This window comes from Nomascus leucogenys, unplaced genomic scaffold (genome assembly GCF_006542625.1).
Source record: "Nomascus leucogenys isolate Asia unplaced genomic scaffold, Asia_NLE_v1 Super-Scaffold_258, whole genome shotgun sequence".
Taxonomy (NCBI): domain Eukaryota; kingdom Metazoa; phylum Chordata; class Mammalia; order Primates; family Hylobatidae; genus Nomascus; species Nomascus leucogenys.
This window is the reverse complement of record NW_022095769.1, coordinates 2,562,762-2,704,655: the sequence shown is the minus strand read 5'-3', so window position 1 is coordinate 2,704,655 and position 141,894 is coordinate 2,562,762. Positions and strand designations below refer to the sequence as shown.

Genomic DNA, 141,894 nt, shown 5'->3' with positions numbered 1-141,894 from the left:
GACCTGCTGAATGTTAAGCTTTATGCTCTTTGAGTATCAGTTTTTTTCTTCTTTTCTAAAGTTCAAGGCCAAGTGCAATGGCTCAAGCCTGTAATCCCAGAGCTTTGGGAAGCCGAAGCAAGAGGATTATTTGAGGCCAGGAGTTCAAGACCAGCCTGGGCAACATGGGAGACCCTGTGCTACAAAAATAATTTTTAAATTAGCTGGACATCGTGATGTGCACCTGTAGTCCTAGCTACATGGGAGGCTGAGGCAGGAGGATCGTTTGAGCCCTGGAGTTTGAGATTATGGTGAGCCATGATCTCACCACTGCACTCCAGCCTGGACAACAGAACAAGACTGTCTCCAAAGAAAATAAAAATAAAGTATACAACTGTGATTGAAATTCAATTAGATAAAATATTTATCTAGAAGAGTGCTGGCACATTTACAGTCGGCTAGCAAAAAAGGGTAACTATCACCATCTATCATCCTGACTTTTTCTTTTTTTAGAGATAGGGTGTTGCTATGTTGCCTAGGCTGGAGTGCAGTGGATATTCACCAGCATGATCCCCCTACTGATGACCATGGGAGTTTTGACCTGCTCCATTTCTGTCTTGGTTTACCCCTCCTTAGGCAACCTGGTGCTCCCCAGCTTCTGAGAGGCCACCATACTGATGCCAAACTTAGTGCGGATACCTGATCAGGATAGTGCATTACAGCCCAGAACTCCTGGACTCGAGCAATCCTTCTGCCTCAGCCTCCCAAGTAGCTGGGACCACAGGCACTCGCCACCATGCCCAGCACCATGATTAATACTAACACATGGCTGTGCCCTCAGCCATTGTTTATTATGGCAGTAAAGATCTATGAGACTCCACAAACTGCTCTTTCAGGGAAAGAAGTCTTCCCTAAGGAACTACTAAACTTATTTTTACTCATCTAGGAGAAAGTATTGAAACCATGTCTGCCTACAAAATACCAGAGCTTCTTGGGGAATCTGAGCCCACGTTGCTAAAAAGTGACATGAAGAATCAGCATCTGATATCAGAGGTATTCACCAAGGTTCAACTGATGGGGAAGCTCTCCCCGTTTCCCAGCTCATTACACCTCCAAGCAGGTGAGGGCCAGTGTACACAGGGATGTACCTGGAGCTTGGGGGTAGGGAGAGAAACCAACAGAACCAGTCCCAATCTTTGAGGAGCCCCCAATCTTGAGGGGGAGGAATAAAGTTCCTGTCCTCAGGGAGACCCCCATCTGATGGCAGAGACATAGTCCATGCCACTAGGGACTCTCTAGTATGATTGGACAGACAAAAAGGACCAAAACAGGATGTTGTGTCTGGCCTTTTCTGCTAAGAGGTTCAGAGCCAAATTCAATGGTCAATGCAGGAAGCACTTTATCACACCCTCTTCATATAATGATCTCTTCCCTTTCTTTGTGTGGCTTCTGATCATTATTATTTCATTTAATAGTCCTATTGAATACAAGTTTTCATGGGAATGTGCTACATCATCCTTTTTTAAATAGTAGAAACAGGCTGGGTGTGGTGGCTCATATCTGTAATCCTAGCACTTTGGGAGGCCGAGGTGGGTGAATTGCTTGAGGCCAGGAGTTCAAGAACAACCTGTCCAACATGGCAAAACCCCATTATCTACTAGAAATACAAAAATTGGCTGGGCATGGAGGCACAGGCCTGTAGCCCCAGCTACTCAAGAGGCTGAGGAACGAGAATTGAAGATAGTGGTAGTGGGTTGGAGCTCCTTAGGGATCAGAGTTTCGCTCCAATAACAGGCCCACAGGTCAGGGCTGGCTGTAACAGGCTTCTCTGCCCAGGCCTGGGTCTACATGTAAGACAAGTACTTATCACCCACATGTTTTTGTTGTTGTTGTTGTTTTGTTTTGTTTTGTTTTTCTGAGATGGAGTCTCGCTCTGTCTCCCAGGCTGGAGCATAGTGGCGCGATCTCAGCTCACCTCAACTGTAGCTGGAACTGCTGGCGCGTGCCATCATGCCCAGCTACTTTTTGTATTTTAGTAGAGACAGGGTTTCACCATATTAGCTAGGCTGGTCTTGAACTCCTGACCTAGTGATCTGCCCGCTTCGGCCTCCCAAAGTGCTGGGATTACAGGCATGAGCCACCGTGACCAACCGATTACCCATATTTAAAAGACTTGTTCAAAAGACAAATACCCAGGGCCCCTTCCCAGCCCTCTTATGCCAGAATTCCCAGGGAGTTTGGCCTGAGAAACTACAGGCTTAAACAAGGGCCCTCATATGATTCCTATCATCAGGGAAACGGGGAAACATCAGGCCCAGCTCTTCTCTGAGCATGGTGAGAGGACTATCAGAATCAACTAGAGGAGCTTCATAAAATGCAGATTCCTGGGCTCTCCACCCAGTACGCACTGAATCAGAATTTCAGGGAGGAGGCCCTGGAATATGCATTTTTACAGGCACCCAAGGTGATCTCTATGGGCTGGATGTTTCCTTGCAGGCCCTCCTGCAGTGTGAGCTACTGGTCACAAGGGGCCAGGTCAGAGTATCTGCTCACAGTAAGCTTTGGGTGGCAGGGTGGAGGAAGATGATTCAAATCTCTGGCCTTCTTCTTTAGACAGTCAAGCAGCACAGATCCCTTAATTCCACAGCTCTATGTTGTAGAGTTCTCCGAAGTTTTTACATATGACCTTCCCTCAGAAGCACTGAAGTTCAGACGGAGGGCATCTTACCATCTCCTGGGGCCTTTTGCACGGTGGAACCAAAGCTTCTCAAAGGCCTTTGGTTCCACATATCAGTGTCTGCTGTCCTGTTGCTCTGTCCCCTCAGCACACTCCGTTACAAGGCCAGCCTTTGGGGCAAGTGATCTAGGCCTAGACCAGGCGGCATAGCTTGAAGGGTGTGAAAATCAACCCATTATGGTTGACATGGTTCTACTTCTGGGATCTCCATATACGACTATCTCAATTTTAGCCATAAGTGGAAGACAAGGCAAAGTGCCTAATGGGGGAAGATCAGCTCTATCAGAAATATATTAATACATAGCAAGGGGGTCACTTTTTTTTTTGGAGACAGAGTGTTGCTCTGTCACCCAGGCTGGGGTGCAGTGGTGCAATCCCGACTCACTGCAACCTTGAGCTCTGGGCTCAATCAATCCTCCTACCTTGGCCTCCCAAGTAGCTAGGACCACAGGCATGTGCCACCACACCCAGCTAATTTTTAAATTTTTTGTAGAGATGGGGTCTCCCTTATGTTGCCCAGGCTGGTCTTAAACTCCTGGGCTCAAGGGATCCTCCTGCCTTGGCCTCCCAAAGTGCTGGGATTATAGGCATGAGCCACTGCACCCAGCCAGGGTCACATTTTTACTAAGTCTTCATTGTCTACTTACCTGTATGTCTTTATCAATCCATCCGTCCTCCTACCTATCCAACATTCCAGAAAAACACAGAGCACCTGCCAACGCACCAAATTCATTAAGGGGATATGTGTGGGCCTACCTAGCTCCTCTCACATCCTTTTTGGCCAGAGATCAGGCAATGGCTGTATGCTTCTTGATCCTGCATACACGGGTCCCTCATAGCACTTGTGTGGCTTCTACAAGGCCTTGGATCCAGTCGGGCTGGAGTGGCGATCACCAGCAGGTCCCTCAGAGTAACATTATAGCCCTGAGGACTCTGCAAGAGGAGGGAGGACACATCCAGCTGCCTCTTCTCTCCAGAGCTGTCACTGCGGGAGTGGCACTCCCCAGGCAGGGAGGGGTTTTCTGGAAAGGCAAAGCCAGAAGCATCAGCGATTTGTGCTGCTGGATTCAGCACAAATTCCTGGTGAAGACCACCTCCCATGGAGGGTCCCATGGCCTATAACTGGCTAAAGCTCTTTGAGCCAGAATCAACCATTGCTCCTTTTCTCCAAATAGTTTTTCTTCCCCATTTTTTCATACTTAACATCAGTAACTGGTGCAGCCTCAGCTGAATGAGCCTCATGTGAATGAGAACCAGGAAATGGTGAAGAAGGGACTTGGACAGCAATCTATTTTTATCTTTTTTGTCTTCCCAATCAGACTAGAGACTTCCTAATGGTATGGACTGTGTCTCCACCATCAGACTGGGGTTTCCCTGAAGACAGGGGCTGTCCCCCCTCCAAAGACTGGGAGCTCCCCAAAGATTAGGACTGGTTCTATCGGTCCCTCTCCCCTTTAAGCTCCTGGCACATCCCTGTACACACTGGCACTCACGTGACAGGTTATTCATCCCCAGCTTGCGGTCGTAGTGAGCTGGGAAGAAGGAGAGCTTCCCACTCAGTTGAAGCTTGGTGAGTAGCTCGGATATCAAATGTGGCTTGTTCATGTCACTCTTGAGCAAAGTCCAGTTTGTGTTCGGACTCCCCCAGAAGCTCTTGGATTTTGTGGGCAGAAAAGGTTTTAACATTTTCTTCTGGGTTAAGTGTGGAGGGGTCTGATGCTTCTTGCATTTAAGGGATGCCACCCTGTCCGTCTCTGGGCCACTGTACTCAGAGCTGGTGGTCACGGCTAGGGTTGGCAGAGACTTTGGGGAGATTGAGAGTTGGGTGGTGGATTCTGGGGTGGTTTCTACGGAGGTTAAGTGCTGGAAGAAAAGACAGTTCAAAATGAGACTGGGGAAAGCAAAGGGTTCCTTCCTATGCTATTTATTTTTATTTTTATTTTTTGAGACAAGGTCTTGCTATGCTGCCCAGGCTGGTCTCGAATTGGGCTCAAGTGTTGCTCCTGCCTCAGCCTCCTGAGTAGCTGGAACTACATGTGAGTGCCACCATGCCCAGCTCCCATGCTACTATTGATTAAAATAAACAGATTAAGAGCTGGTTCATTAGCAGCAAGAAAGATTAGGTTAGAATAGTTTCCTCACCATGAATTGGTTAAACAGTAGGGCAGCAGACAGTAGAAGTCTCTAAACATGAGACAGATTATAAACAATAAAGATTGGCAATCAGAACAATAGGTATTATTATTGTTGTTGTTATTATTATTATTATTTGAGACAGGGTCTCACCCTGTCACCCTGGCTGGAGCGCAGTGGTGCAATCTTGGCTCACTGTAACCTCCACCTCCTGGGCTCAAGCAATCCTCCCACCTCAGTCTCCCAAGTAGCTGGGACCACAGGCATGCGCCACCACATCCAGCTTTTGTATTTTTTGTAGAGATGGGGTTTTGCCATGTTGCCCAGGCTGGTCTCAAACTCCTGGGTCCAAGTGATCGGCCCACCTCAGCCTCCCAAAGTGCTGGGATTACAGGCATGAGCCTGTAATCTCCTGCCTCCAGGCAGAGGTTGCAGTGAGCCGAGATCACACCATTGTCCTCCAGCCTGGGTGACAAGAGTGAAACTCTGTCTCAAAAACAAACAAACAACAAAAAAAAAAACCAGCAAACAAACAAAAAAAACTAGTCTTGGGGAAAAAAAGAAACTGCACTTGATGAGATCTGCAGCTTTACAGCTTTTTGTCCAAGGACACCCACAATCCACATGGTGTGGGCAGCAGAAAGCCATAACCTTACTGGCTAGAGGTAAAGTTTGAGGCAATCAGAGAAGCCAGAGAAACAGACTGTAAATTGTGAAAGTGTGAAATCCTTTCATGTGCAGTTTGGCGTGACTGATAAACTACACATGCTGCAGGGTGTGGAATGGGGAGGAAAGGATCTCGGGGGACCCAATAAAAAATAGCACTGGAAGCTGAAATAACTAATAAGATTTTGATTGCTGCTGACCACAGTAGATTTAGAATGTGAAGCTAATGGATTGTTCAAATAAAAATTACTCTTTAGGCTGGGCAAGGTGGTTCATGCCTATAATCCCAACTATTTGGGAGGCAGAAGTGGAAGGATCACTTTAGGCCAGGAGTTTGAGACCAGCCTGAGCAACACAGCAAGATCCTCATCTCTAAAATAATTGTTTAAAAATTAGCCAAGCATGGTGGTGCACACCTGTAGTCCTAGCTACTCAGGAGGCTGAGGCAAGAGGATCACTTGAGCCTGAGAGCTTGAGGTTATAGTGAGCTATGATCACACCACTTCACTCCAGCTTGGGCGACAGAGCAAGACCCTGACTAAAATATATATATATGTATATATATATATACATTTATTTATTTATCACTCTTTAGAAGAACAAACAGAATCCAGAGACTCTACAATGAATCACTGCATCATGCATAATTCATGATGTCCAGCATCCAAACTTAAAACCACTGGATATGGCCAGGTGCGGTGGCTCACACCTGTAATCCCAGAACTTTGGGAGGACAAGGCAAGAGGATCACTTGAGGTCAGGTGTTTGAGACCAGCCTAGCCCACATGGCAAAACCCCATCTCTACTAAAAATATAAAAATTAGCCAGGCATGGTGACAGGCACCTGCAATTCCACCTACTCAGGAGGCTGAGGCAGAAGAATCATTTGAACTCGGGTGGCAGAGGTGGCAGTGAGCCGAGATTGCGCCACTGCACTCCAGAAGCCTGGGTAACAAAGTGAGATTCTATCTCAAAACAAAACAAAACAAAAAAACCCACTAGATATGCAAAAAAAAAAAAAAAAAGAAAAAAAGAAAAGAAAGAAACCAGAAAAATATAATCCACACTCAAGAGGAAAAAGTAGTCAATACTCTAAGACCGGCTGGCCACAGTGGCTCACACCTGTAATCCCAGCACTTTGGGAAGCCAAGGCGGGTGGATTGCTTGAGGCCAGGAGTTCCAGACCAGCCTGGGCAACATAGCAAGACCATATTGCTTAAAAAATTAAAATAATAGATAAATAAAAATAAAGAAAGAAAATACTATGAAATGACCCAAATGTTGGTTCATTAGCAGACAAGAACTTTAGCAGGCATTATAAATATGGCCAAATAATTAAAAGAATATGGCTGGGTGCTGTGGTTCACACCTGTAATCCCAGCACTTTGGGAGGCCAAGGTGGGTGGATCACGAGGTCAAGAGATCGAGACCATCCTGGCCAACATGGTGAAACCCCGTCTTTACTAAAAATACAAAAAATTAGCTGGGTGTGGTGGCACATGCCTGTAGTCCCAGCTACTCGGGAGGCTGAGGTAGGAGAATCACTTGAACCTGGGAGGCTGAGGTTGCAGTGAGCCAATATTGCACCACTGCACTCTAGCCTGGTGACAGAGTGAGACTCTATCTCAAAAAAAAAAAATATTAAAAGAATGCATGCATACAAAGTTCAAAAGTTGGGAATCTAAGCAGAAAAACACAAACTATAAAAAAGAACACTAGCTTGGGCAATATGTACAAACACTACAAAGATTAGCCAAGCATGGTGGCATGCACCTGTGTCCCACCTATTTGGGAAGCAGAAGCCAGAGGATTGCTTGAGTCCAGAAGGTTGAGGCTGCAGTAAGCTGTAATTGTGCCACTGCACTCCAGCCTGGGTGATAGAGTGAGACCCTGTCTCAAAAAAATAAATAAAAAGAACTGAGTAGTATTTCTATAGGGCTTAAAGGTATAATAATTGAAATAAAAAATTCACTGAATGGGCTTAATGGCAGACAAAAGAGTCAGCAAGTTTGACTATAGAGCAATAGAAATTATTCAATCTGGAAACAAAAGAGAAACAAGATTAAAGAAAAGTGAGTAGAACCTAAGAAGTCTGTGAGACAATATTCTGTGACTTAACATACATGTTATTGAACGGACCAGAAGAGAAGAGAAACAAAATAAGGGAGCAAAAAATTTTGAATAATGGCAATAAATTTCTCAAATTTGGTGAAAGCCATCAACTTATAAAAACAAGATCAAGAACCCTAAGTAAGATAAATACAAATAAAACCATACTGTGGTTTCTCTTTAGATGGTATAAATCTTCCACCTTTTACAAATAAAACCACACCCAGACACATTGCAGGCTCATGCCTATAATCCCAGCACTTTGACAAGCTAAGGCAGGTGGATCACTTGAGGTCAGGAGTTTGAGACCAGCCCGGCCAACATGGTAAAACCCAGACTCTACTAAAAATACAAAAATTAGCTGGGCGTGGTGGTGCACACCTGTATCCCAGCTATTCAGGAAGCTGAGTTGGGAGGATTGCTTGAGCCCAGGAAGATTGAGGTTGCAGTGAGCCGTGATTGTGTCATTACACTCCAGCCTGGGCAACAGAGTGAGAGCCTGTCTAAAAATAAAAATAAATGATCATATTAGGAAAAAAGTCTTACTCAATAGTCTAAGCTTTCTCCTTAAAAAACTAGAAAGGTGGCCAGGTGCGGTGGCTCACACCTGCAATCCCAGCACTTTGGGAGGCCGAAGCGGGTGGATCACCAGGGGTCGGGAGTTCAAGACCAGGCTGACCAGACCAACATGGAGAAACCCCGTCTCTACTAAAAATACAAAATTAGCTGGGCATGGTGGTGCATGCCTGTAATCCCAGCTACTCGGGAGGCTGAGGCAGGAGAATCGCTTGAACCTGGGAAGCGGAGGTTGCAGTAAGACAAGATCGTGCCATTGCACTCCAGCCTGGACAACAAGAGCAAAACTCCATCTCAAAAAAAAAAAAAAATAGAAAAGTAAAATAAATCCAAAGCAAGCAGAAGGAAAGTATTAATAAATAGCAGAAATCAATAAAATCAAAAATAGAAAAATAGACAAAACTCAACGAAACCAAAATCCAGGCTTTTTTTTTTTTTTTTTGAGACAGAGTCTCACTCTGTTGCCCAGGGTGGAGTGCAGTGGCTGGGACTACAGGCGCACACTGCCACACCCAGCTAATTTTTTGTATTTTAGTAGAGACGGAGTTTCACCGTGTTGCCCAGGCTGTTCTCGAACTCCTGAACTCAGGCAGTCCGCCCGCCTCGGCCTCCCAAAGTGCTAGGATTACAGGCGTGAGCCACTACGCCCCGCCCAAAATCCAGTTTTTTTTTTTAAAAGTCAATAAAATTGATAACTCCAGCAACATTTATAAAGTAAAAAAGAGAGAAAGAATAAGGAAATTACTAATATCAGGAATGAAAAAGAGGGTATCACTAGACTCTACAGACATTAAAATGAAAATAGGGACTACTATAAATAATTCTTCATGTATGAAGCCACCTTAGATGAAATGAACCAATACCTCAAAAACCACAAACTCCCGAAATTCATTCAAAATAAAATAAGTGATTTGGATAGTCTTGTACCTACTTTTTTTAAATTGAATGTTTAGTTTACAATACTCTAAAAAAGAAATATCCAGGCCCAGATAGTTCCTCTAGAGAATTCTATCCAAATATTTAGATAAGAAATAATGACAAATCACCAGGCACCATGGCTCATGCCTGTAATCCCAGCACTTTGGAAGGCTGAGGCGGATGGATCACTTGAGGTCAAGAGTTCGAGACCAGCCTGGCCAACATGGTGAAAACTCATCTCCACTAAAAATACAAAAATTAGCTGGGCATAGTGGCGGGTACCTATAAATCTCAGCTACTCAGGAGGCTGGGGCAGGAGAATTGATTGAACCCGGGAGACTAAGCAAAGATCCTGCCACTGCACACTAGCCTGGGTGACAGAGTGAGACTCCATCTTAAAAAAAAAAAAAAAAAAAAAGAAAGAACAACAAATCTATATAATCTCTTGCAGAAAACAAAAGAGAAAGAAATGCTTCCTACTTCCCAACTCACTTTATGGGGCCAGAATTACACTGATATCAAAGATATACAAAGAAAATAGAAGAAAAAAATCACTATAGACCAGTATCTTTTTTTTTTTTTTTTTTTTGAGACAGAGTCTCCCACTGTCGCCCAGGCTGGAGTGCAGTGGCGCAATCTCGGCTCACTGCAAGCTCCGCCTCCCAGGTTCACGCCATTCTCCTGCCTCAGCCTCTCCGAGTAGCTGGGACTACAGGCGCCTGCCACCACGCCCGGCTAATTTTTTTTTGTATTTTTAGTAAAGATGGGGTTTCACCATGGTCTCGATCTCCTGACCTCGTGATCTGCCTGCCTCGACCTCCCAAAGTGCTGGGATTACAAGTGTGAGCCACCGCGCCCAGCCTAGACCAGTATCTTTCATGAACTTAGACATAAAATTTCCCCAAAAAAATTTTAGCAAATTAAATTCAGCAATGTATTAAAAAATATACCATGACCAAGTGAGGTTTATCCTGGGAATGCAAGGTAGGTTCAATATTGAAAAATCAATCAGTGTAACCCACCATGTTAGCAGTCTAAAGAAAAAAATCTATATGCTTATATCACTTGATGCCAAAAAAGCACTTGACAAGGTTCAACATCCATCTATTATTATTATTATTATTATTATTATTATTATTATTATTATTTGAGACAGAGTTTTGCTCTTGTTGCCCAGGCTGGAGTGCAATGGCACGATCTTGGCTCACCGCAATCTCTGCCTCCTGGGTTTAAGCAATTCTCCTGACCCACCCTCCTGAGTAGCTGAGATTACAAGCATGCACCACCATATCTGGTTAATTTTGTATTTTTAGTAGAGACGGGGTTTCTCCATGTTGGTCAGGCTAGTCTCGACCTCCCAACCTCAGGTGATCTGCCCACTTTGGCCTCCCAACATGCTGGGATTACAGGCGTGAGCCACCATCCATTATTTTAAAAAACTCTCAGCAAACTAGGAGTAGAAGTGACCTTTTTCAATCTGATAAAGGGCATCTACAAACACCTAGTAGCAGAAGTCCTAGCCAGTGCAACAAAGCAAGAAAAATAAAGAGACTAATGATTGGAAAGAAATAAAACTGTCTTTATTTGAAAATGACATATGATGAAAATCCTAAAGAATCGACAAAAAATCTTACTAGAATTCATAAGAAATTTAAGTCTAGGCTGGGCGCAGTGGCTCATGCCTGTAATCCCAGCACTTTGTGAGGCCGAGGCGGGCGGATCACGAGGTCAGGAGATCAAGACCATCCTAGCCAACATGGTAAAACCCTGTCTCTACTAAAATAGAAAAAAAAAAATTAGCCAGGTGTGCACCTGCAGTCCTAGCTACTCAGGAGGCTGAGGCAGGGGAATCACTTGAACCTGGGAGGCGGAGGTTGCAGTGAGCTGAAATCGCGCCACTGCACTCCAGCCTGGTGACAGAGCGAGACTCTGTCTCAAAAAAAGAAATTTAAGTCTCAAAATTCAAGATAGTATACATTAATCATTATTTCTATATGCTAAGAACAACTGGAAATTAAAATTTAAAGAAATAATTCAATTCACAATATTGTCAAAAAACACTTAGGAATAAATTTAACAAAAGATGTGCAAAATGTCTACATTGAAAACTATAAAACTTTGTTGAGGAAATTAGAGAATATCTAAATAAATGGAAAAATAAATCATGTTGGAAGATTGGAAGATTCACTATTTTGTTTTATTTTGATTTCTTATTGCATAATAGCAAAGATTCACTATTGTTTGTTTTTTTTTTTGAGACGGAGTCTCGCTGTGTCGCCCAGGTTGGAGTGCAGTGGCGCAATCTTGGCTCACTGCAAGCTCCGCCTCCCGGGTTCACGCCATTCTCCTGCCTCAGCCTCTCCGAGTAACTAGGACTACAGGCGCCCACCACCACGCCTGGCTAATTTTTTTTTTTGTATTTTTTAGTAGAGACAGGGTTTCACCGTGGTCTCGATCTCCTGACCTCATGATCTGCCCGCCTTGGCCTCCCAAAGTGCTGGGATTACAAGTGTGAGCCACTGCACCCGGCCCACTATTGTTAAAGACATTGTTTCTCCTCAAAATTTTCTGCAGATTCAGCACAATGCCAATCAGAATCCCAGCGTGCTTTTTTTGCAAAAATTGATGAATTTATTCTAAAATTTAAGTGGAAATGCAAAGGACCTAGAAGACCCAAAACAGTCTTGAAAAAGAACAGCAAAAGTGGAGGACTTATATTATCTAATTCCAAGATTTTCTTTATAGGTTCAGTAATCAAGACAATGTGGTATTGGCATAAGGATAGACACACACACACACACAGACACACACACACACACACACACCCCTAAAAAATCAAAGGAACAGAATAGAGTACAAAAATAGATCCACATTTACATGGTCAATCACTTTTCAGCCAAGTTACCAAAGCAATTCAATGATAAAGGAAAGTCTTTACAATAAATAGTTTTGGAACAACTGAACATATATATGGGAAAAATAAACCTTGGATCTTGTCATCTAACATACTTAAAAATTAACTTGATGTGGATCATGAACCTGAAACACAAAGCTAAAGTTATAAAACTTCTAGAAAAAAATAGGAGTGGCTGGGCGCAGTGGTTCAGGCCTGTAATCCCAGCACTTTGGGAGGCCGAGGCAGGAGGATCACCTGAGGTCAGGAGTTTGAGACCAGACTGACCAATATGGTGAAACCTCGTCTCTACTAAAAATACAAAAATTAGGCTGGGCGCAGTGGCTCATGCCTGTAATCCCAGCACTTTGGGAGGCTGAGGCGGGTGGAACGCCTGAGGTCAGGAGTTCGAGACCAGCCTGGCCAACCTGGTGAAACCCTGTCTCTACTAAAAATACAAAAATTAGCTAGGCATGGTGGCAGGCGCCAGTAATCCCAGCTACTCAGGAGGCTGAAGCAGGAGAATCACTTGAACCCGGGAGGCGGAGGTTGCAATGAGCTGAGGTCCCGCCATTGCACTCAAGCCTGGGCGACAGAGTGAGACTCTGTCTCAAAAAAAAAAAAAAAAAATACAAAAATTAGCCGGGCATGGTGGTGGGCGCCTGTAGTCCCAGCTACTCAGGAGGTTGAGACAGGAGAATTGCTTGAACCTGGGCAGTGGAGGTTGCAGTGAGCCGAGACTGCTACCGCACTCCAGCCTGGGAACAGAGTGAGACTCCGTCTCAAAAAAGAACAAACATAGGAGAATATATTTGCGACCTGAGGCACATGAAAATCTCTTAGATAGGATATAGAAAGCAACAGCCATGCTGGGCGCCCAGTGGCTCATGCCTGTAATCCCAACACTTTGTGAGGCCCAGGTGGGCAGGTCACTTGAGGTCGGGGGTTCAAGACCAGCCTGACCAACATGACGAAACCCTGTCTCTACTAAAAATACAAAAATTAGCTGAGTGTGGTGGTGTGTACCTGTAGTCCCAGCTACTTGGGAGGCTGAGGCAGGAAAATCACTTGAACCCAAGAAACAGAGTTTGCAGTGAGCCAAGATCATGCCACTGCACTCCAGCCTGGGCTACAGAGCGAGACTCCAACTCAAAAAAGAAAAAAAAAAAAAAAAGACAAGAAAGAAAGAAAGAGAGAGGGAGGGAGGGAGGAAGGAAGGGAGGAAGGAAAGAAAGAAGGAAGGAAGAGCTATACAAGAAAAATTGATAAACTTTATCAAAATTAAAATTTTTCACTAATCAAAAAACACTATTAGGAAAAAAACAGGTAAATTTCCAGAATATATAAATTAAGTAATTCCCACAATGGAATAGTCAAAAGACAAACAATCCTACCCAAAAAGGAGGCCAGGCACAGTGGCTCATGCCTGTAATCCTAGCACATTGGGAGGCTGAGGTGGGAGGATTGCTTGAGCCCAGGAGTTTGAAACCAGCCTGGGCAACAAAGCCAGACTCAGTCTCTTAAAAAAAAAAAAAATTGCCAGACAGTGGCTCACACCTGTAATCCTAGCACTTTGGGAGGCTGAGGCGGGCTGATCATGAGGTCAGGAGTTCGAGACCACCCTGACCAACATAGTGAAACCCCATCCCTACTAAAAATACAAAAATTAGCTGGGCGTGGTGGTGCTCATCTGTAATCCCGGCTACTCAGGACGCTGAGGCAGGAGAATCGCCTGAACCCAGGAGATAGAGGTTGCAGTGAGCTGAGACCACACCACTGTACTCCAGCCTGGGTAACAGAGTGAGACTCTATCTCAAAACAAAGAAAAGAAAAAAAAAAGATTAGCCAGGAACAGTGGTGAGGGCCTGTAGTCTCAGCTACTCAGGAGGCTGAGGTGAAAGGGAGGATCCCTTGAGCTAAGGAATTTGAGGTTGCAGTGAGCTATGATGGTGCCATTGCATTCCAACCTGGGTGACAGAATGAGGCTCTGTCTCAGAGGAGGGGGAAAAAAGGGAGGGGATGAAAACTTGAACATGCTTGACAAAGAAAGATAAATAACCAGTAAACATCAGGGAAATACAAAGTAAAACTACAATGAGATATCAAAACATAGCCATTAGAGTGGTTCAAATTTAAAAGACAGGGAGGCTGAGGCATGAGAATTGCTTGAACCCGGGAGGCTGAGGTTGCAGTGAGCCAAGACTGTGCCACTGCACTCTAGCTTGGGCAACAGAGCGAGACTCTGTCTCAAAAAAAAAAAAAAAAAAAAAAAAGACAGAGAATGCCAAAACGTTGACAAAGATATGGAGCTATGGAGCAACTGGAACTCTCATAAATTGCTGGTTAAAATGTACAATAACACAGTCACTTTGGATAAAGACTTTGGAGTTTCTTATAAAGTTACATATAGATTTACCTTTTGATCCAGTGTTCCTTCTCCTAGGTAGTTATACAAGGAAATGAAAACATTTGTCCACAAAAAGATGTGTACAAAAATGTTCACAGGAGCTTTAATGACCATAAAATAAACAACTAAACAAACAAAAAACTGGGAACAAACCGAAAGTCTATCAATAGGTGAATGGATAAACAAACTGTAGTATATCTGTACAGTGAAATACAACTCAGCAAACTACTGATTAGCCCAACAACATGGATTTATCTCAGAGATATGGTACCGAGCCAAAGAAGCCAGACACAAAAGAATATATACTATATTATTCCATTTACGTAAAATTCGAGAACAGGCAAAACTAAGGTGAAAAAGTCAAAGAAGGTAGAGTCAGGGTAGCAGGTGCCTTGGGGAGGGATGAGGGGAGGGAGATTGCCTGGGAAGAAACAGGAGGAAACTTTCTGGAGATATCAAAATGTTTGTATCGTGGTATATTATGGTAGCATGTAGGTTATAGGGTACATTTATTTGCCAAAATTGTACAGTTAAGATTTGAGTAAATTTAATCTTAGGGAAAAAATAGGGCTCAGAAAAAAAAAAGAGGACATAGAATGAGATATATAATCAAATCATATTTAAATACATTTTGTTTATTTATTTTGAGATGGAGTTTTGCTCTTGTCGCCAGGCTGGAGTGCAATGGCGCAATCTCGGCTCACTGCAACCTCCGCCTCCCGGGTCCAAGCAATTCTCCTGCCTCAGCGAACTCCTGACCTCAAATGATCTGCCCACCTCAGCCTCCCAAAATGCTGGCATTACAGATGTGAGCCACTGCGCCCAGACTGTATTTTTAAAAATCCATTCTTTAAATGGGAAAGCTGAGGCTTAGGGAATTTAAAGTGGCTAAAAGGAAGTTCTATATCTGTTAAAAGGAGACTCCAGGATCCAGTCGAAGGCAGCCAGATCCCCAAAGCATAATCTCTATTTTAAATTGTGGTTAAAATAAATAAATAAATAACATAAAAGATACCATCTTAGTCATTTTAAAGTGTTCTATATGTAGTAGTGTTAACTATATGCACATTTGTTGTGCAAGAGATCTCTAGAACTTTTGCACCTTGTGAAACTTAACTTCTATATTTATTAGACAATTCCCCCTTCTCTCCTTCCGCCCAGTCCCTGGCAACCATGATTCCACTTTCTAAGAGTGGCTACCCTAGATACTTCACAGAAGTGGAATCGTAACAGTATTTATCTTGTTGTGACTAGCTTCTTTGACTTAGCATAAACATCCTCAAGTTAAGTCCTGTTGTAGCATTTGACAGGATTACTCTCTTTTTTTTAAGGCTGAATAATATTTCATTATATGTATATACCACATTTTCTTTATTCATTTATCTGTGGTTGATGGACATTTAGGTTGCCTCTACCTCTTGGTTATTATGAAAAATGCTGCAATGAACATGGGTGTGCAAATATCTTTTTGAGATCCTGTTTTCAACTATTTTGGGTATATACCCAGAAGTGGGATGGTTAGATTATAGGGTAATTCTATTTTTAATTTTTTTTTTTAGACAAGAGTCTAACTCTGTTGCCCAGGCTGGAGTGCAGTGGCACGATCTTGGCTCACTGTAAACCCGCCTCCCGGGTTCAAGCAATTCTCCTGCCTCAGCCTCCCGAGGAGCTGGCATTACATGTGTGTGCCACCATGCCTGGCTAATTTTTGTGTTTTTAGTAGAGATGGGGTTTCATGATGTTGACCAGGCTGGTCTTTAACTCTTGGCCTTAAGTGATCCGCCTGCCTCAGCCTCCCAAAGTGCTGGGATTACAGGCATGAGCCACCGCACCTGGCCCTATTTTTAATTTTTTGAGGAAGCTCCACACTGTTTCCTTAGAGGCTGCAGCATTTTAAATTCCCATCAACGGTGCAGAAAGATTCCAATATGTCCACATCCTCACCAAGGATTATTTTCTGTTTTTCATTTTTTTAAAAGTAATGACCATCCTAACAGCTATGAGGTGATATTTCATGGTTTTGATGTGCATTTCCCTGATGACTAGTGATATTGAGCATCTTTTCATGCTATTGGCCATTTGTTTATCTTCTTTAGAAAAATGTTTGTTCAAGTCCTTTGTCTATTTTTAAATTGTATTTTTGTTGCTGTTGAGATGTAGGAATTCTTCATATATGCTGGATATTAAGCCTGCTATGGTGTGAATTCTGATGTCCCCCCAAAATTCATGTTGAAGTCCTAACCCTCAAGGTGATGGTAGTAAGAGGTGGGGCCTTTGGGAGATGACTAGGTGATAAGGGCAGAACCCTCATGGATGGAATCAGTACCCTTATAAAAGAAGCCTCCACCATGTGAGGACACAGCAAGAAGCTGCCATCTATGAGGAATAGGCCCTCACCAGATATCAAACTTGCCAGCACCTTGATCTTGGACTTCCCAGCCTCCAGAACTGTAAGAAATAGATTTCTGTTGTTTATAAATTACCCAGTCTAAGGCATTTGGTTATAGCAGCCTGAACAGACTAAGGCAAATCTCTTATCAGACACATGGTTTGTAAATATATATACTTTTTCTTTTTCTTTTTCTTTTCTTTTCTTTCTTTTTTTTCTTTTTTTTTTTTTGAGACAGAGTCTTGCTCTATTGCCCAGGCTGTGGGGCAGTGGCACAATCTCAGCTCACTGCAACCTCTGCCTCCAAGGTTCAAGCGATTCTCCTGCCTCAGCCCCCCGAGTAGCTGGGATTACAAACACGCACCACCACTCCTGGCTAGGTTTTGTATTTTTAGTAGAAACAGTGTTTCACCATGTTGGCCAGGCTGGTCTTGAACTCCTGACCTCAGGTGATCCTCCCGCCTCGGCCTCCCAAAGTGCTGGGATTACAGATGTGAGCCACTGCACCCTGCCCTGGTTTGCAAATATTTTCTCCCATTGCCCAAGTTGCCTTTTCACTCTGTTGGTTGTTGCCTTGACTGTGCAAAAGCTTTCAGTTTGACATGGTCTCATTTGTCTATTTTTGCTTCTGTTCACTGTGCTTCTGGTGGCATATGCCCAAGAAATTATGAAGCTGCAAAACATACTCTCTTAAAGGTGCTTTTCAAACCATGGGTTGTAAACCTATGAAATCATGAATTAATCTGGTAGGTTGTAACTGGTACTTTTTTTTTTCCTTTTTCTTTTTTTTTGAGACAGAGTCTCGCTCTGTCACCCAGGCTAGAGTGCAATGGCACGATCTTGGCTCATTGCAACCTCCGCTTCCCAGGTTCAAGTGATTCTTCTGCCTCAGCCTCCCAAGTAGACGGGATTGCAGGCACCCACCATCATGCCCAGCTAATTTTTGTATTTTTGTAGAGACGAGGTTTCATCATGTTGCCGAGGCTGGTCTTGAACTTCTGACCTCAGGTGATCCACCAACCTTGGCCTCCTAAAGTGCTGGGATTACAGGCATGAGCCACTGCGCCCAGCCTTAACTGGTACTTTTTCAAAGAATAGAACAGACAGAATAGCACAGGATAGAAAATGTTAATTGAGGTATCATATGTAGTATGCCTAAGCACTGTATTAGAAACTTTTTTCCAGGTGTGTGTGTGGGGGTGGGGGGGGGTGGGGATGATGGATTGTGAAATAAAGTGCATTTCTTATTGTGGGCTATGGTTAAAAATTTTGAAAACCATTGCCCTACTCTCTACTGCACTTGGTCCAAATGAAGGCCCAACAATGCTGAAGATTTTCCAGTAATTACAGTAGGGTCAGCACTTGGTGGGCTTCAATGGGAGGAAAACAAAGAGATCTGTGCTAGGGCAGTTAGTACCACATTCATGTGGCAACTTCATTTCTGCAAAATAGAAAGTCAACTGCCACCTTAAGTGAGTATTTTTTATTTAAATTTTTTTTTTTTTGAGATAGAGTCTCACTCTGTTGCCCAGACTGGAGTGCAGTGGCATGATCTGGGCTCACTGCAACCTCCACCTACCGGGTTCAAGCAATTCTCTTGTCTTAGCCTCCCAAGTAGCTGAAATTACAGGCATGCACCACCACACCTGGCTAATTCTTGTATTTTAGTAGAGATGGGGTTTCACCATGTTGGCCAAGCTGGTCTCAAACTCCTGACCTCCAGTGATCCACCTGCTTTGGCCTCCCAAATTGCTGGGATAACAGGCATGAGCCACTGCACTCAGCTTTTACTTGAATTTTATTGGTGCCATTTGTTTTGGTTTGGTTCTATGCTTGCCTAAGTGCTCTAAGTATAAAGATTTTATATCTGCTTTTATGCTTGTATATATTCATAAAAATAATTTAAGTCTACAATGGGGGTCTGAGAGAGTTTTCTTTCCTTCAAAACAAGGTGTCCATACATCAACAGAGTTTGACAAATACTGTTTAGGCTGTGCTGAGTTCAAAGGTGTACTAATAAAATTCACATCCAGTTGGATAGAACCTCTCAGAATGTGACCTTATTTGGAGAGGGGGTCTTTGCAGGTATGATTAGTCAAATTAAGATGAGATCACACTGGATTAGGGTAGGCCCTAAATCCAATGACTGGTGTCCTTATAAGAAGGCCATGTAGATACACAGGGGAAGACCAGGCGTGGTGGCTCACGTCTGTAATCCCAACACTTTGGGAGGCTTGAGCTCATTAGTTCAAGACCAGCCTGGGCAACATGGTGAAACCTTCTCGACAAAAAATATAAAAATTAGCCGGGCGTGGTGGTGTGTGCCTGTAGTCCCAGCTACTTGGGAGGCTGAGATGGGAGGATGGCTTGAGCATGGGAGGCAGAGGTTGCAGTGAGTGGAGATTGCACCACCGCACCCCAGCCTAGGTAACAGAGTCAGACCTTGTCTCAAAAAAAAAAAAAAAAAGATACACAGAGGAGAAGCACAGAGAAGAAAGCCACATGACACCAGAGGCAGAGATTGGAGTAATGCTGCCACAAACCAAGGACTGCCAAGCACTCAGCAGCCACCAGACAGAATCCAGCAAGAAGCAAGGAAGGATCCTCCCTCTAGAGCCCTGAGATGGAGCATGGTCCTGCCAACACCTTGGTTTCAGACTTCCAGCCTCAAGAACTGAGAGAATAAACGGTGTTGCCTCCACCAAGTTGGAGGCAGTTTGCCACAGTAGCTCTAGGAACCACTCCGGGGGATAACCTGCCTCCCAAGAGGGGACGCACAAGAGCGTCTTCCTAAATGCCGGTCCTCCCAGCAGCTATGCCATTCCACAGCGTGGGCTTCTCAAGGGGAGACACCGAGGCCCAGGGAGGCTCAGTGGCTTACTCAAAGGGTCACAGCAAGTTGGGGGTAGAGAAAGGACCAGTAAGCAAGACTCCACCACTCCCTCCCAGAGCTCGGCTCACTACTTACCACAGAGCCAGTGAATACGTCCACTGCAAAGGCAGACTTGGCCTCCTTGATGCTGAAGTTGGGTTTACTGGGCTCCAACTCGGAGCTGCTGAGATTGACATTCCTCAGGTCGGGTACAGAACTGAAGGACCTCGCAGACGTCAGCTTGGGGAAAACAGGGCCGGCCTCCTTCCTGGGGGCCTCCTGGTTGAGGCTGCTGTCTGTTTCATTCTTCCTTTCCTCTCTGACACTCAAGAGCAAGTCAGGTGTGTAGGACACTAATGTCAATGGCTGGATGTACTGAGGGAGGAAGAAACCACAACACACAGCCATGGGAACCCAGCTCTATGCACTTCCAGATTCATCTGCACCCAGGGGTAGGTGCAAAAGAGATGAGGAGAAGGAAAGCAATTGATAGTAAAGTCTCTCTAATGTGGGGCTCTCAACCTGGAATTCTGGGACTTTTAGAGGGCCCATGGATAGCTCACAGAGTCTCTGAGCCACTTGAAATTGCAGTTTTAAAACTGCATTGTGTACTTTCTGGCAAGAGATTCCATAGCTTTTATCAGATTCTTAAAGGGTCCGTGACCCTAACAAAGTTGAATAATACAAAACAAAAATCCCTGCTCTAATCCAGGTGAGCCTTTGAGACAAAGGAGATGGACTGAAAACTCAGCTGAATCTTCCCACTGAGCTAGAAGAGAGTGCTAAGCAGAGAAGGTGTAGACAGACCACAGGCCAACTGGATAGCTGACCCACAGCCAGGACTGGTCCACACTTTGCACAGAGGAGGAGAGACCCAGCCATGACCGACATCCCATGTAATGTTCTGAGAGTCCTGCTCCCAGAAGCTCTTCCCAGTGGCCTGCTCTCTCCACTGTGCCCTGACCTACTAGAGGGGAGCATTCCAACCCAAGCTGCAGTTGAGGACCAGGAGTACATGCACTCCTGAAGCCCGCTCCCTAAATAAGGTTCATGCTCAGCCTCCCAGAATGGCCTGGCTGCTCTTACTCCTACTGGAGGAGGCAAGCAGGACAGACCGGTGAGAGTCCTCTGCTGCCTGGATGGAGGGATCCTCTAAAAGATGCTGGCTCCTGTGTGCCTTCAGGGCTCCCCGCACCACCCCGTCGTTGCCCAGCCCTCTGCGCAGCCTTTTGGTGTGTCTGGGCTCTGAGCAGTGGTCTCCTCAGCACCCCCCAATGGATCAGGCCCAGGTGGGGAAGGGTGTTGGCTACGTGTGTTCCCCTCGATCGAGGTTTACCTGTTTGGAGGCTTGGGTGGCAGCCTTGTCTTTGTGCTGTTGCTTCTGTTGCCAACCCCTCACACCCTTCTTTCCCACTTGCTCGCCTGCCAATTCCCCCTGCATCTCTACCTTCTTCTTCATTTGGAAGGGCTTTTTCTCCTGTTTTAGTCTCAGCTCCTGGATCAGTTGCCTGCCCATGAAGAACAAGTGAACATCATGGGAGTTAGGGATGCGCTGCGCAGGCAGGCATTCTCGTTGAGGGATGGACGTGACTGGGCGAAAAGGTAGCAAGTTCCACATTCCCTCATCCAATATATCTAGTCTGCACAAGTGATTGAAGGTCAAGGAGCAGAGTGTGGAGGAAAGCATCATTCTGCCAACCATACCATCCCCCGTGTGCGAATAGCATCCAAGGAGAGATGTGCAGTAAGGGGACTATTCCTTAGTCCATCACACCCCTATCTGTTCCCCACTTCCAGCGGGCCAGTTCCCATCCATGGCAGGTGCTGGGGAGAGGCTAAAGCCAGAGGTTCTCATATTGGGCCATTTCATGTGCTGGGCCTCTCTAGCCAATGGATGCTGAGAGTGGACAAAAGGTGACATAATACAGCAGAAATAACTCAGTCTCATGAGTCAGAACACAGGGGAGTTCTGGTCCCTCTTCTGTCATCTTTTTTTTTTTTTTTTTTTTTGAGATGGAGTCTCGCTCTGTCCCCCAGGCTGGAGTGCAGTGGCACACGATCTCAGCTCACTGCAACCTCTGCCCCTCCAGGTTTAAGCAGTTCTCTGCCTCAGCCTCTGGAGTAGCTGGGATTACAGGAGCGTGCCACCACTCTCGGCTAATTTTTTGTATTTTTAGTAGAGACGGGGTTTCACCATCTTGGCCAGGCTGGTCTTGAACTCCTAACCTCGTGATCCACCTGCCTCGGCCTCCCAAAGTGCTGGGATTACAGGCGTGAGCCACCGCGCCCAGCCTGTCATCATCTTTATATGTGATCCCTCCTCTGCTCTGCCTTCTCTTTCCATAAAATGAGCTGGTAGGAGAGGACTGGACTCAGTGGATGAGTCCCTCCAGCTCCTGGAGTTTACACCTGTGTGAATCCATGAGACAGCTTTGAGGGGGTGGCTATCCTCAGGAGTGAGTTTCTAGAAAGAGCTACTTCTCTCTACTTCACATAGGGAATCTTCCAATTCCTTGTCCTTGTGAGACCAGGGCAGATGTTCATCTGGCAACTTTCTTTTTTTGCTTTTCTTTGAGACAAGGTCTGACACTGACACCCAGGCTGGAGTGTAGGGGTGCAATCACAGCTCCCTGCAGCTTCCACCCCCTGGGCTCAGGTGATTCTCCTACCTCAGCCTCCTGAGTAGCTGGGAGTATAGGCACATGTAACCATGCCCAACTAATTTTCCTTTCTGTTGTTTTGTAGAGATGGGGTTTCACCACGTTGCCCAGGCTGGTCTTGAATTCCTAGGCTCATGCCATCCACCTGCCTTGGCCTTCTAAAGTGCTAGGACTACAGGCGTGAGCTACAGCGCCTGGCTGCTCTGGCAGCTTTCATGGTTGGGGACTCTCCCTGCCACTCCAGGCCAGTCAGCCAATAGATCACACACAATCCCCAGAACCCCACCGACCTCATCCCGGATGCCTTCCTACCGGGCATACTCCTCCCGAGCCCTGGAAGCAACAGTATTCTGGAAGAGGGAGTTGTTGTCCTGGAAAAACTTCTCATACTTCTCTGAATTCAGACTGGGATAAATCAGTCGGAACCCTCCACAGTTTTCCTTCTCATACGTTTCAGTTTTCTTTAACTGCACGGCCTGGAAACCCTTGGCTTCCTCAATCCTGTTGGGAAGCAGAACATGGGGCTGCTGTCAGGTTTTCTTGGGACAAAGCCTGGAAGGGATACGTCCAAGCTGGAGGTCGTCTAGGGCCAGATGGAGGCCTTGCACATAATGGCGGTCAATCAGGATTTGCTAAATAAATGCATGACTGTTTCCCTGAAAGGAGATTCTAGCCCTCCTGGGACAGCCAACATCATAATGCACTAAGAGCTGGTTAGCACAGTCTTTCTAACAACTCACCAAATTCTGTCCTGTTCCAAGTAAAACCCATTTTCTACTCGGCTTAGCTCTGACTAGGCAGACTGTCACCACCTTCCCATTCGCAGCCCTGATTACCCTTTTCTAGAGAATGGCAGCTTGCACTTTTGCCGAATTTGAGGGCTTCCTGGATGACCTTGATGACCGTTTACGAGCCGCAAAGATCTCATTCTTCCTCACAGCCCCCTGGGGAAGTGGGGGTCAGGTAGGGAGAAATGATAAGCCCCCTTTTACAGCAGGGAAACCCAGAGCCACAGAAATATCCAGGGCCAAATAATGAGGAGACTGATTCAGAGAAGGCCCTTAACCTGACAGCTGCTCCTCAACAGGACACTCCCTCCTTCTCGAGGAGTTTAGAGATGGCAGGCCATGGCGGAAGGCATCCTGGAATCCCAGGCGGCAGATCCACTGGGCTCTGGGTCCAGAGCTGTCATTTACCAGCAGGGTGACCTTGTACAAGTCAGTTCCCTTTCTGGAGTCTTGATTTCCTTAGCTTTCAGAACAAGGCCACACAGCACTCCACCCTACCTACCTGCCCGCTCCTTACAGGGAAGACAGCACAAGTGCCTGAGAAACACGGTGCCATCCAAACATAAATGCTATTTATGTCATCAGTTCCAGAAACTCAACCCCAAAGGATTAGACTGGCTCTGCCCATGAGGAGGGCAGGGGGCTGTACTGGGGTCTGAAAAGCAACAAAGGATCCCCTTGACTAGGCTCAGAGTCTCTTGACACTAGAATCACTCTTCAGAATGGAAGCCCCAGTTACAAGGCAAGTGCTGCCCAACAGGAAGCAGGGGACGTTAGCTCCTGGCAACATGGGAACATGGAGAAGGACAGACACCTCTTTCTTTATAGTAAAAAAAAAAAAAAGGAATGGTCTTGTTTTTATACTGGTAATTCCTAAAGCTTCACACAATATTAATTAATTTCTATCCATTGTATGTAGCTATATATCTGTAACTTAATCTCCTATTTCTAGGAACAAAGGAATATTCAGAGTAAAACTATTCAAACTGGTACATTCTGCCAATATAAACTCATTTTCCAAATGGGATTATCATTTGTTAAAGTGACCCCCTCCAACTCCAGGCAAGATTGTAATAACCTTCGATATATAGTATAGTGCCAGGCACTATGCTAAGCCTTTTATATGCATTATCTCATTTAATTCACCCAACAACCTTATGTATGATAGCTCCATTTCATAGAAAGATCGCTGAGGCTCAGAGAAGTGACAGAAAGGCCACATAACTAGTAGACTGTCGAGTCATAATTTGGAGGAAGACAGACCATTCTTTTATTTATTTTGAGATGGAGTCTCGCTCTGTCGCCCAGGCTGAAGTGCAATGGTGTGATCTCGGCTCACTGCAACCTCCATCTCCCAAGTTCAAGCAATTCTCCTGCCTCAGTCTCCTGGGTAGCTGGGATTATAGGCATGAGCCACCATACCTGGCTAATTTTTTTGTATTTTTAGTAGAGACGGGGTTTCACCATGTTGGCCAGGCTGGTCTCGAACTCCTGACCTCAGGTGATCTGCCTGCCTCAGCCTGCCGAAGTGCTGGGATTACAGGTGTGAGCCACTGCACCCGGCCCAGGACAGACCATTCTTACTGGGAGCAGGGGAGTCAGAGAGAGAGCCCCGCAAGGCTGGGGAGTGCGAATGTACCTCATCTCCCGAGAACAACACTGCTGCAGGAACTGTCCCCGTTGTCTCTCCTCCTCCAAGACTTTCTTCTTGTCACAGCTTTCCAGGTTGATCAGGACCAAGGTGTCATACAGCAGACCATCTTTCACCTCTTTATCCAACCGAGAGTCGGTGGAAAAGCTTGGAGAGTGGTTGACCTGCGAGGGCAAGATTGGCAGCTAGTGACAAAGCCGTCCAGAGTGAAAGCAGAGAGTGAGGCCAAGATGCCACCTCCAGGGTGCTACCAAAGCCCACCTCAGGGCCCTCACTACCAAGATGAAAGGGAGGGGAGAGAGCATCTGGACTGGAGCCACATTGAAAAAAGGAGGAAGCAGAAATCCCTCTAGTTAAACCACCTTTTATCTCAGGCCTTTCTTCTTTGGGAGCATCAGGGTTACCCTCTCTTTGGTGTGTGTGTTCCACTCCATCTGGGGTGCATGTGTTCTCTCATGTGCACTGGGCATCTAGAGAGCAGGATGGAAGGAGTACTGCCCAAAGGGACAGGCTTGGACATGGGAGGTAGAGAGGAGTGGCATTCAGGAGCCTGGCCAGGGTGGAGGGGAGACAGGTGGGAGGAGGGAGAGGACTCATTCCTGCCCACTGTAAAGTCTGTATTGTTTGGAGGCACCATGTGACATTTGCAGATTTCTAGAAGTTTTTGAAGGGCTTGGTCCTGATGGCTCATTCTGCTCTTTGGGTAAGGGCTGCAAACAGGCACATCCCTCTTCCCACACCTAGAAACAAGAGCTGGGAATGGAAGAAGGGCAAAGCTGCAGGAATCTGACCTGTAATCTCGGGTTCTCCACCCCAAAGACTGACCTGTGTTACTGCACCTGGCACTAGCACCCTTTGCTCCCTGAAGGGCCACATGAGAGGACTCCTGGAGACAATTCTATCAGGAAGAGAGGCAGTCACCAGGAAAGCTTCTCCTCCTCCTCGTACTGCCCCATGGGTCTGGAGGAGGCAGGAAACTCACTACATGGCCCCCCATCCATTTTGGTGGCAGCAGGCCCCAGGTCGCTCTCTGCTGGTGTGTGTGAACTGCGTAATCCAGGCCCCTAAGAGTGGGGCACCGCCACCCCTGTCTGACACTGAACATTGCCAACCCAGCTTTGACGAAGAACGCCCCTTTCTGGGAGACAACTCTGTTACAAAAGGTTGAGCTGTCTTTAGAATCACTCTGTGCCTAAGATCAGCACTTCCTTGTCTAAGAGGACCTCAAGAAGGCAAAGGAGTTCTCTAATTCCCAGCTGTCTACCCCCCTCTGGTGGCCACTTCTCAGCTAAGAGAGAAGCCCCAGGCAGCAGGCACCACGGGAGGAAGTGGCCTGGGAAGTTGAAACAATTCAGGTGAGCCCGGAGGGCGGAATCCTTGAAGCGGGCTGGCCCCAATAACAGGAGTTCGTTTTTGCCCCTCGCCCAAACCTCCCTACCTCCAGCAGCCAGGGTTTGAGTTTGCGGTCCAACAAAATGTCAAAGCCCAGGATCTCAAAGCAGGCGCTGTTGAGTGTGTGGTTGGGGAAGCAGGTGTGGTAGTTATGCCTGATGATGGGGTGGGCCGAGATGAGGGTCTTAATGATGATGTCCTCAATATCCCTCCATATCTGCTCGATGTTGTAGCTGTGGTCCTCCATGTACGCATTGAAGGTGGAGAGCTTTCTGGAAGGGAACCACAGGCCAGGAGGCAGTATAGCTGGCCTCTGGTCACCCGAGGCCATGGCGTGCTGGAAACCAGAAACTCCTGGTGGAGACAAGGCTCCAGAGCCAGTGGGGATGAACACCCAGGAGCCAGGGTGACACCTGGGCTGTGTCAGTGCCAGAGGAGGTCCCAGGAATCCCAGGACCATACCCTCCAAGTCTCCAGAGCCCTGGGGTGGGTGCAGATGCAGTCACATAAAACATGGTCAGGACACTTTCACTGTGACCCAGAAAATATCTATCAGCAGGGGAAGGAATAAGTCAAGAAAACCCCCCGACACCATGGTTTTACTTTGGCAGCAATGATTCTTCAGCCTTTGGTGTTTATTAGAAGCATGTGGGCAGCCTTTTAAGAACGCTGATGCCTGGGTCCCACCTCAGCCAACTGAGGGGATTCTGGGGACACTAATGACACAGAAGTCTTGTTTTAGGGCCGCCCACAAGGAAAAGGCACCCCAGGGCATGTCCACAGATAAGGTTACCAACTGTGCCAGGCAAACTGGACTGTGCCAGTTTTAGAACTTCAAGTCCTGAATTCCAGGAAACCCCTCAGTCGTGGGCAAACAGAGACAGCTGGTCACCTGATCACAGATGGACTCAGAGATGTCTACCTCATGTGGAACAGTTCATGAGGAAATACCTGAGTGGGTGCTCAGCCAGCTCTGAGCTGGGCATTACAGAGAGAGGACGGATCTCACAAATCCAAGAGGCAGTGGTGGGGACGGACATTTGCCACCTCACATGCACACACATGTGCACAGAGAGCCAACATGGAAGTGGCAATGTGGAAGGAGGAGGTGCAGGGGAGTGAACAGCAGAAAAAATGAAAAAGACAAGAGACACGGCTCATCCAGGCAGTTTCAAAAGCTCACTAGATCCCAGCCCAAGGGGTCAAGAAGGAGGAAGCAGGGTCGGCCAGACAATGAGCATTTGATAAGGGCCTTTGGTGCATGCAAAGCCACATGCAAGGAGGGGACACTAGAAACTGTCACCTCTGTCATGGGAAGCCTCAGGACCATTCAGGGAGTCAACACACATGTGAAACAACCAAGGATGCATTTATATAAAGACAGATAAGCAAAGGCTACTCAGTATAGAGGCCACCTCCTCCACCTGCCATTGTCAGAAAACAGTGTTACACACAAATGGATTTTCCAGATCGCTTTAAGCCAATTTTTTTCAAGTGGAAAAAATGTATTTAATTTGCCTAATTGGGAAATAAATTTTCCTGAAATAGATTATACACTTCCCCGACAACATATAACATAACCTTTTCTTGATGACTCAGGGCTCATCACAATGAATATACTTTATTGTGTAATTTCATAATGCCCAGTGGTGAGTCAATTCAATTTAATACCAGCCATGTGCTGAGCACACTGAAAGATGAAGATGGCTTGGTGTCTGCCCCAGAATCCTGCCAGGTTTTCAGGTTTCCTGTCTTCTCCTTCACTGTGACCGCAGCACTACTCCTGGGTTTGTGCCCCAGTGGGGTATTGACAGGGAGGGCAGTTGACCACAAATGCCAACTTTGGGACAGATGAGACAGTCAGTATGAGAAGAAGATTGTCTCAAAAGATGGAGACAAGGAAGAGGAAAGGAGAAACAAGATGGGAGGGAGAGGAGGAAAGATGAACTCTGCCCAGCACTATGGGAAGAACCCTAAAAGCCAGGGCACCATTGTAACCCTCAAGGAGCAAAGTACAACTAGGGACAAAAGACAAATGTGCACTGGGCAAAGAACAGTTACGGGCAATGGCTGATGTTGACCGTGAGGGTTGTAAAAATACAAAAAATTAGCCAAGCATGGTGGCAGGCGCCTGTAATCCCAGCTACTTGGGAGGCTGAGGCAAGAGAATCGCTTGAATCCGGGAGTTAAAAGGTTTGCACTGAGCCGGGATTGCGCCATTGCACTCCAGTCTGGGTGACAAGAGCAAGACTCCGTCTCAAGAAAAAAAAAAAAAAAAGACAGTGCCCTGCCCATGAAGTGGATGGCACGGGCAGCATGGCTTAGTGGGTAAGGGCACCAACTCGGGGGTCAGGCAGCCCTGGTTTCAATCCCAGCTTCCTAGCTGTGCGACCCAGGTAAGTCACTTAACTTTTTCACACCTCAGTTTTCTAATATGCAGAATAGGGATGATAATAATGCCAACTTCATAGTGTTGTTGTGAGGCAGATTAAGTGGTTTCAAGTATGTAAAGTATTATCATTAGGAAAAGAAATGTCCAAGCTCTCCACCCCTGGAGATGAGAAGGTAGAGATGGGGAAGTTGGGCAGCGAGACCAATTTGGAGTGCTGGGGTGGAGGCAAGGAGAGAGAACACACCCATTCTGGGAAATGCTGAGTTGAAGACATCCAGGTGGAACTGAGGAGAGATGGACCTGGAGCCCAAGGGAGACAGGCTGAGCCCAGCAAGGGCAGGCGGAGGCCACGGGGGCAGACGGCTGCTCCAGGAGAGAGTGGATGGAGAAGCACAGTGGGGTGAGAGGGAGCTGAACAGAGAAAAAGGACGAGGGAAATGGCAGAGGCAGAACAACACTTGAAGCCTTTGCAACCTCACCTTAGTTCTGCTACCCCGAGACCCCCCTCCATCACAGCCGAGGGCCCAGAGCCTGCTGTTGGGGTGCCAATTCTCATTTGGGGAGGGAAATGAGAACCTTTCCATTCTGTGCCCTTAGACTAAGGAAAAATGACAGTAACCACGCACACTGTCCGTGTTGCCATCACAAGTCATTTGACCCTTACAGAGACCCTGTGAGGTGGCAGGGCAGGGAGTTTCATCACATTCATCCTCCAGACCAAGAAGTGCAGGCTGAGAGAGATGAAGTAACTTGTCCAAGCTTAGTTGGCAAGTGTCGGAGCCGGGACTACAAGCTAGACCTCCCAGAGTGCCGACGCTCAGAACGCAGCAATGCAAGAGGCCCAGCTGGTGCCCACAGCCCAGGTGGGGAGGACAGGAGGAAGTGGCAGAGCTTCAGGCAGCACAGGTGGCTGACATCTTCTGGAAAAGGGGGAGGCTGCCTCCCACCAGCCTTCCACATCCCCTTTAAGCATCCTTAACTTAGTGATTTTCCGTGTGCTTTTTGGAATGCTGCCACTGAGGGGGTCATGAACTGTCACATGCCTCTCTGATGGTCTGAAGCCAAACTGATTGCCTGTTCAGCAGTCCTTTGAAGCCTGGTGCAGTAGAAAGAGAATGAGCTCTGGGGTCTAACAGACCTCACTTCTCACCCAGTCTAGCAGTCACAGCTGTGGGACCTGGGGCAACTCACGCAACCTCTGAGACTCAGTTTCCTCATCTGTAAGATGGAGATGGCACTAACCCACAGTTCTCCACCTACAGAGGGCAGATAGTAATGCCTTTGCCATAGTGTTGCTGTGAAAAATTCAACAATAGGCCGGGCACGGTGGCTCACGCCTGTAATCCCAGCACTTTGGGAGGCTGAGGCGGGCAGATCACGAGGTCAAGAGATCAAGACCATCCTGGCCAACATGCTGCAACTCTGTCTCTACTAAAAATACAAAACTTAGCTGGGTATGGTGGCACATGCCTATAGTCTCAGCTACTTGGGAGGCTGAGGCAGAATTGCTTGAACCTGGGAGGTGGAGGTTGCAGTGAGCCAAGATCGCGCCACTGCACTCCAGCCTGGCGACAGAGCGAGACTCCGTCTCAAAAAAAAAAAAAAAAAAAAAAGAAAAGAAAAATTCAGCAATAAAAAATGCACCAAGAAAGCACCAAGCACAGACCCCAACACACATGAAGCCTCAGAAATACTTGCTCCTTTTCCCTTTCCCCCTTCACCTGGTCAAGTTCACATTCTTCAGTCCCCTGTTTTCTTAAAACTCAAATGAGACCCGATTAGACAATAACAGGAATGGAAAACCCTCTCGTGAAGATACTCTCATGAACTGCTCTCAATTTCCCCCCTTCTGGAGAATCTTCAAGCCAGCTAGCCACATGTCAGGGCACTGTGACACGTCATTTGAGAATCTCTAATGGAGCAACATCCAGGGGAACACGGGCCAAGCAATGACTGCCTGGCAAGTCCTTCTCACGTGGCAGACTAGTAATCAATAAATATCTGTTGATTTGGAAATATCAGAAGGGCCAGCTGTAATAAGGGTATGTTTTGGTGTGTGTATATATTCTGCTGGGGAAACAGCTCATGTTTATCTCTCCTCCTCCCAGCCTCCCAGGGTTTACGATGGGGCCTTCTTTTAATGATTAACAGCCAAGAGGGCAGAGACGAAGGAATTTGTTCTGGGTTGCCAGGCAAAGAAGAACTTTCTCAGACCATGTGACCCAAGATGGAAACACTGATGGGGATTGACAGGGTTTGGGTAGAATCCCAGAAAGCAGTTCTGAGGTTGGTAGGGAAAGGAAAGAAAAATGAAGCCTCTTCCTTACCTCTTACTGCCAGAGTGAGCGTCTCGACTGAAATTTGAACTGTGCTTATTAATGGAATAATTAGTCAGGTGCATGCAGATATCATCCTGGGGAAAGAGATACACGTCTGTGGGGTCAGCTCAGAAGGGCAGGCCCCCTGCTTCCTCTCTGTGCCCTCCCATAGCCCCTGGGGCTTGAAGGGATGGAAAAAAGGGGAAATTTTAGGGCTTATTTAGTGTGGCAAAATCAGGAAGTAAGAAGGGGTGTCCTGCAGCCTTGAGCCTAAGAAACTCCAATTCTGCCGGGTGCGGTGGTTCATGCCTGTAATCCCAGCACTTTGGGAGGCCAAGGCAGGCAGATCATGAGGTCAGGAGTTCGAGACCAGCCTTACCAATATGGTGAAACCCCATCTCTACTAAAAATACAAAAATTAGCCGGGCATGGTGGTACACACCTGTAATTCTAGCTACTCAGGAGGCTGAGGCAAGAGACTCGCTTGAACCCAGGAGGCGGAGGTTGCAGTGAGCCAAGATCATGCCACTGCATTCCAGCCTGGGCGACAGAGTGAGACTCCGTCTCAAAAAATAAAAAAGAAACTCCAGTTCTTTCTGAGATTGGGTAGTGCCCGGCCTGAGAAAAACTTCAGGAGTCCTGGGGGTCCAGGAAGGCGGGGATGGCAGGGTTGCTCAACCATGGCCTTTTCTCCTTGATTACCCCTGAACGGTGGTTCTGGCTTTGGAGTCAGGCAGACCTGGCCACAAGCCCCAGACTCACCTCTTCCTAGCTATGTGACCTTGGACAAGTCCCTTATGCTCTGGGTTTTAAACTCGTCATCTGTAAAATGGGGATAATAATCCCTCTCTCTGAGGGATCCTGGCAGCGCTAAATGAAACCTGGCACATAGCAAGTGCTCAACAAATGACACTCACAATGTCTTGAGAATGTGGATTTAACTAGGATTTTTTTTTTGAATCATGCTATGGGGGTAGGGTGAGGTAGTGTGTCTCCTTAGCTCACCAGGTTGTCTGTGCAAGGGCAGGAGTAAGAGGTCGTCGCAAAGCGGGCCAGTCCTTCATTGTACACAAAAATCCTGAGAGGGTCACAGGATGTCACCAGTACATAAATCCGTAGGTCAAACTTAAACCCATCAATGATAAAGGGCTGGAAGGACAGAACAGAAGTCAGACATGCATTAGAGGAGAAATTTGCACTTGAAAATCACTAGCTCCTGCCTTATTTCCATGGAGTTGGTTCCAACATTGCCTAGTGTTGTGGAGGGCTTGTCCAGGGTCAGAGAGAGGAACAAGGAGACTTGGGCTCTGTGTCCCAACATGTGACCCTGTGGAGGTCACTAAACCACACTGTGCCTTGGTTTCCTGATCTGTCAAGTGACACAAGTAACCACCTCTAAGAGGCACCTTGGCAACTAAACAAACTAACATTAAAAAGTCCTCTGAGGCCAGGCCTGGTGGCTCATGCCTGTAACCCTAGCACTTTGGGAGGCTGAGGCGGATGGATCATCTGAGGTCAGGAGTTCAAGACCAGCCTGGCCAACATGGCAAAACCTCGTCTGTACTAAAAATACAAAAATTCGCCAGGCGTGGTGGTGGGCATCTGTAATCCCAGCTACTTGGGAGGCTGAGGCAGGAGAATCGCTTGAACCCCAGGGGGCAGAAATTGCAGCGAGCCAAGATCACGCCACTTCACTCCAGCCTGGGCAAAAGAGCAAAAGTCCATCTCAAAAAAAAAAAAAAAAAAAAAAGTTCTCTGATGGGCCAGGTGCAGTGGTTTATGTCGATAATCCCAACACTTTGGGAGGCCGAAGAAGGAGGATTGCTTGACCTCAGGAGTTCAAGACCAGCCTGGGCAACAAAGTGAGACCTTTTCTCTACTAAAATTCAAAAAAAAAATTAGCCAAGTGTGGTGGTGCACGCCTGTAGACTTAGCTACTCAGGAGGCTGACGTGGAAGGATTGCTCGAGCCTAGCAGGTCAAAGCTGCAGTGAATCCTGATCACACCGCTGCACTCCAGCCTGGGTGACGGAGTGAGACCCTGTCTCAAAATAAATAAATAAATAAATAAAAAGTATTTGATAAGCCAGGTGCAGTGGCTCACACTGGGAATCCCAGCACTTTGTGAGGCCGAGGCAGGAGGATCTGTTGAGCCTAGGGGTTTAAGACCAGCCTCAGCAACATAGAGACTCTACCTCTACAAAGAAAATTCTTTTTAATAAAAAATTAGTCTGGGCACAGTGGTTCACACCTATAATCCCAGCACTTTTGGAGGCCAAGTCAGGCAGATCACTTGAGGTAAGGAGTTTGAGGCCAGCTTGGTTAACATGGTGAAACCCTGTCTCTACTAAAAATACAAAAATTAGCCGTGTGTGCTGGTGGGTGCCTGTAATCCCAGCTACTTGGGAGGCTAAGGCAGGAGAATCACTTGAACCTGAGAGGCAGAGATTGCAGTGAGCCGAGCCGAGATTGCACCACTGCACTCTGGCCTGAGCAACAGAGTGAGGCTCTGTCTCAAAAAAATAACAATTACAAATTAGCCAGATGTGGTGGCATGTGCCTGTAATCCTAGCTCTACTGGGGAGACTGAGGTGGGAGGATTGCATGAACTCATGAGTTTGAGGTTGCAATGAGCTATGATTGTGCCACTGCACTCCAGCCAGAGTGACAGAGCAAGACTCTATCTCTAAAGAAATAAAAATAAAATAAAGTATTTTGATGAATGGACATATTGTCACCATTCAGGACTATATATTGTTGCAGTTCTTTTTTTTTTTTTTTTTTTTTTTTTTTTTTGAGACAGGGTCTCCAGGGTCTCCCCTGTTGCCCAGGCTGGAATGCAGTGGCACAGTCTTGGCTCATTGCAACCTCCACTTCCCAGGCTCAAGCGATTCTCCAGCCTCAGCCTCTAGAGTAGCTGGGACTACAGGCATGTGCCACCACACTTGGCTAACTTTTGTACAGAAAGGGTATCGTCATGTTTCCCAGGCTGGTCTGAAACTCCTGAGCTCAAAGCAATCCACCCGCCTCGGCCTTCCAAAATGCTGGGATTACAGGCGTGAGCCACTTTGCCCACCCAATGCATAGTTGCACTTCTACAAGAGTTCTCCCTGCAATGTTGTCTCCTGGCCATTTCTTCCCAGAGAGATCAGTGTGTCCCCCTCTGTTCACACTCCTAGAGGGCTCCCTCCCCACAGTGGGCTGTGACCTACGACCTCCAGTCAAAGAGAAAAGCTGATTGCTCTCCAGCATCATGCCCCTTTCCCACATGAGGGCTTCCCCAAACCAAAGGTGCTCTTCTAGCCCTAATGTGTTAGAGGAAAAGGGCCAGCCTGGTAGGGCCAGACCAATTGACAAAGGTAAAAGGATAACAGACACTCTGGCCCGGGCACGTGTCAGCACCCCTGGTCAGAACGTTTGGTCTGACAAAGTGCAAGGCAGAAGCCAGGTCAGCTCCACCTCCACCTTCACCCTCCATCCCCTCATTTCACATTCTGTCCAGTGGAGCTAAAGCCCGCGGTTGCTGTGGGTGATAAATAAATAATCACAATGAGGAAATACCTTTGAAATATACAGCTGACAGATCATATCCTCCCCTGGTTTGATTTTTTTCGCTGTCCGGGTGATGAATATACCTTTCCCTTGGCAGCCCGAATCCGGCTTACAAATGTATGTCTTATTTTTTCTTGACCTGCTGTACGTCTGCAAATCTCCCCAGCTACCAGAGCAGGGAGGGAACAATATACATCTTTAGCTGGGGAGCAATGAAAAGGAAGGCTAGCCCTTTATGATGAAAAGAAAGAAAAGCTATCTAATGTGACAAAGCCCTGGCACTGACAGATGCCCAGAGGTCCAGCAATGGGAGACAGTAGAGCATATGCAGCGGGGAGTGTGGGCTTCGGAGGGAATTCAGGCCTGGGTTGAAGCCCAAGCAACACCACTTACCAGTGGTGCAACCCTTTGCAAGGACTTGACCTCTCTAAACCTCAACTTCATCATCTATACAGTGAGGATAATAACGACACCGATCTCCTGTGGTGCTTAGTTGCCTGACATAATGCAGGCACAGTGCTGCATGTCCCATCAAGGTGAACATGGCACAGGTAGTTTGGTTTTCTGGGTTTGCAGGTAGAAGCTTTGGAGTTCTGGACCTGGCTCAAGCCCTGACAAGTGATGTGACTTTGGATCCATCAGTCTCTCACCCCATGCTGGGCTTCAGTGTTTCATCTGTGACACCTCCATTTCAGCCAGAGTATGGGAGAGCAAATCATATATTTGAACATATTTTGAGGAAAGTGTATTCAGAAGAAAGAAAGAAACTAAATTAATGGATTCGGTCTCTCAGTCTCGCTATACTTCTGTGTTTTAACTCAAAGGAACCTTGTAACCATTGGAAAAGTCACTTAACTGCAATGTTCCTCAGTAACCATGAAATCTGGAGCTCCTGTTGACCTGATGGCAAATACATTTCCTTCTAATTTGCTGCTAAGCCCTGAAACTTGTTCCAGAGAAGCCAAGGAAAGTCTGAGAACCCTGGAGCTCTTGGTTTTGGAAAGCACTGGGTGGAGAGGGGAGGGCAGAATTCCTCTGATACCCTTGCCGTGTGAATATAATCTGATAGTGACAGTGTTCTACCCCTCTGCCCTGTCTCAGCCACCAGATTGCACCCCAGGTCATGTATGTCATCTCACATTTCTCCTGTTCCTCGGTAGTGTGGTCCAGAGCACTTTACATACCAGGAACTGATGTCGTTTTGAAATGGATATAAAGCGAGCAGAGAAGGGGAAGTGCTGACTGCTATCCATAGCATTGCATGGGACAGAGGTCAGGCATCCCTCCCTGCTCCTAACCGGGGTGCTAACCACTAGCACACTCTCTCCAGAGGTGCTCATGGTCCTTAAAGATTCAGAAACTGCACAGTTACGTGGTTGGAATTAGTTCAAAATCAACAGCTTTCAGGGTCAGAACAAATTCTCACCCCAGCTGCAGGTACAGGCTCCAGGGCACCCAGCCCCTAAATGTCATCTAATTTTACAGGCAGAGCCTTGTGTTTTCTCAACCTTGGACACACCCTTTATCCCTTCTCTTCCTGAACAGTAGCCAGAGAGATGGGAGATCATATGGGCAGGGAAAGTGGCAACCAGGGAATCGGGGGCAAGAGGAAATGTAAATGGGGAGGGGAGTGGAGAAGGAAGCACAGGGCGGGGGACACTCACTCAGCAGGAAGACACCAGGTCCTAGGGAAAAAGTGGAAATCTTTAGGGAACATCTTTAACATGCGGCTCATATTCCTGGCCAGCAAGTCCTTCCGGCAGATTTCAGTCATCCCGGGGAAGTGATTGATCTTCTGGAAGGGAAGCCGGAATTCATGAGCAATCGAGGGACGTGGGAATACTACAAGATCTCCTCGGGAGACAGGTGTAAAAATGGGGCCCCGCCGGGTAAGATGCCACACTTAAACCAAGGACCATCACTAGCCCAAATACCTGGTAACTTTTCATTTCCATCACCCGCTCCAGTGACACTGAGTAATCTGTCCAATAGAGAGTCCAGTCATCGTTTTCCCCTCCCTCTCTAAGGCCATACTGTTGGGCAGCCCTGCGCACTATTGAAGAAAGAAAAGCCTATTAGTCCAGGAAGTGGGGGAGGAGTATGGGGTGGGGAGATTCCATTACTAGGTGCTCCCAGACCAAGTACTGAAGCGACAGAACTCGGTTCCTTGAGACTGGAAGCCATCTTGCCCTCTCTGTATGCAAGAATGGAGAGTCAAACACTGTCACTGCATCACTTGAGCCCAGGAGTTCAAGACCAGCCTGGCCAACATGGCAAAACCCCATCTCTACTAAAAGTACAAAAAATTAGCTGGGTGTGGTGGGGTGCGCCTGTAATCCTAGCTACTCAGGAGGCTGAGGGGGAGAATAACCTGAGCCCTGAAAGTCGAGGCTGCAGTGAGCCGTGATCATGCCACTGCACTTGAGCCTGGGCAACAGAGACCCTGTCAAAAAAAAAAGAAAGAAAAGAAAAGAAAAGAAAAGAAAAGAAAAGAAAAGAAAAGAAAAGAAAAGAAAAAAGAAAAGAAAAGAAAAGAAAGAAAGAGAAAGAGAGAGAAAGAAAAAAGAAAGAAAGAAAATAAAGGAACATGAAGAGTTGAAAACTACTGAAGAATCCATCCTGTGCTCAATGATTCCCGTAGAAGGTTATCTGGGGTGAATGATTTCCCTGTTCTGGCTTCCGTTTGCCAGAAAGCAAGCTTCTGGCTTTCCTCCAAACACCAAGCTCTGAATGTTCAGGGAATATAAACTAATCCTTAACATTAGCCAGAGCCAAGCTTATTTAGTATATGGTATATTAAGCATGCATTTTTTTAAGTATACACTGGATTTCAAAACCACGTTTGTGATGTCATATCCTTCTTTCTGACCCTGTTAGGATTAATAAGTAGGAGCTGACTCCAACACAAACTCAAATGCCTTCAAGGGCCTAGAATGGGAGAAGTGCCTGCAGTAACCGGGACAGTAAAAGACTACCCTAAAGCATTCCAATTCGAATTTAAAATACAGCAACAGGCTGGGCACAGTGGCTCACACCTGTAATCCCAGCACTTTGGGATGCCAAGGCGGGCGGATCACCTGAGGTCAGGAGTTTGAGACCAGCCTGGCCAACATGGCAAAACTTTGTCTCTAATAAAAATACAAAAATTATCTGGGCATGGTGGCATGCACCTGTACTCGCAGCTACTCAGGAGGCTGAGGCAGGATAATCACTTGAACCCGGGAGGTGAAGGTTGCAGTGAGCCAAGATCATGCCACTGCACTCCAGCCTGGACGATAGAGCGAGACTCCATCTCAAAAAAAATAAATAAATGGCCAGGCGCAGTGGCTCACACCTGTAATCCCAACACTCTGGGATGCCGAGGCGGGCAGATCACCTGAGGTCAGGAGTTCGAGACCAGTCTGACCAACATGGAGAAACCCCCATCTCTACTAAAACTACAAAATTAGCCAGGCCAGGTGGTGCATGCCTGTAATTCCAGCTACTCAGGAGGCTGAGGCAAGAGAATCGCTTAAGCCCAGGAGGCAGAGGTTGCGGTGAGCCGAGATTGTGCCATTGCACTCCAGCCTGGGCAACAAGAGTGAAACTCAGTCTCAAAAAAAATAAAATAAAATAAATATAATACAATACAATACAGCAAGAGCTGGGCACAGTGGCTCACACCTATAATCCAAGCACTTTGGGAGGCCGAGGCGGGTGGATCACTTGAGGTCAGGAGTTTGAGACCAGCATGGCCAACACTGTGAAACCCCATCTCTACTAGAAATACAAAAAATTAGCCGGGCATGGTGGCACTTGCCTGTAATCCCAGCTACTAGGGAGGCTGAGGCAGGAGAATCACTTGAACCTAAGAGGTGGAGGTTGCAGTGAGCTGAGATCACGCCACTGCACTCCAGAGCAAGACTCCGGGTCAAAAAAAAAAAAAAAAAAGCAACAACAACAGCAACACTGTGTTCTAAAGTACAAAATAGGTCTGTAGATCAGATTCAGTTCACAAACTGCAGGTTTGTAACTTGTACTCTAAAACAGAGCCGCTGGCTGCAGCAACAGCTGTCTCTTTTACAAGTAGATCCCCAAATCGCTATATATAAGAATTACAGATAGTTGAAGTACACACCATTGTGGTGAAAACCCATGACTCTTGGAATAGGATTCTCAACCTCTTTAATTAAATTGTTCGTTGAGCTAGGAGAACTGAAGGACAGGATTTGAAGATACACCCTTTCATCCTCACAAATATACAAGAGTGACTCTTCCCAACCCTTTGGGAGAATCCAGTGGGTCCCCATTATAGATCTGAATGTAGATGCTCACCACTCTCATACCGGCAGCTGGATAGATTGATCACCAGTCATCTGGAAAAGAGAAAAAGGAAAGCAGCAAGACAGAGACACACTTGCCGGAACAAGTGACTGTACCCAGAAACATCCTGTCCCAGGTGGAGCTGTCTGAAATCTAGCCTGCCATGCTGAGCCTGGTTTGACCATCCCTGTTGCTGAGGACATGAGTCCAAAGGGGTACAGCATGGTGGAAAACATGGCATCAGGGTACTATTACTCTACCCAGAAGGTAGAAGTTCTGTATTGCAATTACAGCTGATCTTGCTTGCAGCTCCTCACTAACATCATTGCCTCAAGCCTTTTACTCCACTGGCTCATCAGGGACAGGAATTGAAAATATTTTTGGCCAAAATACTTGTCTCCTTCCTCTTCCCCCCATTAAGGAAAGCTATGAATAAGAAAGTGGACAAGCTTTCCTTCATCAATCAGTCTGAATGGAGCAAGGCATGGTGAAATATTAAACAAGAACCGGAATGCACAAGCTGCAGTTGGATCCTGATAAGTCAGTATGGTGCTATCATATTGAAGGTGTACTAAACTTCCAGGACAAATAAGCACCTTCTTAAAACAAGGAAATCTTCTCTTCCTGCTATTTTTTAAAGGCATTCTAAACACAAATAGAATGAAAATTAGGACAAGGCGTGGTTTTTTAGATTACACACACAGTCATTTGATTCTATAAAACAGATCATCGAAAGTAGATTCTTTTTATATGAACCAAAAGTGGTGAGATGTTGACAGTCTCAGCACACAGTTTCTTCTTTACTCTCTCATCATCAGCCAAGACCCCCTTCCCTCCAGGTCCTTCCTGTTCTTACCAACATGGCTCCCCATTCCCCAGCTTTCAATCCTAACCTCTTTTTCTTCCTCTTCTTGCCTTGCTGCTGGGCATTCTGAAGTCCGTTTTGTGCCCCTGGGTTCTCTCTCACAAAAGCCAGCGCGATGGTTTCTTTTGGATCTTCTTTGGAACCGTCCCCCTTCTCTTCGGAGTTTGCCCCTTCCTGGGTTTCCAAAGTCGGGCACTGTGGCATCTCCCTGGCCTGGGAGGAGGCTCTGGGGAAGTAACAGGCCCCTAGAGAGAGAGAGAGAGAGAGAGAGAGAGAGAGCGAGCGAGCAGAGGGAGCCGCAGTTACAGGGATCCACCTGCAGGGGGACCCCCTCCCTCGCTCATGTGGGTGGAGACCCAGGGTTCTAATTCAACGCAACAGGTTGCAGTTTATAAAATGCCACCCGGCCTCCGCGGTTTGATGCAAGCTCAGGGAGGGAGTTGATTCCACCTTTTGCCATTGGCTGTGACCTTGGAGACTCACTCAGCCAACCCTAGCCTTGGTTTTTCCCTCCTGGGATTTTCAGGAGAAGCCTGAGATGCTGTGCATGGCACCACCTGGTAAACAATCTTATTAAAGTGAGTGAGTGTCTGGAGACAGCGAAGCCCCCAAGCCTTCCTAGCTAAGAGAGTTAGTCCCAGAGGGTGCAGGTGGAGGTGCTTTGAGGAGGTCTGTTAACTGTTTCAGCACTGCACTGAACCTCCACACAGCAATATGCTGGCCTGAAAATGAATGCAACTGCCGCTCGTGGAGTACCAGACTAATGTGTAGCTGATTGAACAATAAGATTCAAGCCCAGGGCCAGATGCAGACCTTCAGAGACACCAACCACAGAGAAGGCTATGTCTCCCCCACCATCCATTCCAAAATAAAAACAAGATCAAATTATAAAATACACATAAGGACGTCCAGTAAAGATCTCATCCTCCCTGGCCCCATGAGATTTCTTTTATCTTTGCTCAAAATGTCAAATATTGCCCAGCGCAGTGGCTCACGCCTGTAATCCCAACACTCTGGGAGGCTGAGGCTGGCAGATCATTTGAGGTCAGGAGTTTGAGACCAGCCTGGCCAACATGGTGAAACCCCGTCTCTATTGAAAATACAAAAAAAAAAAAGGACGCGGTGGCTTACACCTGTAATCCCAGCACTTTGGAAGGCCAAGGCAGGCGGATCACCTGAGGTCGGGAGATCAAGAACAGCCCTACTCACATAGAGAAACCCCGTCTCTACTAAAAATACAAAATGAGCCGGGCATGGTGGTGCATGCCTGTAATCCCAGCTACTCAGGAGGCTGAGGCAGGAGAATCGCTTGAACCCGGGAGGCGGAGGTTGTGGTGAGCCAAGATTGTGCCATTGCACTCTAGCCTGGGCAACAAGAGAGAAACTCCATCTCAAAAAAAAAAAAAATTCATATGTGGTGGCAGGTACCCCAGTACAGTAATCCCAGTTACTAGGAAGACTGAGGCAGCAGAATCGCTTGAACTGGAAGGCAGAGGTTGCAGTGAGCCGAGATCACGCCACTGCACTCCAGCCTGGGCCACAGAGCGAGACTCCATCTCAAAAAAAAAAAGAAATATCAAATATCAACTATTTTTAATGGATTTGAATGCCCCTGCTTCACTCCTCCTTAAGAACATGCTTAGTTTGCCTTTGGGTAACCCAGAACTGCCAGGCCCAATTAACGGATTCATATTCCCTCACATCCAAGGCACCTATGACCACAGAGCCAATTTTCTGGTGCTTTCCCTTCCTCTCCTCATCTCCGAAAATCCTGCAAACCTCCTCACATTTCAACCCCTCTCCTCCGACGTCCACAGTCCCCTTGCTACTTACTACCTGTTCCTCCCTCACAAATTCTTTGGATTTGAAAAAAGATAATAATATATTACAATGTATTATCATTGAAATAATATAATATTAAAGGAGGCTTAGAAAATGAGGTAGGATGAGAAATCACCTGTAGCTTTCCTACTCTATCATAGCCACTTTAAACTGTGAATTCACTTTTATTCTTAATTTCTAAGCATAAGGCCAGGAACGCTGGTTCACGTCTGTAATCCAAGCAATTTGGGAGGCCGAGGCAGGCAGATCACTTGAGGTCAGGAGTTTGAGACCAGGCTGACCAACATGGCAAAACCCCATCTCTACTAAAAATACAAAATTAGCCCAGCATGGTGGTGCACACCCATAATCCCAGCTACTCAGCAGGCTGAGGCAGGAGAACCACTTGAATCCAGGAGGCAGAGGTTGTAGTGAGCCAAGATCGCACCGTTGCACTGCAGCCTGGGCAACAACAGCAAGACTCTGTCTCAAAAAAAAAAAAAAAATTAATTAATTTAAAAATAAAAATAATGTCTTTTTTTGTTGTTTTTTGTTTTTCGAGAGGGAGTTTCACTCTTGTTGTCCAGGTTGGAGTGCAATGGCGTGATCTCGGCTCATTACAACCTCCACCTCCAGGGTTCAGGTGATTCTCCTGCCTCAGCCTCCCGAGTAGCTGGGATTACAGGCATACGCCACCATGCCCGGCTAGTTTTGTATTTTTGGTAGAGATGGGGGTTTCTCCATGTTGGTCAGGCTGGTCTCAAACTCCCAACTTCAGGTGATCTGCCTGCCTCAGCCTCCCAAAGTGCTGGGATTACAAGTGTGAGCCACTGTGCCCTGCCAAAATAATAATTTCTAAGCATAATTATTCTAATATAATTGTAATCAATTTTGTATTTTCTTTTTGTCCACTTAGTAGATTATAAACAGCCTTTTCATTGTGGCAAAGTTTACGTGTTTCTGGGTTTTTTGGTTTGTTTGTTTGTTTGTCTGTTTTGAGACAGTCTTGCTTTGTCGCCCAGGCTGAAGTGTAGTGATGCAATCTCGGCTCACTGCAACCTCTGCCTCCTGGGTTCAAGCAATTCTTGTACTTCGGTCTCCCAAGAAGCTGGGATTACAGGCATGCACCACCACACCCGGCTGACTTTTATATTTTTAGTAGAGACAGGATTGCGCCATGTTGGCAAAACTGGTCTTGAACTCCTGACCTCAAGCAATCTGCCCGCCTCTGCCTCTCAAAGTGTTGAGATTACAAGCATGAGCCACCGTGCATGGCCATTTCTAGCTTTTTTGTTTGTTTTGTTTTGTTTTTGTTTTTGTTTTGAGATGGAGTCTCGCTCAGTTGCCCAGGCTGGAGTGCAGTGGCGCGATCTCGGCTCGCTGCAAGCTCCACCTCCTGGGTTCACCCATTCTCCTGCCTCAGCCTCCCAAGTAGCTGGGATTACAGGCACCCGCCACCATGCCCGCCTAATTTTTTGTACTTTTAGTAGAGATGGGGTTTCACCGTGTTAGCCAGGATGGTCTTGATCTCCTGACCTCGTGATCTGCCTGCCTCGGTCTCCCAAAGTGCTGGGATTACAGGCATGAGCCACCGCGCCCGGCCATTTCTAGTTTTTAATGGCTGTATGTATTCCATTGAAAGAATGCACCTGAGTGTATGTAACCAATCATTGTCCTATTGTTGGAAATGTAAGTTGCTGCCAATTTTGATATTATATAAATAGCTCTAAAATGCATTATTGCAGAAGGCCTTTTACTTATTTGGGGCTATTTTCTTAATATCCTGATATTACAGGGCTAATGAATATGCAAATTACACAGCTTCTTATATGTGTATGTGTATGTGTGTGTGTGTGTGTGTCTAAAATACCATGTTGCTTCCCAGAAGGATTGCAATAATTTGGAATACTACCAGCAATATGCAACAAGAGCAGGCTCACCAGGGCCCCACAATCTCTTGGGAATCATCTCCCCTCTCTATACAAATTTGCTATTTGTTTTGTTTTGTTTTTTGAGATGGTGTCTCGTTCTGTCACCCAGGCTGGAGTGCAGTGGTGCAATCTCAGCTCACTGCAATCTCCATCTCCTGGGTTCAAGCGATTCTCCTGCCTCAGCCTCCTGAGTAGCTGGGATTATAGGCACCCGCCACCATGTTAGGCTAATTTTTTTGTATTTTTAGTAGAGACAGGGTTTCACCGTGTTGGCCAGCCTGGTCTCAAACTCCTGACCTCAAATGATCTGCCCGCCTCAGCCTCCCAAAGTGCTGGGATCACAGGTGTGAGCCACCACGCCCGGCCCAAACTTGCTAATTCTAGACAACTTTTATACCCTACGGCCAATGTCTTTGATATGACTTCACCCTTCCATCTCTCTCTGTTCCTTTCTAAAACCAAATTTGGTGGTGTGGAGCCCTTTAACTATGGAAGCTACCTATAAATAATATAATTATAAGCTTTTATGTGGGGATAGTTCTCTGGGCTTTTCAAAGAATTTTCATATACATGCTCCCATTGAATGCTTACAGTGAGACAGAGGGCAGAATTGTTAAGTCAGCCAAGGATTGCCACTTGTTTCTTTCTCTTTCTGAAGAGGGCTGCCACTTACAGGCAAGACCCTTTATGGTGACACCAGAGCAGGGGGAGGAAGAGATGTGCTCAGGACAGATGAAACCTGGGTCTTGTGAGTCAATTGTTCCCAGTGAACAGGCACATTCTTGGCAAAGTTCAGGGGAACTAAGGTACTTGAAATCTTGACCTTGGACTGCTTCCTTCCTTGAAGGTAAACGGCTAGCTCCACTCCCCTAGCCCTCCGCAACGGCTCCTATGTACCAAGCCCTCAAGGAGGAGTGGCTCTGTTTACCTAAAGGTTAATGTTAACTTGGGGAGAGAAAACTGGCCCTGAATTTGACCTCTGGAAGTGCGGGTTCTCTTTGCCCATTTTTGAGTCCTTGCCTGAGTGGTAAGAACAAGTCATGGCTCCTTCTATGTGTCTGCCTCAAAGAGTAGGCCAGGTGCAGTGGCTCACGCCTGTAATCCCAACATTTTGGGAGGCCAAGGTGAGAGGATTGCTTGAGCCCAGGAGTTCAAAACCAGCCTGGGCAGCAAAGTGAGACCCCATCTCTATTAAAAAAAAAAAAAATTAGCTGAGTGCAGTGCCGCATGCCTGTAGTCCCAGCTACTCAGGAGGCTGAGGTAGGAGGATTGCTTGAGCCTAAGAGTTTGAGGCAGCAGTGAGCCACGGCTGCACCACTGCACTCCAGCCTGGATGACAGAGAACCTGTCTCAAAAAAAGAAAAGAAAGGCCAGGCGCGGTGGCTCACGCCTGTAATCCCAGCACTTTGGGAGGCTGAGGTGGGTGGATCAACTGAGGTCGGGAGTTCGAGACCAGCCTGACCAACATGGAGAAGCCCCATCTCTACTAAAAATACAGAAAATTAGCCAGGCATGGTGGTACATGCCTGTAATCCCACCTCCCCAGGAGGCTGAGGCAGGAGAATTGCTTGAACCTGGGAGGCAGAGGTTGCGGTGAGCCGAGATCATGCCATTGTACTCCAGCCTGGACAACAAGAGCGAAACTCTGTCTCAAAAAAAAAAAAAGGAAAAGAAAAGAAAAAAAAGGTCAAATTATGTTTGCTCTTACATGAGATGGCCTCAAGCATGTAGAGTAAAAAATTGAGCCCATGCACTTTTAGATGAACTGTTTCACCATGGAATTATTGCCTGCATTTCCTCGTATTCTAGGCTGCCTATGACATAAGAGCCATCTTGGATGGTACCCGAGACAGGTGCAAGATGGCAAACAGTACTTTCCATGTGACTTTTGCTTTGTCTTTGGCCTCCTTCCTTTCATTTCCCCCAAGCTTCTCTCCCTGTTTAATCTCCAAGGCTGAATCCTGTCTCTCCAAAAATCCTGAAAGAGAGTATCTCCTTCAAAGTTTGCCTACTGGGGACATGCATGCTGAATCTAGCTTGCAGAAATGTCTACTTCTGGGGCACAGTAGCTCATGCCTATAATCCTAACACTTTGGGAGGCCGAGGTAAGGGAATCACCTGAGCCCAGGAGATTGAGGCTGCAGTGAGCTGTGATCATGCCACTGCACTCCAGCTGGGCAACAGTGAGACCCTGTCTCAAAACACAAACAAACAAAAAAACCTATGTGTATATATAGTATGTGTGTATATATATATATATAGTACATATATACACATATATAGTATGTGTATATACATATAGTATGTGTGTGTGTGTATATATATAGTTGCCAACAACTAGAAAATGCAGATTTCCATTTCTTTTGGAGAGGTCTCTATTCCTTCATGCCAGCAATCAACTAGAGCTCAGTAATGCCTCCTGTAGACATTTTCCAGTCTGCCCCAATGCCCAACACTCCTTTTTGTCTCCCTGACACAGGAGCCAAGTGACAGTTATCCTTATGCTATTATTTTTCTTTTTTTTTTTTTTTGAGACAGAGTCTCACTCGTCACACAGGCTGGAAAGGAGTGGCGTGATCTTGGCTCACTGCAACCTCTGCTTCCTGGGTTCAAGCAATTCTGTTGCCTCAGCCTCCCGAGTAGCTGGGATTACAGGTGCCTGTCACCATGCTCGGCTAAGTTTTGTATTTTTAGTAGAGAATGGAGTTTTGGCCGGGCACGGTGGCTCACGCCTGTAATCCCGGCACTTTGGGAGGCCAAGGCGGGCGGATCACGAGGTCAGGAGATCGAGACCATCCTGGCTAACACGGTGAAACCTCGTCTCTACTAAAAATACAAAAAATTAGCCGGGCGAGGTGGCGGGCGCCTGTAGTCCCAGCTACTTGAGAGGCTGAGGCAGGAGAATGGCGTGAACCCCGGGGGGCAGAGCCTGCAGTGAGCCGAGATCGCGCCACTGCACTCCAGCCTGAGTGAAAGGGCGAGGCTCCATCTCAAAAAAAAAAAAAGAGAGAACGGAGTTTTAACATATTGGTCAGGCTGGCTTGAACTCCTGACCTCAGGTGATCCACCCACCTTGGCCTCTCAAAGTGCTGGGATTACTCAAAGTGCATAAGCCACCAAGCCCAGCCTATTTTTCTTATTGTAGCATTGAGACATCTCTTTTTTAGAGACATGGTCTTGCTATGTTGCCCAGGCTGGTCTCAAACGCCTGGCCTCAAGAGATCCTCCTGCCTCAACCTTGGAAGTAGCTGGGATTACAACCATGAGCCACTGTGCCCAGCTCAAGAGAGGTGACATTTTCTTAAACGCAGCCCACTTCTTTCATTAAAGCTACATGCCTGACCCTATAGACATCTGAATTTATACCAGTTCTGCTCTAGTATCTCTGGCCTCCAAGCAGTTTCAAGTGAAAACAAAAGCTACTTCCACCAGGGCTGAGCAGAAAGCTTTTTTTTTTTTTTTTTGAGACAGAGTCTTGCTCTGTCACCCAAGCTGGAGTGCAGTGGCATGATCCCGGCTCACTGCAACCTCCACCTCCCAGGTTCCAGCTATTCTCCTGCCTCAGCCTCCCAAATAGCTGGGATTACAGGCACCTGTCACCATGCTAGCCTAATTATTTTTGCATTTTTAGTAGAGACAGGGTTTTGCCATGTTGGCCAGGCTGGTCTCAAATTCCTGAACTCAGGTAATCTGCCCACCTCAGCCTCCCAAAGTGTTGGGATTGCAGGCGTGAGCCACCACGCCCAGCCAGAAAGCATTTTCATTCCCTGGTTTTCAGAATAAGAATTAAATTTGACCCAGGTGAAGCTGGGACCCCCCCACTCCCCGCTGCCCTCAGACTTTTCAGATGTGGACTTTATTTGGTTCTGCAAGACTTCTCTTACCAGTCTTAGCAACCACTCCCTGCTCACCTGGTAGTTCCCACCTACTGTCCTGCTTAACAGTTTTGTTGGTGCCAACACCAAAAGCAGTCTTGTAGCCTTGAGGAATAAAAGGAGGAAAGGCAAAAGACATGGCCTAAGGAGAATACAAAGGAGTGAGGGGAGCTGCTGGTGGCATCCTGAAATACACATACATCATGGTGTAAGGGCCTCTGCCATCAGCTATAGGTGACTAAGCCACTTATTAAGAGGGAGCTGCAGTGTAGTAGCTAAGAACTCAGATTTCGAAGTCTGTCTGGATTTAAATCCCAGCTCTGCCACTTCCTAGTTGTCTGAACTCAGGCAGTTTATTTAACCTCCTGCCTTAGTTTCCTCATCTGTAAAGTGGCTTCTCCCAGTTATGGAGATTAAATGAGTTTACTCATTTGACTTAATGCAACACAAAGTTCTTAGAACAGTGCCTGGCACATAGTTGGTACCCACAAAGTGCTCTCTACCATTACCAGCTGTGTAACCCTGGACTGTGAACTTCCTGATGGAAGAGGCTGTGTCTCTGCATTCTCAGCTCCTAGCAGTGTCTAGAAAAGATATTAAAAATGAGATGTTCATATGCTCCTTGAATTAATGGGCTGGAAGAATGAATAAATGCATGAACTAATTAAGCTTCTCCAAGATTCATTTTCCTTAGCTATATAATAGAAGTGTTGTTGTGAGCATTAGGTAAGTAACATTTGTTATTTACATTGTTAAAACATCAACCTTGGGTCCTTCTCATATAGCCGGCACTTAAAATGCTTGTTTCATTCACTTACGATAGACTATTGACAACCCACTTACCAAGTAGCAGGCATTACACTAAAGCATTTATAAACATAATGTCTCATCCTCATAATAACCTATCATAGATACTCTTTCCTCTATTACAGATGAGAAGACTGAGACAGAGAGATTAAGGTAAGAGGCACTGCTGGGGTTGGAAGACATGTCCATCTGACCCCACAGCCTGTCTCTCCATGCTCCCCTCACTGCCTTTTCCTCTCCACTGGCCATCCATAAATAGTGTGACCATAAAGTAAAGTAACTGATCTCCTAACTCCCAAAAGCAATCTTAGTGACTTTAGTCCCTTAAGAATCAGCTGGGGACAGGCATGATGACTCATGCCTGTAATCTCAGCACTTTGGGAGGCCAAGGTGGGCAGAGCACTTGAGCCCAGGGGTTTGACACCAGCCTGGACAACATGGTGAAACCCCATCTCTACCAATAAATACATAAATAAATAAGCCAGGTGTGGTGGCGTGTGCCTGTAGTCCCAACTATTCAGGAGGCTGAGGTGGGAGGATCACTTCAGCCCGGGAGGCTGAGGTTGTAGCGAGTAGAGATCACACGACTGCACTCCAGCCTGGGAGACAGAACTAGACCTTGTCTCAAAAACAAAAAGAAAAAAAAAATCAGTTGGTCCCACATCATTTTCCTTAAAGTCAACTGCTTCTAAATTCCCATCTCCAACAAGGGCTTGGATCTCTCCAGATTTGCCATAACCTGGTAACAGCTGTATTGTTTCTACTTGTATTTATTTTCACTCTCTTTCCCTTCTTTTCTCCAATGTCCACATTATACCAGGGCTCCTATTAAGGGTGTAATGAGAATATTTTCTAAGCTTCTGTGGAATTCCTGAATGTTAGAGCTGGGAGGAATCTTTTTAGAGGAGGTTTTGAACTCCCTGCCCTCTGCCAGTCTGTGCTAGGGGAGGGGACTTATACCTAGCCAGAGAGCAAGAAATCAGAAGCACCACAAAAATCCCAGCTTCCTGGTCCCCAAGTTATCTTCCCATTATGCTGGGTTAGTGGACAGACAAAGTGGACTAAGTGCTTTAGAGAGTTTTAAAAAGACTAAGGCCGGGTGCGGTGGCTCACGCCTGTAATTCCAGCACTTTTTAGGAGGCCAAGGCAGGTAGGTCACTTGAGGTCAGGAGTTGGAGACCAAGCTGGCAAACATGGTGAAACCCCGTCTCTACTAAAAATACAAAAATTAGCTGGGCATGGTGGCAGGCGCCTGTAATCCCAGCTACTCGGGAGGCTGGGGCAGGAGAATCGCTTGAACCTGGGAGGCGGACGTTGCAGTGAGCCCAGATCGCACCACTGCACTCCAGCCTGGGTGACAGAGGGAGACAATGTCTCAAAAAAAAAAAAAAAAAAAAAAAAAGACTAAGAGCTGTACTACCAATGTAACAAACACAGTAAATAGCAAAATAGCATCTTCAGTTTTTCTTAATGACACAAGAAAGAGCATTGTGTCATTAAGGAAGGGTATTAGTTCACCTTTCCAAGTAGGATAGTTAAGACACTGAAAAAATTCTTATGTTTCCTTCCATTTTAGTATAGGGTTTGATCTTGAGATCTTCCAAGCCAGAGGCTGTCAACAAGATCCTGGTTAGACAGCATGAAAATGTCCTACATTGGCCACCAGGGGGAGGGAATGGGCACTGGGACGGGCCCACTGGGATGGGTCCATTGCTGGTTATTTGGAAAAAACTCAGAGGAGGGTCCCTGTCTCATTTCCACTTCTGAAGGACTATACCTGTTGACTACTCTCCTCTCCCCTGGAGGTGTTGCAGATGGTGGAAAATGTTTAGTGCTTTCTTTTATCTTTCTTTCTTTTTTTTTTTAGACAGAGTTTCAAAAAAAACTCCAGCCTATTGCCCAGGCTGGAGTGCAATGGCACGATCTCAGCTCACCGCAACCTCTGCCTCCTGGATTCAAGTGATTCTCCCGCCTCAGCTTCCTGAGTGGCTGGGACTACAGGCATGCACCACCACGCCCGGCTAATTTTGTATTTTTAGCAGAGACGGGGTTTCTCCATGTTGGTCAGGCTGGTCTCAAACTCCCAACCTCAGGTGATCAGCCCACCTCAGCCTCCCAACGTGCTGGGATTACAAGCATGAGCTACCACGCCTGGCGGTTTAGTGCTTTCTTTTGCAAAACTGAATGAACACGGGCATCCTATAAATGACAGAAAACAATAATTTGGTGGTTGACTAAGAGAACCGTGGGAGAACATATTTCAAGTTGTAGCCAAGTTTTTTCATCTCTGACCTTCACCACCGGGACTTTTTTTCTAGTCTATAGGAATATATAGAGCACTGAAAGTTTTGCCTATTGTGTCTGTCTGTGAAGTCCCTCTATTTCACCAGATAATAGGTTTTCCTTCACGTACCTCCTTTTCATCTTTTGGTCCTCATTTCCCTACTGGAAGCATCCCTCTGAAGGCCTCCAGTGGCTAGTTCTTGGAAAATGTCAAATTGGATGGGGGAAGAAAAGATGTGGAGGTAAGACCTCTGGATCTTGCATTCAGCTTTGCCCCTCCAACTCAGTATGTCATAAAAATCCAAGCAATTATTTCCTCTCCCACTCCCTATCTTCTCTGTAATTACAGGACCGCTAGGAGGATAAAAGCTTCCCATCTAGAAAAGTGCTTTGAGCTTTGATTCAGACAGGATAAAATAGGATGTTTTTTGTGGTCTTTTGACTTTTCCTTTTAGTCACCCTTTGAATTTCAGCTCGGGGCCTGAAAGGGTCCTAAGCAAAATATGGACTAACAAGGGAGGGATGGGGCACCCAGTCACTCAAGGGCTTTGCCAATAAGAAGTGTTGAGAATGACAAGTCACATGTAGTGGGAACAATAAGAATCTTGCTGATTTAGATGCCATCTTTTATTCTGCTAGAAACTGAGAAATTCTGCAAGATCGGAAGATGCAATATTCAGATCAGGCTCACGCCTAGTCATTTTCTCCACAATATTCAAGGCATTGCTAACAAAGACAGATGGATCTGGATCCAAATCCCAGCTCTACTAGTTTCTAGAATGTGTGACCATGGGTGAGCAACTTAGCCTCTCTGTACCTCAGCTTCTGTATAAGTAAAATGGGGATAATAATATTCATTTTATGGAGTTGTTTTAAAGATTAAATAAGTTAATATTTCTAATACGCTTAAAGCAGTGCTTGGTTCAAAATAAAGGCTATATTGTAAAACGAAAATATAAGCCAGGCGTGGTGACCCATGCCTGTAATTCCAGCACTTTGGGAAGCCAAAGTGGGAGGATCACTTGAGCTCAGGGGTTCGAGACCAGCCTGGGCAATAAAGTGAGACCCCCCCCCACCTCCATCTCTTAAAACAAACAAAAAAGAAAATATAATAATAAGATTGGCATAAATATTAAATTTTTTTTGGAGTGCCTCGCACATACTGGTGCTTTAAAAACGTTAGCTCCCTTCCCACTTCATCCCCCAATGTGATATTTTTCTTAGAGTTCAAATCCCAAAGGAGAACTTTCTGCAAAGCCAGAAGAGTATTCTTTCAGGAGGGGTGAGAAATAACAACTGGAAATGAAAGAACACCAGGCTGGAAGGCGGTAGGGGCATCAGCAGAGGACTATGCCGGCCATGAAAAATGGGAAGTATCTTGCTGGAAGGTTTCTCCAGACAAAGGAAGAACAGTGATGAAGAAAATGACCCAATGATGGGGATGAAGGGGATGAAGAGAGTTGTGTGAGTCCCAGGGATCGCTGGTGTCTAAGGGACAGCTCCTTGGTGGACTGTGGTTTAGGAAATCGGGGGAGGGCGGGAAATGAACGTTAATAAGAGGGACTGAGAAGGGGGGAGCCCTTCTCAGGGCTCGTGAGGGTTAAAAATGAACGTTAATAAGAGGGACCGTGAGGGTGAGTGCCTGGCGCCGTGGAACGCCACCAGGGAGGGCAGCGGGGTACCCTGGGGACCTGGGTCCAGTGTGGGTTTAAGGACACGTGTCTAGCCAGGTTTTCAGGGGACAGGCACCAGGAGACTGCTGTCTGGAGCCAGCACTGGGCTTTGGGGCGCTCTTACCCGCGATTCCTACTCCCCGGTCTCGCCCCGCTGGGCTGCTAGTCCAGCTTGCAACCACACCTGCCGGCCCCCTCCTCGAAGGATGAAGGAGTAACGCTCCCATTGGCTGCCCGAGAGCCCCAACGCCAACCCGCACTCGCCCTAACTTTGGGTCCGCCTGGCCCTCATATTTGCATACGGGGCCTTCTAGGCCTTCGATTGGCCCCTGCAGTAGCTGCCATGCCCCCTCCCTCCCGAATCCAATTAACCGCCCAGGCGCTAGGGGAGGGGGGCGCCCACGGTTGTCCCAGGAGACGCGGAGGACGCGCGCACCGCGCACCCGGGCGCCAGGGGCTGGACCGCCGCTCGCTCCCGCAGCCCTACCCGTGCCCAGCGATCCGACCCGCAGCCCCAGCCCACCCGCGCCGGTGCCATCGGGCGCCGTGCGCGGGCGCGGCCGGGAACGTCTGGCTCCGGAGGTCCAGCTGCGCGGGGCTGCGGTGAGGGAGGGGGGAACCTTGAATTTAGGCCTTCCGGAGAGGGCAAACCTGAAGCAGGAGGCACTGTGGGAAAACATTGGTTGGAGACTTAAATCAGCATCCCAGGCATATTAGTGCCTGTGTCACCTTGGGCAGGCCACGTTACCTCTGTGAGGCTTAGCTTCTTCAACAGGAAAATAGGCGTTGCAAACCTGTAATGACCGCTCAGGCGTACTGAATCCTGACCTCACTTCCAGAGTGTGGGGGGTCATGGCCTCCAGTGAACTGATCAGCAAGAGAGAGCCGCCTAGACCGACTGAAGAGTCAGTGAGACTTAAGGGGTTAGGGGTCTGGGCTTCTCAGAGCAACCATTTGGTCTCAGGTGGAGAATCTGTAGTAGTGACTGGATTCAAATCATTGTAGACGGCCGGGCACAGTGGCTCAACTCCTGTAATCCCAGCCCTTTGGGAGGCCTAGGTGGGTGGATCGCTTGAGCTCAGGAGTTCAAGACCAGCTGGACAACATGGCGAAACCCCCTCTCTACTAAAAATACAAAAATTAACCGAGCGCGGTGCGCGTGCCTGTGGTCCCAGCTATCCGGAGGCTGAGGCGGGAGGATCGCTTGAACACAAGAGGCAGAGGTTGCATTAAGCTGAGATCGCGTCACTGCACTCCAGCCTGGGCAACAGAGGTAAACTCTGTCTCAAATAAATAAATAAACATTGTTCATTTGGGCCTGAGTTGGTAACCTAAGTTCCTCCCAACACAGACCCCCTTCACCTGCTGATGTGCACAGGCAGAACACCAGAGGCAACGGCGTAGCTTAGCCTCAAGCCCACCCTGGAAGCCTACTACGTGGTGCTTACAGTCACCCCGGAGTGAACAGAAGGCCCAAGGTGGAACCAGTGGCCCATCTGCTGCTCTTCCAGAAACCTCTCTGCCATCCAGTCAGCACTCTTCCCTTTTCCCCTCCCCGCAGGTGGCCCTGTGCTGTGGTGCCCCTCCCCCACAGGCCCTAAGGGGCCAAGTGACCATCATTAACTGGTCACCCAGCAGATGCTTCCCTAAGACCAACTGTCCCAGCCTGTTCCCCTCCCCCATCCCACTGTTTTCTTTCCCCAGCGTCCCACCAATCTGCTCTGCCTAGCTCCTGTTTGGTCTCTGGTCCCTCAGGAGTGATATTGTGATGGAAATGAGGGAGAGGATACAGGAGAGAGCAGCAAAGATTTACGGCTTTCAGAGAGTTTCCATTAAAATCCCTGACAACTGGCTATTTATGAGAGGTTGCAATGGGAGCTTAGAGGCCAGAGCCTGGCACTACTGTCCTTTCAGGGCTGATGTCGGAGCAAACACAGGGTGAACACGGTGAACAGTGAAGCTGCCCTCACTGTAGAGCAAAGCAAGCTTCAACCTGAGTGACAGCCAGGAAAGCAGAGAATATCAGTGATTTGTGCCTGGCAAACCCTAAACAGACAAATCCACAAGGTAAACACTGAGGGACTTACTGGGCCTGGGCATGAAAAACTGAAGCAGAATGATGGAGGGTCCTAATTGTCAAAAAATTTGGACCATGTCCTAGGAGCTCTCAGAGGCAAGAGTGTGGAAAAATCCAGGTCCAACTCTGTTGTTTTCACTGTTGTTTTGTTCCTAAGGCACCCACCTGACTAAATAGATAAATAGTAAAACAACAGTAAAACCCCCCGTAAGGTTGTTTGCTCTGCACTTCACACACAGCCTTTTCTCAGTTTGGGGTTCTTCCTTTAAGTAGTTAATGAAACAAAGAGAGATCCTGCTTCTGCTCCCTGAACCAAGGTCCCTCCTAGAAGCCCTTTCTTCCTGTGCCAGTCAAAATAATTTTTTTTTTTTTGAGACGGAGTCTTGCTCTGTCGCCCAGGCTGGAGTGCAGTGGCACGATCTCGGCTCACTGCAACCTCTCCCTCCTGGGTTCAAGCAATTCTCCCGCCTCAGCCTCCTGAGTAGCTGGAATTACAGACGCCCGCCACCATGCCCAGCTAATTTTTGTATTTTTAGTAGAGACGGCGTTTCACCATGTTGGCCAGGCTGGTCTCAAACTCCTGACCTCGTGATCCGCCCACCTCGGCATCCCAAAGTGGTGGGATTACAGGTGTGAGCCACTGCACCCGGCCAGAATAATTTTATTTTGTTTTTTTCAAGATGGAGTCTTGCTCTGTCGCCCAGGCTGGAGTACAGTGGCACGGTCATGACTCATTGAAGCCTCAAACTCCTGGGCTCAAGCAATCCTCCTGAGTAGCTAGGATTACAGGCTTCTACCACCATGCCTGGCTAATTTTTTAAAAAAACAATTTTGTAGAGATGGGATCTTGTTTGGTTGCCTCTCAAAATGTTGGGATCACAGGTGTGAGCCACTGTGCCCAGCCAAAATAAAGTCTTGATATGTGTACCAGGAATGAGGTAAGGAGTGGGAATGAGGCAAGGATGCTTAGGTAAAATTTTGCTTACCCCAGATTTCTTTTGCTTTAAGTCTGCAATGCATAAGAGAATGTTGTAGAAGTGTGTATAATCACAGAATTGGGCTTCTTTTAAATCAGAAGAGTTCTTAGAGACCTCCATGGCATTTGTCCTGTTTTCAGATGAGGAAACTGAGGCCCAGGAAAGTGAGATGGCTTTGCTCAAGGTTTGCAGTGGGGTCATAGAGTCCATTACCCCTTCCTCCACACGCTCTGCTATTAGTGAAATAGAAATAGCAATAGAAACTGCTGCCAAGCACCTCTTCTGAATCCTCTCCATTTTGATGTGTAACTGTATCTGATGGGGCTGAAAGAGCCCTTGGACAGGGGACTGCCCACCCATGAGCAGTGGAGCTCCCAGGTTTCTGGGGGGTTTTTTTGTTTTTGTTTTTGTTTTTTCAAGATGGAGTCTCGCCCTGTCACCCAGGCTGGAGTGCAGTGGCACAATCTCGGCTCACTGCAACCTCCGCCTCCCGGGTTCAAACAATTCTCCTGCCTCAGCCTCCTCAGCCTCCTGAGTAGCTGGGACTACAGGCACCCACCATCACACCTGGCTAATTTTTGTATTTTTAGTAGAGATGGGGTTTTGCCATGTTGGCCAGGCTGGTTTTGAGCTCTTGACCTCAGGTGATCCACCCGCCTCAGCCTCCCGAAGTGCTAGAATTATAGGCGTGAGCCACCGCATCCAGCTAATTTTTGTGTATTTTTAGTAGAGATGGGGGTTTCGCCACGTAGGCCAGGCTGGTCTTGAACTCCTGACCTCAGGTGATCTGCCCGCCTCGGCCTGCCAGAGTGCTGGGATTACAGGCAGTTTTCTGTTTTTATTTTGCCTTTCTTCTTCATCCTCCTCCACCTTCTGGGAAAACAAACTTTCCTGTTCATAGATGTTGTTTTGTTTTTTTTTTTCTTTTTGCCCTGTAAGGAAACAACGTGGCTGCTTTTAAAGCATCCTTGTCTTGGTGTAGATGGCCCTCAGACAAGTTCCATAGAAAGTGCCCTGATTAGCCGGGCTTAGTGGCTCATGCCTGTAATCCCAGCACTTTGGGACGCCGAGGGGGGCGGATTACTTGAGGTCAGGAGTTTGAGACCAGCTTGGCTAACATGGTGAAACCTTGTCTCCACTAAAAAAAACAAAAATTAGCCTGGCATGGTGGCAGGCGCCTGTTAATCCCAGGTACTCAGGAGGCTTAGGCAGGAGAATCACCTGAATCCGGGAGGCAGAGGTTGGCAATGAGCCAAGATCTTGCTGCTGCACTCCAGGCTGGATGACAGAGCGAGACTCTGTCTCAAAAAAAAAAACTATTTGGGCACCGTGACTCATGCCTGTAATCCCAGCACTTTGGGAGGTCAAGGAGAGCAGATTGCTTGAGTCCAAGAGTTCAAGACCAGCCTGGGCAATATGGAGAAACCCCGTCTCTACTAAAAATACAAAACTCAGCTGGGTGTGGTGGTGCACACTTGGAGCCCCAGCTACTTGGAGGCTAAGGGAGGAGGATTGCTTGAGTCTGGGAGGTGGAGGCTGCAGTGAACCAAGATCATGCCACTGCACTCCAGCCTGGGCAACAGAATGAGACCACAGATCAAAAAAATAAAATTGGGCTCGGTGCGGTGGCTCACACCTATAAGTGCAGCACTTTGGGAAGCCAAGGCAGGCAGATCACTTGAGGTCAGGAGTCCAAGACCAGCCTGGCCAACATGGTGAAACTCATCTCTACTAAGTATACAAAAATTAGCCGGGTGTGATGGCGGGCACCTGTAGTCCCAGCTACTCGGGAGGCTGAGGCAAGAGAATCACCTGAATCCAAGAGGCAGAGGTTGCAGTGAGCCAAGATGGTGCCATTGCACTCCAGCCTGGGCAACAAGAACGAAACTCCGTCTCAAAAAAAAATTTTTTTTAATAAACAGCTTAAATATTCAATTGTTAGAAAACGGTGAAGTAAATCATGGTAGAATCAATTATTTTATAGCAAAAAAGAAACTAACATATATGAAGTTTCATTGCACCGAGGAAGTTTTTTACTTAATAAAAGTAGTAAGTGAAAAAAATATAAAGGCTATGACTATGTCAAACATGTATTTACATGTTAAAAAAACTGAAAAAAAAAGAGAATTTTCTTAATAAACATAAAGCCAAGACTCTCATATAGATATAAAAATGAACACGTTAAGGATTTTACAGTTGACCCTTGAACCATGCAGGGGTTAGGAGCATCAACCCCCTATGCAGTTGAAAATCTGCAGATAACTTTTTTCTTTTTTTGGCAGACCTGGTGAACCGGAAGTTTTGGGTTGTTTTTTGGTTTGTTTGTTTTGTTTTTGTTTTTGAGATGAAGTCTTCCTATGATGCGCAGGGTAGTCTCTAACTCGTGGGTTTAAGTGATCGTGCCACCTCAACCTCCCAAGTAGCTGGGATTAAAAGTGCACACCACAGCACCCAGCTCTCCCGGTACTACTTTTGTTTGTTTTGCTTTTTGTTTTTGGGGTTTTTTTTTTTTTTTTTTGAGACGGAGCCTCACTCGGTCGCCCAGGTTGGAGTGCAGTGGCATCATCTCAGCTCACTACAAACTTCACTCCCCAGCTTCAAACCATTTTCCTGCCTCAGCCTCTGGAGTAGCTGGGATTACAGGCATGCACCACCTTGCCCAGCTAATTTTGAATTTTTAGTACAGACGGGGTTTCTCCACGTTGGTCAGGCGGGTCTTGAACTCCCGACCTCAGGTGATCCGCCCACCTCAGCCTCCCAAAATGCTGGGATTACAGGAGTTAGCCACCGCGCCCAGCCACAGATTCTCTTTGACCAAACTTTAGTTAGCCTCCTCTGAGCCCTCTTTGACCTTGGGCTTCCATGTCTGTCCTTGCTGAGTCTGATTTTAGCAAGAATCCTTTTTGCTTTTTGGCTTTTTTTTTTTTTTCCTTTTTGTGAAGAACCGAGTCTAGCTATATTGCCCAGGCAGGTCTCAAATTCCTGAGCTCAAGCTATCCTCCCGCCTCTGCCTCCCTAAAAGCTGGGATTACAGGCGTGAGCCACTGCACCCAACAGTTTTGGCAACATTCTTAAGGCAGTTTAAAGAGAACCCTCCACCCTTGATAACTGATCACCCTCAAAAACTGATCAAATTCCTCACCCCCCACTCTTTTTTTTTTTTTTTTTTTTTTTTGAGAGGGAGTCCTCACTGTCGCCAGGGCTGGAGTGCAGTGGCGCGATCTTGGCTCACTGCAACCTCCACCTCCTGGGTTCAAGCGATTCTCTTGCCTCAGCCTGCCAAGTAGCTGGGATTACAGGCGCCCGCCACCACGCCCAGCTAATTTTTTGTATTTTTAGTAGAGACGGGGTTTCACTATTTTGGCCAGGCTGGTCTCAAACTCCTGACCTTGTGATCCTCCCACCTTCACCTCCCAAAGTGCTGGGATTACAGGCGTGAGCCACTGCGCCCAGCCTCCCCCACTCTTGATATGTGATCAATCTCTAGCCTGCATTTGGCAAGAATCCTGTTAAGTTGGTTTAGCAAGAAATGCTCCCCGCCCCACTCTTGATGTCTCCTCTTAAAAATTTTCCATCCATGGATTTTCCTCACTCTGCTCCTTGCCTATAAATCCCATTTGTCCTTATTGTATTTGGAGTTGAGCACACTCTCTTTCGCCTATTGTAATGTCCCTAATGCAACAGTCCTGAATGAAGTCCTCCTTACTATTTTAACAGTCTTCAGAATGATTTTTTTCTTTAACATCTTTCCTATGAAGCCTTCCTTCTTGCCCCTAGGAAAAATTGATTCTGTGCTCTCTTAGCACTGTGTAAAAATTCCTTTTCTAAAGCCAATATCTTGGCCGGGTGCAGTGGCTCACGCCTGTAATCCCAGCATCTTGGGAGGCTGGGGCAGGCAGACTACCTGAGGCCAGGAGTTCGAGACCCACCTAGCTAATATGGCGAAACCCCGTCTCTACTAAAAAATATAAAAATTAGCTGGGCATGATGACGTGCGCCTGTAATCCCAGCTACTCAGGAGGCTGAGGCAGGGAGAATTGCTTGAACCCGGGAGGCAGAGGTTGCAGTGAGTGAGCTGAGATCGCACCACTGGACTCCAGCCTGGGCAACAGAGTGAGACTACATCTCAAAAAAATAAATAAATAAAGCCAATATCTTGTGGTATTATAGTCATTTATGTGTTTGTCTTCCCTTATACCTTGCTGAATTCTTCATTAAAAACATAATGAGGATAGTGGTTAAGAATGGGGCCAGGCGAGGTGGCTCACACCTGTATCCTAGCACTTTGGGAGGCCGAGGCAGAAGGATCACCTGAGGCCAGGAGTTCAAGACCCACCTGACCAACATAATGTGAGACCCCATCTCTAGAAAAAATAAAAAATTAGCCAGCTACGCTGGGTGCGGTGGCTCACGCCTGTAATCCCAGCACTTTGGGAGGCTGAGGTGGGCGGATCACGAGGTCAGGAGTTTGAGACCAGCCTGACCAACATGGTGAAACCCCATCTCTACTAAAAATACAAAAATTAGCTGGGCCTGGTGGTGCGCACCTGTAATCCCAGCTACTCAGGAGGCTGAGACAGGATAATCTCTTGAACCTGGGAGGCGGAGGCTGCAGGAGCCGAGATCACACCATTGCACTCCAGCCTGGGCAACAGGATAAGACTCTGTCTCAAAAAAAAAAAAAAAAAATTAGCCCGTTACAATGCTGCATGCCTATAGTCCCAGTTACTCAGGAGGCTGAGGTAGGGGCATTGCCTGGGCCCCAGAAGTTGAGGCTGCAGTGAGCGGTGATCATGACACTGAACTCCAGCCTGGTGACAGAGTGAGATCCTGTTGTTACTGGAAAGGAGTCCTGATCCAGACCCCAATGGAGGGTTCTTAGATCTCCAGCAAGAAAGAATTCGAGGTGAATCCATAGAGTGAGAGCAAGTTTATAAGGGAAGTAAAGGAATAAAAGAATGGCTACTCCATAGGCAGAGCAGCCTGGTGGGCTGCTGGTTGGATATTTTTATGGTTATTTATTTATTTATTTATTTTTGAGATGGAGTTTCACTCTTTTGCCCAGGCTGGAGTGCAGTAGCACAATGTTGGCTCACCGCAGCCTCCACTGCCCCCCACCCAACCGGTTCAAGCAATTTTCCTGCCTCAGCCTCTCAAGTAGCTGGGATTACAGGTGCCGCCACCACGCCCGGCTAATTTTTGTATTTTTAGTGGAGACGGGGTTTCACCATGTTGGCCAGGCTGGTCTCGAACGCCTGACCTCAGGTATCCACCCGCCACGGCCTCCCAAAGTGCTGGGATTACAGGTGTGAGTCACTGAGCCCAGCCTTTTTTTTTTTTTTTTTTTTTGAGATGGATTCTCGCTGTGTCGCCCAGGCTAGAGTGTAGTGGCGTGATCTTGGCTCACTGCAACCTCCGCCTCCTGGGTTGAAGCGATTCTCGTGCCTCAGCCTCCCGAGTAACTGGGACTACAGGCACGTGCCACCACGTCCAGCTAATTTTTTGTATTTTTAGTAGAGACAGGGTTTCACCGTGTTAGCCAGGATGGTCTCCATCTCCTGACCTTGTGATCCTCCCACCTTGGCCTCCAAAAGTGCTGGGATAACAGGCGTGAGCTACTACGGCCAGCCAGTTATTTCTTGATTATATGCTAAACAAGCGGTGGATAATTCATGAGTTTTCTGGGAAAGGGGTGGGAAATTCCTGGAACTGAGAGTTCTTCCCCTTTATAGACCATATAGGGTAAACATCCTGACGTTGCTATGGCATTTGTAAACTGTCATAGCGCTGGTAGGAGTGTCTTTTAGCCTGCTAATGAATTATAATTAGAGTATAATGAGCAGTGAGGACGACCTTTCATCGCCATCTTGGTTTTGGTGGGTTTTGGCTGGATTCTTTACTGCAACCTGTTTTATCAGCAAGGTCCTTATGATCTGTATCTTGTTCCAACCTCCGGTCTCATCCTGTGACTAAGAATGCCTAACCTCCTGGGAATGCAGCCCAGTAGGTCCCAGCTTTATTTTAGCCAGCCACTATTCAAGATGGAGTCACTCTGGTTCAAACACCTCTGATACTGTCTCTTTAAAAAAAAAAAAAAAGTGAAGAGTACAGTACTGGAGTCAGAATGCTTTGCTCAAATTCTTCTGATGGCACTTATTAGCTATGTGAGCGTGGGAAAATAATTTTATGTCTCTAAGCCTTGCTTTTGTCATCTATAAAATGCGAATAATAAAAATACTTCCCTTAGAAGAATGAAATGAGATAATATACTGTGTCATGCACAGAGTAACCACATACCCCCTCAGTCTTTTTTTTTTTTTTTTTTTTTTTTTTTTTGCCCTGAGACTTAACAGTTGAAGATAGAAGTGAAAGATTTTCTCTGTAGGTCTGAATATAAATTCCTATTCCTTCAATATCCAGTTATAAAGGCTTGCAGCTGCAGCTCTCCCTTGACGTTTCTATTAGAAATAAATCAGATTAAGGCCTGGCTCAGTGGCTCACGCCTGTAATCCCAGCACTTTGGGAGGCCGAGATGTACAGATTGTTTTTTCTTTGTTTGTTTGTTTTTTTAATTTTGAGACGGAGTCTCTCTCCATCACCCAGGCTGGAGTGCAGTGGCACGATCTCAGCTCACTGCAAGCTCCACCTCCCGGGTTCACGCCATTCTCCTGCCTCAGCCTCCTGAGTAGCTGGGACTACAGGCGCCCGGCTAATTTTTTGTATTTTTAGTAGAGACAGGGTTTCACCGTGTTAGCCAGGACAGTCTCAATCTCCTAACCTCGTGATCCGCCCGCCTCGGCCTCCCAAAGTGTGGGATTACAGGCGTGAGCCACCGCACCCAGCCCGAGATGCGCAGATTACTTAAGGTCAGGAGTTTGAGACCAGCCTGGCCAACATGGTGAAACCCCGTCTCTACTAAAAATACAAAAATTATCTGGGCATGGTGGCATGCACCTGTAATCCCAGCTACTTGGGAGGCTGAGGCAGGAGAATCACTTGAGCCCAGGAGGTGGAGGTTGCAGTGAGCTGAGATCACACCACAGCACTCCAGCCTGGGTGACAGAGCAAGACTCCACCTCAGTAAATAAATAAATAACTATATAAATACGTAAATCAGACTAGCCTGGGCATGGTGGTTTATACCTATAATCCCAGCACTTTGGGAGACTGAGGCAGGAGGATCACTTGAGCCCAAGAGTTCGAGACCAGCCTGGGCAACACAGTGAGACCCCATCTCTACGACCCCATCTCTACTTAAAAAAAATAAATAAATAAAAAAAACAGGTGCAGTGGCTCATACCTGTAATACCAGCACTTTGGGATGCCAAGGCAGGTGGATCACCTGAGGTCAGGAGTTCAAGACCAGCCTGGCCAACATGGTAAAACCCTGTCTCTACTAAAAATACAAAAATTAGCCTGGCATGGTGGTGGGCACCTGTAATCCCAGCTACTTGGGAGGCTGAGGCAGGAGAATTGCTTGAACCCTGGAGGCAGAGGTTGCAGTGAGCTGAGATCATGCCACTGCACTCCAGCCTGGGCAACAAAGGGAGACTCCGTGAAAGAAAAAGACAGACGGGGAGTGGGGGGGGAGAGAGAGAGAGAGAGAGAGAAATCGGACTAACTGTTTTATTTTGTGCTATTGAATTTAGGTGCTGAAAATATCAACAAAATAACCTGTTGATAAAACAAAGTCTAGTTTATCCTTACTGCAATGAGAAGAGCACTACTTTGACAGAGTTGTGGAGGCTTAAAGTAGGGAACACATAGTGGTATATATTGAGTCTTTGAAATTTGGTTTAAGTGTAGGCTCTTTCAATGCGGGTTGGGGGTTGATTAGGATGGGGTAAGGATCATGATACAATCATTTAGGATTGGTAGACACAACAAAGAGAGTATTTTCAGGCCAGTGGTTGTATAAACACCCAACGAGCTCTTGTCCACTGCTCAGACAGAGCCAATTTATCAAGACGGGAATTGTAATAGGGAAAGAGTTTAATACCCATAGAACCAGCTAAATGAGAGAGCGGAATTTTATTATTATTCAAATCAGTCTCTCTGAAAATTTGGAGGCTGGGTTTTTTAAAGATAGTTTGGCCGGCAGGGGGCTAGGGAATGGATGCTGCTAATTGGTTGGGGATGCAAATCACAGGGTTATGGAAAATATTTCTTGTGTGCTAAGTCTGTTTCTGGATGGGGAGTCACAGGACCAGTTAAGAGTCCTGGGTTCTGGTGGAGCCATCTGATTGTCAGAAATGCCAAAGTCTGAAAGGATCTATCAAGAGCCCAATCTTAGGTTCTACGATAGTGATGTTATTTATGAGAGTAATTGGGAAAGTTGTAAATCTTGTGACCTCCAGAATAATAGCTGGTAATAATTTAACTATGCCAACATTTTAGCAGAATTCAGTCCTCTCTCATAATTCTAAATCTGTGGCCTTTTATTAGTTTTATAAAGGCAAGTTTAGTTTTGGGAAGGGCTATTTTTATTTATGTTTTTCTTTCTGAGACAAGGTCTCGCTCTATTGCCCAGGCTCGAGTGCAGTGGTGCAACCACTGCTCATTGCAACCTCAAACTCCTGGGCTCAAGTGATCTTCCTACCTCATCCTCCTGAGTAGATGGGACTGCAGGCTGGAGTGCAAAGGCGCAATCTCGGTTCACTGCAACCTCCGCAATCTTGGTTCACTGCAACCTCCACCTCCTGGGTTCAAGCGATTCTCTTGCCTCACCCTCCGGAGTAGCTGGGATTATAGATGCCTGCCACCATGCCCAGCTAACTTTTGTATTTTTAGTAGAGATTGGGTTTCACCATGTTGGCCAGGCTGGTCTCAAACTCCTGACATCGTGATCCGCCCGCCTCGGCCTCCCGAAGTGCTGGAATTACAGGCATGAGCCACCATGCCCGGCCGGCCTTCATTTTTAATTTACTGAAATAGTTATCATGTTAATGGAGACAATAAGCTGTGTGGGTGCAGATGGTTTTCATTCTCAGTGCTTTTAGAAAATCTAATAAGTAAAATTAAGGGAAATGTATCCAGGATACTGAGGGCACTTGTCCCTGCAGACCGAGTTTAAAATGGAAGATATTATTTTGGTAACTCAGAAGGTGATTTGAACTTTAGACGAATGACCCACTTCCTGGCTTACTCATCATTTCCCACCATCCATTCATCTCAGTTGAATGCCACCAGTCTTGTGAGGAAGCAGATTAGGAATGCTCATTCCCGCCGGGTGTGGTGGCTCATGCCTGTAATCCCAGCACTTTGGGAGGCCAAGGCGGGTGGATCACAAGGTCAGAAATTCGAGACCAGCCTGGCCAATATGGTGAAACCCTGTCTCTACTAAAAATACAACAATTAGCCGGGCATGGTGGCGGACGCCTGTAGTCCCAGCTACTCAAGAGGCTGAGGCAGGAGAATCGTTTGAACCCGGGAGGTGGAGGTTGCAGTGAGCCCAGATCATGCCACTGCACTCCAGCCTAGGCTACAGGGCAAGACTCTGTCTCGAAAAAAAAAAAAAAAAAGGAATGCTCATTCCCCTGCCTGAAATCTAAAGCTGCTTCAGAGGCATAAATTTTCTGGTCAGATGGCAGAGAAAAATTTCTTTCCACATTTAAACAGTGGAAGAAGGGGCACTTCCAAATTTAATCTTTCATAGACAGCATATACAGCATTTAACATCTTCTGGATGTTAAAGAAAAAAATATTCTGACAATTGTTAAAACGGCAAGGAAGAATTTATTCAGGACCAAAGGGGAGATTATGCTGCACTCTGAATACAATAATGACAAGTGGGATTTATAGCCAACAAGCAGAGTGAGGGGTCACTGCATGGAAAATTACTAAAAGGAGATTCTTGTTAAACCAACTTAACAGGCCTCTTGTTGAAGGCAGGCCAGGGTGATTAGATATTAAGGATGGGGGACTTTCTTTAAATTGACTTAGCAGAATTCTTTTCTTACTGAGTTTATTTTATTTTATTTATTTATTTTTTTTTGAGACAGGGTCTCGCTCTGTCTCCCAGACTGGAGTGCAGTGGTGTGATCATGGCTTTCGGCAGCCTCCACCTCCCAGGCTCAAGTGATCCTACCACCTCAGCCTCTTAAGTAGCTGGGACTACAGGGGCGCACTGCCACGCCCGGCTATTTTTTTTTATTTTTTGTAGAGACAGGGTCTCCCCATCTTGTCCAGGCTGATCTGAAACTTCTGGGCTCAAGAGATCTCCCACCTCGGCCACCCAAAGTGTTGGATTACAGGCGTGAGCTACTGTGCCCGGCCATGAGTTTATTCTCTTTTTTCTTTTTGAGACGGAGTTCAAGGCCAGCCTGGCCAACGTGGTGAAACCCCGATTCTACTAAAAATGCAAAAAAATGAGCCAGGCATGGTGGCGGGCACCTGTAACCCCAGCTACTGGGGAGGCTGAGGCACGAGAATAGCTTGAACTCAGGAGGCAGAGGTTGCACTGAGCCGAGATTGCCCCGCTGCACATCAGCCTGGGCAACAGAGTGAGACCCTGTCTCAAAAAAAATAAAGACTCTTCGTGAAGTAGTATTAAGTGGAGCCAGGAGAAAAATGAAGATGACCTCTTAATGGCCCTTCAAATGTATAAAGCTTTCTCGTTCAGGGAAGAAAGACATAAAGGTGTAGCCCGGGCACGATGACTCAGGTCTGTAATCCCAACACTTTGGGAGGCCGAGGCAGTTGGACCTCTTGAGCCCAGGAGTTCAAGACCAGCCTAGGCAACATGGCAAAACCCCATCTCTACTAAAAATACAAAAATTAGCCTGGTGTGGTGGCGGGCGCCGTATGGGCACCATGGTTGTCCCAGTTACTCAGGAGGCTGAAGTGGGAGGATCACCTGAGCCCGGGAGGTCGGGGCTGCAGTGAGCCGTGTTCGCACCACTGCACTCTAGCCTGGACGACAGAAAAAGAAAAAAGAAATAAAGGTATAAAAGAAAAAAAAGAAAAGTAAACAGCTTCTTCCAGGGGATGAAGTAGGTTTCTTTCGGTGAGATCGCTGCTCAGGACTTAGGAGAGCCATCAACGGCAGAGGACCACTCCTGGGGCCCGGTCACCTGAGCACTACAAGTCCCAGCAAGCGCCGCGCGGGGGGCGGGGCTTGCTGACCTTTGTGACGTGTGGGCGGGGCCAGGCGGGACGGGCTCTCCCTCGGGTGCTTAGACCCGCCACCGTCCCACTCTGCCCTGTTGCTGTCGCGCCGCTGCTGGCTGCTGTCCCTGGTGAGTGCCTCAAGTGGAAAGGGGCAGTTAGATCCTCGGGGTGCCCACATTCAGACTTGCAGTCCTGAGAAGGGGCCACGGGGGTAGAGGTGTGGCAGGTTTCGGTTCTCACCGCAGTTCACCCTCTGGGGTGATAGTGGGAGTGGTGTTCTGAAGGCCCTGGAGCCCCTCCCGCGGCCCGGGAGGGTTGCGGGGCAGTTTTGTCCTGCGGAGGGCAGCGCTGCAGTGCTGTGTGGCAGGGTAGGAGGCTCCTTGGGCAGAAGTGACACCCCTGGCGGCGGCGAGGGTCTTGAGGCGGCGGCTGCCGCCCCACGGGTCGTGGCGTCCCGTCCCCTCCCGCGGGCCCAGGCTGTGGTGGTTCCGTAATCCCTCTCCTGGATGTCATCGCCGTTGGCTTCGAGGCGGAGGTGGAGCCTTGCTGCGTCACCCTGAGCAAGTTACTTTCTTTTTGGGCCTCAGTGTCCCCCTTTACGAGTAGGTTTGATCCCTGAAGCGCCTTGCCTTTTGCATGCTGCAGCTGTCGGAGAAGACGTTCTAGGCAGGAGGAGAGAAGGTGTCGTGACCTGCCTCTTTACAGTTAATCCATTGCCCCTCCACCACTGACCCAGCTTAGTTTGGGAGCTAATGTTCCCACTCGTATATTATTTCAACCCCATTGGACGTGTTAACTCTTTTCTATCACTTGCATTCTTGCTTCACATGCAAGCCAACAAGTGGCCATGGTTGGAGCTGAGTAAAACACCATTGCAAGTAAAGGACTTTATGTGGTAGGTCTTTGTAGCTTGTGGAGAATACATGATTAAGGAATATCCAGATGGCTCAGTTTCCCAGGTATTTTCAAGGGACCTGGAAACTCTATCCTTTGGCAGACATGACAGCTGTGGAATGGAAAGGGCCTTGAAAAAGGTAGTCAATAATCCTGAGTTACCTGGCAGTAACAGGTCATATTGTCTTTCGAGTCAGATAGTACATCTGTGGCTCTTTAAAAATTTAATTTGGCTGACTAGGCGCAGTGGCTCACGCCTGTAATCTCAGCACTTTGGGAGGCCCAGGCGGGTGGATCACCTGAGGTCAGCAGTTCAAGACCAGCTTGGCAAACATAGCAAAACCCTGTCTTTACTAAAAATACAAAAATTAATGGGGCGTGGTGGCGGGTGCCTGTAATCCCAGCTACTTGGGCGGCTGAGGCAGGAGAATCGCTTGGACCCAGATGGCGGAGGGTGCGGTGCGCCGAGATGGCGCCACTGCACTCCAGCCTGGGCAACAGAGTGAGACTCTGTCTCAAAAAACAAAAAACAAACAAAAATTTAATTTGGCAGTATATATTGATAGCATGTCATGTATCCTTAATTTTTTTTAGATGAAAAGAGAGTTAAATGAACTCTTTCACTTCTTTTTTCGTTCACTTAGGATCATCATTATATCAGGCAAGGTCCTTGAAGATTTTCTAGCCTTAGCCATGCATTTTACTGATGAGGAAACAGGCCAGAAAAGGGTAGTGTGACTTGGCCAAACTCTCAGAGTGGCAGAACTAAGATAGGAACCCAGCTCCCTTGGCTGTTAGCCTAGTCCCCTTTCCACCACACTTCAAACACTGTCACTGCCCATGTCACAGGGACATGGCATTTTAGAATCACCCCTGTCAAGGGAAAAGTGGATGGTCTCAGTAAAATGGAGATTAGTACACAGCTTTGAGCCTTTCAGAGTTTCCAGTTGCCCGCACCTGATGTCCCAGAACTATTTTTTCCATCTTCCCCTAGAACTAGTGCCCGCACTATGGTGGTATGGATGTGAGATGAGGCCTGTTTAGAACAGGCTGGACAGCAAATTCAAACAATTGTTAATGAATAGTAATAAAGGCCTCCTGGGGTGTAAAATTTTTGTAAGACACTCTGAAACATTTTCATATTTTAGGTAAGGGTCTAGAATTAACTTGGAAATTTTGGGCTAGAGCAAATGGCTGGATAATTTGAAGACCAGTGATTGTGTCTTTGCTTTTGCTACCTGTTTCAGGGCCATCTACACACACTCATAGTATCCACTGCCGGTATTCTTTAAGGCTGGTTATGTGTGAGCATTTCTGCCATGGCCAGGGAGAAATGGGATGCAAATCAATTCATCCATTTTTGCTAATTGCTAATCGTTTAGAAAGTAAAGTAAGCAGAAGTCCCAGCACAGTGGCTCACGCCTGTAATCCCAGCACTTTGGGAGGCCGAGGTGGGCGGATCACAAGGTCAGGAGTTAGAGACCAACCTGGCCAACATAGTGAAACTCCGTCTCTACTAAAAATACAAAAATTAACCGGACATGGTGGCACGCGCGTGTAGTCCCTGGAGGCTGAGGCAGGAGAATCACTTGAACCCGGGAGGCAGAGGTTGTGGTGAGCTGAGATGGCACCACTGCACTCCAGCCTGGGCAACAGAGAGAGACTCTGTCTCAAAAAAAAAAAAAGTAAGCAGAAAGATAAAGGAATCCAATTAAATTGAGTTTGACTTTTATGTTTTACTGTTCTCAAATGAAGAATTGATTTGCATGTCTTTCTTGCCTGTAGAAGCATTTGATTTCCTTCTGTGAACTAATCTGTAGTCTTCATTTCTCTTGAAATATATGCCCACTGGTATAAAAGGCTAATGTAAACATGTTGGCCATTTAAAAAATTTTCTGCTAAAAGCCTATCAGTGTAGTTTGCAGATGCAGTTAGAAAGAGCAGAAGTAGGCTGGGCATGGTGGCTCATGCGTGTAATCCCAGCACTTTGGGAGGCTGAGGCGGATGGATCGCCCGAGTCCAGGAGTTCAAGACCAGCCTGGGCAACATGGCGAAACCCTGTCTCTACAAAAATACAAAAATTAGCCAGGCATGTGCCTAGGGTCCCAGCTACTCCAACTGAGGTGAGAGGATTGCTTGAGCCAGGGATGTCAAGGCTGCAGTGAGCCGCATTCATGCCATTGCACTCCAGCCTGGATGACAAAGCAAGACCCTGTGTCAAAAAAAAAAAGCAAGAGCAGAAGTAGAACAGGCTGCTGTTCCTTTTCTTCAGGAAGACATAAGAGGATGTATGTCCTCATGGAACAGCCCTGGGAGTAGTATATTAGGCTTGAAAAGCTCATTAGATGAAAATGTGTCAGGTTTTCTTGGAAGCTAGGAGACAGTTCAGGGGACTTATTTAAAAATACTTCCCCATTATTGCCTGCTCCTCTGAGGGCCCTAATCCTTTTGGAAACTGAGCTGAAAAAAAGGTAACGACCATGTCAGAGGCCAAATAAAGTTGCCTCTGACAGTTTGTGGAATTTGTGCATTATTTACCCATGCTTGATAGTTTTGTTTTTGAAAATCCCTATTTGTTTTCTCTGTTCACTCCTTATGTGGCCAATCTTTGATTTGAGAGTTGGAATAAGGAATTAGGTAGAATACCACTTTATAATTTCTAGGGGACCTGGCTCGTCCCACTAATTTTCCATAACTCAGTAGTTCTCTGGGCTTCTAAATTTAACTTTTGCTCTTCTTATATTTCTTCTCTTTTCTTTACCTCTATGAATTGCTGCCAAATTAGAAATGGATGGTAGACAGGTTCTATAGTGGGAAAGGTGGTTAAAGGAGGAGAAGTTGATGCTTAAGTCATTTTAATTTTCATAGGCCAGGTGTAGTGACTCACACCTGTAATCACAGCACTTTGGGAGGCCAATGCGGGAGGATTTCTTGAGTCCAGGAATTCAAGACCAGCCTGGACAACATAGGGAGACCCTATCTCTACAAAAATACAAAAATTAGCTGGGCATGGTGGCGCATACCTATAGTTCCAGCTACTTGGGAGGTTGAGGTGGAGGATCACTGGAGCCTGGGAGGTTGAGGCTGCAGTGAGCCATGGCTGTGCCACTGTACTCCAGCCTGGGTGACAGAGTGAGACCCTGCCCCCCGGCCCAAAAAAATTCTCTTTACATATCTTCCGTCCCCTGTCCACAAATACTCATTTCTAGACTACTTTGTCAGAAAGGTAATTTCCCAAGTCATTGTTGGAGCCCATTTCTCCCAGGAATTTTATCACTGGGAGGAAAGGAAGACTAAAGATTACTGACCTTAAAACTCAGTAGATGCCCTCCCTCCAGGAAAAGCTGGAATACTTTCTCACTGACCAAGTTCGGGTTGGCATGGTTATGTTCTAGTTTACTCATGGCCCTTTGTGTCCACAGCTTGGTAAAAAGGAGAGAAGAGAAGGCACTGCTGTTCTCATCTACTTGCCTCCTCAAACCCTTCCCCAGCCTTGGCAGAGGAGAATTTTAACCTTATTTCAAGAATGATTGAGTTCTCAATACCCCACGTGCCATTGGATGCCCTCTGAGTCCCTTCTGGGAAGGTGATGAGATTTCTGAAATGGGAAACTCCATGGGGTCTTTTGCATTTTTGATAAGGAACCAAAGCCGTTCACTTTTCCAGACAGATTATTAGGTTTTCAGGTGAATGAAAAGAGCTAGAATTTCCTTTGACTATACACTGAACATGAGCTCTTTCGTGTTGTCTATATATGTGCTGTCCTTTCTTAAGTGTTCTGCTTATGAGTTAACTTAGATTGGTTGTTTTTCTTTTCTTTTCTTTTTTTTTTTGAGACAGAGTTTTTTGCTCTTGTTGCCCAGGCTGGAGGGCAGTGGCGTAATCTCGGCTCACTGCAACCTTCGCCTCCTAGGTTCAAGTGATTCTCTTGCCTCAGCCTCCTGAGTAGCTTGGATTACAGGCGCCCACCACCACGCCTGGCTAATTTTTTGTATTTTTAGTAGAGACGGGGTTTCACCATGTTGGCCAGGCTGGCCTCAAACTCCTTACCTCAAGTGACCCACCCACCTCAGCCTCCCAAAGTCCTGGGATTACAGGTGTGAGCCATGGCGCACGGCCAGATTGGTTGTTTTTCTAGTAATGAAAGAGAAACTATACCAAGCTACCCCATGCCCTTAGCTGGTCTTGCCTTTCAGAGTAGCATCCATTTTCACAACAGCTTGCCAGAGTTTGAGTGTGTATAAGGTAGGTAATGGAGTGTGAATTTGATGGGTCCTTAAGGAAATCAAATCTGTTCCTTTTGGTTTTTTGGCACCATGCCACTTGAACCAGCCATGCCAGCTGAACCAGCCATACCAAGAAGTGACTTAGCACTTGGAGATTATCATCTCCTCACCCTATTTTAGAAAAGAGAAAGCTGAGAAACAGCAGTTTCTCCAAGGATAACCAACAAATTAAGAGGGCTTAAAAAAATAAAACATACACACTCTTAGCCCCAGAGTCACCCTTACCTACAAATCCCCTTCCTTTTTTACTTTTTGATGAATGATGTGCATATCTTGTTAGTTCATTTATCCAACAAATACTTAATCAGTGATTACTACACCTTAGGCATTGTGTTATGTATACAATGGTGATAGTGTTGTGAAGGAAAAGAAATGGGAGTAAGGTACTTGGTACCTGTGTACAATGAGGGTTTCTCTTGGATGCTGTGGGAGAGTGGGCAGGGAGGTTTCTCAGCTTGCAGACCCTTTATTTCCAAGTGGTCTACCGTCATATGGAGGCCAGCATATGAGAGGCAGTCCCTGAAGTCACTCTTTTTTTTTTTTTTTTTTTTTTGGAGATAGAGTTTTGCTCTTGTTGCCCAAGCTGGAGTGCAATGGTGCAATCTCGGCTCACTGCAACCTCCGCCTCCCAGGTTCAAGCTATTCTGCCTCAGCCTTCCAAGTAGCTGGGATTACAGATGCATGCCACCACGCCCAGCTAATTTTTTGTATTTTTAGTAGAAATGGGGTTTCACCATGTTAGCCAGCCTGGTCTTGAACTCCTGACCTCAGGTGATCTGCCTGCCTTGGCCTCCCAGTGCTGGGATTACAGGCATGAGCTACCACGCCCAGCACTCAGAAGAACACCCTTACCTGAGTGTTCTTCATGATCCGCAAAGGACAAGTTAAGTAATTTTACATGCACAGATAAATTGGTGCTCCAGGCTTAGGACAGAAGGGATATGCTGGCCTCCATATGACAGTAGACCACTTGGAAATACAGGGTCTGCAAGCTGAGAAACCTCACTGCCCACTCTCTCATACCATCCAAGAGAAACCCTCATTGTACACAGGTAACAGTTTATTATAGGGAAAAATCTTGACTTAGATTGGAATGTGAACTCTCCCCCACCTTTGAAAAACTCTTTTGAGCCGGGCATGGTGGCTCACACCTGTAATCCCAGCACTTTGGGAGGCTGAGGTGTGTGGATCACCTGAGGTCAGGAGTTCAAGACCAGCCTGGCCAACATGGTGAAACCCTCTCTGTACTAAAAATACAAAAAATTAGCTGGGCATGGTGGTGTGCACCTGTAGTCCCAGCTACTCAGGAGGCTGAAGCAGGAGAATTGCTTGAACCCTGGAGGTGGAGGTTGCAGTGAGCTGAGATACTGCCACTGCACTCCAGCCTGGGGAACAGAGCGAAACTCTGTCTAAAAAAAAAAAAATGGAAAGAAAAACTTTTGAGGTTTGAGGTTGAGGATGTGGCTAAACTGTGTCACAAACCAGAAAGTCAATGCATTTTTTAGTTCCTTAACTCAATTTCAAGAATAGACAGTTTAGTGCTCCAAAGTCCTGTTGCCTTCTTTATGAAAAAACTGACTTCTGGGGAGTTGGAAGAGCAGTCCTGGTTGCTTAGGCTTCAAAGTAAAACCAGTAAATAGATAGGATGGGGCTAGAAGAAGTATTATGGTTGTTTGGGGGGTCTTGTTTTTTGGTTATTGTACTTATTTATTTTTAAAAATTATATGTGTGCCAGCCGGGCGCAGTGGCTCACGTAGTAGCAGGACGAGCCACAGACAAAACTCCTCAGACATGAGTTAACGAAGGAAGGGTTTTATTCGGCCGGGGGCGACAGCAAGACTCCTGTCTCGAGCCGAGCTCCCGGAGTGAGCAATTCCTGTCCCTTTTAAGGGCTCACAACTCTAACGGGGTGCGTGTGAGAGGGTCGTGATCTATTGAGCAAGCAGGCGGTACATGACTAGGGGCTGCATGCACCTGTAATTAGATTGGAACAAAACAGGATAGGGATTTTCACAGTGCTTTTCTATACAATGTCTGTAATCTATAGATAACATAACTGATTAGGTCAGGAGTCGATCTTTAACTACGAGGCCCAGGGTGTGGCGCTGGGCTGTCTGCTTGTGGATTTCATTTCTGCCTTTTAGTTTTTACTTTTTTTTTCTTTGGAGACAGAAATTGGGCATAAGACAATATGAGGGGTGGTCTCCTCCCTTAACATCTGTAATCTCAGCACTTTGGGAGGCATCACGAGGTTAGGAGATCAAGACCATCCTGTCTAACACGGTGAAATTTGTCTACGAAAAATTCAAAAAACTGGCCGGGCATGGTGGCAGGTGCCTGTAGTCCCAGCTACTCGGGAGGCTGAGGCAGGAGAGTGGCGTGAACCTGGGAGGCAGAGGTTGCAGTGAGCCGAGATCGCGCCACTGCACTCCATCCTGGGGGACAGAGCGAGACTCTGTCTTAAAAAAAAAAAAAAAAAAATTACATGTGTGCCTGTATGTTTACACAATCTTCCAGCATATACCAATAGCTGAATTTGTAAGCTATTATATAGTATTTGCATGTGTATAGCTCTTTCTTCATTTTCTGTGTACAACTGAAATATTTTTTTCATGTCCTAGTAAAACCCTAAATTGAGAATTATGGACCCACTAAATGTTAGACCAGCTAGTCATTTAGAAAATTGCATGTAATTTGTTTAAGGGGCAGGAAGTATTAGGTGTCAACAATTAAAAACACTTTGTTTCTTTTGTTTTTTTTTTTGAGACGGAGTCTCACTCTGTGGCCCAGGCTGGAGTGCAGTGGCGCAATCTGGCAATCTCGGCTCACTGCAAGCTCGGCCTGCCGGGTTCCTGCCATTCTCCTGCCTCAGCTTCCTGAGTAGCTGGGACTACAGGCATCCGCCACCACGCCCGGCTAATTTTTTGTGTTTTCAGTAGAGATGGGGTTTCACCGTGTTAGCCAGGATGGTCTCGATCTCCTGACCTCATGATCCACCCGCCTCTGCCTCCCAAAGTGCTGGGATTACAGGCATGAGCCACCGTGCCCAGCCCACTTTGTTTCTTTTCTGTACTCTTTTTGCCTCCAAAATGGTTTCTCTTTTTTTTTTTTCTTTTTGACAGTCTCGCTCTGTCCCCCAGGCTTGAGTGCAGTGGCATGATCTTAGCTCCCTGCAACCTCGGCCTCCTGGGTTCAAGTGATTCTCCTGCCTCAGCCTCCCGAGTAGCTGGGATTACAGGCGCCTGCCATCACGCCCCAGTAATTTTCATATTTTTAGTAGAGACAGGGTTTCATCATGTTGGCCAGATTGGTCTCGAACTCCTGACCTCAGGTGATCCACACACCTCAGCCTCCCAAAGTGCTAAGATTACAGGCGTGAGCCACCGCGCCCGGCCCACTTTGTTTCTTTTATGTGCTCTTTTTGCCTCCAAAATGATGGTTTCTCTCTCTCTCTTTTTTTTTTTTTTTTTTTGACAGAGTCTCGCTCTGTCCCCCAGGCTGGAGTGCAGTGGCATGATCTTGTCTCACTGCAACCTCTGCCTCCTGGGTTCAAGCGATTCTCCTGCCTCAGCCTCCCGAGTAGCTGGGATTACAGGCACCTGCCATCATGCCCGGGTAATTTTCGTATTTTTAATAGAGACAGGGTTTCACCATGTTGGCCAGATTGGTCTCAAACTCCTGACCTCAGGTGATCCACCCGCCTCAGCCTCCCAAAGTGTTGGGATTACAAGCGTAAGCCACCATGCCCGGCCTTTTTTCTTTGCTTTGCTTTTTTTTTTTTTTTTTTAGACAGAGTTTCACTCTTCTTGCCCAGGCTGGAATGCAGTGGCACGATCTTGGCTCACTGAAACCTCCGCTCCCAGGTTCAAGCAATTCTCCTGCCTCAGCCTCCCAAGTAGCTGGGATTGCAGGCATGTGCCACCACGCCCAGCTAATTTTGTATTTTTAGTAGAGACGGGGTTTCTCTGTCTTGGTCAAGCTGGTCTCAAACTCCTAACCTCAGGTGATCCACCTGCCTTGGCCTCCCAAAGTGCTGGGATTACAGGTGTGAGCCACTGCACCCAGCCACAACTTTTCTATTCTTGATCACATTTTATCTGTACTATAACCAAGAAAGGTGAAACACAGGGTATTATCCCCATTTATAGCTAGGGATCCAAACTTGTTTGCTGTCTTCCAAATGTGGGTTGCATTTTTCTGTTTCTTTGTTGTTACTCATGCTGTTTCCTTCACCTAGAATGCCCTCACTCAAAAACCCACTTGTCAAAATCCTAATCCTCTTTGAGGGCTAATCTAAGATTCTTCTCATTCCCTGAAGTTTTCTTTATTTTCCTAACCAGTTGCATCTCTCCCTCTTTTGAACGCCAGAGCATTTTGTACTTCTTATTCGATTCATTTGGCAGTCATTTTTATACTCCTCTATCCTCTCTATTGGATTGGGACCCCTTTTAAGGTTGTACCAGGAAAAAAAAACCCACAACAGTAATAACTATATAACTAACTATAACTAACGTCTCTTAAACCCTTTATGCAGACTCTGTGCTAAGTACTTTGTCATTCAACATGCATCAACTTTGTGTGAAGTGCCTACAATGGCAGACACTGATTTAAGGGCTGGACATTTTATTTCACTTATGCCTCACAAAAAACTAAATGGGGTAGATGTTATTTTTAGTCCCATTTTACAGATAAGGAAACAGGCACAGAGCCCAGCAGATTAAATAAATTGCCCAATGCCACAAATTTAATAGGTGGTGAAGCTAGAATTTGAATGCCACCATTGTAATTTAGAACCCATGCTTGTCACTACTGCATGTCAAATAATTTTCTCTCATTCCTTTCTTCTCATTCCCATCCCCAGGTCCTAGTAGAGTATCTTATATATGGAAGGTCCTGATAATTATAGGATAAATGGATTGAATATAGAAGATGAAATCCAGAGAGATGGACTTTCCTAAAGTCATAGGGCTTGTTGGGATGAAAAATCTAGAATTTAAGTTTAACAGTTCCCAACTCAGGCTATTTTATCTAGGCTGCCTTGCTTATTTAAGTCATTTAGAGAAAGGGGAACTAAAGTAGCTATAAGCCTCTGTTCATGTGAGGGTTGTGGTGCCTGTGGTGAAGAAGTTAAAGATATTGTCAGAAAATTCTCGTAGCATAGGAAGTTGTGACTGAGATGGCTCGAAGTGAAACAGAAAGCAAGTTGTGTAATCTCAGTATTTGTCAGGATTTTGCTTTTCCTGACTTGCTTTGCACAGAATGTTCCCTGGATGAAAGCCCAGAAATCACCAACATTTCAGACAATGCTTTCTAAGCCTTACTCTGTTCCACATTTCATAACAGGACCCCTACCATGGAGAAGACCATCGAAGATCCCCCCACATCAGCTATCTTGCTGGATCACTGTCATTTCTCTCAGGTCATCTTTAACAGTGTGGAGAAGTTCTACATCCCTGGAGGGGACGTCACATGTCATTATACCCTCACCCAGCATTTCATCCCTCGTCGAAAGGATTGGATTGGCATCTTTAGAGTAAGTGGTTAATTCAGTACCAAGTGATCAGGAACTAGAGGTGATTCTTAGTTACCTGACTGTGTGACTCTCTGTGTATTATAAGCATTTTGTATAATATGTGTTGGCAATTTTTAAATTCTAGCCAAGCTCCACAGCACTTCTCTCTTCACACACTAATGTCTGCTGCGGGACTCAAATTTTCATTTCAGCGTCAAGCTAAAATAAGATGGCAAATCATATAATCCTCAAATTTTGTTATGCTTTCTTTTTGTTTTTTTCTTTTCTTTTCTTTTGAAATAGTCTTGCTCTGTCACCTAGGCTGGAGTGCAATGGCACGATCTCAGCTCACTGCAACCTCCACCTCCTGGGTTCAAGCAGTTCTCCTGCCTCAGCATCCCGAGTAGCTGAGATTACAGGCACCTGCCACCACATCTGGCTAATTTTTGTATTTTTAGTAGAGACGGGGTTTCACCATGTTGACGAGGCTGGTCTCAAGCTCCTGATCTCAGGTGATCTGCCTGCCTCAGCCTCCTAAAGTGCTGGGATTACAGGCGTGACCCACCACACCTGTCCTTATTATGCTGTCAAAGACCAAATATAAATGCTTGCTTGTTGTTGTTGAGATAGGGTCTTGCTCTGTCTCTCAGGGTGGAGTGTAGTTCACTGCAGCCTCAACCTCCTCCCAGGCCCAGTGATCCTCCCACCTCAGCCTTTTCAGTAGCTGGGACTACAGGTGTGCAGAACAATGCCTAACAATGCCTAACTGATTTCTTTCTTTCTTTTTTCTTTGAGACAGAGTCTCACTTATTGCCCAGGCTGAAGTACAGTGGTGCAATCTCGGCTCACTGCAACCCCCACCTCCCGGGTTCAAGCGATTCTCCTGCCTCAGCCTCCAGAGTAGCTGGGATTATAGACGAATGCCACCACACCCTGCTAATTTTTGTATTTTTAGAAGAAACCAGGTTTCACCATGTTGGTCAGGCTGGTCTTGAATTCCTGACCTTGTGATCTGCCCACCTCAGCCTCCCAAATTAAATGCTTTTTACATGATCCTATTTTGAAATATTTATGTATGACTTGACTGAGATGGTTGACCTCATATGTCATTTCTGAGACTAAACATTACTTCCTTACTTGGTATGATGTTTAGTTTGTTTTGATACAAATACCACAAATCTGGAAAGGATATTGAGGATATTGACATCCTGTATCCAAAACGTTTATTCCTGAATAAGTGTGTCTGACTACTTTATAATGATTTCCAAGGACTGAGAGTTTATGAGCTCTCTTAGTGACCTCTTCCAGTGTCTGGTCACCCCATCAGTTCAAGTATAGAATGGTATTTTAAAATTTTAATTAGCTTACTCTCTATGTCCCCTTTGCCCTCCCATCCATGTCTTTCTCTCTCATACATCTCACATACACCATAATGAAAAATCTTCCTATTTCCAGAGACAAGAAATAAAGGTCAAATTTAAGTAATTTACACTGCCAACTCCCAACGTCAGTGACCTTTGGTTTGACACCTCAGTATGTCATGTGCCTATTTGCCAGTGCTGTTCATCCTGAAATCAGACACCGTTCTCAACTGCACTGTGAAGGAGCTGTTGCTTATTTATATCCTTCATTGAATTCCTTTTCCATAATGGTTTGGAACATCAAGCTTATTGATGAGCAACGTAAGCTGGAGGTAACAAGACTGGTGTTTGGAGATAGGGATAGTGGCCAACCAGCAGGACACTGGCAAGTGTCATGACAGCTGTTGAGACTGCGAGGTATCGAATCATCAGACTAAAAGGTGTGCCAACCCACCAGAGTGTTTTCTGTCTTAGAAAGAAGATGGTAGTTGTTTTTCTTCTTCCTCATATGTAGCAAAGCATATAGGTCACATTGCCTGGTAAGAGTTTTCCACAATGGAGCTGTAGCTTCACTGTCTAGTACAGCTGCTACTAGCCACATGTGGCTGTTAAGCACTTGAAATGTGGTTAATGTGACTAAGTAACTGGATTAATTTAATTAATTCATTTATTTAGAGACAGAATTTTGTTCTGTTGCCCAGGCTGGAGTGCAATGGCGCAATCTTGGCTCACTGCAACCTCCGCCTCCCAGGTTCAAGCGATTCTCCTGCCTCAGCCTCCTGAGTAGCTGGGATTACAGGCATGTGCCACCACGCCTGGCTAATTTTGTATTTTTAGTAGAGACAGGGTTTCTCCATGTTGGTAAGGCCGGTCTCGAACTCCCAGCCTCAGGTGATCTGCCTGCCTCGGCCTACCAAAGTGCTGAGATTACAGGTGTGAGCCACCGCGCCCGGCCTGAGTAACTGGATTTTAAATTTTACTTAATGTTAATTAAAGTTTAAATAGCTTCATGTGGCTAGTGGCTATCATTGGTTAATGCAGGTACAGATCATGAAAAAGAAAATGATTCAAAAATTACTTACCAGACTTTAAAATGTAGTTTATAACATCTTTTTTTTTTTCTTTTTGGAACATCGTTATATTTCTGTTTTGCTTAGGCTGGTTGTATTCCCCCAAGTGCTTAGCAACGACCAGTAAAGACTTCGCCATATATCCTATGAAAATCTTGGGCTTTTTTTTTTTTTTAAGATGGAATTTTGCTCTTGTCACCCAGGCTGGAGTGCAATAGTGCGATCTTGGCTCACTGCAACCTCTGCCTCCCTGGTTCAAGCGATTCTCCTGCCTCAGCCTCCCAGGTAGCTGAGATTACAGGCACCCCGCCTCCCCGGTTCAAGCGATTTCCTGTCTCAGCCTCCCGAGTAGCTAGTATTACAGGGACCCACCATCATGCCCAGCTAATTTTTGTATTTTTAGTAGAAACAGGGTTTCATCACGTTGGCCAGGCTGGTCTGGAACTTCTGACCTCAGGTGATCCACCCACCTCAGCCTCCCAAAGTGCTGGGATTACAGGCATGAGCTACCGTGCCCGGTCAATCTGGGGCTTTTTAAAAACAAGTGTTTAAAAATATTTTGTCCAGGTGCGGTGGCTCACACCTGTAATCCCAGGAGGGAGGCCAAGGCGGACGGATCAGTTGAGGTCAGGAGTTCAAGACCAGCCTGGCCAACATGGTGAAACCCTATCTCTACTAAAAATACAAAAATTAGCCAGGCATGGTGGCACCCACCTGTAGTCCCAGCTACTCAGAAGGCTGAGGCAGGAGAATTGCTTGAACCCAAGAGGCAGAGTTTGCAGTGAGCCAAGATTGTGCCACTGCACTCCAGCCTGGGCAACAGAGCGAGACTCCATCTTAAAAAAAAATTTTTTTTAAGATGTATCTATATTTGGAATGCTTCATACATTTCAGAGGTATTACCATACCCCAATAAAGAAATAATCGTTAATCTGAAGAAGGGCTTCTAATGTCCCTTGTCCATAAAGCTATTGACTTGAATACCTACCCTGAGGACACACTATGCTAGGCCTATGTTGAGGGTGTGTGTGTGTGTGTGTGTGTGTGTGTGTGTGTGTGTGTGTGTATTGCCTAATTAAATCCTCACAGTGGGCCGGGTGCTGTGGCTCATGCCTGTAATCCCAGCACTTTAGGAGGCCGAGGCGGGTGGATCACCTGAGCTAGGGAGTTGAAGACCAGCCAGACCAACATGGAGAAACCCTGTCTCTACTAAAAATACAAAATTAGCCAGGCGTGGTGGCACATGCCTGTAATCCCAGCTACTTGGGAGGCTGAGGCAGGAGAATCGCTTGAACCCAGGAGGCGGAGGTTGCAGTGAGCCAAGATCATGCCATTGCACTCCAGCCTGGGCAACAGAGCGAGACTCCATCTCAAAAAAAAAAAAAAAAAAAAGAAAGAAAGAAAAGAAAGAAAAATTCTCACAGTGCAGTAGCCCCCTGAGGTGAGTAGTAGTATCTCTTGGGCATAAGTAAGTAACATGAATATCCCTGAGAGATGGTGACTTTCCCAAGGCCTCACAGTGAATAAGCCATGAAGCAGGTTTGGCTCCCAAACCTCTGCTTTTTCTCCTCTACTCTGCTGATTCCTTTGAGCAACAGATAGTAAATTAGAGAATGAAGAGTTGACTGTAAAGTTTCGTCCTTCGCAGCTCACCTCAAATGCTCTCCCCCGTGTTCTTTCAGTGTAGTCTTAATGAGACTATTCAACTCTTCATCACCCCAGACACTGGTAGTATCTGGCACCAGGTAGGTACTCAGTAACTCTTTTTATTTTTTATTTATTTTTTAAAATTTATTTTATTTTGAGACAGAGTGTTGCTCTGTCACCCAGGCTGGAGTGCAGAGGTGCAATCTGGGCTCACTGCAACCTCTACCTTCTGGGTTCCAGTAATTCTCGTGCCTCAGCCACTGAGTAACTGGGATTACAGGCATGCACCACTGTGCCCAGCCAGTAAATATTTTTAATATATACAAATATGTTACATCTTCTCTATAGTGAAAGCCACCACCAATGATGGAGCCTAAAGCAGGAAGCAGTCTGCTTTCCTTCCCTCAGTGTATAATCCTATGCTTCATACTCTCCTTGACTTGGGCATTTAAATGTTTCCAAGACAAACTGGAACAAGGACTACTCAAATGGAGGAGCCAAGGACAGAAATTGCAGGTGGCTAGAAGTTGTTTCCCTGTTCCAAGGCAGCAATAATTCTTAAGCCTTCCCAATGATATTTTGGTCACAGTGCATTAAGAAACTCCAGGATGTGAATGAGGACTCCATAAAATTCCTGCTTCCTGTACCACCGCAGGCTGCAGTGGCTCTGAGATGCTTACAGCAATGGGGTGTGTATTAATGAGACTCTAAAACATGCCCTAGGATGTTCTGATGAGTTTTTGGTATAGCCTTTTCAACCCTGCTTTGATTCCTTAATATATAAAAATGGGATTTATTTTTAGTTCTCTTCTTACTGAGCCCAGATAGGGTCAAAATACGGCAATAAATGTAATTTTGCTTCTCATTTGCTGAGTGTTGTCCCCTTGAAGACACAATAGCTCCCTTTCTATTCTCTGGTGTGCTTTTATTTTCTAGATAAGATTTGAGCAATCTTTTACCCCCTTCACATTTGTGAGAATATTTTCCACTTAGCTAGCTTTCTGCTCTGAGGCATGTTTTTCTGCATCCTTATGTCTTATGATTTATTGTATTCAATACCTAGAAGAGGCCTTTACGACTACCAGATTGTTGTTAATATCTTTATTACCAAAAAGCCATCATTAAGCATGCATGAAGAAAAAAAATTATATAGACCTGGAATCTCTTATCTGGTGCCTCATAATCTACGAACCCTGTTCTCCCTCTGCCCCCAACACAGACATTATAAAAAAGAGTGGAGTTTTTTTTTTTTTTTTTAATGCAGTAGTATATCCAGGTTTGTATATGAGAAAGCTTAATTGGACACAATAGAGGACACACCAATAGAGAGGGCAGGTCAGAAGTGATTTCTGATTTAGAAGTCCAAAGAATGCCATTGTAAGAGGATCAGGGTTCATATTCCCAGAACTTTCCCCTTAAATCAGTCTCAGCTCTATCTCTGACTTGTAGATAGAATTTTTGGAGCATTTTTCCTGGGTGGTGAGGAGCTAGTTTTCAAATCCTTCTAAGACTTGTATTTTGAGCTGTGTATGTGCACCCCAATTTTTGGTTGTATCAGACATTTTCCCATATGTATTTGTCATAAGTGAAAAATAAAATAAAAAATTAAAAAGGATTTGAGCCCTGGCATGAGAATCTTGTTATAATGAACTCATTCTATTATATTTTCTTTTTTCTTTTTTTGGAGACAGAGTCTCACTCTGTCACCCAGGCCGGAGTGCAGTGGTGCAATCTCAGCTCACTGCAACCTCCACCTCCCGGGTTCAGGCAATTCTCCTGCCTCAACCTCCTGAGTAGCTGGGATTACAGGTGCACACCACCATGCCCAGTTTATTTTTTGTATTTTAGTGGAGACAGGGTTTCACCATGTTGCCCAGGCTGGTCTCGAACTACTGAGCTCAGGCAATCCACCGGCCTTGGCCTCCCAAAGTGCTAGGATTACAGGCATGAGCACCTGGCCTATATTTTCAATATATACAAATAAAAAGTAATTTTAAGAAGATGTAGCCCAATTAGGATTTTCCCCAGGCCCCTTTCAGGTACTAAATAAGAACTTCTTGTCATTGCAGGTGGGGTGGAAGACAACCCGTGAGTATTACACCTTCATGTGGGTTACTTTGCCCATTGACCTAAACAACAAATCAGCTAAACAGCAGGAAGTCCAATTCAAAGGTGAGAAAAATACTGGATCAAAGGTGTTGAAGACAGTAGCCAAGACTAATTAATTCCCTTCAGCTTGAGCTTTCTGGGGCAGATAAAAAGACTTCCAGAATTTTACTTTTCTAAAGAGATCTTATTTTGGATTAAAAATTATGTTGTGTTTTCAGCTTACTACCTGCCCAAGGATGATGAGTATTACCAGTTCTGCTATGTGGATCAGGATGGTGTGGTCCGGGGAGCAAGTATTCCTTTCCAATTCCGTCCAGAAAATGAGGAAGACATCCTGGTTGTTACCACTCAGGTTTGTAAAACTTCTCACCTCAATCCCTTACTGCCATTACGAGTAGCAATATAGGATAGGATGGAATTTGAGTTAATAAGGCTTTATTGAATATCTAACGGATATCATTGGAAAAAATGTATATAGTACTCACACGGACTCACTCAGGAATGACTTAGGAATGTTAACAAGAATCATAACAATAAGTGATTTCTTCCTTTTCTAAAACTTCTTTAACTCAGCTGGCATTCCGTTATTTTAACTTTTCCAATTGCTTAATTTTTGTCATCTACACATCTTATCACTGTGGTAAATGTAAAACTCCTTTGAGGAGAGAAGCACCAAATATTCTTACCTCTTTCAGTTCTGGCCTACAGCCTGTCTGTCATACATGAGTATTAGATTCATTTTATTACTTCATCATTTAACAGGACACCTACTCTTCATCCAGCACTATGGTAGGCACTGGGAACACAATGAAGAATCAGTTAAAACACTGTCCTTGGCCACAAGGAGCTAAGTCCATTGGGAGAGACAAACAATACTAAGCGTCTGCAAGAAGAATCTACATTCTTGTATTATTGTTCCTTTTAACTTTTAATGGCTTTAATTTTTGCTTGCCTTTCTTGGTATTGCTGCAATTATAAAGACATACCTCTGTTATACCCTTACCTAGGTATTAAGGAGTAGCCCCCATTTGGGATACATAGATGTCACTGCAGTGAATAGGAATCAGCCAGTCGCTCACCATCCTAACCTATGGGAATTTTCTGCTAGAGGGACTTGGAATATAGTTTATGGAATGTTCTTTTGTAGGGAGAGGTGGAAGAGATTGAGCAGCACAACAAGGAGCTTTGCAAAGAAAACCAGGAGCTGAAGGACAGCTGTGTCAGCCTCCAGAAGCAGAACTCAGACATGCAGGCTGAGCTCCAAAAGAAGCAGGTATGGCTGCTAGTTATAGGTGACCTTGGAGCGTGGAGATCAGAATTGGATGGTGCCTCTTATCCAGCACCATATTCTGTTTTGCCTGTGATCTCACCTTCTTATACCAGTATCTTTGAACAGGCATTAGTTTTGTTTGTTTGTTTGAAATGGAGTCTCACTGTGTCACCCAGGCTGGAGTGCAAGGGTGTGATCCTGGCTCACTGCAACCCCCGCCTCCCAGGTTCAAGCGATTCTCCTACCTCAGCCTCCCGAGTAGCTGGGATTACAGGTGATCACCACCACACCCAGCCAATTTTTATATTTTTTAGAGACAGGGTTTTACCATGTTGGCCAGGCTGGTCTCGCACTCCTGGCCTCAGGTGATCCACTCACCTGAGCTTCCCAAAGTGCTGGGATTATAGGCATGAGCCACTGTACCTGGCTGAATATCTCCTTTTAATTGTTTATATGTTGAAATGATATTTTAGGTACATTCGGTTAAATATACTATCATTTGGCCAGGCGCAGTGGTTCATACCTGTAATACCAGCACTTTGGGAGGCCAAGGTGGGTAGATCACCTGAGATCAGGAGTTCAAGACCAGCCTGGCCAATATGACAAAACGCTGTCTCTACTAAAAATACAAAAATTAGCCAGGAGACCAGGCGTGGTGGCACATGCCTGTAATCCCAGCACTTTGGGAGGCCGAGGCAGGTGGATCACAAGGTCAGGAGTTTGAGACCCACCTGGCCAAGATGGTGAAACACCGTCTCTACTAAAAATACAAAAATTAGCCAAGCATGGTGGTAGGCGCCTGTAATCCAAGCTACTCAGGAGGCTGAGGCAGGAGAATTGCTTGAACCTGGGAGGCAGAGGTTGCAGTGAGCCAAGATCACACCCCTGCAGTCTAGCCTGGGCGACAGAGCAAGACTCTGTCTCAAAAAAAAAATTAGCCAGGCATGGTGGCATGTGCCTGTAATCTCAGCTACTCAGGAGGCTGAGGCAAGATAATTGCTTGAACCCGGTAGGCAGAGATTGCAGTGAGCCAAGATCACGCCACTGCACTCTAGCCTGAGCAACAGAGCAAGACTTTACCTCAAAAAAAAAAAATTAAAAAATATATATATATGTATACACATAACACACTAGTATTAAAATTAATGTTTCTTTTTACCTTTTTAAAAATGTGCCTACTAAGATTTTAAAATTATATGTAGCTCTCACTTATTGAACAGCACTGTTCTAGGAAAAGAACAGTTCTGTCTATTTTGTCCACTGTTCTATCTGCAATGCAAGAACAGTGTCTAGTGTGGAATAGGCTCTGAGTAAATATTTGTTTAATGAACAAATTATAAGCTCCAGTGGAATGAGAAATTAAGGTGATGCATTTTTAATATAAAAAGAGCATTTTGTGACCAGGCGCGGTGGCTCATGCCTGTAATCCCAGCACTTTGGGCGGCTGAGGCAGGACAATCGCATGAACCCGGGCGACAGAGGTTGCAATGAGCCAAGACTGTGCCACTGCACTCCAGTCTGGGCAATAGAGTGAGGCGCTGTCTTAAAAAAAAAAAAAAAAAAAAAAAAAAAAAGAACATTTTCCTTTTATTTGAGTATTTCATTTACTGCTGTGTCATGCTATGCCTGACATATAGTAAGTGCTCAATAAATATTTGTTGCCTGCCTAAGACACTCATTCAAAAGTCAGAAATAGTCTGTCCCTTTGATGGTGTTTCAATCTATAGGAGGAGCTAGAAACCCTACAGAGCATCAATAAGAAGTTGGAACTGAAAGTGAAACAACAGAAGGACTATTGGGAGACAGAGCTGCTTCAGTGAGTGTGTCCCATAATTCTGGGAGGGGAAGAGCTGCTGTACCATCAGTACCCTTAAGTACAGTCAGATTAGATTTCTGGAATTTGTGAGAAAACACTGTTATGACATTGATAGGTGTGATTCTCCACCCTTTGAATCATGAATTAGAAAATTGGTATCAGAATAGTCAGGAAAAATGGTCTGATTTCAAATATTAACTTTAGGGATTGAATACTTGCAGTTTTTTGGAGTCAGGAAGCCAAAACAGGACTGCAATGGAGACTAGTAGATTTTTAAATAACTGCTGGCTTAGGGCCAAGCCAGCCTTAAATCACTTAAGGCCAGGGGTAGCTGACCTGGAATCAGTGAATTTTTCACATAGTTATCTCCACCTCTACAGACTGAAAGAACAAAACCAGAAGATGTCCTCAGAAAATGAGAAGATGGGAATCAGAGTGGATCAGCTTCAGGTAGGTAATACCATACGTTTGTCAAAGGATATTTTCTTAGCCTTACCACTGCTCCAGTTTGGTGGCCTACAAAGATGTATTTCATTGCAGTGAGTGCCTAATGGCATACTTTTCAAAGTATCACACTAAAGTTTCAGGTTATGTATTTTCCATTCTTGGACCAGGTAAGTCTCCACCCTACCCATGCCCCTGCTTTAAAAAAAAAAAAAAAAAAAAAAAAAAAAAAAATCATGATTCACAGCCGGGCGCAGTGGCTCACATCTGTAATCCCAGCACTTTGGGAGGCCAAGGCAGGTGGATCACTTGAGGTCAGGAGTTTGAGATCAGCCTGGCCAATATGGCAAAACCCCGTCTCTACTAAAAATACAAAAATTAGCTGGGCATGCTAATTTACAGGTGCACGTGTAATCCCAGCTACTTGGGAGGCTGAGGCAGAAGAATCACTTGAGCCCCGGAGCAAAGGTTGCAGTGAGTAGAGATTGCACCACTGCACTCCAGCCTGGGTGACAGAGCAAGACTCTGTCTCAAGAAAAAAAAAAAATCATGATTCACAAGGAACTTAGTGATTTGTTCATGTATTACTAAGGTAGTTTACCATGAGCTCTTAATATAGATGACAGTCATCTATATCAATAATCAAACTTTAATCTTTTCAAGCAAAATCATACTCAAAAGTCTGGAATATAGTGCAGATAGCAGAACTGCTCTCATTTTTAGGAAGCTATGCCTTAAAGAGGTGCTTTAAAGAGTGGTTTGTCTAATTTTACTCAGTTGAGCCTTAGATTCTTAGGCTATCAGGTTGAGCTGAAAAGTAAAGGAGTTTTACAAGATATTTGGCAGTTGGGAGTTGCTAAGGAAACACATCTCTTTGTTATTGTACATTAAAAAGCATTGTTCCTGTTTTGTTTTCCTTCTTTTATATCTTGGTTATGTTCACTATTTTTGTTTTAGGCCCAGCTGTCAACTCAAGAGAAAGAAATGGAGAAGCTTGTTCAGGGAGATCAAGATAAGACAGAGCAGTTAGAGCAGCTGAAAAAGGAAAATGACCACCTCTTTCTCAGTTTAACTGAACAGGTAGAGTCATGAGAGAAAACAACACTTTTAGGCATTTGCAAGAAAATATACATTGTTCTTTGTATAAAGAACATTTTAATGTTCTTTAATATACCTGGATGTCACTGGCTTTAGGAAAGGGCTCAGAGGAAACTATCTGAAATGAGATAGCTCATGGCATTCTTCAGAAACTGACAAGAGAAGACTTGCCTCTCCCTATGCATCCTGCTTGCTCATTAGCTTAGCAGGCCCTTCCATGCTGTGTGTCTGCACGTGTGTGTTTTCCCAGCAATGGTACTGAAATCTCTTTTTGTGCAGAGGAAGGACCAGAAGAAGCTCGAGCAGACAGTGGAGCAAATGAAGCATAATGAAACTACTGCAATGAAGAAACAACAGGAATTAATGGCATGTCTGTCTTTGGATGGTTATGTGGGAGGGAGCCTATAGGGATATAGAAGAAAAGGATATGGGCCTATTTTCCAGTTGATGGACAGGATAAATAAGAGAGTGTTCACCTCTAGATGGTTTGCTTTCTAGCCAAAAGGACAGAGAATCTGCCATTTACAAAATGTTTAGAAGTGGGCATTTCTAATATGTGATAAGTGATAAAGGAATATTGCAAGTTAAACTTCATGACAAGATGTAGTTAACTAGATCCTTGGACTAGGGCTCACACAGAATAACCCCTACCCTCTTCTTACAGAGATACAATGGGGGCAGATAAATGAATGGTTATAAAGGGCTCTACGATAGGAAAATATACCACCCGAAGCAAATCTTGTTATAATTAATATATTAGCAATTATCATCATTATCAATTATGTAGGAATGAAAGCCTAATTGACTAATAATTTCCTGTAATATATTGTTGAAAAAGAGTCCCCATGGTGTTGACAGGTGCCTGGAAGCCCCACTTACTTAGTTGATCCAAGGACATGAGAAATCCTGATGTCCGAGGGATATCCAGTCATTGGAATTGTAATTCACATCATATATGCATCATCCAGTCAACCATTGAATACCTACTGTATCTAAGATACTGTATGCTTTAGCATGATATAGGAAAGAGTAGAACAAAGTTTGCAAATCAGCAGATCATAGGTCAAGGTCAGACCACAGAAATGTTTTAGAAAGTAGTTACCAACATTTAAAAATAGGAATATTTCCCATAAAAATTTGTATTTCCAACTTCCTTTGGGAAATGAAAGGACCTAGCAACATTGAGCCCACATTCCTGTGCAGCAGCAATAGCTAGAGCTGAGTAGCTGCTGTCCCTGTAGATTCTCCATCTAGCTGCAGTCTGCACTGTTTTATTGCATTCAATTCCTTCATTTGATTACATTTCTTGCCTGCTCTCTATAGGCATATTCCAGTTTGTGACCTCTGATGTAGAAAATATATTACTGTTTTAAATAATCTATAGTCCCAGCTGGGCGCGGTGGCTCACGCCTGTAATTCCAGCACTTTAGGAGGCCGAGGCAGGCGGATCACCTGAGGTCAGGAGTTCAAGACCAGCCTGGCCAACATGGTGAAACCCTGTCTCTACAAAAAATACAAAAATTAGCTGGGCATGGTGGTGGGCGCCTGTAATCCCAACTACTCAGGTGGCTGAGGCAGGAGAATCGCTTGAACCCAGGAGGCGGAGGTTGCAGCAGTGAGCTGAGATTGAGCCATTGCACTCCAGCCTGGGCGACACAGCGAGACTCCGTCTCAAAAAAAAAAAAAAAAAAAAAAGGTTTGAACCTCTTTGTGATAGGTATGGATTTCCTTGGTTTTCTTTTATATATATATATTATTTTATTTTATTTTTTGAGACAGAGTCTTGCTCTGTCACCCAGGCTGGAGTGCAGCTCACTGCAACCTCCACCTCTCAGGTTCAAGCTATTCTCCTGCCTCAGCCTCCTGAGTAGCTGGGATTACAGGCGCCTGCCATGATGCCCGGCTAATTTTTGTATTTTTAGTAGAGACGGAGTTTCGCCATGTTGGCTAGGCTGGTCTCGAACTCCTGACCTCTAGTGATCCACCCACCTTGGCCTCCCAAAGTGCTGGGATTACAGGTGTGAGCCACTGCACCCGGCCAATTTTCTTAGTTTTCATGGAATAGTTTTCAAGACCTAGGGGCTCCCCACCTGGCTGATAGCAATCCTAATTCCTCATACATCCTAAAAGGCCGCTAAATATGAGGACTGTGTATCTTATGCTTCAGGAGCCTAGGAACAAGAAAGCAGCACTAACTGTGGAGGAGCAGTTAGCACAACAGGTGGAACGCCTTAAGGCAAAGGTAGAGGCCGGGAAAGCCTATTTCTTAGAGAAGTATAAAGAGTATGAACGACTTCACAAACAGATCAGCCAACTCAGGGCGGCTGCACTGGTAAGTGACGGAGATAAGGGGGCCCAAGAAAGCAAGAGGTGCGAAGGTTAGTGGTTCTTAGACCAAGTCCAGAAGATGGTACACCCTTGTTAAGGTGAGAAAGTTATCTTTCCACTAAAAAGAGGGATGTAGTGTATGGCCAGAAACTAGCATGGGGGTCCCTGGAAATACAGGCCCCAACTTAGCCACAGGTCTCAGGGAAGGTTTTTGTAACTATCAAGCAGGTTTCTGTGCAGACTCAGAGAGCCCTTTCTTATTTCTGCCTTTTGAGGAAGTGAAGCAGGACTAGAAGAGCCAGCAGGAGCCAATGGGAATGGGAAGCAAGGATCCTGCAGTCAGCACTGTCACCGGGTAGCCCCCTCTCGCATTGCTACCTCAGGGTCAGCTAGACACGCACAGCAGTTTGGGCACCAGCATTCAAATAAAAAATCTTGGATGAAAAACCACAACTAGTAGGCTTAGCTTAAGTGTGTTTGTGAGGTATGCGCATGTGTATGCATGCAGGTAGAAGATGGGAAGCTCTGAAGCATGAAACCAGTTAGGTCAACCCATCACACTGGGATGCTTATGACCCCAGTCTGAGCTCCATGTATCCTTGGACAAATGCCTTCCTGTGTTCCCCCTTCCTTCATGTAACTTGAGCCCAGATGCCTATCCTCACACTGTAGGAAGGAATCACACCAACCCAAACCTAAGTGCTTCAGGCTTCACTGAGTGAGATGTTTATTCAAAACAAAGATGATTGTTTTCATGGTTGGGTGGGATTCAACAAGGTTTCATTTATCTCTAATTCTGATAAGTCAGTCTTGAGATTTTCCCCAAGGTTGCTTTTTCCCTCCTTGGTCACTTACGCCCTCAGCTAAACAACAACAAAAAAAAAACTGGCATCTTGATGCCAGCTCAGGCCTTCAGGTGTTTTTTAAGTCACTTTAATTTAGCACCCTGCCCATAGTACCATTTCTTCCTCCCAGTTGCCTTCTCCTCCATCTCAGTCTCCCCGCTTTGCAATGCCAGATCCTCTACAATTTCCCACCTTGTACCCAGACTGCAATATGTGATCCTAATCCTAATTTTTTTTATTGTTGACAGGATGAAAACTTTGACCTGTCAAAAAGACTGAGTGAGAACAAAATGATGTATAATGCTCTGCAGAGAGAAAAAGAGAGATTGGAAGGAGAAAATGATGTAAGTGTGTGAAAGAGGGTAGAAAACCCCAAGGTTTTAAGGGGAAGGAGCAGGGTGGCCCAGAGATGTAGTGATAAAAATAAAAAGTTAAGGGCCCTTTCTGGGACAGCGGGTGAAACAGTTATTCCTAAACAGAGTAAATTTAATCTAATTTCCGAATCTACCACAAAACCCTGTCTTTATTCTACAACTGAAATTTGTTTGGCATGGCAATAGTCACCTTGAAAGAAGCCACACTGATGAAGACCTAACTTATTTTTGCTTTTAACTTCACAGCTAATATGTGTTGCCTTGGGGGATAGGGGAATAACGTCCTACATAACTTTATGCTAGTGGGGAACTCCTTTTCTTCAGCACAACTTTTTCCTTTTTCTCTGCTGCCAAACCAGGAGCAGAAGTGGTGGTCTGTACCAGTGCTGGACCCATGGTAGGCCCCTAATAAATGCTGTGCATTCATTCATTCATTCATTCATTCATTGGTTCATTCATTCATCCAACCAACATTTATTATTGATTGACTGAAGATGATATGGCAGAAAATAAAGTGGTTGTACTTAAAGTCAAGGTCATTCTCATGTTCTTTCTTTTCTTTTTTTGTTTTCTTTTTTTTGTTGTTGTTTTTGAGACAAGGTCTCACTCTGTCACCCAGGCTTGGAGTGCGGTGGCACAAGCTTGGCTCACTGCAGCCTTGATCTCCTGGGCTCAAGTGATCGTCCTGCCACAGCCTCCCAAGTAGCTGGGACTATAGGCATATGCCACCATGCCTGGCTAATTTTTTTTTTATTTTTACTAGAGACAAGGTCTTGCTGTGTTGCCCAAACTGGTCTCAAACTCCTGGGCTCAAGCAGTCCTCCTGCCTCGTTCTCCCAAAGTGCTGGGATTAGAGACATGACCCACCACGCCCGGCCCATTCTCATGTTCTTGCTCAGCATCAAAGAATAGGTGTCCATGCATTCTGGCTGCTACTCCTGTATCTATACTTCCGTCAATTCTTCATCTTTACCCTTTTTTTTTGAGACGGAGTTTCACTCTTCCTGCCTAGGCTGGAGTGCGATGGCACGATCTCAGCTCACCGCAACCTCCACCTTCCGGGTTCAAGCGATTCTCCTGCCTCAGCCTCCTGAGTAGCTGGGATTACAGGCAAGTGCCACCACGCCTGGCTAGTTTTGTATTTTTAGTAGAGATGGGGTTTCTCCATGTTGGTCAGGCTGGTCTCGAACCCCTGACCTGAGGTGATCCACCCGCCTTGGCCTCCCAAAGTGCTGGGATTACAGGCATGAGCCACTGCACCCTGCCATTTTTTTTTTTTTTTTTTTGGAGACAGAGTCTCACTCTGTTGCCCAGCCTGGAGTGCAGTGGCATGATCGTGACTCACTACAACCTCCGCCTCCTGATCTTTACCCTCTATAATCCTTCTGGCCTATGCCTCCTAGTGATCATTTTTACTATTTTGTTCTTTTTAAAATTGCAGTTAAAACACATAAAATTTGGCCAGGCGCGGTGGCTCACGCCTGTAATCCCAGCACTTTGGGAGGCCGAGGCAGGCGGATCACGAGGTCAGGAGATCGAGACCATCCTGGCTAACACGGTGAAACCCCATCTCTACTAAAAATACAAAAAAAAAAAAAAAAATTAGCAGGCTTGGTGGCGGGCGCCTGTAGTCCCAGCTACTCAGGCTGAGGCAGGAAAATGGCGTGAACCCAGGAGGTGGAGCTTGCAGTGAGCTGAGATCGCGCCACTGCATTCCAGCCTGGGCGACAGAGCAAGACTCCATCTCAGTAAAATAGTAAAATAAAATAAAATAAATACCATCTTAATAATATAAAAGTGTACATTTCAGTAGAGTTAAGTGCATCACAGTGCTATGCAACAGATCTCCAGAACTTTTCCATCTTGCAACATTGAAACTTCATACCTACTAAAACATTAATTCTCCCTCAATTTCTACTTTTGATTATATCATTTATGCCAATGTGTTTCATAACTGCAGAAGGCTTTTTGGGTTCTCTTTCTAGTCTTGTTATTCCCATTCTCCCTTTTTGTTTTGTTTTTGTTTTGTTTGTTTGTTTGTTTGTTTGTTTAGTCTTGCTCTGTCATCCAGACTGGAGTGCAGTGGCACCATCTTGGCTCACTGCAACCTCCGCCTCCCAGATTCAAGTGATTCTTGTGCTTCAGCCTGCCGAGTAGCTAGGACTGCAGGTGCGCACCACCATACCCAGCTAATTTTTGTGTTTTTAGTAGAGAGGGAGTTTCCCCATGTTGCCCAGGCTGGTCTTGAACTCCTGGGCTCAAGTGATCCGCCCGCCTCAGCCTCCCAAAGTGATGGGATTACAGGCATAAGCCGCTGTGTCTGGCCTATTCCCATTCTCTTAATTTATACCTTGAGTTTGAAATCCCTGTTTTCCTGGGTTAGTTTGATTGTGGGGGGGGGGGGGGCGGGGGGGCAGGTGCACACACAGTTTGCAAAACAAAGGGAAAGATTTGGTATTTGGAAGCTTTGTTAAGAACTGTAGGCCGGGTGCGGTGGCTCACGCCTGTAATCCCAGCACTTTGGGAGGCCGAGGTGGGTGGATCATGAGGTCAGGAGTTCAAGACCAGCCTGGTGAAACCTCGTCTCTACTAAAAATACAAAAAGTAGCCAGGTGTGGTGGTGCACGCCTGTAATCCCAGCTACTCAGGAGGCTGAGGCAGGAGAATCGCTTGAACCCGGGAAGTGGAAGGTTGCAGTGAGCTGAGATCGCACCACTGAACTGCAGACTGGGCGACAGAGCAAGACTCTGTCTTAAAAAAAAAAAAAAAAAGAACTGTAGTAAAGCCCTCTTAAGATGATAAGGGAAATTTGCTTATTTTCTTTTTCCTAAGAACTTGAAATGCTGTCTGTGCCACTTTTAGTAATTTTTTTTCTCTTTTTCATTACCTCCCTCCCACCCTGCCTTCTTACTCATTCTCTGTGTTGATATATCCATTTGAATGGGATAATTCATGAAGAAGGAAAAATTATTTTAGGTGAATATTTGCATTGTGTAAGAAATTATTCTAGGAAAGAAATTGAAAAAATATTCTGCTCTCAATAATATACAACACTGGGAGGCCAAGGCAGGAAGGTCATTTGAAGCCAGGAGTTTGAAACCAGCCTGGGCAACAAAGCAAGAGCCTATCATCTCTACAAAAAATTTAAAAATCAGCCAGGCATGCTGTCGTGTGCCTGTAGTCCCAGCTACTAAGGAGGCTGAGGTGGGAGGGTTGCTTGAGCCCATGAGTTCAAGGCTGCAGTAAGCTATGATATCACCCCGCACTCCAGCCTGGGTGACCGAGCAAGACCCTGTCTCTAAAAAAAACAACTTTAACAACAATAATAATAATATACAATAGTTTCAACGTTAATATATCTATCAGAATAGTTGCAGTGTTAATATAGCTCCTGCCACTTTCATGTATCTACACATTTGTTCCTCCCTTTAGTTGGCATGTATTTAGAGATTTAAAATTCTTTTTTGTATTAATATAAACAAAATGTAAATATATTTAAATTCAGGTATAGGCTGGGCACAGTGGCTCACACCTGTAATCTTGACACTTTGGGAGGCCAAGGCGGGCAGATCACTTGAGGTCAGGAGTTCGAGACCAGCCTGGCCAACATGGTGAAACCCCTGTCTCTACTAAAAATACAGAAATTAGCTAGGCATGGTGGTGGGTGCCTGTAATCCCAGCTACTTGGGAGGCTGAGGCACAAGAATCACTTGAAACTGGGAGACGGAGGTTGCAGTGAGCCGAGATGGTGCCACTGCCCTCTGGCCTGGGTGACAGAGCAAGACTCTGACTCAAAATAAATAAATAAATTCAGGTATAAAGAACTTAGATCTTTGGAATATTGAAACTGCTGCCTTCTCTTCTGAAGAATTATGGATTATCGATTATGGAGTTTCTCCAGTGCCACATTGCTAACTGAGAACTACTTGGGTGGTGCATCTCCTAGCCAGTTCCTGGTGGCCATTCTTGGTATTGTCTTTCAACATGTCTATAAATCCTCTATCCTTAGCTTTTGAAGAGGGAGAACAGCAGATTGCTCAGTTACATGGGTCTGGATTTTGATTCTTTGCCGTATCAAGTACCTGCTTCAGATGAAAGAGGCGCAGGACAAAATCCAGGACTTGTCTATGGAAACCCATATTCTGGTAAGAAAACTTTCCCATTCCAACTGGAAGGACCCTGCTGCATCCCTTTCCCTACTAAATTTTTGTTTCTGAGGTGCTAATTAAGACCAGTCTCATTGTTAAGACTTGCTGGGCAGAAGCTGAGGACCCAATAGAAAGATTGCCAGGCGAGAAGTGTTAATTGAGAAATAAATCTGAATCCAGAAGACACAAATCAGATCATTCGCCTAGAGACAGCAGACACAAATTAGTCCCGTGGCTGTATTCCAAATGTGTAAATCAGAGAAATGTCTTTATGTAGAAGATACACACATACGAAGCTGAGGAAGCTAATTAAGGTTTTGAAATGGTAGCAAGAGAGGCAAGTTATGCTGCCCAGGAAGTAGCAGTTACAGCAGCCACCGTGATGGCTGACCAAGGGCAACAGAAACGTGCTCCACAGAGATTCCTTGATGGTAGGACAGGAAATGGGAGTGAAAAGGACTTGGGGTAACATGTCCTTGCCAAACAGGGAGCTTTTCTCATTTGTCTCCAAAAGCAATATGAGATCTCATTTACTTTTTGGGACAGTTTAAAGCAGCAGTATTATCTTTAGAGTTACAACCAGATGTTTATAACAGGCAACAAGTTCATTTTTTCTTTAAAATAAGTTTGTGGCCGTGTGCGGTGGATCACGCCTGTAATCCCAGCACTGTGGGAGGCCGAGGCGGGCAGATCACCTGAGGTCGGGAGTTCAAGACAAGCATGGCTAACGTGGTGAAACCCCGTCTCTACTAAAAATACAAAAATTAGCTGGGCATAGTAGTGGACTTGGCTCACTGCAACCTCCGCCTCCCGGGCTCAACCGATCCTCTCACCTCAGCCTACCAAGTAGCAGAGACTACAGGCGCCAGCCACCACACCCAGCTAATTTTTGTATTTTGTGTAGAGATGGGGTTTTGCCATGTTGCCCAGGCCGGTTTCGAACTCCTGAGCTTAAGCAGTCCACCCACCTCGGCCTCCCAAAGTGCTAGGATATGTGAGCCATCGTACCTGTCTGTGGATACAGTCTTAAAATCTATTTTCAGATAGTCGTTAAATTGTTACTATTTTTATTAAAATCTAATTTTCCCCACTCTGAAAATAGCTTCATTGTTAGATAGTTGTTAAATTGTTACTATTTTTATTAAAATCTAATTTTCCCCACTCTGAAAATAGCTTCATTGTTTTTTCTGACCGTATAACATATATATATATATATATATATATATATATATATATATATATGGCCTCTGTGTGTGTGTATGTGTGTATGTGTGTGAAATGAAAATACAATTTTCATTATTTCAAAATAAAATTACAAATGAATGTATTTTCATTTGTAATTTTATTTTGAAATAATGAAAATACAATTTCAGGCTGGGCGTCATGGCTCACTCCTGTAATCCCAGCACTTTGGGAGGCCGAGGCAGGTGGATCACTTGTGGGCCGGAGTTTGAGACCAGCCTGGCCAACATGGAGAAACCCTGTCTCTACTAAAAAACTACCAAAAATTAGCCAGCCATGGTGGTAGGCACCTGTAATCCCAGCTACTCAGGAGGCTGAGGCAGGAGAATTGCTTGAACCCAGGAGACAGAGGCTGCAGTGGGCCGAGATCACGCCACTGCACTGCAGCCTAGGTGACAGAGCGAGACTCTGTCTCAAAAAAAAAAAGATTTCATTATTTATGTTTTCTTTTCACCTTATCATTGACCTAGATCCCCTCTATCAGAAGTAATGGCATATATATGAAAGAGAAAGAATCAGAGGCAGTGAGGAGAAAGGGAACAATGAAAGTTACAGGAAATATCTGCCAGAACACAGTTGGAGAAGCTAGGGATGGTATTTTCTCATTGAATGAGATCTTTTTTATTCTTTTCAGGTATCCAAGAAAGTTCTTCCCCCAGCCTGGTAAGTATTTGATTCATGAGAATATTCCCACAAAGCCCTTGAAAATTTCCCTTCCTGCTCCAGTTCATGGGAGAACCATAGGGAGACAGGTTCATTTTGATAACTCCAGAAGTCAGCTGGATTAGTTTGTTCTGGGCCCAGGGCTGAGCCAGCCTCTTGTGGAAGGGAGACGAAAGCACAGTTCATCCATCAGCATTTTGCTTAGGATCTATACCTTTGAGTTTTTGGTAGCATAAGTAGGGAGGAGATCTGAACCAGACAGCTAGCCAAACAAGTTCTGTCAGTGCCCCTTCAAGGCTAGAAGCAATGTTGGCTACTTCAGCAATATTAGGCCCTTTCAATTCTGGGGTTAGACGAAGCCTGGTAAGCATCTCCAAATGTGCATTCTCTTCATTCATTCACTATTTCTTGAGTGCCTAACCATGTGCCAGTCATTATGCTAGGCACCGAGGATACAGTGGAAGACAGGATGGCCACATCTGTGCCACATATAGCTTACATTTGTACTGACCTCTTTGCTCTTCCTCCCAGCTCTCCATCAAGAAATGCCCTATCTGCAAATCAGATGATATTTGTGATCACACCTGGGAGCAACAGCAGATGCAGTCGCTTTGTTTGAATTGTCCAGTTTGTGACAAGATCTTCCCAGCTACAGAGAAGCAGATCTTTGAAGACCATGTGTTCTGCCACTCTCTATGAGTGTCCCAACCTCTTGGATGTATACAGAGATTTTATAGAATAGAACCTATAGCTTCTACCATGAGTTATATGAGTCAAGATCCTGCCTAACCTGAAATTATTAGGGATTTACTCAGCCCTGCTGCCACTAACAGTGGAGTTATGTCACTGATCTGAAGGTCACTGTTAAGGGCTTCTGCTGCCATCCTTGTGGGTTGCTACCTTTAAGTCACATAACTCTAGCTGTATCATCCTCTCACCTGTCATTCTTCTGAGGGTCCCAGTACAAGGGCCCTGGGATGGAGCCAACCTGGGTATTCACAACAGGCCTGACTTGATACTAAGTGATTAGTTTTCCAAGTTGTCCCACTGCCATTCAAAGTCAGCCCTTGAGTGTATTTGTTCTCGGTCCTAACCCTGGGGCCAGAGATTGGTCCGAGGTTGAGAATTCCTTCCTCCTCATCCTTGGTGTTGCTTTCTCCAAATGATTGCTTTAGACTAGCCAAAAATGCCATGGCAACGAGCTCAGCAATCCAATTTGGATACCAAAAGTTTCTCATGTTAATTTCTCAGCCCCCAAAGAAGCATCTTACTCCTGAACCTTAGACAGGAAGTATTGTTTCAGTCACAGAAAGCTTTTCTGGGTACCTCTAGTTAGCACTTCCTACTCTCTGATATTTCCTATGTACATAGCTTTTATTGTTGTAAATCCTTTCTTAATGGTTAAATAGGGATTGTTAGCAACTATGGGTTTGCAGTTTTCCGAGTAGGTGAGTTTTGAATATGGATGTCAGAATAATGAGACAACTTGTTAATCTCTTTAATACTAAAAATAAATTACTCTTCTATTTCAGGGACTTAGGTAATTTAAAATAAACCTTCAGTTTATGGTCTTTTATTTTGAAGCTCACAGGAAAATTGTGATCAAAAGGACTATGGGAAGGGCAGACCCCACCAATGATTTCTCTTCACCTGTCTTAAGTATTAAACAAAAAAGAGTGTCCTGGCAGTTATCTTGAGGTGGGGAAGGAGGTGATGAAACATTAGTTTGTGAAATCTGAGGCCCCTGGCTTTTTTTTTTTTTCTGAAACAGAGTCTCGCTCTGTCACCCAGGCTGACGTGCAGTGGTGCAGTTGGCTCACTACAGCCTCTGCCTCCCAGGTTCAAGCAATTCTCATGCCTTAGCCTCCCAAGTAGCTGGGATTACAGGTGTGTGCCACAATGCCCAGCTAATTTTTGTATTTTTAGTAGAGACAGGGTTTCACTATGTTGGCCAGGCTGGTCTCGAACTCCTGGCCTCATGTGATCCGTCCACTTCAGCCCTCCAAAGTGCTGGGATTACAAGCGTGAGCCACCGTGCCCGGCCCGAGGCCCTGACTTCTTGCTGTAACTTTCCATGCATTTTTTTTAAAAGGAGCAGTGTGGATTTTGGCACCCTTTGTGAACTAAGTTCAATGCCTTCTATCCAAATTTGCCTAATCGAACTATAAGAAAATAATGATTCCATTTTCTCTCCCCTCAGGGACTGAACAAATGGAAATAACTCCCAGGCAGTATCAGCTGGTCACTACAGAGACTTCTACAAAAACTTTTGAATGATGTGACACACGATGTCATGAATAAGGGTTGAGCCAACTATAGCTCTGCGTTCCTACTGGGCTTTCCCTAATGTGGTTGGGAGTTATGCCCTAGACTAACTGTATTGTCCTAGTCACAGCTCCTTGCTTTGATTTCATCCTTGATAAAATGAAGATGAAACTTACACTACTTCTCCAAGCCTTTTGCTGCCTTAAGAATAAGACCTGACATGAACACTAACCCTAGAATAGAAATGTAAATAGGGAGATGGTAATAAAGGAGTTTTTCTGGCACATACCCTCCCTGCAGAATTTCTGTTGCTCCCCAGATAGTTCCAGTGAGGAATTGCAGTTTCATTTATTTTGTACTAGTCAGCTCTTAATTAAGCACATGAATGGAGAGGAACAGTGGTGCACATAATCCAAATCAGTGAATACCATTTTCTGGTGAATTACCCACCCCTTTGCTCCTGCTACCCCGAGGGTTACCATGATTGTCAACAGCAGCAGGAGCCCTTCCACAGGGCTTGGTAAAAAAAACAGTTGAGGTGTTAATGACCCTTTTTGCTGGGTGTAAAACAAAGCATCTTTAATCACTGTTCATTATCTCCAGCTGCTCTTACCAAGGCTTTGAAGGGGGAAATTATGCTCCAGGCAGCCACTAGTAGTAAACAATAGTTCTTTTTTTTTTTTTTTTTTTTTTTGAGACAGAGTTTCGCTCTGTCACCCAGGCTAGAGTGCAGTAGGCGCTCACTGCAAGCACCGCCTCCCGGGTTCACACCATTCTCCTGCCTCAGCCTCCTGAGTAGCTGGGACTACAGGCGCCCGCCACCACTCCTGGCTAATTTTTTGTATTTTTAGTAGAGACGGGGTTTCACCATGTTAGCCAGGATGGTCTCGATCTCCTGACCTCGTGATCCACCCACCTCAGCCTCCCAAAGTGCTGGGATTACAGGCATGAGCCACTGCGCCCAGCCAACAGTAGTTCTTATATAACCCACTGCCCACCCTGGCCTTCCTCCATCCCCCTCACACCCACACATTATATAGCTGTAAAATACCTTCAAAAAATAGGAAGTTATGGGAGCAAATAGTATATATCTGAGTTGAATTTTTGAATCTTTGTACTTGTTATGGCAACAGGTTTTCCTTCCTAATTTCTTTTCTCTTGGTCTAATATTAAAATGTTTTTGCATTACCTTAGCATGCTTACTGGATGGGCAGTGAAGGGGGAAGAAAGTCACCCTGGCACATGTGAGTGTGAAAGAAAGCTAACTTAAAAAAAGGAGGCCAGGCACGGTGGCTCACGCCTGTAATCCCAGCACTTTGTGAGGCCGAGGCGGGTGGATCAGGAGGTCAGGAGTTCAAGACCAGCCTGGCCAACATGGTGAAACCCCATCTCTACTAAAAATACAAAAAATTAGCCAGGTGTGGTGGCAGGCACCTGTAATCCCAGCTACTTGGGAGGCTGAGGCAGAGAATTGCTTGAACCCGGGAGGTGGAGGTTGCAGTGAGCTAAGATCATGCCACTGCACTCCAGCCTGAGCGACAGAGCGAGACTGTCTCAAAAAAAAAAAAGGAGAGTTGGCAAGATATTTGGTAAACCTAGGCCTTAACACCTATAGCTTCAGCTCTTTTCCCTGGTCTTGCTAAAAATTGGGATGAAATGTGACTGCCTTGATGTTCAAATATCATTCTCCTGTGATTTGATTTTCTACGGTGGCAGTGGCTTACACTGAGGTAAGCATACTCTAACCTGGTCTCCTAGGAACAAATGTGGATGAAATGTGGATGCAGTCCATTAACCGGGAAAAAAAGCAAAATGGACTCTACATAGAGACGAGATCCAAAGAGATATTCATCTGATTGCCCTGAGTTAACCAACAATAGGCCATAAGCTCAGTGAAGTTACACTGGCCCCAATGCTTTCCTTAGCTGCTCTCATATAAATATTAAAAAGTTTTAGTTGGGCAAGGTTGCTCACACCTGTAATCCCAGCCCTTTGGGAGGCCGAGGCAGGCGGATCATGAGGTCAGGAGATCGAGACCATCCTGGCTAACATGGTGAAACCCCCGTCTCTACTAAAAATACAAAAAAATTAGCCGGGCGTGGTGGCAGGCGCCTGTAGTCCCAGCTACTCGGGAGGCTGAGGCAGGAGAATGGCGTGAACCTGGGAGGCGGAGCTTGCAGTGAGCCAAGATGGCACCACTGCACTCCACCCTGGGAGACAGAGTGAGACTCTGTCTCAAAAAAAAAAAAAAAAAAAAAAAAAGTCTTAGCCGAGTGCAGTGGCTCATGCCCGTAATCCCAGCACTTTGGGAGGCTGAGGCAGGCATATCACAAGATCAGGAGTTCAAGACCAGCCTGGCCAACGTGGTGAAACCCCATCTCTACTAAAAATTCAAAAACTAGCCGGGCATGGTGGCGGGCTCCTGTAATCCCAGCTACTCGGGAGGCTGAGGCAGGAGAATCGCTTGAACCCGGGAGGTGGAGGTTACAGTGAGCTAAGATCACACCACTGCACTCCAGCCTGGGTGACAGAGCAAGACTCCATCTCAAAAAAAAAGAGTCTTTAGGGCCAGGCATGGTGGCTCACATCTGTAATCCCATCCCTTTAGGAGGCCGAGGTAGGCAGATCACCTGAGGTCAGGACTTCAAGACCAGCCTGGCCAACATGGTGAAACCCCATCTCTACTAAAAATATGAAAAATCAGGAGTGGTGGCTCACGCCTGTAATCTCAACTCTTTGGGAGGCCGAGGCGGGTGGATCATAAGGTCAGGAGTTTGAGACCAGCCTGGCCAATATGGTGAAACCCCGTCTCTACTAAAAACAAAAAATACAAAAATTAGCCAGGCGTGGTGGTGGGTGCCTGTAGTCTGGGCTACTCAGGAGGCTGAGACAGGAGAATCACTTGAACCCGGGAGGCAGAGATTGCAGTGAGCCAAGATCGTGCCACTGCAATCCAGCCTGGGTGACACAGCGAGACTGTCTCAAAAAAACAAAACAAAACAAAACAAAACACAAAATTAGCTGGGTGTGGTGGGGCATTCTTGTAATCCCAGGTACTTGGGAGGCTGAGGTTGAGGTTGCAGTGAGCTGAGATCGCGCCACAGTACTCCAGTCTGGATGATAAAGTGAGACTCCACCTCAAAAAAAAAAAAAAGTCTTTAGGCCAGTGTGATGGCTCATACCTATAATACCCCGTGCTGGTATTGTTTGAGGCCAGGAGTTGGAGACCAGCCTGGTCAACATAGCAAGACCTCGTCTCTCCAAAAAAAATAAAATAAGCCAGTATGGTGGCATGCACCTGTAGCCTCAGCTACAGGGGAGGCTGAGGCAAGAGGATCCCTTGAGCCCAGGAGGTTGAGGCTGCAGTGAGCCATGATTGCACCATTGCACTCCAGCTTGGGCCACAGAGTTGAGACCCTATCTCTAAAAAAAAATTAAAGTAATAAAATATCTTTACATTCGTGTATCGCTTTATAGTTTAGAGTGTATTTTACATATTCCCTGTGTGCCTCTCATAATCCTCCAAGACGAGGCAGCTATTAACTCATTTTTATGGATGAATAAGCTGAAACATGCAGAAATAACTTGCTAAAAGTGGAAACAACCCAAATGTCTATCAGCTGATGAACGGATAAATAAAATATGATATATTCATACAATGGGATATTATTTGTCAATAAACAGGAAGTAGTCATATATGTTGCAATATGGATGAGCCTTGAAATTATGCCAGGTGAAAAAAGCCAGTCACAAAAGACCACATTATTGTATGATTCCATTTATTTGAAATGTCCAGAATAGGCAAATTTGTAGTAACAAAATAGATTGGTTTCCTAGGGCTGGGGGTTGGGGGGAAATGGAGAGTGACTGCCAATAGGTATGGAGTTTCTTTTGGGAAGATAAAGAAAATGTTCTAAACTTGATTGTGGAGATGGTTACACGACCAAATATACTAAAAACCATCAAGTTACATACTGTTTTTTTGAAACAAAGTCTCACTCTGTTACCCAGACCAGAGTGCTATGGTGTGATCTGGGCTCACTGCAACCTCCACCTCCCGGGTTGAAGTGATTCTTCTGCCTCAGCCTCCCAAGTGGCTGGGATTATAGGCATGTGCCACCACAACCAGCTAGTTTTTCTATTATAGTAGAGATGGGTTTCACCATGTTGGCCAGGCTGGTCTCGAACTCCTCCCCTCAAGTGATCCCCCACCGCCTCAGCCTCCCAAAGTGCTGGGATTACAGTCCTGAGCCACCGCACCCGGCCGAGTTATATACTTTAAATGGATGCATTTTATGCATTGTGAATTAGATCTCAAATTATCATTGGAGACATGAAGGATGTCTCAAACACAAACAGAGCAAGTTAAACACTGTTGAACTTGGATAGATTATGCTGATATCAGTACAATCCCTGCCACAACTGTGCTGTGTTCTCCCCCTATCTTGGACTGGAGGCAGCAGCTTCAGTGCGATAGAATCAAGATTAATAGGGTCAAGGGAATTAGTGATAGCCCACCATTTGGCCAACAGCATTAGTGGTCTCTGTTTGGTAATATCTATTCTGTGGAGATGGATGTACCCAATAAAGTTGGGGGACAGAGTCACTGGCCCACAAATCCCAGGTAATCACATTAAGAGATCCAGCCTGCTCTGCCTAATGTTATTACTTTCTCCCTGTGGAAAGGAGAAATATGACACTCCAGGGGACTACGATCATTGTTTACTCAGTCAATCAACATTTATTGAGCACCCACAGTGTGCAGAGCTAGCATCAGACCAGGATTTAAAAAGTAAAAAGTTCTTCCCCTGAGGGATCTACAAGATTAATGAAGTTTCTGCCCTCAGGGAGCTCGGAAACTGCTGGGGGAAAAAGTCTTCGGTTTCAGGGCTCTCCCAGTCAGGTGGGGAAAGGAGAAAACCACCCAGAAAAGCAATGTAAAGATACTCACAGCACTACACTCTGACCAACTGAGCTAACCGGCAGCCCTAAGGACTCTTAAAAGATAAGGGAAGTCGTCCTGCAAATTAAGGACTTGGCAGCTGTGGGACCTCAGTGTTAATTAAAGGTGTTTTGAAAGCCCAAGTTAAGGATGTTAGAGAAGTGTGCTTTGGAAGAGGCAGAGAGACAGAGATGGCAGACAGACACGGGGAATTATTCTGAGGTTCTCTGCAAAGGCAGAAGGAGAAGCAGTACCAGAATGCAAAGGACTTGTAAGCAAAAATACTAGAACCTAAAAAGAAATCAGTTTCTGTCCTGAAAGACACCATAACCTAGTTGAGCCACATTGACAAGCTTATTTGCTAACAAGGGGTAGGGTAAGGGTGGGGAAGGATTGTGTTATGAGGATATAGGAGTGGCTCAGAATCCCAGGTTGCAAGTCTCCCAGCACTGCACTCGGCCATATTTCTTAAACCGCATGTGAATCTATAATTATCTCAAAGAGCATGTTGAGATGAGGGAATTGCAACCATGTGTGAGGTGAGGGTATAGTGTTCTAGTGGGGCATAGTGAGAGACAATGCTTCCGAGGCTGTAGGGGACAGTCCATTCTTTCAGTGGTTGTTGGTGTCCCTTGACTTGTGGCATCACTCCAAAACCTGCTTCCATGGCCACAGTGCCTCCTCCCTATGCCGCCGCCTCTCCTCAATGTGTGTGCTCTGTGTGCCCTCTTATAAGGACATATGTCATTGGATTTAGGGCCCAGTTGGCTAATCCAGGATAAGTCTTTTCTTCAAGATCCTTAACTTAATCACCTTTTGTCATATAAGGCATTACTTCTTCACTATATAAAGGGTATGATAAGCCTGTGCAACGTGGCAAGACCCCTATCTACAAAAAAAGAAAATCCAGGCTTGGTGGCATGTGTGGACATCTCTTTTTGGGTGGGAGGGCACCATTCAACCCACTACAGAAAGGTAGGGGCAGATAAATGATTACTAGGATTCTGACCCAGCCAATCAAGATAGAACACACAGAAGAAACAGCAGCCTTCAGGGAGTGAAGTTCAAATTTTAACTGAATTTGAGGGTCTTGTGGGAATACTCAGTAGGCAATGGGATAAATGTTTCAGCAAAGAGCTGGGTTGGAGCTGCAGGTTATTCCTGACATGAGTGGCATAGCTGAAACCAAGAGAGTGGATGAGCAAATCTGGAGAGAAAAGATAGGGCAGGCTGAGGACAGACCCTGAATAATGCTAACTTTAGGAGTCAGGCAGGGGACCCGAAGCCATCCATGAAGGGAAGAAAAACCAGGAGAAAATGGGCAGCCTGAAAGCCAAGCAAGAAAATAGTTTCAGAAAATGAGTTCAATAGTGTCAGATACTAGTAGGGTAGGACTGGAAAAAAACCTTTGATTTTAGGAACTTAATGTTGACAGGCAGATAAGCCTTTTTCTCTCTTTAAAAAAATTTATTCTCATTAAAGAACACTTGAAATGCATGAAGTACAAAACTTAAGTATAGTTACATCAACCAAACACAATTATTAGCATTTCCATCCATGTTTAAAAACATTGTTTTGAGTCAGGGTCTCGCTCCATCACCCAGGCTAGAGTGCAGTGACGTGATACTTCACTGCAACCTTCACTTCCTGGGTTCAAGTGATCCTCCCACCTCAGCCTCGGAGTAGCTGGGACTGCAGGCATATACCACTACGACCCAGTACATCTAGTTGTTTCTATATATAGGTGAGCTTGTGAGTTTTTTTGGGTTTTGAGACGGTATCTCACTCTATCTCACCCAGGCAGGAGTGGTATGATCATGGCTCACTGCAGCCTCAACCTCCTGGGCTCATGCAGTCCTCCCTCAGCCTCCTGAGTAGCTGGGACTGCAGGCACATGCCATGACACTTGGCTAATTTTTAAAAAAAAAATTTTGTAGAGACAGGGCCTTGCTATGTGGCCCAAGCTGGGCTTGAACTGGCCTCAAGTGATCCTCCTGCCTTGGCTTCCCATAGTGCTGGAATTACAGGTACAAGCCACCATGCCTGGCCTAGGTGAGTGTTCTCTTTTTTTTTTTTTTTTTAAACACAAACAGAACTAGGTGAGCCTTCAAGGAAAGAAAAAAGACTATGTGTGCATGTGTGTGTGCATGCCCGTGAATGCCTGCCTTGATTTCCAACACAGGCATCCTCCTTTAAATCCTCCCTGAGCTGGAGACTGACTTGTGGCCCCTGGGAGAGTGTGTGGGAGTGTGGAGAGTGACCTCCGGACCTGGGTACTTTCCGGCCCCTCCTCCCATGGAAGCTGCTGCACCGATTTGGCCTGTGCAAACACCAGGCACTTTTCGCTGGGTCAATATTTCACATCCGTTGTCAGGGTCTAATCCATCTTCAACATCTGTTCCCTGGGATGTTGTGCTCTGCTCTGCCACCTATGACCCCTCATGGTCTTTGTCCCCAGAAGAGGATCTCTACAAGGTCCCCAGGGCTTTCTCCAGCTTGAGGCTGCTCGGTTCTTCTCTTTTTCTCCTCTTTAAACCCTCTCACCTTTGCCTGAGCCAATAATCTCCCTCAAATTACAGGGAGAAGCCCCCTCTGTCTGGAAGCCTTCCCTGGCTCCAGAACACAGAGGGACGTGGTAGCTGCTGTTGTGTAGAATTCAGCAAACCTCACCTGCCAGTGGGTCCAGAACATGTTCTGACCCAGTGTCCTGCTTGCCACTTTGTACTGCCTGACTGCTGCTTCCTGCTGTGAGCCTGCTGGAGCCCTGGGGACACACATTTACTTGAATAACATCTCAAAATAGACTGGGAAGACAAAATGTACTACAAGGGGCCGGGCACAGTGGCTCATGCCTGTAATCCTAGCACTTTGAGAGGCTGAGGCGGGCGGATTGCCTGAGCTCAGGAGTTCAAGACCAGCCTGGGCAACAGGGTGAAACCCCATCTCTACTAAAATACAAAAAATTAGCCAAGGGAGGCAGCGGGCACCTGTAGTCCCAGCTACTCAGGAGGCTGAGGCAGGAGAATTGTTTGAACCATGAGGTGGAGTTTGCAGTGAGCCAAGATCACGCCAAGGCACTCCAGCCTGGGCGACAGAGCAAGACTCCATCTCCAAAACAAACAAACAAGAACCCAAAATATACTATAAGGTGTAACTAGAAATTGTTTTCAAGATCGGTGCTTTTGCACCATTGATTAGATGAGGCAACCAAGTGCATTTATTTTGATGCATGCCTGTCTTGTTCCTCTAATCAGCTCCCAAGAACAGGGACAGACTGGGTGTGGTGGCTCACGCCTGTAATCCCAGCACTTTGGGAGGCCGAGGCGGGCAGATCACCTGAGGTCAAGGGATCGAGACCAGCCTGACCAACATGGTGAAATCCCGTTTCTACTAAAAATACAAAAATTAGCTGGGCATGGTTGTGGGTGCCTATAATCCCAGCTACTTGGGAGGCTGAGGCACGAGAATCACTTGAACCAGGGAAGTGGAGGTTACAGTGAACCGAGATTGCACCACTGCACTCCAGCCTGGGCTACAGAGCAGACTCGTCTAAAAAAAAAAAAAATTAGAAGAAGAAGAACAGGGACAGATTTCTGTTCATTCTCCTCTGCAAATCTCTGGCCCCAGCTTTCCTCATCGTTATTCAAACCCAACATATATTTGGCATTTATTATAAGCAAGTGCTGTTATTAAACCCATTTATAGATGAGGGAGCCAAGGCTTAGCAAGGATAAAGACTTGAAGGCCGCACAGCTGCAGGAGGCCAAGCTGGACCAGGGTTTATGTTGTTAACACTAAATTGTTTGGAGAAACAGCAAACCCAGCTGTGGGGGAATGGGAGCGGTGGGTGTGGAGCCTGAGGCTAATTTCCTCCCACTCAGCCATTCTGTCCTCTCTGCAATAAAATTCATAGTCCAGGAAATTCCCTGCAAGTGACAATGACTCTTAAACTTTCCTGAAGATAAGAATTGCTGGGCCAGAGCCTCCCTCACTGCTTGCCATCCCTTCAGCTGATGGTCAGTAACTCTTTCTTTGCCAGTAGCCTGCCTGGCCTTCCAGTTTACCAGAGAGGCCCTGGTGACGAACCAGGCCCACCTCTCATCTTCCGGAACCCATCCCTGCCGCCTCACCCAACCCCACCCTCCTTCCCTCTTCTACTCTGGGAGTTTTTGCAGTTCATCTGCTCAGCCAAAGAGAAGCAACTGCTAATGTTAAGCCAAAATTTGGGTCGGGCCAGGAGGCACCTTTGAAATAAAAAATTTACTCGGGTACAGGAAACAGCTATAAATGATCTTGGAAATGCAGGCACTCCATTTCCTGGTTACACACTCCAGGCAATGCCCAACAGAGCATCTGAAGGGGCCTTGTTTATCAACTGTCATGGATTCAGGAAGCCAAACAGACCTGCCTGTTACCAAAGTGTCTCCTGCAGGCCCCTGCCTCCAGAAATGACCACCCCTGAGATGAAAACTTCTCTTGGGAAGAAACTGAGAATGAGCTTTTACAATTTGCTCAGGGCTTCCCACTCTTTGTTTCTGGGACATTCTTCCTGTAGCCAGCTTCAGTCCCTGTTAACACATAGTTAACAACAGGATTATTTTTGTTGTGTTCCAGATCTGCTGTATATAATCTCCTTTTATTTTTTTCTGAGTTAACTTTGTTTTATTTTTTCTTTTTTTTTTTTTTTTCTGCTGACTACCTACTTATCTGTCATAACTTTGTTTTTATTGTGGTAAGAACACAACGTGAGATCTAGCTTCTTAACAAAATTTTAAGTGTAACATCTCCTTTTAATTTGGATAAAATAGTAGGTATTGGGCCAGGTGCGGTGGCTCATGCCTGTAATCCCAGCACTTTGGGAGGCCGAGATGGGTGGATCACCTGAGGTCAAGAGTTCGAGACCAGTCTGGCCAACCTGGTGAAACCCCGTCTCTAATAAAAATACAAAATTAGCTAGGTGTGGTGGTGCCCACCTCTAATTCCAGCTACTCAGGAGGCTGAGGCAGGAGAATCGCTTGAACCCAGGAGGCGGAGGTTGCAGTGAGCCAAGATCGCACCACTCACTGCACTCCAGCCTGGGCAACAAGAGCAGAGCAAAACTCCATCTCAAAAAAAAAAAAAAAAAAATAGACTGGGCGCAGTGGCTCACGCCTGTAATCCCAGCACTTTAGGAGGCCGAGGCGGGTAGATCACAAGGTCAGGAGATCGAGGCCATCCTGGCCAACATGGTGAAACCCCATCTCTACTAAAAATACAAAAATTAGCAGGGCGTGGTGGCAGGTGCCTGTAGTCTCAGCTACTCGGCAGGCTGAGGCAGGAGAATGGTGTGAACCCGGGAGGCAGAGCTCGCAGTAAGCCGAGATCGCGCCACTGCACTCCAGCCTGGGCAACAGAGCTAGACTCTGTCTCAAAAAAAAAAAAAAAATAGGCATTGAGTGCTTATATGGTAAGCACTGTGTTAAGCACTTCGTATTTGATTATTTTAACCCCCACAGCAAAACATTAATCATTAATATGTGATAATTAACAAAGGTATTAATAAACCCATTTCACAGATGGGTCACGGAGAGAGGCTGAGTAAATCACGCACAGTCATACAGAGTTGGGATTTTTTTTTTTTTTTTTGAGACAGAGTCCTGCTTTGTTGCCCAGGCTGGAGTGCAGTGGCATGATCTCAGCTCACTGCAGCCTCTACTTTCTGGGCTAAAGCAATCTTCCAACTCAGCCTCCTGAGTGGCTGAGACTACAGGTGTGCACCACCATGGCCTGTGAATTTTTGTGTTTTTTGGTTGTTGTTTTTTTTTTTGAGACAGAGTCGGGGTTTCACCATGTTGGCCAGGCTGGTCTCACCCACCTCGGCCTCCCAAAATGCTGGGATTACAGACGTGAGCCACTGCGCCCCGCCAGAATTTTTGTATTTTTTGTAGAGACGAGGTTTCACCATGTTGCCCAGGCTGGTCTTGAACTCCTGGGCTCAAGCGATCTGCCACCCTCAGCCTCCCAAAGTGCTGGGATTACAGGTGTGAGCCGCCATGCCCTGCCTACAGAGTTGGGATTTGAATTCAGGCAGTCCAGCGTCAGAGCTCTTGCATTTAATTACAGATGCTCTGTGTTTCTTTCTAGTTCTCCTTTCTCCAAATGGGATCATTCTACCTCCGTAAACCTGTCCTTATGACTTCCCTTTGAGTCAGGAAACCTAGTGCTGATGCCAAACACCCTGAATAGATTTATATTAGGGACCAGAACCATGGAACGTTCCCTTTCCATCACTTAATTCAACCTCTGATGAAGTCCACACCAGTCATTCCCCCTGCACAGCCATCTTGCTCATATCCTTCTCAACAAAGTGGCTCCTAACCCTATCTGGAGGACTGGATAGCCATTCTGGCAGAACAGCGGCCCTAGTCACAAGGGAAAAAGGAACCCCTGTTTGCAAAGCAGCTGTATTTGCTAAGTAAGACACTTTGACAGGCTGAGCATGGCCTGTAATCCCAGCACTTTGGGAGGCCAAGGCAGGCAGATCACTTGAGGTTAGGAGTTCGAGGCCAGCCTGGCCAACATGGTGAAACCCCAGCTCTATTAAAAATACAATTAATTCACTGGGTGTGGTGGCAAGTGCTTGTAATCTCAGCTACTCAGGAAGCTGAGGCAGGAGAATTGCTTGAACCTGGGAGGCTGAGGTTGCAGTGAGCCGAGAGATCACACCACTGCACTCCAGCCTGGGAAACGGAGTAAGACGCCATTTCTTAAAAAAAGAAAAAAAGACACTGACAAAATGCCTTTTAAGGAAATTATATTTGGGGAGATATGCTGTCAGTAGTTTTGATAGGAACTCAGCATTGAGTTCCTACTGAGGAAACAGCAGAGAACATCTGTGAACATCTGTGGTTGGGTTCTCCTTCATGTTCCACCTCTTTCACATACCTCACACACCCCTGCATCCCTCCTGCCCATCCTCTATTCCATTTGTCCTGTCTTTTTTTTTTTTTTTTTTTTGAGACGGAGTCTCGCTGTCACCCAGGCTGGAGTGCAGTGGTGCGATTTCGGCTCACTGCAGGCTCCGCTCCCCGGGGTTCACGCCATTCTCCTGCCTCAGCCTCCCGAGTAGCTGGGACTACAGGCGCCCGCCACCTCGCCTGGCTAATTTTTTTTTTTTTGTATTTTTAGTAGAGACGGGGTTTCACCGTGTTAGCCAGGATGGTCTCGATCTCCTGACCTCGTTATCCGCCCGCCTCGGCCTCCCAAAGTGCTGGGATTACAGGCATGAGCCACCGCGCCTGGCCTGTCCTGTCATTTTTGACCCTGAGTTTTGACAGCCCCAAACCTTGTCCCTCCATAAAGTGGACAGGCTAGAAGTCATCATGGTGAAGAGCCCAGACTCTGGAACTAGACTGTCTGGTGGCAACTTTAGACAAGTCACTCAACCGCTCTTGGCTTTGGTTTCCTCATTTGTAAAATGGCATTGACAATTATAGTCCCTGCTTCAGCTAGATGAGTTAAAATGGGTAGAGCATTTAGAGCAGCGCCTGACACACGCTGATTGTAAGCACTCAATACATGTTCTTCCCTGCCACCTGATTACCAGCTTTGTGAAATTGGGCAGGTCACTCTGAAAGAGGGTATGATTATGATGTAGTGATTAAGAGCACTAGGTTTGACATCAGATGCCCTTGAATCTTGACTTTTTTTTTTTTTCTGGAGACAGGCTCTCATTCTGTCACCTAGGCTGGAGTATAGTGATGCAATCTCGGCTCACTGCAGTCTCAGTCTCCCGGGCTTAAGTGATCCTCCCACCTCAGCCTCCTGTGTAGCCGAGACTACAGGCATGCGTACACGACACTTGGTTCTGTTCTTGTCTCCCGTCCATTCCACCCCCGAGCCAGCAGTCCCAGGAGACACAGCCTCTTCCTATTCAGTATCTCCCCCATGTAGGAGCTTAAGTAAACGAAATACCACCACCCCTCTCCCATCTTACCTTGAGATTAGGAAAGACTGTGGTTGAGGGCAGCCTGTGTTACTGAATGTTATCTTCGCGGGCTTGGCTCCAGAGCCCTCAGCAGGAAGAGGGACTGGACCTACAGCCTCAAACTCAGCATGGGGACTTATAATGAGCAGAGTCCTGAGCCCTCTGGTGGGGAGTCTTGGGTTCCATTCTGCTTGCTCCTTGCAGGGTCTTTCCAAGAAGTCAAGGGCCCTTGACACTTAAAGGAGTGCCCACATCATGTCAAAAATACTAAAATGCACTCATATCCCACAGAATTTTTTTTTTTTTTGAGATGGAGTTTCGCCCTTGTCGCCCAGGCTGGAGTGCAATGGTGCAATCTCGGCACACTGAAACATCTGCCTCCCAGGTTCAAGCAATTCTCCTGCCTCAGCCTTCTGAGTAGCTGGGATTATAGGCATGCGCCACCACGCCTGGCTAATTTTTGTATTTTTATTAGAGACGGGGTTTCCCCATGTTGGTCAGTCTGGTCTCAAACTCCTGACCTCTGGTGATCCACTTGCCTCGCCCTCCCAAAGTGCTGGGATTACAGGCGTGAGCCACCGCGCCCGGTCTGAAATGTGGTTTATACATAAACTATATATACAAACTGAGTTGAGTTGCAATTGGTTGAGATTTTGTTTTGTAGCCATTTATTTCAATATTTATCCAATGCCATTTTGCAACTGTCTTTTTTATTTTGAAAACAATAACTTTTTTCCAGGTTTCAATAATAAGCCCTAGCCCCTAAGCCATTGTGTCTAAGGGATGGGCCAGCAGTCCCTCCAGTGCCTAGGTTGACTTGGTCAGATTCCCTGGTCCCTGAGCTTGTCAACTCCAGAGCCCATGTGAACCATGCCCACCCTATCTATCTATTCATCCACCCATCCATCCATCCGTTCGTTCATTCGTCCATCTGTCCATCCTTCCATCCATCCATCCACCCACCCATATCTCTCTGAGCTGTCTATGGTAGAAAAAAAGCAACTTGGGCAGAGGCTAGAGAAGACAAGCATGGTGTGAGACTGCCCTCTAGAGATTGCTCCTGGAAAGTGCAGGTGGGGAGCTCCCTCTTTCAGGCTAAGATCAACCCCACCACTCGTTCACTCATTCACATTTATTGAGCAAGTACCTACCTATACCCGGCACCATGTACTTACCTGTTCTGGGAACAAAAGACAAATACAAAGGGAAACACCACACGTCCCTGTTCTCCAGGAGGTCACCATGTTGTAGCAGTGACTGCAAACACATAAACAAATGATTACTGTTCTGTGCAATGACTACTGGAGTAGATGTGCACCAAGTTCTATGGGAGCAATGAAGACAAGGAAATAAGTCTGGGGCAATAGGGGAAGTCATCACAGGGAAGGTGGCATTCAAGATGGGCCTTGAAGGATGTGTAGGAGTTTGCCATGCAGTGCTGGGGAGGAAAGGCATTCGGGGCAGAAGGAATGGCAGTGTAGAAATGCAGGCTTGTTGAGGGCCAGCGAGAGGTGTGGCAAAGCTGGAGCATGCATAGTACTGAACAGTCAAGACCCAGCTAGAGAGGCAGGTGGGGCCAGATAGTGAAACTCCCACTCAAAAAACAGGAAGTGAGCCAGGTGTGGTGGTGCTCACCTGTAGTCCCAGCTACTCGGAAGGCTGAGATGGAAGGACTGCTTGAGCCCAGGTGTTTGAGGCTGCAGTGAGCTATGATCACACCTGTGAATAGCCATTGCACTCCAACCTGGGCAATATAGTGAGACTCTGTCTCATAAAAAAACGGAAAACAGGCCATGCCCAGTGGCTCATGCCTGTAATCCCAGCACTTTGGGAGGCCAAGGCAGGATTGAGGCCAGGAGTTCAAGACCAGCCTGGGCAACATAGCGAGACTGCATCTTTACAAAAAAAAAAACAAACATTAGCAGGTCATGGTGGCATGAGCCTGTAGTCCCAGCTACTTGGGAGGCTGAGGTGTGAAGACCACTTGAACCCAGGACATGAAGGCTGCAGTGAGCCATGATCGCACCACTGCACTCCAGCCTGGGTGAGAGGGAGAGAGACCCCATCTCAAAAATAAAACAAAGCCGGGTGCGGTGGCTTATGCCAGCACTTTGGGAGGGTGAAGTGGGCAGATCACCTGAGGTCAGGAGTTTGATACCAGCCTGGCCAACATGACAAAACCCCATCTCTAATAAAAATACAAAAAATAGGCTGGGTGTGGTGGCTCACGCCTATAATCCCAGTACTTTGGGAGGCCAAGGCGGGTGGATCACGAGGTCAGGAGATCGAGACCATCCTGGCTAACACGGTGAAACCCCGTCTCTACTAAAAAATACAAAAAAATTAGCCAGGCGTGGTGGCGGGTGCCTGTAATCCCAGCTACTGAGGAGGCTGAGGCAGGAGAATGGTGTGAACCTGGGAGGCGGAGCTTGCAGTGAGCCGAGATTGCGCCACTGCACTCCAGCCTGGGCAACAGAGCAAGACTCCGTCTAAAAAAAAATAAAAAAATACAAAAAATAGCCGGGTGTGGTGATGGGCACCTGAAATACCAGCTACTCGGGATGCTGAGGCAGGAGAATAGCTTGAACCTGGGAGGCGGAGTTGCAGTGAGCCGAGATCGCATGCTATTGCACTCCAGCTTGGGCGACAGAGTGAGACTCCATCTCAAAAAATAAAAACTAAAAAGCAAAAAATAAAATATATAAAACAAACAAAAAACAAAACAAAAGTAGGACATGTCACACTTAAACTTAAGACTCTTTTTCTTGCAGCAGTGGTTTAAACAGAGGAACAAACAGGAAGATATTGTCGCCTTTGAGGGGCTGTGGTTGTGCCCCTCAAAGTGACTTTGGAGGTTCTACACCACTCATGGTCACCCAGTCGCCCAGTTAATCCCAAGTGGGGGCTCCCAGGCAATTGCTGTGCCTGACAGAATGTGCCAGGTACTTGATATGAGGTTTGTCAAATGCCCAGATCCCAGTGATTGCAGTCACCCTGCCCTCTCCCGTTTTCTGCAGACCAAGACGCGGGCACCCAGCACCGCACCTGGGCCCACTTCATCCAGATCATGAAGGTGGAGGAGACTGCAGCCAGCAAGTGCAACCGGCCAGCAGTCACACAGCTCCATGACTCCAAGGTTGAGTTCCTGCTGCCTCACTGGGTCCTCTGTGGCCAGCAACAAGCCACGTGTCACCACCAAGAGGCCTGACATCTTACAGGTGAAGGGCCCTCTCACCCTGGGTCTGACCAAATAAACTCCTCAAGAACACCAAACCAAGCCGGGCGCGGTGGCTCACGCTTGTAATCCCAGCACTTTGGGAGGCCGAGGCGGGCGGATCACGAGGTCAGGAGATCGAGACCACGGTGAAACCCCGTCTCTACTAAAAATACAAAAAAAAAATTAGCTGGGCGTGGTGGCGGGCGCCTGTAGTCCCAGCTACTCGGAGAGGCTGAGGCAGGAGAATGGCGTGAACCCGGGAGGCGGAGCTTGCAGCGAGCCGAGATTGCGCCACTGCACTCCAGCCTGGGTGACAGAGCGAGACTCCGTCTCAAAAAAAAAAAAAAAAAAAAAAAAAAAAACAAAAAAAAAACCACCAAACCAAACCAAACAGGACATGATGCTCTGACCAGAACTCTGTGCCAAACAAGAGGGAGGCCTGACCCAGCCATTCAGAGATTCTCCGTGGAGGGAGAATCAGGCATATCCAGGACCAGGACCTCAGACACTGAGACACAGTACCTGCCTCTCAGGTGGTCTCAGCTGAAGACATTAGTGCTGAGATGATGAGGCCAGGGTGGGTGGGGAACTTTCAGGTGGGAGTAGGGGTGAGACAAGGGAGCAGAGCATGCTGAGAGGAGCCAGGAGAGCTTCCAGAACACCTGTGGCTCTCCTATCTCCCTAACAATTCCTGCTTCACTCAAGTTTCCTTCCTGGACAGGAATCCTGTCTTCACCATCAACTGGCTGCGAGACCTTGAGAAAGTCACTTAATGATGCACTGGCTGGGTGAGGTGACTCATGCCTGTAATCCCAGCACTTTGGGAGGCCAAGGCAGGAGGACCACTTGAGCTCAGGAGTTTGAGGCTGCAGTAAACTATGATTATGCCATTACACTCCAGCCTGAGCAACAACAGAGAGAGGCCCTTTCTTAAAAAAAAAAAAAAAAAAAAAAAACAGGCTGGGTGCAGTGGCTCATGCCTGTAATCCAAGCTCTTTGGGAGGCTGAGGCAGGCAGATCACCTGAGGTCAGGAGTTCAAGACCAGCCTGGCCAACATGGTGAAACCCCATCTCTATTAAAAATACAAAAATTAGCCAGGTGTGGTGGCACATGCCTGTAATCCCAGCTACTCGGGAGGCTGAGGCAGGAGAATCACTTGAACCCGGGAGGCGGAGGTTGCAGTGACCAGAGATCACGCCATTGCACTCCAGCCTGGGTGACAGAGTGAGACTCCATCTCAAAAAAAAAAAAAGTAATGGAAAGCCCATCCTTAAGCTTTTGTAGGATACATGGTGGCCCAGCCAAAGACTGGATTTAATAGCCCTCCTTGCAGCTAGTTGTGGCCATGAAACTAAGTTCTGGCCAATGGGAGGTGAGCAGTAGGGAGTCGTGCAACTTCTAGATCCCATGCTTAGAAGGAAGAAAGTTGCTTGCTCTTCATTTTTCTCCTTCTTGCTGATTGAGAAGTGGTAACACCTGGCATAGCCACCTTAGCCACAGAGATGGAAGCCACATGTTGAGGATGGCAGAGTCACTCTGAAAACTCTGGGCTGCTCACCTCTTACTGCTACATGAAAAATAAATGATCTTCTTTCGGATCTATCTTACCTAAGCCACTGGATTCTGGCGCCTCTTTGTTATAGCAGATTACCATGTACCTTTAATTAATGCAGCATGTTTTTTTAAAATAATCCTTTCCTGTTAGAAAAGTGGGCAAAAGGCATTAGGTGATGGTTTACTCACACAAAAAAGGGCTACAAATGGCCTTTACATATGTGAAAATATGCTTAACTTCACTTAGAATAGAAATGCAAGTTAAAAGCACACTATGAGACTGTTTCTCATTAATCACATTGGCAGAAATTCAAAGGCTCAACCATACACTCTGTGGCAAGGCTGTGTGGGAAATAGGTATTCTCATAGTTGGCTGGTGGGAGTGCAAAATGGACCAGGCGCAGTGGCTTACGCCTGTAGTCCCAACACTTGGGGAGGCCAAAGTGGGAGGATCGCTTGAGGCCAGGAGTTCCAGGCTGCAGTGAGCTATGATTGCACCACTGCACTCTAGCCTGGGCAATAGAGAAAGACTCCAACTCTAAAAAAATCAAAAAAAAAAAAAAAAAACAGAAGAAAATAAACGTATCAGAATTGGCACTATCTTCCTCCAAGAGGGCAAAAGCTTGTCCCCTTGCTCCATGAGGGGAGTATTTCATGCTCTGGAACTCCCCATGGGCTCAGGCTGCATCTGATCTCCAAATGAGATCAGATCCTTGCTTCCCCTTTCCCCACTTCCCCCGCTTCCCTTATGTCCTGCTCCGGAGAATGGTCTGTCCATCTATCACTTGCACAAGCATCCCGGTTTCAGGCTGTGCTCTAGTGAACCCAGCCTAAGATACACGACGCTTACTAGCCAGTCAATAGCAAGGAAATGGAACGGCCAGCACTCGCTTCACGCTCTGCCTCTGTGTGACTTGCCGACACACAGAACATCACAGAGGAGGAACACCAGGCCCAAACCGATGAGTGATTAAGAAGTAAGAAGAAAACATGGTTCTTGGTAAGGCAATCAAACTAACAGAAGTGCTCTGGGAAGTCACACTCTTGGGGGAAGAAAAGAAGCAACCCTTGACCAGGCGCAGGGGCTCACTCCTGTAATCCCAGCACTTTGGGAGGCCGAGGCGGGTGGATCACCTGAGGTCAGAAGTTCGAGACCAGCCTGGCCAACATGGTGAAACCCTGTCTCTACTAAAAATACAAAAATTAGCTGGGCGTGATGGTGGGTGCCTGTAATCCCAGCTACTCGAGGCTGAGACAGAAGAATCGCTTGAACCAGGGAGGCGGAGGTTGCAGTGAGGTGAGATCGTGCCACTGCACTCCAGCCTGGGTGACAGAGACTCCATCTCAAAAAAAAGAGAAACCTACCTTCCTACCTTCCTTCCTTCCTTCCTTCCTCTCTCCCTCCCTCCCTTCCTTTTTTTTTTCTTCCCTCTGTTGCCCAGGCTAGAGTACACTCAGCTCGCTGCAGACTCCCTGCGTCCGACTCCTGAATCACTGCCCTGCCCTGCGGGCTGCCTGGGATTGCCGGCGCGTGCCACCACCCCACCCCTGGTTTTTCTCCTTTGGCTGGAGGCGCGGTTTCGCCATGTCGGCCAGGCTGGTCTCCAGCTCCTGACCTCCAGTGGTCTGCCCGCCTCGGCCTCCCGAGGTGCTGGGACTGCAGACGGAGGCTCGCTCACTCGGTGTTCGGTGTTGCCCGGGCTGCAGTGCGGTGGCGTGGTCTTGGCTCGCTGCAGCCTCCACCTCCCAGCCGCCTGCCTTGGCCTCCCAGGGTGCTGGGATTGCAGCCTCTGCCCGGCCACGACCCCGTCTGGGAGGTGGGGAGCGTCTTTGCCTGGCCACCCATCGTCTGGGTTATGAGCTCCTCTGCCCGGCCGCCCTGTCTGGGAGGTGAGGAGCGCCTCTGCCCAGCCGCCACCCCGTCTAGGAAGTGAGGAACGTCTCTGCCCGGCCGCCCCGTCTGGGAAGAAGTGAGGAGCGCCTCTGCCCGGCCGCCCCTTCTGGCAAGTGAGGAGCCCCTCTGCCCGGCCGCCACCCCGTCTGGGAAGTGAGGAGCACCTCTGCCTGGCCGCCCCGTCTGGGATGTGGGGAGCGCCTCTGCCCGGCCGCCCCGTCTGGGAGGTCTACCACAGAGGCCAGAAGCAATGTGGGTGCTGGACGTGGTGGCTCACGCCTGTAGTCCCAGTACTCTGGGAGGCCGAGGCGGGTTGATCACTTGAGGCTAGGAGTTCAAGACCAGCCTGGCCAACATGGCGAAACATATGAAAAATACAACTGACAAACCAACCAACCAACCAAGCGACAACAAAACAGGTCTACCCTGGAGTCATACTCTAATTTTTTCTATTTTCCTCCCTTTCTGATCCTTTATCCCACTTTCTTTTTCTTCCTCTTCCTTCTCCTTCTTCTTTGTCAAATAGAGGATTGAGTTATTATCATTGATCCATACAAAGTCCCTCTCTCATTTATTTTCTTTAATTCCCACCCCCCATTTCTATTCCCCGTTTTCCCATGTGCAACCTTCCTAATATGTTTGATGTGCATCTTTTTGTTTGTATGTACTTTTAGAAAATGTTTATTGTTTTGTGTGCAAAAAAAAATTTAAAAAAACAAACAAAAAAAGAGAAAGAAAACTGTAAGATATTTTCTTTGTTTTTGTTTTCAGACAGGATCTCACTCAGCTGCCCAGGCTGGACTGCAGTGGCACGATAATAGCTCACTGCAGCCTTGATCTCCTGAGCTCAAGCGATCTACCCACCTCAGCCTCCTGAGGCCTGGCTATTTTTTTTTTTTTTAAGTAGAGATGTGGTCTTGCTATGTTGCCCAGTATGATGGGCAAAATCTCAAAATCTCAAAATCCTGAGATCAAGTGATCCTCATGCTTTGGCCTCCCGAAGTGGTGGGATTAAAGGCGTGAACTACCGCATCTGGCTAGATCTTAGCTGTTGGAATAAGGGTATTGATTCATTAACTCAATAATTTACTAATCGAGCACCTACTCCATGCCAGGTACTATCCTAAGCACAGTGAACAAAACAGGCAAAGATCCCTGGCCTCAAGGAGCTTAAATTATAGAAAGAATAAAGAATAAATTGCGACCTTAAATAGGGAGGTCAGGCAGGTCTCACCGAAAAGGCAAGATTTGAGCAAGACATGAAAGAAACTAGGTGCCGGGTGCGGTGGCTCACGCCTGTAATCCCAGCACTTTGGCAGGCTGAGGCGGGAGGATCACCTGAGGTTGGGAGTTCGAGACCAGCCTGACTAACATGGAGAAACCCCGTCTCTACTAAAAATACAAAATTAGCTGGGCGTGGCAGCACCTGTAATCCCAGCTCCTGGGGAGGCTGAGGCAGGAGAATCGCTTGAACCCGGGAGGCAGAGGTTGCGGTGAGCCGAGATTGTGCCACTGCATTCCAGCCTGGGAAGCAAGAGCGAAACTCCATCTCAAAAAGAAAAAGAAAAAGAAAAGAAAAACCGAAACCTCGGGTCTCTCCAAAGTATCTCCCACTGAGCTCCCTCTGCTGGACAAATGTGAAATTGCTTCCCCTTTTAAAGATAATCTACCGATAGTTGTGGAATGCAACAACCATGTAAGACTAACCTTCCAAAATGGATTAGAGGCCGGGTGCGGTATTTTGGGAAGCCGAGGCGGGCGGATCACTTGAGGTCAGGAGTTCGAGACCAGCCTAACCAACATGGTGAAACCCCGTCTCTACTAAAAATATAAAAATCAGCCAGGCATTGTGGTGCATGCCTGTAATCCCCAGCTACTCGGGAGGCTGAGACAGGAGAATCACTTGAACCCAGGAGGTGGAGGTTGCAGTGAGCCAAGATCCAGGCACTGCACTCCAGCCTGGGTGACAGAGTGAGACACTCCCATCTCAAAACAAATAAACAAAAAAGTGGATTAGGGGAGAAAGGCTCCCATGAGATACCTCCACCTCCATTATTCACCATCCATACCGTGGGGCTAAGGCCCTTAACTGGAGAGGAACTGGGATGGATGAAAGGACCCCCCCTGGGCCAGGCACAGTGGCAAACACCTGTAATCCTGGCACCTTGGGAGGCCGAGGCCCATGGATGTCTTGAGGCCAGGAGTTAGTTCGAGACCAACATGGCAAAACCCCGTTTCTAAAAAAAAAGAAAGAAAGAAAGAAAAAGAAAGAAAAGAACCTCCCTAAGCAAGCCTTGTCTGAATCCTTACTAGGCCTGGAAATTCTCAAAGAAGACAAGCTTCCTGGGTTGAGTTTTTTAGCAGCGACTCCCCCTAAATGAAATGCTCAAGCCATCAGGTTTTTTAGGAATTGTAGCACCAGGAAAAAACAATACATAGTGCTGGCCAACCGAGGCCTGAGATTTTTTTTAAGCCAGTGTTGCAGGAAGACTCAACCCCAGACAGACATACAAAAGATTCCCGCAATCGTAGGAAGTGGATGGCTCAAACTGCACAGTTCCCAACAGGAAACACTACTCATTGCTTGTCTTTGGAGCATTCCTGAAGGATGCTCGTTATACAAGGGAAGTCTTCCAAACAGGTAGACCATAGGGACCAAAGAACTCACTGTCCAGGAAGTGAGTTACACAAAAACAAGGCTTGTGAACTTTCTTGGTTCTGTCATTGGCTGCTTCTATCATTTACCTGTACAGCCTTGTCCAGCAAGACACAACACATCTCCTGGACCAATGGCCAAGTATGGTGCTTCCCTGGAGGTGTCCCTTTTCCTAATGGTAGCTATTGTGAATGTCCCTTCTTTTTTCCTCCCACTATTGCATGTGAGTAGTGATTAATAGTAGGTATTGCCAATCAATTAAAATTGGGAAATTGTAATGGTCAGTAATATATAAGGAAATATACCTTAAAATTGATATTACATATGTGTGTATATTTAGGAATATTTTGTGTTCGAAAAATTCAATGAACCAATAAAATTAGATTAACATGTCTTGGTCACTAAAATGCTGGCAGGTACAAAACTGATTATAGAAATAAATTGGGAGGCCAGGCGCAGTGGCTCACACCTGTAATCCCAGCACTTTGGGAGGCCGAGGCAGGTGGATCATGAGGTCAGGAGTTCAAGACCAGCCTGGCCAAGATGGTGAAACCCCATCTCTACTAAAAATACAAAAATTAGCCAGGCATGGTGGCAGACACCTGTAATCCCAGCTACTCGGGAGTCTAAGGCAGCAGAACTGGAATTGCTTGAACCCGGGAGGCAGAGGTTGCAGTGAGCCAAGCCGAGGTCACACCATTGCACTCCAGCCTGGGCCACAGAGCAAGACTCCATCTCAAAAAAAAAAAAAAAAAAAAGAAAGAAAGAAAAGAAATAGATTGGGCTGGCCAGGAGAGGTGGCTCACGCCTGTAATCCCAGCACTTTGGGAGGCTGAGGCAGGTGGATCACGAGGTCAAGAGATCAAGACCATCCTGGCCAACAAGGTGTAACCCCGTCTCTACTAAAAATACAAAAATTAGCTGAGTGTGGTGGCGCATGCCTGTAGTTCCAGCTACTCGGGAGGCTGAGGCAGAAGAATCGCTTGAACCCAGGAGGCAGAGGTTGCAGTGAGCAGAGATCGCACCCATGCACTCCAGCCTGGCGACAGAGTGAGACTCCATCTCAAAAAATAAAAAAGAAAAAAGAAAAGAAATAGATTGGGCTGGGTGCAGTAGCTCACACCTGTAATTTCAGCACTTTGGGAGGCCAAGGCAGGAGAATTGCTTGATCCTAGGAGTAGTGAGACCAGCTTGGGCAAGATAGTGAGACTCAGTCTCTACCAAAAAATTAGCAAACTGGGTGTGATGGTGTGTGCCTGTGGTCCCAGTTACTCAGGAGGCTGAGGTGGGAGGAATGCCTGAGCCCGGAAGGTCAAGGCTGCAGTGACCCATTATTGTGCCCCTGCACTACTGCCTGGTTGAAGGAGCAAGATCCTGTCTCAAAAAAAAAAAAAAAAGGGCCGGGCGCGGTGGCTCAAGCCTGTAATCCCAGCACTTTGGGAGGCCGAGGCGGGCGGATCACGAGGTCAGGAGATCGAGACCATCCTGGCTAACACAGTGAAACCCTGTCTCTACTAAAAATACAAAAAATTAGCCGGGTGTGTTGGCGGGCGCCTGTAGTCCCAGCTACTCGGGAGGCTGAGGCAGGAGAATGGCGTGAACCCGGGAGGCGGAGCTTGCAGTGAGCCGAGATCGCGCCACTGCACTCCAGCCTGGGGCACAGAGCAAGACTCTGTCTCAAAAAACAAAACAAAACAAAAAAAAAAGGCTGTACTATTTGACTCTTTTTTTATTTTTTATTTTTTGAGATGGAGTCTTGCACTGTCACTAGGGCTGGTGTGCAGTGGCACAATCTCGGCTCACTGCAACCTCTGCCTCCCGGGTTCAAACGATTCTCCTGCCTCAGTCTCCCGGCTAGCTAGGACTACAGGCACCTGGCTAATTTTTAAATATTTTTAGTAGAGACGGGGTTTCACTATATTGACAAGGTTGGTCTCAAACTCCTGATCTCATGATCCGCCCGCCTTGGCCTCCCAAAGTGCTGGGATTACAGGCGTGAGCCACCACGCCCAGCCCATTTGACTTTTTTTTAAAGACAGGGTCTCACTATGTTGTACAGGCTTCAGTGCAATGGCAAAATCATAGTTCATTGCACCCTCAAACTCCTGGGCTCAAGCAATCCTCCCACCTCAGCCTACCAAGTAGCTGGGACTGCAGGCATGTACCACCACGCCCCACTAATTTTTTGTAGAGATGGGGTCTCACTGTGTTACCCAGGCTGGTCTCAAACTCCTAACCTCAAGCAATCCTCCCACCTAGGCCTCCCAAAGTACTGGGATTACAGGTGTGAGCCATTGTGCTGGCCTCACATTTCTTAATTTTTTAAATCAGAAGAGAGGGAGAAGGAACTTGGAAGTTAGTGCAAAGATAATGACTGAGAACCATAGACTGAAGGTCTAAGTTGTTGAAAAAATGGAATGCAGGCTGGGCACGGTGGCTCACGCCTGTAATCCCAGCACTTTGGGAGGCCGAGGTGGGTGGATCACGAGGTCAGGGGATCAAGACCATCCTGGCCAACATGGTGAAACCCCGTCTCTACTAAAAATACAAACAAAAAAAATTAGCCGGATATGGTGGCGGGTGCCTGTAGTCTCAGCTACTCGGGAGGCTGAGGCAGGAGAATGGCGTGAACCCAGGAGGCAGAGCTTGTAGTAAGCCGAGATCACGCCACTGCACTCCAGCCTGGGCAACAGAGCAAGACTCCATCTCAAAAAAAAAAAACTCTCTCTCTCTCCATATATATATATGTGTATATATATACATATATATGTGTGTATATATATACATATATGTATATATGTACATACATATTTTTATATATACATATATGTATATATGTACATACATATTTTTATATATACATATATGTATATATACACATATATTTATATATACATATATTTACATGTATATATACATATATACATATATTTACATGTATATATACATATATACGTATATATACATATTTACATATATACATGTATATATGTATATAAATATATATACATATATATATTTATATACATATACGTATATATAAAAATATATACGTATATACGTATATATAAAAATATATATACGTATATATAAATATATACGTGTATATATACATATATATACATATATATACACATATATACGTATATATATATAAATTAGCTGGGCGTGGTCGTGGGTGCCTGTAATCCCAGCTACTGGGGAAGCTGAGGCAGGAGAATTGCTTGAACCCAGGAGGTGGAGGTTGCAGGGAGCTGAGACTGCGCCACTGCACTCCAGCCTAGTGACAGAGCAAGACTCCGTCTCAAAAAAAAAAAAAAAATTAGGCAGGCGTCGTGGCAGGCGCCTGTAATACCAGCTACTTGGGAGGCCGAGGTAGGCAAACTGCTTGAACCCGGAGGCGGAGGTTGCAGTGAGCCGAGATTGTGTCATTGCACTCCAGCCTGGCAAGAAGAGCAAAACTCCATCTCAAACAAAAAAGAGAGGCCGGGCGCTGTGGCTCAAGCCTGTAATCCCAGCACTTTGGGAGGCCGAGGCGGGCAGATCATGAGTTCAGGAGTTCAAGACCAGCCTGGCCAACATGGTGAAACCCCATCTCTACTAAAGATACAAAAAAATTAGCCAGGCATAGTGGCGCGCACCTGTAATCCCAGCTACTCGGGAGGCTGAGGCAAAAGAATTGCTTGAACCTGGGAGGCAGAGGTTGCAGTGAGCCAAAATCGCGTCATTGCACTCCAGCCTGGGTGACAGAGCAAGACTCTATCTCAAAAAAAAAAAAAAAAAAGAAAAGAAAATGTTTTTCTGGCCAGGTGCAGGTAGCTCACATCTGTAATCCCAACACTTTCGGAGGCTGAAGTGGGAGGATCCTTGAGGCCAGGAGTTTGAGACCAGCCTGGACAACATGGCAAGATCCCACCTGTAGTCCTAGATACTTGGGAGAGTGAGGAGGGAGGGTTACTTGAGCCCAGGAGATTAAGGCTATAATAGTGACTGCACCACTGCACTCCAGCCTGGGCAACAGAGTGAGACCTGTCTCTAAAAAAAAAAAAATTATTTAAAAAAAAAAAGTTTTCCTAAGAGTCTAGAATTGTGAGTTGCCAGATTAGTGTAATTTTTAAAATATTTTTCTGCCGGGCGTGGTGGCTCAAGCCTGTAATCCCAGCACTTTGGGAGGCCGAGGCGGGCGGATCACGAGGTCAGGAGATCGAGACCATCCTGGCTAACATGGTGAAACCCCGTCTCTACTAAAAATACAAAAAATTAGCCGGGTGTGTTGGCGGGCGCCTGTAGTCCCAGCTACTCGGGAGGCTGAGGCAGGAGAATGGCGTGAACCCGGGAGGCGGAGCTTGCAGTGAGCCGAGATCGCGCCACTGCACTCCAGCCTGGGGGACAGAGCAAGACTCCGTCTCAAAAAAAAAAAAAAAAAAAAATATTTTTCTATTATAAAGTACCCATACTCATAAAAATATAAATCAACTTATTATACCCTCTAGAATTAACTATTAATTTTTAATATTTTTTTCATTCTTTTTCCATGTGTATTTTTTCACAATTATATGCATAGTTTTGCATTATAAAATATTTCTCAATATAAAATCTTCTTCAAGTCCAGGAGTGGTGGCTCATGCCTGTAATCCCAGCACTTTAGGAGGCCAAGGCGAGCAGATCACTTGAGGTCAGGAGTTCGAGACCAGCCTGACCAACATGGTGAAACCCCTTCTCTACTAAAAATACAAAAATTAGCTGGGCATGGTGGTGCGTGCCTGTGATCCCAGCTACTTGGGAGGCTGAGGCAGGAGAATTGCTTGAACCGGGGAGGCAGAGGTTGCAGTGAGCAGAGACCGCACCACTGCACTACAGTCTGTGAAACAGAGTGAGACTCTGTCTCAAAAAGTAATAATAATAAAAATAAAATATTCTTCAAAAACATGGCCGGGCGCACTGGCTCACACCTGTAATCCCAACACTTTGGGAGGCTGAGGCGGGCGGATCACGAGGTCAGGAGATCGAGACCATCCTGGCTAACACGGTGAAACCCCGTCTCTACTAAAAATACAAAAAATTGGCCGGGGTGGCCGGGCGCGGTGGCTCAAGCCTGTAATCCCAGCACTTTGGGAGGCCGAGGCGGGCGGATCACGAGATCAGGAGATCGAGACCATCCTGGCTAACACGGTGAAACCCCGTCTCTACTAAAAATACAAAAAATTAGCTGGGCGTGTTGGCAGGCGCCTGTAGTCCCAGCTACTCGGGAGGCTGAGGCAGGAGAATGGTGTGAACCCACGAGGTGGAGGTTGCGGTGAGCCGAGATCGCACCACTGCACTCCAGCCTGGGGGACAGAGAAAGACTCCCGTCGCAAAAAAAAAAAAAAAAAAATTAGCCGGGCGTGGTGGCGGGCGCCTGTAGTCCCAGCTACTCGGAGAGGCTGAGGCAGGAGAATGGCGTGAACCTGGGAGGCGGAGCTTGCAGTGAGCCGAGATTGCGCCACTGCACTCCAGCCTGGGAGACAGAGCGAGACTCCGTCTCAAAAAAAAAACCAAAAAAACATTATTTTATTTCCTGTTTTATTTCTGCTTATTTCATCAAGTGAATATATTATAACTTATTTCACCTTTTACTGTCAGTGGAACATTTACTTGTTTCCAATTTCTACAAACTCTGCAAATGCACATCTTTTTAAAAGAATCTGCATTTCTGATTCTTCAAAATAAATGCCTAGAAGTGATATTACTGGATGAAAAGTGTATGGAGAGCTTAAAGGCTCTTAGTTACTCAAGAATTACTGGGTCAAAGAGGATGGCTCATTCACAGCCTTTGAATAAAAATAAATATTGCCAAACTGCTTTCAAGGAAGGTTTTCTAATTCATCCTCTCACCAGCAATATAGGACAGCGCGTGGCTCACATTAATAAAAAGAACTCTGCTGTTTTGAGCAGTACTAAGCGGTGCGTTTAAACTTATATTTCTTTGATTAGGAAGGCTGACATTCGTTCCTGCAATTCATATTTCTTCCTTAGTGAATTGCCTGTTCCTATCCTTTGCTCGTTTTTCTACAGGGATATTATTTCATTCTTTCAGTGTTGTTTTTACAAAGTAAACAATTTTTTTTGTTTGTTTTTTCCCCAAGACGGAATCTTGCTCAGTCCCCCAGGCTGGAGTGCAGTGGCGCGATCTCGGCTCACTGCAACCTCGGCCTCCCGGGTTCAAGCGATTCTCCTGCCTCAGCCTCCCAAGTAGCTGGGATTACAGGCACGCGCCACCATGCCCGGCTAATTTTTGTATTCTTAGTAGAGACGGGGTCTCACCATGTTGGTCAGGCTGGTCTCGAACTCCTGACCTCAGGTGATCCGCCCGCCTCGGCCTCCCAAAGTGCTGGGATTACAGGCGTGAGCCACTGCGCCCGGCGCAACAAATTTTTTAGAAAGCCATCTGGATGCTAGTCCATGACTGCTGAACACCGGCTGAGGCCCACAAAACTGCGCTCACCGCTTGGGGACTTTCCAGCCGGCCTTTATTCTCCATGGCGAAAGCGGTCGTTCCACAAACCTCCACAGTGGGAATTACTACAAAGGCATGGGCTCTCCCGGCCTCGAATGTCTCGCGGGATCTCAGCTGTCCTTGGGGGCCTCCTCAGCACAACTACCAATCCCAACATGCAACGCGCCCCGTGGCCCAAGCGCCCGAATGAATGCTCGGGGCCAAAGTCATGTGTCTGACTGCGTCACACGGCCCGTCATCTCTCCCACGCCTTTTTCTTCAGCTTCCACCTTGGTCGCCATCTTGTGCGCGAGGTTATGGAACCTCTGAGTCCTGCCAACTCTATGGTCGAGCGTTTCAGGGATCGGCCAATCGTAATCCAGATCTCGTAGGAAAGCCCCGCCTCTATCCGCATGGAGGCGGGAATTGCCACGAAGCTCCTGTGGAGGGAGAGGAAGCAGCTGCGGAAAGCCAATAAGAGTGGCGGAATCGATTACGTCAACCAATGGGGACGCGGGGATATTACGGCCAATGAGAATGGAGAAGGTCCAGGACACGTGGGTGGGGGAAGCTGAGCGCTGAGACCAAGGGCTAAAGCTGAGAGGTGAGACTGTCACCTTGAGCCGGGCGAGCGCTGTGGGCCAAGCAGGGGTTGCAGGGCAGTAGGAGTGCAGGTGACTTGGGGCCGGGAGCCAGCAATAGGCAGGGTTGTGGGCTGGGCAGTGTGGAGGGTTATTTCCCACCAGTGCTGGGAGAGGCGATGGCAATCTAGATATGGCCTTATCAATGAATGTTAGTTACCAACGGTAATGAACGATTGACTGCCTCGGCTGGGGCGGGTCGAGGACTGCTGTGTAAGATGGGCGGGACCCTGCGCGACACCTGCCCAGTGTCCGCCTCCAGTCTTCCCAGGAGACCATTCCCTTTCGCAACATTTCCTTCCTGGGGCTTGGGCCCCTTTCCTTGACTTCCGATCTGCATGACTTTCCTTTGAAGACCCGCTGCTCTGTCCCTCCGACCTCTAATGCCCTCCTCAGCTGGGGCACGGTGCAAGGAAGAGCGTGGTCTAGGGAGGACGGGCGGGGGTGAAGGGGACGACCAAAGGTCGTCATTGTAAACAAACCACCAGGGTCTCAATGGGATTATTATTACTATTTTTCCCCCTCTGCAGACTGAAAAAATGCAGACCGCCAGGGCATTACTCATTTCTCCAGCTCTGGTAAGCTGCCGCGCCGCGGTGCTCTGTAGTACCAGGTGTATGGTGTGGACGCCATCAGTGTTTAATGAATGAACCCAGGGGAGCTTGGCGTCCTGATGATGTAGGCTCTTTGAGGTGGCTGTAGGATGTGATGAAGGTAACCCCTGTTTATCTGGGCCTGTGAACCAAGCTATCTTGGCTTTGGAATGTGGTCAGAGAGTCTGGATTTAATTTTTATCCCCAGTCTGGCCTGGCCATAGAGACAGCCCACTAAAACAGTGGTTTTCAACAGTGGCTGCACGTTAGAATCATCCAGGGAGCTTTTAAAAATCCTGATGCCTAGGCTGCACCTTAGACCATTTGCATCAGACTTTGGGAATGGGGGTGGAACCCAGGCATCTGTATCTTTTAGACTTCTCCAGATGATTCCACTGTGCAGCCAAGTTTGAGAACCACTGCACTAAAAATTATTTCAAAAAAGGCATGTTACAGATGGCTCTCCTTAGATGGCTATTCCAGTCGGTTTCCAGGGCTGACTGACCCACTCCATTTAGGGTGTGTAGCCGTGAGTGTATTTTAGCAGAATAAAGTTTCCCCCATCTGATTACTTGGTGATCTGGGTATAAACCTTTCCTGTACCTGCTTTGGTATTAGTGTGGGTTCTTGTTCCATTCTGGGAAGCCGATTAAGGCTGTGCCCAAAGAAGTGAACTTTGGTTTGGTTTTGAATGGTGAAGGTTGCCACTGCTGACTGTATCAAGCTATTAAGACAGCTGTCTCTGGGGCAGGCCTATCTGATAGAAACAGGAATAAATTGACCTTGAAATACATTGAACTTATTCTGTTTATGAAATCTGTAGTCATTTTTGACAGCTCAGCAATTAGGATTTTTTTTCCTTGACTGATTTGGTAGGATGTGGCTTTCTGATTTTACAGATCCGCTGTTGTACCAGGGGTCTAATCAGGTCTGTGTCTGCCTCCTTCTTGAATAGCCCAGTGAATTCATCTAAACAGGTAAGGGAGGAATAGCTCTCTTAGGAATGTTCCCAAAGCCCGGGGTGGTGGCTCACACCTGTAATCCCAGCTCTTTGAGAGGCTGAGGCAAGAGGATCACTTGAGCCCAGTAGTTCAAGACCAGCCTGGGCAACACAGTGAGACCCCATCTCTACAAAAAAATTAAAAAATTAGCCGTGTGTGGTGGCATGTGGCTGTAGTCCCAGCTACTCCAGGGCTGAGATGAGAGGATTGCTTAATCCCAGAGGTCGAGACTGCTGTGACTGTGCCACTGCACTCCAGACTGGGTGACAGAGCAAGACCCTGACTCAAAAAAACCCATTCATTAATTAATTTTTTAAAAATCAAGGAATATTCCCAGACAGGGGTCCTTCAGTTTAAGTTGCCTTTAGACCAAAGTGGGAGGAGAGTTGGAGAATCTGTATGCTTTAATAGTTCTAAGTCCCCCAGGGTAAGCCTTGTAGGTGAGAAACTTATAAAAGTGAGGTGTGCCTAACCCATGAAATTTCCCTAGTCCTGTCTGACAACAGACTCTAAGACTAATTCCCAGCATACTCTGCAATCAGAGTATTCTGCATTTACCAGGCAGTCTGCCAACAGTTTCAGAGCTCAGGTGGTGGGGTGAAGGAGGTAGAGTCAGCCACCTGTCCTTATGCCATACTGTCTCTCTGCTATCTCGCCTGCCTTGCTTCTCTTTCTAGCCTTCCTACAGCAACTTCCCACTCCAGGTGGCCAGACGGGATTTCCAGACCAGTGCTGTCTCCCGGGACATTGACACAGCAGCCAAGTTTATTGGTGCTGGGGCAGCCACAGTTGGTGTGGCTGGTTCAGGGGCTGGCATTGGAACGGTGTTTGGCAGCTTGATCATTGGCTATGCCAGGTAAGTTTGGGTGGCCTACAGCATCTCCTACTGTAAATTCCACCCTGTTTGGGGAAGCCTCAGCTGGAGGAGCTCCCTTCTGGAGCCTTCAGGTTGATTTCATCTACATCATAGTTTCTCCAGAGAAAACATGTGTCCAGCCTTGCTCACTTAAACTTACCAGGTTGGTCCACTCTGCTTGTCCATCCAAATCCCCAGGATCTGTGCAGTCTAGGCCCTCTCCCAGGAGTAACACTCCCCATTCACCTCACCGTCCTGTGTCCTCCCCTCCCCTCACCCTTTCCTCTCCCTCAACTGGCAATGATCTCTGTCCCTCTCAGGAACCCGTCTCTCAAGCAGCAGCTCTTCTCCTATGCCATTCTCGGCTTTGCCCTGTCTGAGGCCATGGGGCTCTTCTGTTTGATGGTCGCCTTCCTCATCCTCTTCGCCATGTGAGGCACTATGGGGGGTCACCTGCCTGTTGCTGCTGCAACTCCACACCATTCTTGGTGCTGGGATGTGCTAAGATTTACCATTAAATACAACGTTTCTCTAAACCCGTCTGTGCCTCTGTCCTTTGACCTTCAGGAGGGCCTTGGTAGAAGGGTGAGGAGAGGGAATTTGCTCAGCCATTGGTGATTGGGAACTCCTCAGGGCTGAGAAGGAGCACTGCCATGCCTGTAAGAACACAGAGGGTTCTCATGTTCTCCCAGGAGGAATGTGGGTTTGTCTGAGTAATGAGATTTTTGCCTTTTCCCTTCAAATTTAGTACAGTTGGCCCTCTGTATCCATGGGTTCCATATTTGTGGATTCACCTAACAGTAGACAGAAAATATTCAGGAAAAAAAGTGAATGGTTGTGTCTGTACTGCACATGTACAGGCTTTTTTTTCTTGTCATTATTCCCTAAACAATACAGTATAGCCATTATTTATATAGCATTTACCTAGTATTTAGGTATTATAAGTAATCTAGAGATGATTTAAAGTATATGGGAGGATGTGCATAGGTTATATGCAAATACTACACCATTTTATATAAGGGACTTGAGCATCTGCAGTATCCATTGGGGTCCTGGAGCCAATCTTCCACAGATACCAAAGGATAACTGTAACAACTGTATATTAATAGGTTACATTTTTGAAGGGCTTAATTTATACCAAGCATTTTACATTTGTTATCTCAACAACCCTAAGAGTTATAAGCACAACTTTAAAACTGTTTTGCAAATGACAGACCCAGGGTTTGGGGAAGCAAAATAACTTATCCAGTATCACAGAGCTAGTAAGTGGCAGATTGGGGATTTCTCCCTCCAGGCCAGTTTAAACCTTAATTGCAGTGTTGTCCTATCTATTTTCTTTTTTTTTTTTTTTTTTTTTTGTCCCATCTATTTTCATTCTGGTCACACAACAATTAATGTGGCACAGAAAGGGAAACTTAGTCCCAAAGAAGTTGTATAGGCCGGGCGTGCTGGCTCATGCCTGTAATCCCAGCACTTTGGGAGGTCGAGGCAGTGGATCACCTGAGGTCAGGAGTTCGAGACCAGCCTGGCCAACATCGTGAAACCCCGTCTCTACTAAAAAGTACAAAAATTAGCCGGGCGTGGTAGTGTACACCTGTAATCCCAGCTACTGGGGAGGCTGAGGCAGGAGAATAGCTTGAACCGCGAAGCGGAGGTTGCAGTGAGCCGAGATTGTGCCACTGCACTCCAGCCTGGGCGACAGAGTGAGACTCCGTCTCAAAAAAAAAAAGAAGTTGTATAGCAGGTGAAAGGTAGAGGTAGGCTTCTATCTGCCTGTGTTTAGCCCCATTTGTAGGTTTCATTTTCACTATCAATTAGCCTTTCTCAGAATATCTAAATGTTCTGAAAGCAGATAAAGTACACAATCCTGGTTCTTGGAGCTCCAATTTATCATCTTAGTTTTGCTAGGGATAAAAGACTATCTGGAGCCAGGCATGGTGGCTCATGCCTGTAATCCCAGCCGAGGCAGGTGATCACCTGAGGCCAGGAGTTCGAGACCAGCCTGAACAACATGGAGAAACCCTGTCTCTACTAAAAATACAAAGTTAGCCGGGCATGGTGGTGCATGCCTGTAATCCCAGCTACTCGGGAGGCTGAGGCAGGAGAATCACTTAAACCCAGGAGGCGGAGGTTGTGGTGAGCCGAGATCATGCCATTGCACTCCAACCTGGGCAACAAGAGCAAAACTCCATCTCAAAAAATAAAAAAAAGATGATTTGGGGGCGTGTGCCAACTAATGAATTCTATAAAGAGCTTCGTCCAACATCTTCTTTGGGTTCTCAAAGTCTATGCCCACCAGTCTTGCCCCTCTTGGCTAAAGTGGGACTGATAACCCACGTAAAATTAGCTAAGTTGACATATCAATAGTTGCTGCTTCTGTAAGTCCTTTCAGGAGCAAGCCATGGACAGAACTCACGCAAAGATGCTGGGAACGTGGTCTGTCTCAAATTGGATGGCTTCAAAAGGAGTAGTAACGTAAAGTGGGATCCATTCTGTGAAAACCTTATACCTCAACTGTAAAATGTGAAATAGTGAAACCAAGAAAATATCTAATTGGTGTTAAGAACACCTTCTAACTGAAAGGCAACTAGCAAAGAGGGTTAAAACATACAGAAAATTTGGATTCCATTTACGTGCAATTTAAAGACAGTCATGTAGGTATTTAAGCATCTTCCTAGGGACCTTAGGGGAAGCAAAGAAATCTAATTCTAACGTCCTTGCCCTCAAGGAGTTTGGGGCACCAACAGAGTAGAAATAAGTACACCATGCCCTACATCATTGTATATGTGGGTACATGAGCTATGTGCTATAGAAGTTCCCAGAGGAAAAAGGAGGCTGGTGTGAGTTATGATAACGTGGGCTAACATTTGAGCACCTGTGTGTCATGCACAATGCTAAGCACTTTCCATGATTAACTTCCAACATCCCTATAGAATAAGTCAGTTTACAGGTAAGTAAGCAAATGAAGAGGCTCAGAGAGGTGAGGCATTCTGCCTAAATTCTACTAAACCACAGCTGGTTAGTAAAGCTGGGATTCAAACTCCAGAACCTGTGTTCTTAGCTTTATGCTGACTCATCTGAGGTTTGCACAAGTGTGGTGACTTGCCCAAGGTCATAGAGCATGCCAATGATTCGAATCCCAGTCTGTCCGACATTTATACAATCATGGCCTTTCTACCCCAGGATTTCTTGACCTTGGCATATTTGGGGCCAGATAATTCATTGTTGTGGAGGGGACTCCCTCGTGTAGTGTATGTTTAGCAGCATCCTTAACCTCTACCCATTCAATGTCAGTAGTGGCTGACATCCCCACCCAAGTTGTGACAACAAATTGCCAAATGTCAGAATGTTGACAAATGCCCCCTGGCTGGGGGGCAAAATCATGCCCAGTTGAGGCTACTGGTCTACCACAATCTGCTGCGTCTCCTCAGCCTTTTCACCTTAAGAAACTCCCTCAAGGTTGCCCACAACAAGCCAGTGACAACCTGAAGCAAAACCCAGGAATCTCACGGCTGAATAGGAAATGGAACTGAGGTTGAACTGGTGACCGATGTTTCACTAAGCGAGCAATGGATTAACTGGCAATGCTGTTACACAAACAGAATGGCACAGCTGGCTTCCTACCAGGTCACTTCCTACCACCTCCAGTGGCAATCAAGAAGCAGCCCCCAGGGAAGGTGGTTGCTCTATCTTTCCTGTGAAATTCCAGGAATCCAGTTTTTGCCAAGAGGCTGATAAGAATTTCCTGCTCTTTGGTCTCAGCTGCAGAAGCAAGATGAAGGGAATGTCAACATTTGGCAAGCGTTGCAATAAGACACACAAGTCATGCCACCACTATGGCTCTAAGGCCTACCACCTTCAGAAATCGACCTGTGGCAGGCCAGGCGCGATGGCTCACGCCTGTAATCCCAGCACTTTGGGAGGCTGAGGTGGGTGGATCATGAGGTCAGGAGTTCAAGACCAGCCTGGCCAACATGGTGAAATCCCGTCTCTACTAAAAATACAAAAAAATTAACCGAGCGTGGTGGCAGGCGCCTGTAATCCCAGCTACTCAGGAGGCTGAGGCAGAGAATTTCTTGAACCTGGGAGGTGGAGGCTGCAGTGAGCCAAGATCACACCACTGCACTCCAGCCTGGACAACAGAGTGAGACTCCATCTCCAAAAAAAAAAAAGTTGACCTGTGGCAAATGTGGCTACCCTGCCAAGCACAAGAGGAAGTATAACTGGAGTGCCAAGGCTCAAAGATGAAATGCCGCTGGGACTGGTCGAATGAGACACCTAAAAGCTGTATACCACAGATTCAGGCATGGATTTCATGAAGAAACAACACCTAAACCCAAAAGGGCAGCTGTTGCAGCATCCAAGTCATCTTAACAATTTCAACCAATAGGCCGGGTGGGGTGGCTCACCCCTGTAATCCCAGCACTTTGGGAGGCCAAGGTAGGTGAATCACGAGGTCAGGAGTTCGAGACCAGCCTGGCCAACATGGTGAAACCACGTCTCTACTACAAATACAAAAAATTAGCTGGGCGTGGTGGCAGCCGCCTGTAATCCCAACTACTTGGGAGGCTGAGGCAGGAGAATCGCTTGAACCCAGGAGGTGGAGGTTGCAGTGAGCAGAGATCGCGCCACTGTACTCCAGCCCGGGTGACAATGCGAGACGCCATCTCAAAAAAACAACAACAACAAACAAACAGATGTTACAATCAGAAGCTTCAAAACATCTAGTCCAAGTTCTGATTATTCTCTTTAGTGTAAGGTTTATGACCTGGTGGGAATTCTTTTTCATTTATCTCTGGCATTTAACCAAGACAAAAGGCTGGCCCTGGAGGTCTACCCCAGAGGGCCATGGGACCCAGGATTTTAGGGAAGGGAAGGAAAAGGATCTTCATGGTGTATCTTCTCAGAGGATTGAGGCACAGCAGAGACCTGAACCCCAGGACACTTGCTAATACCTGTCAGGCGGAGGGCACTTGCGTAGGTGCCACGAGCAAGGTGCTACCAAACCTTGCTGCACCAAGAGACAGCCCAATGCACTGTAGTTAGTGCTAAGGAGAGAGAGGCTTTGATCCAGGTTCCTGAGTTCCACTCAGTTGTGTCAGTTACCTCTGAGGGTATGGAAGTGGCTCCAAGGACGCACATGTTTGCCCTCTGCCCAAGCTGCCAGGGGAAAGCAGCTAAGTGTTGGCCTTGAAAAAGTGAGCACTGAACTAAGAAGCACCAGCTTATGTTCTGCTGCCTCTGTCTGGCCCTTCCTCTCTCCCCCAGCTTAGAGGCCTCCCAGAGGTAGTTAACTGGTCCTTTAAGCAGCTACCATCCCCTGCAGCCCTTCAGGCCCTGACTTGCAGGTTCTCTGTGCAAGCTTGGCTCAGCCTTTTTGGAAATATAATAGGTATAGTACTGTTAAAATGAGGGCACTGGGGGAAAAAAGATGAAGAAAAAATAAGCATAGCAGAGGAAGTAAATGCTAAGATATATAGCTGCCAAGCATGGTGGCTAATGCCTGTAATCCCAACACTTTGTGAGGCTGAGGCAGGACAGTCACTTGAGGTTGGGAGTTCAAGACCAGCCTGGGCAACAAAGTGAGACCTTGTCTGTCTGTCTGTCTGTCTCTCTCTCTCTCTCTCTCCCCCTCCCTGTCTCCCTCTCTCTCTCTCTCCATATATATATCCGCACCTGGCCTCTGAACATATTTTTAGATAAAAACTGTAAGATCTATAGCCAGGGGAAGGGCAGCTGGCTACCATGTTCTTATTTCCATTCTGTTCACCAGTTATGGAACACCCACTGAATGTCAGGTCCAAGTGACAGAAAGATAGGTGCCCCCATGCTTCTTGCTCAGAAGGAGGAGGTCATAATAGTGGCCAGAGGGATAAGTAAAAAGCCATTAAAATAAAAAGTAGTGCATGTTATAATAAAGGTATGAGAACCAGAGGAGGGAGTAATTAAAAATAATAATAATAATATGCCTGGAAGTGTCAGTGTTTAGCAGAGAAAGTAATATTCCAGCCAGCCTTGAAGAATGAGTAAGAATAATAAGAGTTAATAATTATTGAACATTTCCAGTGACCAGGCATTGTATACATTCATTATCACATGATCTTAGTAGCTACTATTAGTTTCTCAATTTTGCTGAAGAAGAGCAGAGGTTCATAGAGGTTAAACAACTAGGATTTCCCTACCTAGGATATGGTAGAGGTAAAGAGTATTCCAGCAGGCAGCAGTAGCTCATGCCTGTAATCCCAGCACTTTGGGAGGCTGAGGCGGGCGGATCACCTGAGGCCAGGAGTTCAAGACCAGCCTGACCAACATGGAGACACCCCATCTCTACTGAAAATACAAAATTAGCTGGGCATGGTGGTGTATGCCTCTAATCCCAGCTACTTGGGAGGCTGAGGCAGGAGAATCGCTTGAACCCGGGAGGCAGAGGTTGCAGTGAGCTGAGATCGCACTATTGCACTCCATCCTGGGCAACAAGAGTGAAACTCCATCCCGTTTCAAAAAAAAAAAAAAAAGAAAAAAAGAGTATTCCAAGTAGAAAAAATGGGCAAAGGCTTGGAGGGGGGAGAAGGTACATGGGAAAGTGAGGTGCCAATTATTTGTACAGTCCTTGCCACTTTACAAAAGCTTCTGGAAATGCCACATTTAATCCTCAGGGAAACCTTTAGAGGTAGGAATTTTCACTATTCTATATTGCAAAATATAGGCTGCAAAAATAGGCTTCAAAGAAGGTAAGAGATGCAGATTAAAAACCTGAACCTCCATCTAAATCTAAGGTAAGGGTTTTCTGTTCATTACCCCATCACTACCAGAACTTGTACTTGAGAATAATGGTCCAGTGGTGAGATACACTGAGGAATCCCCTCACCCCATGGGCCACCTCTGGGCCTTTGCATTCTGTAGCTATGCAGGAGCTATGGAATAGTACGAGGTTACCAAGCAAACTGATCTTTGACCACCTTACTGAATAAATAATAATCAAGCAAAACTCTGGAGTCCTTTTTTTTTTTTTTTTTTTGAGACATAGTCTCCCTCTGTCGCCCAGGCTGGAGTGCAGTGGCATGTTACCTCCTGGGCTCAAGTGATTCTCCTGCCTCAGCCTCCCGAGTAGCAGGGATTACAGGTGCCCACCACCACGCCCAGCTAATTTTTGTATTTTTAGTAGAGACGGGGTTTCACCATGTTGGCCAGGCTGGTCTTAAACTCCTGACCTCAAATGATCCACACGCCTCAGCCTCCCAAAGTGCTGGGATTATAGGCATGCACTGCGTGATCTCGGCTCACTGCAACCTTCACCTCCCAGGTTCAAGCAATTCTCCTGCCTCAGCCTCCCGAGTTGCTGGTACTACAGGTGCGTGCCACCACACCCAGCTAATTTTTGTATTTTTAGTAGAGACGGGGTTTCACCATGTTGGCCAGGATGGTCTCGATCTCTTGACCTCGTGATCTACCCACTTCAGCCTCCCAAAGTGCTGGGATTACAGGCATGAGCCACCGCGCCCAGCCGGCAACCACTGTTAACGTTTTCTTGTGTATCCTCTTTTTTTTTTTTTTTTTTTGAGACAGTCTCACTCTGTCACCCAGGCTGGAGTGAAATGGCACGATCTCAGCTCACTGCAACCTCTGCCTCCCAGGTTCAAGCAATTCTCCTGCCTCAGCAGGATTAGCCGGGATTACAGGTGCCTGCTGCCATGACCAACTAATTTTTGTATTTTTAGTTTAGACGAAGTTTCACCATGTTGGCTAGGCTGGTCTCGAACTCCTGACCTCAGGTGATCCACCCACCTCAGCCTCCCAAAGTACTGGGAGTACAGAATGAGCCACCACTCCCGGCCTTGTGTATCCTTTTATAGATATTCTGGCATCTTTATTATGCTGATAAAACACTATACCGACAAAACGCAAAATCTGCACAAAATACTATATTGATTCATTTCACTTCATGTTGTGCCTAAGCTGTGCCATGACCTGTGCTGGATTCACATATAATACATTGTCTAGAGCCCCAAGGGTGTACACGTTGTGTGCGTATATGTGTCAAGAGGGGATGGGGGTGGCTTATGCCTGTAATCCCAGCACTTGGGAGGCTGAGTGGGGTGGATCACTTGAGATTAGGAGTTCGAGACCAGCATGGCCAACAGGGCGAAACCCAGTCTCTATTAAAAATACAAAAATCAGCTGGACATGGTGGCCCACACTTTACAAATCTTCTGGAAATGTCATACTTAATCCTCAGGGAAACTTTGAGAGGTAGGAATTACTGAAAATACAAAATTAGCTGGACGTGGTGTAGTCCCAACTACTCAGGAGGCTGAGGCACAAGAATCCCTTGAAACTGGGAGGCAGGGTTGCAGTGAGCTGAGATCAGGCCACGGCATTCCAGTCTGGGTGACAGAGCAATACTCCCTCTCATAGAAAAAAAAAGGTGGGGGGTGGGGGCAACAGGTACCAAGGGACCATAATTAGTACAAGGTAAAATATAAGTGTGGGAGTGTCACGTAGTGGTTAGCACTTGTTCTCAGAAGTCAGATTTGGTTTACAGTCCCAATTATGCGAATTGCTCTCAGCGTGACCCCATGTAATTCACTGAACCTCTGTAAGCATGTTTTTCCATCTATCAGACCAGATTAATAATAGTACCTACGGCCAGGTGCGGTGGCTTACGCCTGTAATCCCAGCACTTTGGGAGGCCGAGGCGGATGGATCATAAGGTCAGGAGATCGAGACCATCCTGGCTAACACGGTGAAACCCCATCTCTACAAAAAATATAAAAAATTAGCCAGGCGGCCAGGCGCAGTGGCTCAAGCCTGTAATCCCAGCACTTTGGGAGGCCGAGGTGGGCGGATCACGAGGTCAGGAGATCGAGACCATCCTGGTTAATCCGGTGAAACCTCGTCTCTACTAAAAATACAAAAAAATTAGGCGTGGTGGTGGGCGCCTGTAGTCCCAGCTACTCGGGAGGCTGAGGCAGGAGAATGGCGTGAACCCGGGAGGCGGAGCTTGCAGTGAGCCAAGATCGCGCCACTGCACTCCAGCCTGACAAAGCGAGACTCAGTCTCAAAAAAAAAAAAAAAAAAAATTAGCCAGGCGTGGTGGAGGGCGCCTGTAGTCCCAGCTACTTGGGAGGCTGGGGCAGGAGAATGGCGTAAACCCGGGAGGCAGAGCTTGCAGTGAGCCGAGATCGCGCCACTACACTCCAGCCTGGGCAACACAGCGAGACTCCAAACAAAAAATAAAAATAAAAATAAATAAATAATAGTACCTACTACTTCACTGAGTGTTGAAAGGAATAAAGCCAAAGTATACAAAATGCCTGCCACATATTAAACACTCAATAAATGTCTGCTAAAAAATAATTTTTTAGGCCAAACACGGTGGCTCACGCCTGTAATCCCGAGCTCTTTGGGAGGCCAAGGCGGGAGGATTGCTTGAGCCCAGAAGTTCGAGACCAACCTGGGCAACATGGTGAAACCTCGCTTCTACAGAAAAATACAAAAATTAGCCGGGCATGGTGGCACATGCCTGTAATCCCAGCTACTTGGAGGGCTGAGGCGGAGGTTGCAGTGAGTTGTGATCCCACCACTGCACTCCAGCCTGGGTGACAGAGCAAGACCCTGTCTCAAAACAAAACAAATCAATCCTTAGCTCTCCATAAATGTTGGTCATTATCCTTCAGGTCTGCATTCCATTATTGTAAATTCATAAAACTCTAAAAGGCAGGAAGGGTGTGGTGGGTGGATGACTTCTGTAATCCCAGCACTTTGGGAGACCGAGAAGGGCGGATGACTTGATCCAACTCCAACAGGAGTTGGAGACCTTCCTGGCCAACATGGTGAAACCTCGCCCCTACTAAAAAAATACAAAAAATTAGCCAGGCATAGAAGCATGCCTGTAATCTCAGCTACTGGGAAGGCTGAGGCAGGAGAATTGCTTGAACCCAGGAGGCGGAGATTGCAGTGAGCCACGACTGCGCCTTGCACTCCGGCCTGCGTGACAAGAGTGAGATTCCCTCTTTAAAAACAAAAAAACTCTAAAGCCAGACTCTTTTTTTTTGAGACGGGGTCTCACTCTTTCATCCAGGCTGGAGTGCAGTGGCTCGGTCTCGGCTCACTGCAACTTCTGCCTCTCGGGTTCAAGCGATTCTTCTGTCTCAGCCTCCTGAGTAGTTGGGACTACAGGCGCCTGCCACCACACCCGGCTAATTTTTGTATTTTTAGTAGAGACAGGGTTTCACCATACTGGTCAAGCTGGTCTCGAACTCCTTACCTCAGGTGATCCACCCACCTCGGCCTCCCAAATTGTTGGGATTACAGACGTGAGCCACTGTGCCCGGCCCAGACTTCTTTTTTAAAAAACCAAACTTGGTGGCAAAACATCCAAAGTGAGGCTATTCATTTGACTTGGTACGAATGTTTGTACACTTTGATGCAGAAATGTCAATAGGTTTGGCTACCCGGCGCTGCTCCACTCCTTGCTTGGTGTGTCATTCCAAAGTCTGAAATATATCTGGCCCCACTGGTTTCCAGTTAATATTGATCCTACATTTTTGCTAGGGAAAAAAGTTTTTGTTTTTG

At 46.4% G+C, this 141,894-nt stretch overlaps 3 protein-coding genes, 1 non-coding gene and 1 pseudogene across 8 annotated transcripts in view; 4 read left to right on the top strand and 1 right to left on the bottom strand.

Annotated features, from left to right (window-relative positions):
• The window catches only part of TTLL6 (tubulin tyrosine ligase like 6), a 55,186-nt gene extending 2,814 nt beyond the window's left edge, over positions 1-52,372 (bottom strand). Inside the window, exons 1-15 of one of the 3 annotated variants that reach the window (XM_030807998.1) lie at positions 52,113-52,372; positions 39,627-39,843; positions 38,746-38,786; positions 36,366-36,484; positions 36,096-36,226; positions 34,441-34,597; positions 31,886-32,029; positions 30,890-30,975; positions 26,217-26,442; positions 24,767-24,942; positions 22,652-22,840; positions 21,016-21,187; positions 19,776-20,054; positions 4,210-4,579; positions 3,473-3,738 (exon numbers count right to left, since the gene is read on the bottom strand). In XM_030807998.1, the coding sequence (XP_030663858.1) occupies positions 3,473-3,738; positions 4,210-4,579; positions 19,776-20,054; positions 21,016-21,187; positions 22,652-22,840; positions 24,767-24,942; positions 26,217-26,442; positions 30,890-30,975; positions 31,886-32,029; positions 34,441-34,597; positions 36,096-36,226; positions 36,366-36,386 (2,217 nt within the window). In that variant the 5' untranslated portion in view covers positions 36,387-36,484; positions 38,746-38,786; positions 39,627-39,843; positions 52,113-52,372. Of the gene's footprint in view, positions 1-3,472; positions 3,739-4,209; positions 4,580-19,775; positions 20,055-21,015; positions 21,188-22,651; positions 22,841-24,766; positions 24,943-26,216; positions 26,443-29,041; positions 29,157-30,889; positions 30,976-31,885; positions 32,030-34,440; positions 34,598-36,095; positions 36,227-36,365; positions 36,485-38,745; positions 39,379-39,626; positions 39,844-52,112 lie in introns of those variants that run through there. The other 2 variants (XM_030808000.1, XM_030807999.1) reach the window with 2 other exon arrangements.
• A 13,796-nt stretch (positions 52,373-66,168) lies between these two features.
• CALCOCO2 (calcium binding and coiled-coil domain 2) lies at positions 66,169-99,807 on the top strand. 2 transcript variants are annotated; one of them, XM_030808064.1, is made up of 14 exons: positions 66,169-66,279; positions 76,675-76,864; positions 82,991-83,093; positions 83,249-83,382; positions 84,178-84,303; positions 86,028-86,116; positions 86,497-86,566; positions 87,518-87,640; positions 87,938-88,024; positions 91,080-91,175; positions 95,215-95,350; positions 97,230-97,258; positions 97,790-97,976; positions 99,459-99,807. In XM_030808064.1, the coding sequence occupies exons 2-13, from the start codon at positions 76,685-76,687 to the stop codon at positions 97,955-97,957; spliced, it is 1,341 nt and encodes a 446-aa protein (XP_030663924.1). In that variant the 5' UTR covers positions 66,169-66,279; positions 76,675-76,684; the 3' UTR covers positions 97,958-97,976; positions 99,459-99,807. The 2 variants fall into 2 exon arrangements, with proteins under 2 accessions (XP_030663924.1, XP_003278790.1); XM_003278742.4 differs by having other exon boundaries at positions 97,790-99,807.
• A 15,361-nt stretch (positions 99,808-115,168) lies between these two features.
• Positions 115,169-115,296, top strand: LOC115833588. Its single transcript, XR_004028970.1, has one exon. It is a non-coding gene; the product is annotated as a small nucleolar RNA SNORA68 (small nucleolar RNA).
• Positions 115,297-128,756: 13,460 nt separating this feature from the next.
• Positions 128,757-131,855, top strand: ATP5MC1 (ATP synthase membrane subunit c locus 1). 2 transcript variants are annotated; one of them, XM_003278743.4, is made up of 5 exons: positions 128,757-128,832; positions 129,400-129,447; positions 130,362-130,439; positions 131,141-131,319; positions 131,640-131,855. In XM_003278743.4, the coding sequence occupies exons 2-5, from the start codon at positions 129,409-129,411 to the stop codon at positions 131,752-131,754; spliced, it is 411 nt and encodes a 136-aa protein (XP_003278791.1). In that variant the 5' UTR covers positions 128,757-128,832; positions 129,400-129,408; the 3' UTR covers positions 131,755-131,855. The 2 variants fall into 2 exon arrangements, with proteins under 2 accessions (XP_003278791.1, XP_003278792.1); XM_003278744.4 differs by having other exon boundaries at positions 128,779-128,902.
• A 3,239-nt stretch (positions 131,856-135,094) lies between these two features.
• On the top strand, positions 135,095-135,693 carry LOC115833558 (annotated as a pseudogene).
• Positions 135,694-141,894: the final 6,201 nt, after the last annotated feature.

What these genes read in the sequence shown, in the direction of transcription:
- ATP5MC1 (XM_003278743.4), top strand. Translation starts at nt 129,409, where the DNA reads ATGCAGACCGCCAGGGCATTACTCATTTCTCCAGCTCTG. An exon ending in TACTCATTTCTCCAGCTCTG is followed by an intron (nt 129,448 to 130,361) that starts GTAAGCTGCCGC and finishes CTGATTTTACAG; the next exon opens with ATCCGCTGTTGTACCAGGGG. An exon ending in TTGATCATTGGCTATGCCAG is followed by an intron (nt 131,320 to 131,639) that starts GTAAGTTTGGGT and finishes TGTCCCTCTCAG; the next exon opens with GAACCCGTCTCTCAAGCAGC.
- CALCOCO2 (XM_030808064.1), top strand. Translation starts at nt 76,685, where the DNA reads ATGGAGAAGACCATCGAAGATCCCCCCACATCAGCTATCTTGCTGGAT. An exon ending in TCCTGGTTGTTACCACTCAG is followed by an intron (nt 83,383 to 84,177) that starts GTTTGTAAAACT and finishes GTTCTTTTGTAG; the next exon opens with GGAGAGGTGGAAGAGATTGA. An exon ending in GATTGGAAGGAGAAAATGAT is followed by an intron (nt 91,176 to 95,214) that starts GTAAGTGTGTGA and finishes CTCTATCCTTAG; the next exon opens with CTTTTGAAGAGGGAGAACAG.